At 45.3% G+C, this 143,826-nt stretch overlaps 8 protein-coding genes, 1 long non-coding RNA gene, 2 other non-coding genes and 1 pseudogene across 11 annotated transcripts; 3 read left to right on the forward strand and 9 right to left on the reverse strand.

Annotated features, from left to right (window-relative positions):
- Window positions 1–8,568: 8,568 nt before the first annotated feature.
- LOC133889939 (uncharacterized) lies at window positions 8,569–11,761 on the forward strand. The gene is made up of 2 exons (XM_062330361.1): window positions 8,569–10,576; window positions 10,679–11,761. The coding sequence occupies exons 1-2, from the start codon at window positions 9,227–9,229 to the stop codon at window positions 11,561–11,563; spliced, it is 2,235 nt and encodes a 744-aa protein (XP_062186345.1). The 5' UTR covers window positions 8,569–9,226; the 3' UTR covers window positions 11,564–11,761.
- A 6,026-nt stretch (window positions 11,762–17,787) lies between these two features.
- LOC133891830 (small nucleolar RNA Z247) lies at window positions 17,788–17,926 on the reverse strand. The gene has a single exon (XR_009904287.1). It is a non-coding gene; the product is annotated as a small nucleolar RNA Z247 (small nucleolar RNA).
- Window positions 17,927–24,152: 6,226 nt separating this feature from the next.
- Window positions 24,153–25,907, forward strand: LOC133890088 (uncharacterized). Its single transcript, XR_009903991.1, has 3 exons — window positions 24,153–24,324; window positions 24,575–25,449; window positions 25,561–25,907. It is a non-coding gene; the product is annotated as an uncharacterized LOC133890088 (long non-coding RNA).
- A 2,815-nt stretch (window positions 25,908–28,722) lies between these two features.
- LOC133891523 (pathogenesis-related protein PRB1-3-like) lies at window positions 28,723–29,757 on the reverse strand. The gene has a single exon (XM_062332250.1). It carries the CDS (start codon window positions 29,417–29,419, stop codon window positions 28,925–28,927), a length of 495 nt encoding a protein of 164 aa, XP_062188234.1. The 5' UTR covers window positions 29,420–29,757; the 3' UTR covers window positions 28,723–28,924.
- A 17,272-nt stretch (window positions 29,758–47,029) lies between these two features.
- Window positions 47,030–47,666, reverse strand: LOC133891207 (uncharacterized). Its single transcript, XM_062331924.1, has 2 exons — window positions 47,436–47,666; window positions 47,030–47,350 (listed from the first exon to the last, which is right to left on the reverse strand). The coding sequence occupies exons 1-2, from the start codon at window positions 47,664–47,666 to the stop codon at window positions 47,030–47,032; spliced, it is 552 nt and encodes a 183-aa protein (XP_062187908.1).
- Window positions 47,667–52,107: 4,441 nt separating this feature from the next.
- LOC133891031 (putative xyloglucan glycosyltransferase 10) lies at window positions 52,108–55,202 on the forward strand. The gene is made up of 5 exons (XM_062331718.1): window positions 52,108–53,051; window positions 53,156–53,464; window positions 53,555–53,845; window positions 53,932–54,045; window positions 54,360–55,202. Exons 1-5 carry the CDS (start codon window positions 52,332–52,334, stop codon window positions 54,984–54,986), a joined length of 2,061 nt encoding a protein of 686 aa, XP_062187702.1. The 5' UTR covers window positions 52,108–52,331; the 3' UTR covers window positions 54,987–55,202.
- Window positions 55,203–61,165: 5,963 nt separating this feature from the next.
- Window positions 61,166–65,353, reverse strand: LOC133891013 (AP2-like ethylene-responsive transcription factor CRL5). Its single transcript, XM_062331694.1, has 9 exons — window positions 64,801–65,353; window positions 64,186–64,693; window positions 63,965–64,047; window positions 63,632–63,640; window positions 63,414–63,502; window positions 63,244–63,317; window positions 62,967–63,017; window positions 62,742–62,818; window positions 61,166–62,071 (listed from the first exon to the last, which is right to left on the reverse strand). Exons 1-9 carry the CDS (start codon window positions 65,114–65,116, stop codon window positions 61,473–61,475), a joined length of 1,806 nt encoding a protein of 601 aa, XP_062187678.1. The 5' UTR covers window positions 65,117–65,353; the 3' UTR covers window positions 61,166–61,472.
- Window positions 65,354–81,498: 16,145 nt separating this feature from the next.
- LOC133890616 (heterogeneous nuclear ribonucleoprotein 1-like) lies at window positions 81,499–85,449 on the reverse strand. The gene is made up of 3 exons (XM_062331074.1): window positions 85,094–85,449; window positions 83,823–84,696; window positions 81,499–81,779 (listed from the first exon to the last, which is right to left on the reverse strand). Exons 1-2 carry the CDS (start codon window positions 85,355–85,357, stop codon window positions 83,830–83,832), a joined length of 1,131 nt encoding a protein of 376 aa, XP_062187058.1. The 5' UTR covers window positions 85,358–85,449; the 3' UTR covers window positions 81,499–81,779; window positions 83,823–83,829.
- A 6,542-nt stretch (window positions 85,450–91,991) lies between these two features.
- Window positions 91,992–94,404, reverse strand: LOC133891208 (uncharacterized). The gene is made up of 3 exons (XM_062331925.1): window positions 94,065–94,404; window positions 93,915–93,977; window positions 91,992–92,359 (listed from the first exon to the last, which is right to left on the reverse strand). The coding sequence occupies exons 1-3, from the start codon at window positions 94,402–94,404 to the stop codon at window positions 92,274–92,276; spliced, it is 489 nt and encodes a 162-aa protein (XP_062187909.1). The 3' UTR covers window positions 91,992–92,273.
- A 4,826-nt stretch (window positions 94,405–99,230) lies between these two features.
- LOC133891844 (small nucleolar RNA snoR8a) lies at window positions 99,231–99,316 on the reverse strand. The gene has a single exon (XR_009904299.1). It is a non-coding gene; the product is annotated as a small nucleolar RNA snoR8a (small nucleolar RNA).
- A 1,097-nt stretch (window positions 99,317–100,413) lies between these two features.
- LOC133891210 (transcription factor HBP-1a-like) lies at window positions 100,414–100,911 on the reverse strand. The gene has a single exon (XM_062331927.1). It carries the CDS (start codon window positions 100,909–100,911, stop codon window positions 100,414–100,416), a length of 498 nt encoding a protein of 165 aa, XP_062187911.1.
- A 1,230-nt stretch (window positions 100,912–102,141) lies between these two features.
- Window positions 102,142–103,562, reverse strand: LOC133891213 (probable metal-nicotianamine transporter YSL7; annotated as a pseudogene).
- Window positions 103,563–143,826: the final 40,264 nt, after the last annotated feature.

Here is a 143,826-nt window from a genome sequence, read left to right on the forward strand (position 1 = left end):
GGGACCCCTGGTTCCCATGTCACCGACAGCTGCGCGAGTTGCTCATGGAGCTCCACAGTCCACTTCAGCATGCCACTGTTGTTTATTGTGACAACATCAGCGCAGTCTATCTCTCCAGCAAGCTGGTCCAGCATCAGCGTACCAAGCATGTGGAGATTGACCTGCACTTTGTTCGCGAACGTGTCGGCGTTGGTGACGTCCGTGTTATGCATGTCCTGATGTCCTCTCAATACGCCGACATCTTTACCAAATGGCTGTCCACTTCGGTCTTCCAAGAGTTTCACTCCAGTCTCAACGTTCGGCAAGCTTCCGTCTCAATTGCGGGGGAGTGTTGACTTCTTGCCGTTCATACAAGCATCTCTTTGACTTTACTCTTTTACATCTTCGCATGTATACATGAATGCACGCACGGTGTATTCACACTCTTCCTGTCTGTTCACATGAGCATCTCTTTGACTTCTTTTTTTTTATATCTTACCATACGTGTATGGAAAGCATACACACACTCTTTTGTGTGATAGCTTAAGTGTTATATATTTATGAGTTATAACCCTAAGTATTTAATCAACAAAGATCGTATGATTCATTTCACTATCACATGCATATAATCTTGAAATATATATATATATATATATATATATATATATATATATATATATATATATATAATTCTCCAACGACGCGTGCATGTGCATGTGCGATCGGATCCCCTCCTTTCCTCGACTTGGCATGACACAACCCACATGATCGATGCGCTGATTCATGCGTCGGTTTCCAGCCCACATAATCCATCCGCTTCCTTTTGGCCCAGCCCCGCCACCTGGTGGTACCAGCATATATGGATGCAAAGATTGCAAACTTATTAGGTGCTTACGACATGTACAACAGTTGAGATAGCTACCGTCTATAATATGATTTATGTCATCTACCCACAGATTAAAAGACAGTTTCTACAACTCACAATCTATTAATCTAGGCCCTTAATAAATGCCGCACAAGACACATTTAGCCTAGTTTGGCATGCCAGGCTTTGTCTCTTGATCCAGAGACAACATTCTTTCCTCTTTTCATAAACACACTTTCATGTTATAAAAAAAAAACATTATTATACAAACTATTTTTTATGACACCTAAAACATATTTTCACTGACGACTTATATGATAAACCACATAAACATACATTTGCTGTTTTGGATCGTCTGTGAAAATAAATTTCTACAGACAGTTGCTTACAACAACCGTATCTGAAAATATAATAATTACCACATAGATTCTTTATGTGAATCACCTGTGTGAAAGGTTATTTTTGGAGGTGGTTCCTTATATGAACCGTCTCTGTAAATGGAATAATTTTCATATACGGTTTATTAGGTGAATCACATCTGGTAATGAATGATAGTAAAAATTATAGCTTTTTCATACGAAGTCGGATGATAACAAATTTTATATAAAAATTATAGCTCTCGACGAGATTTATAATATTGTTGTGGAAAACTTTTTCATTTGAGATCATTTGTATATCCAAATAATCATTTGAAGTTTCAGACAGAAGATATAAAAAAGATTGCATATGCTATTAGTATCACTAGTATTTTTGTGATAGTATGGTAATGACGTATCGCGCTACTTGAGAGGTGAAAAATCACTCGCGTGAAAAAAAAGATTGCATATGCCACGAACCACTCGCATGAAAAATCACTTGACTTGGGACTCGTGACGATGCGACGGAGCTGTCTGGTTGGGTCAAAAAATTTCAGCTTTTTAGAGCTAAAAAAATATCGATTCGAGGACCGATTATCAGAGGCGGTATGTTTAAGAGATCGCATATGAAAATCTATTACTATCGGTGATTTTTTAAGTGAACTGTCTCTGATAATAGATTTCAACATACGATCTCTTTTGCGTATGTAGAAATTATCTATTTTTACAGACCTTTGGCTACAGACGAATAGCTAAACGGTTTCAAAAATATGTTATTATTGGTCTCCGAATACTATTTCTATAGTAATAAAATCATATGTAGCAAATAAACCACATGTTACAAACAGCTGATATTACCTTTGCACGTGCCTTAAGAAACAATTAAACAAACACATCTCTAGCTTCATTGTTAAGCTTGATTCGTGGGACCACAAAGGCATGTGATTCGCCGTTTTGTCCATCTAGTTCTCTCCTCTGCTTTACTGCCATGCCACAGGATCAATCGTAGCGTCTATTTCCAATCCTACGTACAGAATCGATCCACTTGCCCCCAGCCCCGCCACCTCATGCTGTTGGTGGTGCCAACATACATCAATGGGTGCAAACTATGAAGTCTCTCAACTCTCCAAAAATAGCAAACTAAACGGACTGAAATCCTCTTACTTTACATCACTATTACTGACGTATAGAGCTAGATCTACACGTTAGTAACGACGTCACTGACATCATGACATCAAAGATCCCAATCCTAACTAAAGCTCTAGCTTCTCTGCTAAGCTCTACAGAGGCACAGACCGGCTGGCTAAGTGGCTTCAACGCATGAGTTGCACCGGTTCTGGGAATCTTGCGCTGGCATAGGAGGGACGAGTCAACGTTAAAAGTGGGAAATCTCACTACCACACAGCATTATAAGCCTCCAGAATTCTCAAAAGTAAGAATAGAAAAAACACAGGATTAGAGTGTCCTAACACTTTGAATCCTATAAAAAGTTAGAACACAAGAAAGGTACAAAATCAGCATTTGGATGATGCATAGGAAAAACGCAAGAATCCAAGAGAAAAGAAACATGAGTTTCGACCTCATGTTTGTTTTCATTCAACTAAGGGTGAAAATGGATGACAGGAAATCCGAATTATCCGATTCCGTATCTGTTAAAATATGAATATGGATATTCGTATCCGTATTCGTTTCTAAAATGGATATATCCGAATTCGTTTTCGAGATTCGGATTCAAATGTGGATATCCGAATTCGAGATATATCCGATTCGTATCCGTATCCGCCAACCAGGGAACCAAATTTTGCTAAAGTTTTAGAAATTTCTGATATGAACGAAATTCCAACCCAATCAAATTGGAACAAATTTCAGTCAAATTTCATCAAATTCCAGTTAAATTTGATCAAAAATTTAAATTTCCAACATGAATTTTGAACAAAATTTCTAAAATTCCGGCCTAATCAAATTAGAACAAATTTCAGTCGAATTTTATCAATTTTTTTCAAAAATTTAAATTTCCGATCTGAATTTCGAAGATCGAGTAGATATCCGAATGCGGATTCGTATTCGAAGATATCCGGATCCGTATTCATATTCGAATTAAAATGTGGTAAATCGTACTATCCAAATTCGATTCGATGCGTATTCGATCCGTTTCCATCTCTACATCCAACATTCTTATAGAAGAGCCCATTGCATAGAAATTTCAAAGGAATTGGTGGGTCGCAATCCTTTGTTCCATGGCCATAAAGCCTCATAGGAAAATTTCCTATAAAATGGAATGTTCCAAAATTCCTCTGCTTTTCGTCCATTCTAAAGGTGGCCTAAGTACCCGTGAACAACCAAAACTAGAGAACTACCGATATATACAGCCTTTACACACATTTCTTTGTCCATACCAAAACATGCATGGCGTTTCTCTGCTCTGTTTCAGCACCATTCCAATTTCCTGTGATCTCAAATATAAAACGAAAACAGTAATTCATTTATGTGACGATAAGCAGCTTCGGAAGCCAGGGACATATTATAAAATCCTATTTATTTGGGGTTCAAAAGCTAAAATAAACAGTCTGCTTATGCTAACTTTTAGCTGTAATTTCTGAGAAGCAAAATCGACCTTTACTATTATAGAAGTCTGAGAAGCCAGAATAAAATCCGAATGTACTTATATAGAAACCTGTTCTAAAGAAACAACAACTTATAGAAGCATAAACAAACAGCGCCTAAGCCAGCCATCATACATTGAACAAGGAAAAGATACGGAGCAGGCAAAAGCAAACAAGCATATTTAGAAAAGCATGCAGTGGAAAGCACACGTACTGGAGCAAAGGAAGAAAGAAACGCCTCTTGGCACAGCCGATCAACATATATATAACGGTCCATGAGAAAACGCCTTGCATGCTAGTAAGTCAGCCGAGTGGGCAGCCGCATATTGCACAACCGTCGGTCAGCTGCATCTCCACCTTACGGTAACTCCTTTTATTTCATGTCTCGGTAGAATTAAGAAGAAACTGGTGCTTAGTGATTAGTCGCGCCATATATTGAAGACTGATTTAGGCATGCTTGCTAATTTTGCACACTCCTTCATAGTTTGCGCCTTGTTACTTCCTTATGTGCCTTGATCTGCATTAGAGCATGCATGATTAATTCCTTGAACAACTTCTTCAGCTCGCCATGGCCGAGAGAATTCACGGGATGCTGCTCCGCCGATTTGGTGGCTTTAGGCTATCTCTAGTAGATAATCTATAAATTTATCATCTATAATATTATTACAGTACCCTCTAATACTATTACAATATCTTCTATTTTTTCATCTCCAGCAGCTACCCTATTTCCTGTATTCCATTACGCTCCTCTTTTCTCCGGACCCACCGTCATCCACTCGCCACAGTGATACCGCTCCTCCGGACGATCGGCAAAGTTGTCGTTCCCCCACGCTACAGTGATGGACTCCCGCATCACTGTAGCCCCTAAAATGGGCTCCACTGAAGCGCATTGCAGGCTGTCCGAGCAGCAAAATTGCTAACACAGTGATACGGACGGCCGTTTGCTGGTTCTGCTGGAGCTGGCCTCATTCGACAAGAGCATGGAAGGGAAGATGCATGTGGCGTGTAAACGTGCTGCTGCTCACCAGCGCCATCTTGGCAGGACTTGTAGTTGGGATAGGCGCCTATGGCCAGCGCTACCGCCACCACCGCTTCACCTGCTTTGTCTTTCTCGGAGCCACCACACTGTTCTTAGGCTGAGCCCAACGGATTCCTTTCGGGGAATTGAGTGTGAACAACGAAGTCATCTTGGAATCCCATAACAGAGCTTTGACCACCACCTTGAGCAAGATCTTTACATCTATGATCCAATGCTTGAGGACAACAACACTATCAACCTTCTTGCATGGTGGAAAGATAAAGAGTGCTTCTTTCCCGTGTTGTCTTGTCATAGGCGACATTTAGCTTGGTGGGGAGAATTATTGAAGACCAAAGATCATCTTTCACTTTTGAAAAATGGTAGAGGCGATCACCTACCTCCGAGACTGGGAGAAGGCAACCATGGGTACGTGTGAGGAACCGTCCAAACAATATTCTAATTAATCACTAAGTCGATCACTAACACGATCATGACTTCAGCAATTAAACAGAATACCGCTCCGGTAGTCCCGGCACGTGTTTTGTACCCAAGGATCGGAACACATGCCTTCCAACATATATATATATATCACAACATAGCTTACTAAAGAGCAAGTAATAAACATTTATATTACAAGTATTAAGCATACAACTGATTTCAATAATTTACAACAAAATCGAGTTAGGAGGAGACAAAATCCCTCAACTCCTAACCACAAAAGAACTACGTAGCGAAAAGTTAAACTTATAAACAACAAAAGAGAACGACGCTGCATGCTCTTAGGCATCGTCTCAAAAATGCCACTTTCAGAATAGGACGCACTACTCTTGCCCGCCACCAAGATCGGCAGGCACAAAGTAGCCAAAAAACAGCCTATTCCTCAGCAGCAGGAGTACTTGAAAGGGCAGGCATGAGGACGAAGGTACTCGCAAGACTTAAACCATATAGAGCACATATACATAGCTCAACTCCAAGAATTATGCATTGATCCTTAGCAAGGATGAGCCACATGTTAGGTAAAACATATGCACTAATCATCCTAGACATATGTGTGACCAATTGAAACTTAACTAAAACATATGAAAACTACCCTGCAACTAACAACTGAACAAGTGTAACTGTAACCGACATATGTATCAATAAGTAACAAGAACCAACATCACCATCTCCCACATACCGAACCACAAACCATACTCGAAACTCTACGACCGATGCAGATGGACAGAAGTATGCTCATGGCCGAGAGCGCGGCACTTCAAACCATTTATACACTCTGCAGGGGATACTCTGGACCCACATGACACGAGGACCATTCGGCTTGTGCCACCAGTCAAAGTGCACACAAGGGGTACTCGTGACAACCTTTCCCAACCAGCCCCAATCGTTTGGATCATGCATCGCTCGGCGCGGAGGTACTAAAACTACTCCCAGAGCAAACTAGTATCGCTACAAGCTTGCCCGCTCACACCATCGATGTCCATGCTCAAAAAGCCATATCTGTGAAGGTATTCGGCTCGCTTTACCATTAGATCGGTGCTTAACTGGTGCAAAGCAGTCTACGGTGTCTGGTTTTCTCTACCGACCTACCCAGGGGAACTCCACATCCAGGCAGGACAAAACACCTCCTAGCACCGCCCACACCTCATCTCATACTCACCACTCATACAACCATCTCAACCTCAACAAGTGTATGTAATCATAAGAAGGTCCTATGCTCGCGAACAACAAGATGCACCGTCGTTCGACTTATACCGAATGACCTAAGCATGGCTAAGCATATAAGTCGAACTTATACCTAGACATTGACAACATTTCAAGGCTACAGGGAATGTAAATACATAAGTATTCAAAGTAGAAGAATGCAATCGGTATAGGTTCTACCCATTGTTACCCGACACTGACTCACTAAATATGCATACATACATAAGCATATTTCATCAATTTTAGACTTATCCAATTACACAAGATGGATTAATATGCTTAGTTACTTTTCTTGATGCACTGGCTCAAATAGGTAGGGCGCATCGGGATCGTCTTGGCCTCCGGGATCGACGAATCAGCGTTCTCTATGAAACATAACGCGTGCAATGATAAGCATGAATAAAATGCAACAATGTATGCCACAAGGTGCATATGAAGAAATGCCAAAAAAATGCCACATAATGTAGGGAAAAAAATTTCCTAGATAGAACAAGTAATAAGGAGAATAGCAAAATTGGTTTCATAATTTTTGGAGTCACCGAGAATTTATTATGAATTTTACAACTTTCAGACCGCCTAATATAACTGCAGAAGTTGCACAGATTTCTGCGGAAGTTCCAAACTTTTGCGGAAGATCTGTGAATTTCTGCGGAAGTTCCGGACTGTCTAGAAAAGCTCCATTTTGAGGGAAAATATTGCCAAATCGATTTGCAATCCTCTCGAATCCAAAGGGGAACATGTTTGGGATAGTTTATGAGTCTAGAATTCACTCATCAACCTAGCAACTCGATTTCTAACTCAAATCTCATTAAATCTTCATTTTGGTCCAAAACTTTAAAACTCATAAACTTTGCTCCAATTCAAAATCGACCACTCAAATCACGAATTCATGCCATGGGAAGTCTAAGGGACTTACCCAAGATGCTTGTGGAGTTGGTTAACCGCCGGGGAATGGAGGAAACATTTAGGAGACGAAGAATTCCGGTGTTCTTCACGTTTCAACTCTAATCACCAAAAATCATCAAAATTGGCTCGAATTCTTCGAGAAAACAAAAATGAATTGGATGGATGAGTAGCTTATAAGCTCGTGATCGCGTAGGTACCAATACTCATCTCGAATCCTTCTCTTTAAGGTCGGATTTTGAGAGAGAAGGAGAGAGTGAGCTTGAGGGAGAGGGAGGGGAGCTGCTACTGCTTTTGCAACTCGGGTGGGGATGTGGGGAGTGAGAGGAGGAGAGAGAGATGACAGGTGGGGTGCTGTCCACTTGAGAGAGGGAGTGGGTGAGGTGTGAGGCCCACGTGTTAGAGAAAGTAGCCCGTTTTGGCTGCGAATTCAACTCTTTTTTCTCTCGGATTTTCTTCTCTCATCCAATTGACTTTTAACGAAGTACATTAGCGTTCCGAATTATCATTACGCAAAATTAAACATAATGCTGAAGAAGCATGATTATACTTAATTACATGATTAAGAATTTAGGATGTGACAATACGCAAGATCAACTCGAAGATCTAGGGATCACGGGGGCATTAGCTGACCTCAAGAACCTTAATCTAGATGATAATTTATAAATTATGCGTGTAATGATATACTGTACACTTTTTAGGGAACCTCAAATTAGAGAGTAAGTTTTTTAATGAGACAATCGTATTGAAACCCATTATTTAATAATAAAACTTCTCTTTTCCCTCAAAATATTTGATGAATTCAATTTATGTATTATATTCCTTTTACCCCCGTGTTTCCTTGCTCTCTCTTTTCCTTTTTCCTTTCCCTCTATTTTCCTTTCCCGCCGGTACTCCTATTTGAAGGGCTGAGGAAAAAAAAAAGACCCATGTAGCTCTCTCCTCGAATCCGGATTTCCTGACTTCAGGGTTGAAGTCACGAGGGAACAGTAAATTGTGAGTAAATGAACAGTTCCTGACACCAACCACTGTAGCAAAAGTATGTTAGCAACGTCTCTGTTAATTTACTGTATCTGCATGTGTTCCATCCATCCACGATGCAAAGAAGTTTGAAGTCACTGATTCCCTCTCTCTCCCCCTGTCCTCTTTCTCTCTCTCCCAGTTCCCAAGACAAAGGCCAGAGGCAGAGGCTCTGCACCACCACATCTTCAAGCTAAGGGACGACCTGACCTGACTGCCTTTGCAAGCTGTAGAGCAGAATCGTGCGGGCAGCGGACGCGGGGTCCGTGAGGGCGGACCAGATCGACCTCAAAAGCCTGGACGAGCAGCTCGAGCGCCACCTCGGCCGCCCGGCAGAGCGGGGCGGCTCGCCACCGGGGCGCAGACCGGGACGGGGAGCCGCCGAGCTGAGGAGCTGACGAGGAGCTGCAGACGCCGCTGCGGCAGTGCCGGGAGGACTGGGAGATCGACCCCGCCAAGCTCGTCATCAAGGGCGTCATCGCGCGCGGTACCTTCGGCACCGTCCACCGCGGCGTCTACGACGGCCAGGACGTCGCCAGTATCGTGCCAGCTTCCACACTTCCTTTACACAGCTAACACATACGCGCCCGTAGCCAGAACGGTACCGTGCGTGCCAGCCCGGCACGATGCGGCCCGCCGTGCCTTGGTGCCGTGCCTGGGCGTCGCTGGAGGCGACTCGTGCCGGCACGGCACCCACAGCTCCTCGTGCTAATTTTACACGCTTCTTCCTAGTTTGCGCCTTATTACTACCTTATGTGACTAGATCTGCATTAGAGGATGCATGATTAATTCCTTGTCCCTTTGTGCCAACAACTTGTTCAACAGGCCGATGGCTGGGGAGAATTCCACTGGAAGCTGCCCGGGCGATTTGGTGGCCTCATTCGAAAAGAGCATGGAAGGGAAGATGTGGCGTGTGAACGCGCTTCTGCTCGCCAGCGCCATCTTGGCGGGACTCATAGTTGGGATAGGCGCCTATGGCCAGCGCTACCGCCACCACCGCTTCACCCGCTTTGTCTTTCTCGGAGCCACCACACTGTTCTTGCCAATCATCTCCACCGTCGTCACCATGCACTACTCCATCATGGACATGGACTTGTTTAATCAGTTGACTGTAAAGTGCGAAGGAACCTCGGTCATATTATGGGCATTCCTTTTTCAGATCATCATGATCAATACCAGCGTAGTAGTCGCTGTTGATGACAGAGAAGGTCGAAACATAGGTCCTCCTTTTGAGCTGCTTGTTCAGGGGGTTTGGACCTTTTACCTTGCTATCAGCTACGAATTCGGATTTAACCTGAATTTTGTTCTCTATGAATTCGTATCTTTTGCTCTCATCTGTGCCAAAATGGTATTAAAATATTATGCATTTATAAAGGCACGGGAATCCTTTGCACTCGGACGGAATCCTCGTCTTATTTTTGGATACATGCAACAGCTACTACCACAAGAAGCAAGTCAACATGATGAACCATCCGTATCTGAGGATGCACCTCCTCCTTCACTGTTGGTGATGGGAGAAGAGAGAAGAGACGTGTACAAGCAGCCTCATGGGTATGTGTTCAAGGATGACTCAGGGCACAAAAACTATGGCTTGGTGACTATTGACAGAGTTTGGATGTTGGATAGCAACATGCTTCCAATGTCAACACCGCAACAGATAAAAGACTTATGCTTATCATTTGCATTGTTCAAGTTGTTGCGGTGCCGATTTGCAAGGTACAAGGTCACTAATAATGCTGCCTCCAAGGATACCTTCAGTTTTTTCTGGAGCTTGTTGCTGAAGGATGGCGGACATGACAGTGTATTTGGGGTGATTGCGGATGAGCTTTCTTTTGTTCATGACTATTATTACTCATCCCTCCCGATCTCCTATTCAAAGTGTTGGCTGCCCATCGTTGGTATCTTTATTTCACTCTTCAGCATAGGTTACTGCATCATCGCTGCAGTCTTCCTCACAATCTTGGTCGCACAGTACCTACATATTGATTCCTCTCAGATTTGGTGTGAAGTCATTTGTATTAAAAACCACCGGGTACAGCGGGTAAGCGACCCGGGATACATATATTTTGGAAGCTGGTACTTCGATCTGGTACCAATATTTTTGCTTTTTATGTTAGTCGTGATATCTGAGGTGAGGGACATGGTTTCTTACATCTGCTCCAATTGGACCAAAGTAGCCCTCATCTGCCGCCATCTAAACCGTGTCTCTTCATAGCATTCTTTTCGCATGCAGAAATGGGTTGTCTTTCTGTTGCACCGCAGATGCAAGCTGATGAATCACTGGGATGAAAAAATGGGCCAGTGCTCAGTACTGGTGCTTCGCCCAAGAACAACCTCTCTTTCTCTTCTCTGGCACCTTCTCCATTTACCAGACCAGAAGAGGAAGGTTAAGGTGACAGCAGCTGTGAAGGTTTGTATCATCCGTGCAATAAGAAGCAGTAGAAATGGAAGCCTCAGCAGTGGCAGAGCATCTCTGCTCCGCTGGAGTCAAGTTGACGAAAGGTTCCTCTGGGCCTGCGACAGCAAGAGTGCATCTGGTACCATACTTACATGGCACATCGCCACAAGCATCCTTGAGGTGAGGCACCCGTGCCAACGCAATCAAGAACAAGGTTCTCCACTTATTTCTTCTGAAAATAGGATTGCTACCTCTCACCTGTCACGGTATTGCGCGTACCTGGTGACATGGTGCCCAGAACTGCTCCCTGACAACGACGAATGGAGCAAGGACCTGTACGAGGAGGTCAAGAAGGACGCCGAGCTTGCCATCGCCGGCCACGCTGCAGTGGGGTCATCGACACCGGAGGCCAAGTACCAACACCTGGTCGAATTACTAAGTGTGGACTCGAGGCATGAAATACTCAAGAACGGCGCGAGGCTCGGAAAGCAATTGGTGGAGTTGACTGAAGGCGAGGATACCGCGTGGAATCTGCTGGCTGACTTCTGGTCGCAGATGATCCTGTACGTGGCGCCATCGGACAATCTGAAAGGACACTCGGAGGCCATTGCCAGGGGTGGCGAGCTGATAACGCTCCTCTGGGCGTTGCTCTTCCATGCTGGGATCGTCAGTAGGACCAGTGACACCGCCGGGGCTGCTACTGCTGCTGATGTTGTATAGTGCGTCATGTGATATGTATTATTCATGCTTGCTTCGCAGTTTGTTTTCTTGATGCACGCAGTATCTCCTTCTTGGTTTCGATTCTTCATCCTGGTGTGTTGTGTGTACTTGTTTCTATATGTAGAGTCCGTTTGAGCTGGCACATTTATCAATGATGTTGTTGTGGATGTATCTTGGTAATCTAAGTATTAACTAATACTTCAAGTCTCATTTGATGTAATATTATCAAGACTCAAGATTCAAGAACTGTGATGTTTCTCCGTGCTATGACCAATCTGAGTAGTGTTGAATCTTTGGTGATTAGTGCATTTCAGCGGGCGTGAAAGAATCCATCTACGCCTTCATCATTACTTCATTATCAGCACCGATAGATTGCTGTTCCAATCCTACACTCCTGTTGCCTTCGCCGCCGACAGCGAATGCTACTTCTGCTGTTGTTTCTGAAAGAATTGGTGAAGCGGTTGTTACTTCTGCTGTTGTTTTTGAAAGAATTGGTGAAGCGTTTGCTACCTTCATAGAGGCTGCTGTTACGAGTTGATATAGACCGAGAAATCACGGCAAGAATACAAGCGTATGATGTTCAGTTACGTCCAAAAGATATGTCTTCTATATCTCTAGCCTTTACAGATTTGATTATATCTATGAATATGAATCGAACCAAATGCAAATAGAGATACATTAGAAATCTTATCTCTAACATTTCTCCTCAATCACAACTTATCTAGGTTGAGATTGCGTTTAAATTCTTCCAAGCTTCGAGCTGACAAAGGCTTAGTAAAACCATCTGCAATTCGATCACCTGTTGGAATAAACTGAATGTAAAGGGATCAATGATGTACTAAGAGGGGATGAATTAGGACACTTAGAAATATTTCGGCTCCAAAAACAATACAAGATAAACCTATATTGAATTCTATCTATATGTGCTCTAGATTTATCTATTGTGTCTACTCTACCGATTAAAGCACTTGTAACCTATCTAAGAAGGTAAATTGCAAGTAAGTAAATATGAAAACGTAAATAAGGTAGAGAGAGCAAACTCGTCACAAGGATTTTTTTCAGTGATATCAATAGCATGAATGTCACCCTAGTCTACGTTTGAGCTTCACAAATGATATGCTCCCGGTCAGCACCCGTTCACGGCCTTTGAGCCACCAAGCCACCAAAACAAGGTCTTTACAAGGATGAGCCACCAAACCACTAAGGTAAGGCCTCACCATTAGCCTCTCTTCCAATACTTCATCGTCGTGATCACTTCGGAGCTTGAGCCACAAAGGCAAGGGTCTCCGCGTCTGCGCACAATCGTCATGCCGTTGTTCCACACCAAGTCGGAGGGTCAACAAGCTTGCCAGCGAGACACCAAGACTCCAAGGTGCCGGCATACCAAGAGGTACACTGTTGGATCACTTCTTGATCCACTCTCTATGCAACAATCATTTAGCAACATACTCTCTAGGCCTATAAGCACTAATCACTCTCTAATGGTGTGCTTAATCGCCTTGGATGATCACTTTAAGCACTTTGGTGGCTTGGATGTCTTCTCAAGTGTACATGAACTTCTCAGGACTCCAGCGCCCTCAAATGACTGAGTGGAGGGATTTTTATAGCTCAAACCTGCGCACTAGCTGTTAACCCAACGGCTCAGAAAAGTTATTAACACCGGATGATCCGGTGAGAACAATAGTACTAACACCTGATCATCCGGCAAGTACACTCTCACAAACTAGCTGTTGGAACCCCCACTCAAGACTATGTGAACACCGAACACTTCGGTGTATACTTCGTCTTAATCACCGAACTTTTCGGTGAGTATACCCTTAGCCATCCGAGCCAACTTCTTCTCTGAGTAAATTGCTCTAGTGTATTCTCAATGCTCATCACTTCATCACCGGACTATCCGGTGAGTTATCTTCAGCCAACCGAACCTCTGCAACCCTCTCTAGAAATAATGCTCTGGTGTACACAGCCTCCATCATCGGACCATCTGATGCCTTGAACTTTGATATGCCTCTTTGCACTGTTCACTGTTTGGTGTATTGTCTAATGCTCATTCCATTCACACCGGACCATCCGATGTGTTGAACCTTCGATCTTCAGCAGCTGCATCCTTTTCTGATAATAATGTTTCGGTGCATTCACTCTTCTCAACAACAGACCATCCTGTGAGTTGATCTATACAGCCTTCTGGGCAAAAACACTTCGATGTTACCATCCTTTGATCACCGGACTATCCGGTGGGTTGTTCTACCTTCTGGATAGAAACACTCCGGTGTTGCCATGCTTTGATCACCGGACTATCCGGTGAGGCTTAGCCTTCATTCTTCAGCATGGCACCCTCCTCTGGAAGAATTGCTCCGGTGAGCACACTTGCTAATCACCGGACCTTCCGGTGAGGTCTTCAGGCCTCTCTCCCCCTTTATCAAATATGCTCCGGTGAGCTCAACATCCACAACACCGGACCATCCGGTGAGGAAAATCTTCCTAGGACTTCTCCAATTCGGCCAAACTTTGTCCCGGTTGCGGTGATTTCTTCATGTATTTCATCCATGAGACTTACTAACATTTATTCTCGACAAACATGTTAGTCACATTGACTATGTTGTCATTAATCACCAAAATCACAATCATAGCCTAATAAGGTCATTTTTGCTATAGAATGTCCAGCAATTTCTGTGCAACCCTTTCTTTAACAAAGTGATAATCTACTTCAATGTGCTTAGTTCTTGCATGAAACACAGGATTCGCAGAAAGATGAGTATCACCAATATTGTCACACCATAACCGAGCAGTGGGAGGAGATTTAATACCCAATTCATCCAGTAGTGTCTGAACCCACATAACCTTAGTCGTTGCATTAGCCAACGCTTTATATTCAGCTTCAGTACTTGATCGTGACACTGTGGCCTATTTTTGTGCACTCCAAGATATAAGATTTGTTCTAAGAAATACTGCAAAACCACCAGTAGTTCTTCTATCATCTGAACAGTCAGCTCAATCTGCATCAGAGAAAGCACTAACCAGCATAGAAGATGACTAATGAATTTTCAATCCTATACCCAGAGTAAATCTTAAATATCTCAGAATTCTCCTAATTGCAGTCCAATGCAAGGTAGTAGGAGAATGTAAATACTGACATACTTTATTAATAGGAAAGGCAATGTCAGGTCGAGTCAAAGTTAAATACTGTAAAGCTCTAACAATACTCCTATATTGTGTCGCATCCTCAGGTCCCAGTGTTTCTCCTTCATGAGCTATTAGTTTTCTGTGACTAAGAGAGGTGTAGTAATAGGCTTGCAATTTGCTATCCCTACACACTTTAAAAGCTCCATAGTATATTTTTCTTGTGTCAATAAAATATTTCCACGTACCTTATTTACTTCAATTCCTAAAAAATAATGAAGATCACCAAGATCTTTGAGTGCAAATTCGGTTTGGAGATCACGAAAGAGTGCCATTGTAGCTTGTTGTGATGAGCTTGCAACAATTATATCATCAACATATATTAATAGGAATATAGTAACTTTGCCTTTGTTATAGAAGAACAAAGATGTGTCGGCCTTTGAAGCATGAAATCCTAGATCTTGAAGTTTTGTGCTTAGCCTTGAATACCAAGCCTGTGGTTCTTATTTCAAACCATAAAGAGATTTATCTAATTTACAGACATAATGTGGTACTGACTTATCTTCATAACCTAGGGGTTGCTTCATGAACACTTCCTCCTCTAGAACACCATGCAGAAACGCGTTCTGCACATCCAGTTGGCGAACACTCCATCCTTTAGAAACTACAACAAATAGCACTAACCTGATGGTAGCAGCTTTAACAACAGGACTAAAAGTGTCTTCATAATCAATACCATAACGTTGTTTAAAGCCTTTAGCAACAAGCCTTGCTTTAACGTTTTATTTTGTAAACCCAATATTCCTGTCTTGTTCCAGTGGTACAAGATGCCAAGTTTGATTCTTGATAAGAGCACTATACTCATGATCCATAGCACCTTTCCAAGAATTATTATTTAAAGCTTCATGTAGATTATGTGGTTCCCCTGTTGTAATTAAGCATCCATACCTGATAGTCCCATCTCTGTAGACTTTAGATTTTCGAATACCACTTTGTAGCCTGGTGCATGGATGTGATGGAGATGGTGCAGACGAATCGATAGCCGTGGGTGTAGAGGATCCCATAGCTTCCCCTACGCGCACAGGCTCTGGCTCCGAGGTTGGTAGAGGGAATGCACCTGCCGCAGGAGATGTCATGTCACGTTCATGTCATGTGGCGCTCGGGGATGGACTGAGGCCAAACACGGTCACCGGGTCCAAGACGGGGGCGACGACTGTACTGGGACCTGGCGCCATCTCCATAAAGGGGCGGGCGGTAGCTTCTGGTAGACTTGATGACTCACGGAAATTAATGGGATCATCCTCAGAGGCCAATGCACTAGGCAGAAACTCCTCTATCTGCATGAGATCATGTTCTCTTCCTTCCTGCACAGTAACTTCTGCATCTCCTTCACGATTAGTATCAAGATTAGTATGAGTATTAATCACATGATTATCTATTGATGCACCCCCAGATTTTAATGCATAATTAGGAGGAAGAAGCAGAACTTCAAACCGAAGAGTGGTTCCTGCATTAGGGTGAAGTTTGAAGAACAGAAAAATAGTCTCATAAAAAATAACATCTCTGGAAATATAGATACAGCCAGTTGTAACATCAAGACACTTAAACCCTTTATGGAGATTGTTATATCCAAGGAAAACACACTATTTTGACCGGAATTGGAGTTTGCGAGAATTATACGGACGTAGGTTGGGCCAACAAGCACACCCAAACATACGTAGACATGAGTAATTTGGTTTTTCCTTGAATAGCTTTTCTAAGGGAGTAGCACACTGGAGGATCTTACTGGGAGTACGATTGATGAGGTATGTAGCAGCAAGAAAAGCTTCAACCCAAAACTTCAGAGGCATGGATGTATGGTCAAGAAGGGAGAGCCCTACTTCTACTATGTGCCCATGTTTACGTTCAGCTGAGCCATTCTGTTGATGGGAGTGAGGACACGAAATTTCGTGAGTTATGCCGACTTGTTGGAAGAAGGAAGTCATCTTCTCATATTCTCCTCCTCAGTCAATTTGCATAGCAAATTTTCTTACTAAACAGTCTCTCAACAAGATTCTGAAATTCATGAAATTTCCAGAAGACCTCAGATTTATATTTAAGCAAATAAATCCAAGTAAACTTGTTGTAATCATCGATGAAGCTAACATAGTATTTCTTTATTCCAAAAGAATCAAGAGCGGGACCCCAAACATCTGAGAAAATAAGCTCTAAAGGAGCACTAGACATGCTAAAAGATTTAGGATAAGGCAACCGATGACTCTTACCCTGTTGACAGGCATCACAGACAGACTCTTTATTGATCTCACCATGACATGTGAGATTGTTTTCACTAACAACACGTTGGACAATGGAATACGAAGGATGACCTAAACGACTGTGCCATCTTGCCAAGGTGGGCTTGACAGCACTCAACACTTGCCTTCTCGGTTCTGTTGGGCTGGAAGAAAGAGGGTAGAGGCCACCTTCACACTTGCCGCGAAAAAGGATTTTCTTCGTTGCCTGATCCTCAATCAAGAAAAATTTGGGGTGAAATCCAAGGAAAGCTTTATTGTTAGTAGCAAGGTGATGAATAGAAACAAGAATTTTAGCAGCTTTAGGAACATGAAGAACATTGTTTAGATGAAGATTACGATTAGGAGTACGAACAATAGCATGTCCAATATGATCAATATTCATACATGCACCACTTGTCATTTTTATCTGATCCTTGCCTACATATCTGTCATGAACAACAAGCTTATCTAGTTCGCTAGTGATGTGATATGTGGCATCTGAGTCTGTGTACCAGTTTGTATCAACTCCATAAGAATTTGTCACCACACCTGCACTTCTTTCTTCAAAGGCATAGTCTTGATCAAAACGATGCCAACAATTTGCAGCAGTATGACTGCCCTTGTGATATATTTGGCATCTAGGGCATCAGGTATTGTTGCCTTCGTTGTTGTTGTAGTTGGACCGGCCACCATTATTGGAGTAGTTGTTTCTGTTTCGGCCAGGACTGCGCCCACGTCCTCCTCGGCCACGGCTGTTGAAGCCACCACGGCCACCATGGGATGCAGCATTGACCGAAGACTGAGAGCTTCCCTGGAGAAGGTCCATTCGAGTTTCAAAACTTAATAAGTACGCGTACAATTCACTTACAGTGATTGGTTCAACTCGCGCGATGATGGCAAAAACGACTGGATTTAATTTGATGTCAAGCCTGATGAGGATGTACGAAACCATCTCTTCGTCATCCAACGGGTGCCATCTCATCTCCTAGCGCCTTCATCTTCCCGTCATACTCAGCAATAGACAGATTGCCTTTTTGAGTTGTCGCCAACGTTGTGTGGGTATTGACTGACCACGCACGAGTTTGAGAAGCGAACATATCTTTGATTGCTCGCCATGCTTGAGTTGCGATCTTCATGTCACTACTTGCGTAAGAATCTCTCTGGACAGAGAGGATAACAAGTAGCTAAGCACCTGCTGATCCAGGGCTATCCATCATGCGTACGCAAGATTATGTGCCTTGACTGTCTTCTCTCCTTGCTGGACGTCGACTTCTTTAGAGGGCGTGACTTCAGATCCATCGAGCAAGCCCTCTAGCTGCACACCACGCACAGCTGGGAGCTCTTGAGCTTTCCATTGGGCATGGTTATTCTTGGTGAGTTTCTCTGTAACTGGATGAGTGAGTAGAGAGGGCGCGGTCAGCCTAGAGAGGGAGGATGACGAGGATTCATCGGTCACCATAGATGCGTCGAGTAGAGGAGGTGGCTCTATATACCATGAAAGAATTGGTGAAGTGTTTGTTACCTCCATAGAGGCTGCTATTACGTGTTGATATAGATCGGGAAATCACAGCAAGAATACAAGTGTATCAGGTTCGGTTACGTTCAAAAGATATGCCTTCTATATCTCTAGCCTTTACAGATATAACTTATATCCTATGCGGCTCGAACCTCCGCGGCCTCCCAGGGCCTCTCCCTCACTGTAGTTTCTTGTTCCTGATAGGTGGGCCTCGGCACTGCAGCAGCACTTCGGCAGGTGGTCCTGATCTCGGTCCTGGCACCAGCTTCCGTCCCGCGAGAGCCCAAAGCACTCCAGCACATTCCTCCGCGAACTCCAGTCGTCGGGCCAAAAATCCCCACCACCCCCTTCTTCCACTTCCGCATGCCATTGCCTCTCGCCTCCTCCTCCTCTCGCGTGGCTGCTGCCCGAGCCCACCCAACCACCTCCGTAACCGAACCACCACCGCCCAGATCCACTTCCCCTCCGCCACATGCCGCTGCCTTTCCTGTCTCGTAGCCGCCTCCTCCGCCACGGGCCCAAGCCGTCGTAGATGCCCCCCCCCCACCCTCGCCGGCCACCACAAGCTCCAGCGCCTTCCTTTCCGAACTCCAGTCGCTGAGCCAAAAAAACACACCTCCTCCTTCTTCCACTCCCGCACGCTATCGCCTCTGTGGCCACGGACGCCATTGACTCACGCCTTCGCCTCCTCTCGGGTCGCTGCTGCCCGAATCCACATTGCCACAACCAGATCTGAGCCACCACCGCCTGACGAGGCATGGGCCCGTCGATGGGAAAACACGCAGCTCCTTTGTGTTGCCGAGGTTGAACAGGGAGAAGAGGCATGAAACTTAGATCCCCAAATCCTTCCTTCTCCTCTCCCAAATCTAGGCCCTCTGCGTTGCCGCCCTGGAGCCGTACGCCATCACCACCGTCATCACCGGCAACCTCCGCCTCCTCTCACGTCGCCGTCACTCATGGAAGACAAGCCAGAGATCCACGCGAGCAAGATGGATCTTGGTAGCAGCATCCTAGATCCATGCATGGAGGCGTCGCATGAGGTGCACTGCTTCTCTCCCCTCCGTGGCGAGCCCCCGTTTCTTGCGATTTCATCTAGGCTTTGATTGTTCTTTCCCCCCTTTAGCTTGGTTGGTGCTCTTGGTTCCTGTGCAGGGGTTCGAGGGAGGACAGGCAGCTATGCATAGGCGGGAACGAGCAGAAAGACTAGGCCGTCATCGACAGTCACGACTCCCTTGCCATCTACGAGGATGAACGCATGCGTTTTCCTTGCGACCACTACCTCCTGTTCGTGTGATAGACTTGCTCCTCTGTGAGCGAACCTCTGTTCTGACCCCGGTTGTTGCTTGGGTTTCTGGCCTTGTGCAGCTCTTCACATGGGGGTGGAACCAGCACGGCACGCTCGGGCACCCGCCAGAAACCAAGACAGAGAGCTCCCTGATGAAAGGACAACGATGTTGCCTAGAGGGGGGGTGAATAGGCGTATCTTGAAAAATTTTACAAACTAAATGCAGTGGATTAGCAATATGCGGACAGTCCGTAGATTTTTCCGGAGTCTCCGCAAAAGTGCGGACACTCCGCAGAAATCTGCGGATAATTCGGAGATTTCAGGAAAAACTCAAGAGATGCCTATGCAATACAACATGGATGAAATCCATGAATTACCCAGCACTGGTGGATGTATTCCAACCTATTTCACCAAGTACCTACAGCTCAAAGTTCACAAGAAAGTAGATCGAACAATATGCATAAATATTGAGCAAGAACTCAAAAGCAAAGAAATAAGAGAAGAGACACGCAATTTGTTTCTCGAAGTTTGGACACCTCCTCTAGAGGTTCCTACATCTCCGTTGAGGGGCTCGGAGACACTTGAGCCGGGTCTCTCACAACCCTTTTCCTCTCCAAGCTCGGTCACACTTGAGCTTGACTTCCACTCTTGATTTCTTCCCTTGTGGAGGCAAAATTAAAGCCTTCACAAACTTCTCGCGGCACACCACAACCTTAGGTGCTCTCTGGTGACACCTAGCCGCCTAGGGGATTGAATCCCCAAGAGCAACAAACACTCCGCAAACATATTGATGATGAATTCGAGTGCTCAAGATGGGAGTTATGCTTACTTGCTCTCAATCTTCTAATCTCTCAACCCAACTCACTTTTCTTCTCAAATCTCACTAGAATAGAGTGGGGAGAGCACAAATAGCTTTGGCTTTGAGGTATTTTCGTGGAGGCACTAGGAGCTCTCAAAGGAGGGGGTATAAAGTCGTTAGACCTGAAACTTGCAGACTATTCGCAAAAATGCGAACTATCTACAAAAAAGTGTGGACACTCCATAGGTTAACAAAACAGCCTAGGTTACGAAGAGAGAACGCCACAACTTTTGATCCCGAAGTCCGATTTCGATGATTTTGGACTCTACAGAAAGTTTATTCAGAGGATATACATCCCAACCGAATTCATGATCTCAAACATATTGGATCAAACTAGGAACACTCCAAAATCTAATTTGAACACTTCCACACTTTCCGCACAGGACTTCTAAAAGTAATTCTTACTTTGGGTTTAGTTAGAAACTCTTGAGCACTGAGACACAACAATTTGCTCTATGTTGCATTCCTCTTAATAGTGTAACATATCTATACTCAAATTCAAAAATAAAACTCGTTTGAACCAATTTAAGCCTTTGAATACCTTCGAGTACCGCTTCTTTATTTCAAACTTTGAGGGCTGCCAACTTTCATATAATGTTCACTTCATCTCTTCTTGATTCTTCATATGATTGATGCGAATCATTCATAGCTTCACATAGCCTCACACGCTCCATTGGCGCAAAGTCTTCACTCGCTCTTCACCACCGACTTGGTCCGTCGGCGCCAAGCTATTTGCTTGCCCTTCACCACCGGATGGTCCATCGAAGCCGAGTCTTGCTTTCCCTTCACCGTCTTGCCAAAGAAAACCATTTTGTATCCGACATCTTCGATAAATTCAATTTATCATATATGGAGTCCAATTTTGTTCTTCACTTTTGGCATATATGATTTCAATTCAACTTATAATTTCTTATGGATTCTAAGCCTAACTCACTCTCAAACACAAAGCATATGGGTTAGTCCATAAAACTCAATTAAAAATTTCATACCTTTAGTCACTTAGTCTACACAAGTGACTTATTAGCCTTCACGCATATTGTCAATCTTCATATGGAACCTAACTCACTCATTCTCAAGCACATAGCACATGAGTTAGTTTATAAAACTCTATCAACAATGTCATACCTTTAGTTACTCGATTTTCACAAGTAACTTAGTATTTATATTTATTGTCAATCTCCTTAAGCTCCCCTTCATCTCATGAGTATCACTAAGTGCTTAATGACTTTGATGCAATTCTTTGAACTCATGACAATTCTCAACGAATCCATACTTTATCATTTATGCATCTCCTGTGGAATAACCTAATAACAATTCTCAACATAATTGTTAGTTCATATGTATTATTATTAACTTACTCGAGCATCACTTAGAGCTTATTCATCTTGATGCATATCTCTCCTCCATTTATCACCTATGAAACAACTTACTATCAAACTCAACACTATTGTTAGTCTATAGGTATTGTCATTAATTACCAAAATTACATATAGAGACTAGATGCACTTTCACCCGAGGCTCGTCAATGCCCTCGCCGATGTCAAGTTTGTCTAGGTGTGCCTCGGTTCTACCTTGAATGCGAGATTTGGGTCAGTGCAGCACTACTGACGGAACAAGCTGTGCCTATGGGTTTCCAGATGGCGATTGACGGATGGAGCTTGTAGGTTAGCTGCTTGGATCTCTTTTAACCTTCTTTTTTTTAGGTAGGATATATCTTTGTTAAACAAAGCTCGACCCCTGAACTTGAACAGGTTCATATTGTTCTTATCACTAAGGTTATTGTATATGTGCCCATTCGTATGTCTATTTTCATGCTTCGGAGTAAAGAATTTGTTCATATATTGTAATAGATATACGTAACTCAAGAAGCTTGATGGCATTTTGCACCACTGATAATTGGTGGACCACTGGCAAACCAATATGTTACAGGTTGCGCTAAATAATTTCTTGCATTCTTGCTATCTAACCATGTGGACCGAGTGTGATGAACTTCTTTGAATTCCTGTCAACCAATATTTCATTGAATTTCGGACAAGCAATAATGCTCAGCTTCAGTGTCTTACTTTTATTGTCGGAAGACTGTACTGTGGTCATTGCATATATATGCTAAGGGAGAAATAATGGTGACTGAACTTCTTTTTATTACCCGCCTTCAGCTTTCAAGGTGATTTTTTTGGGAGCCTGCTTTATTCCTATGTTACCATTTACAATTTACTCTGTACTGTTGCGCTGGTGTATTTTTTTTCCCCATGTGACAAGTGCTCCATTTTCTACTCTTATTCAGTTTTTAACCATGAGCAGGAGGAGCCTCCGAAGACGGAGATGATGGCCAGGAGAACAAACTATTCAACAAGACTGATACTACCGCAAAGAAAGAGAAAACATACAAGATGTTTGCAGGAATGACCTATGGTCGCCACTCAGACATATTAATCTACGTTTATGCCGGGAACATTCCGGCAGCAGAGAAAAAGAAGATGGTAAGGCCATGCTAATTTCATTAATACAACTACCAAAGCTACAGATTAGCTTTATATGCATTCTAACATGTCTTCATAACCACAGTCCTTCTTAAGAAAGTTTATCGATCCCAATCTAATGGAAGATCTCAGTCAAGTACGCATAAGCAGGTTACAACAGTAGGCCAAAAACCCGCATCAACAATATATTTTGCCATGTCCACTAATGGCAGGGCAATCCTAACATCAGAATAGGCTCTTTTTGTGGACGAGTCCGATTCCGATCTATCCAATCCAACCATCCACATGAATCGTGCCTCGATGGGAATCCAAAGGAGCTCTTCATTGCAGGTACTTCTTATCGTCGTCCTCCTCCTCATATATCAAATTGTATTTGTTTTAGGATTATAGTATACTTTGCTGATGCAAGGTGGTGGGCACGCATCTCACATATATTTGAGTCTCTTTCAAGTTTTAAATATTGTGCATTGGTCAAATATTGTACTCTTGTTTTAATGATATGATAGGATGTTTTCTTCCAGCTGATATATTTCTTGGTGAGGTGCAAGTATTCGGTTTGTTTGTTTTTTATGTTGTTTGTTAAATCAGATGCACATCTATATACATCAAGATATATTTCTCACTCTCTGCTTCTCCCTCTCTCTCAGCCTGTGGGCGCAGCGAAGCACGCCTCTCTCCGATCAAACCGCTGTCCCACCCCCACTATTTGCTGACCATTGAATCAAAATCTGATGGCTCGCCTCTTTCTTCTTCCTCTTGCCGCAGCTGCTTTCTCTCGACCGTAGCCTCGCCCCTGCCGCCGACCAGTCCTACCGCCGCTCTGCTTCGGGGGGGGGGGGGGTAAGGTATCGTGGAGCACCACGCCGGGCAATACTTTACCCAGGCTAGGTAGCCTCCTTGCTACCGTCTCCCCGCCCTCGACCACCGCTGTCGTCATCCTCACCCCCACCCCGACCCTCCCCACAGGCCATTCTCCACCACCCCAGCGGGCAGCGCCCTCACCCCTCATCGCCCTACCCACAAACTGCCTCCACCGCCGGGCCATCATTCCTCCCCTGGCCCTTCCTCTAAGGCCGCTGGACTCCGGTAAGCCACCAACCCCGAACCCTAATCCTAATCGCAACAATAACCTTGCCGGAGTCGGGAATGGAGCTCCTTGATGCGCCAATGTCGGGGACGAAACTCCTCAACGTGAATTGCTGCATACATTGGTCAGCCTCAAATTCGGGTGAGCAAGGTCCCTGTTTTGCCTGGGAAAATTATAGCAATAGCGTAAAAGAAAGGTATTTTTTTTTCTCTTGGGCCTTGGCACAATGAGATATAGAAAAGGAGAACAATTCTACTTTAGCACAGCTACTGATGAGTTGGACCTTTGGAAGAAAAGCAAACTTTTGGACTTGACAATTTACTTTCTGATCCATCAAAGTGGAATTTAAATTTCCTTTCCATTGAGGAGTAATTTTTTCTTTCTTCTATAGGTGCCATGTAGCAGATTTATTGGTCCAAAAGAGCATCTTCCAATGGATTGCCATCTTTCAGTTGATAAAACAGAATCTTCATAGCTACAGATTGAACAGGTGACTTTAGTGAATGATGAGGAGCTCGAGCTCAGTGAATTACAAACAGGTCCTAACCCATTATGATGTTCAGCTCATCTTTCTTAAACTGGGAGACATGGCTGCTCCCTTTGTAAAGGTTTGCAGTGCCATCTCATACCTCTATGTTCCCATGTTCTGTAGTTATTTACGCAAATATTAACACCTTTATCTTGCAGATTTACTTGCCAATTTCCTCCACAAAGTGTCAAATATGAAACAGTCATTCTCTGGGAAACTTTGGGTTCCTTTCATGACCTGAAATAATTCATTTCGTTTCGTGCACAATTTCCAGCTGTTCATCTAATTAATTCAGCTCTTACACCATAGTGGATGGTCCGGAGTAATTGTTGAATGGTCTGCCCAAAAAAAAAACAGAGAATATTTTTGACTCATCTGGTTAGAAGCAAAATTGTTTAATTCCCACATGTTCTATATCAGTATATAATTAAGGCTAGATGGATTTATCGACATTGCCATGGTTATTTAGTGCAAAAAGAATAGCACTGCTTTACAAAGATCATGTATTTCTTAGTGCATGCCCGCTGCCCGAAAGAGGTATATGCAAATTCTACATTTATTTGCTCACCGTGTTATTTACTGACAACTGTTTCAACCTGCTTTTCTTAGTGCCCGCTGCATGAAGGAGGTATATGTAAATACTACATTTATTTGCTCACAACGTTAACTGCTCACAAAATGTTCCATGCTGCTACAAGCCGCTATAGAAGAGACGTGGTCAAATACATCGATGTGAGGTATATGTAATTTCAGCATGGGCGAGAAGCTGTAGGTTTTTTTTTTAATCTATTTGCCCCCTTCTTAAACATCGTTTGATTTATTCTGTTTTTCTGTTATGTTCTTCTCAGAGCAGTGCTAATTTATAGGATGATGTTGAAAGTTCTCTTCCAAAGCACGATCTTGCCCTGCTGAGTGCTGAATCAACTCCAGCTGAACATCAAGTGGGAGCCCAAATCCTCAGGTAACAGAGGCTTACTGATCTTACGATCCATATTGCCATAAATTATGTTTGGTATGTGCCAAATGTTTACACTTTAATTGTCGAAACAGTAATAGTATCCTTTACAACAATCCATATTGTAAGAAACCAAGTTTGGCACGTGCCAAATGCTATATATACTCTTTCCTTTGTATACATGTTCCTCTTATGCAATGAAACCAAACACTGTTTTCTTATAGTATCTCCCCGATATAACCCACCATGCTCGCTTTGTTTCATCCATGTTCACCATGCATGCACCACGAAAAAAACATCGCTACATGGGAACGGGCGCGGTATAGCTTCAATCTGCTTAGTTTGATTCTATCTATGAACATGAACCGAAGCAAATGCAAACGGAGATACATGAGGAAGCTTATCTCTAACAGTTTTTAATGGAGTCGTCTGCTATTGTTCATGCATGCTTCATTCGCGGTTAATTATATTCTCGATCGTGGTGTGTTGTGTGCATGCACTTGTTTCTACATGTAGTGTCCATTTTAAAATTTAGATGTCACTTTTTTGAATGTCTAGTTTGATGTCATGTACTATGTTCAAGACTCAAGACTCGGGGTTGAAGAACTTTGGCGGAGTACAACTTGTTTCTACTTTCTACATACTGGTGACCAATTCATGTGTTAGTTTTTATAGTTAGTGGTGACTGGTAGTATCGCAGCTTAATCGATCGTCTTTGATCTCTTTGATGGCCAGTGCCCCTCCAGAATTCACAAGCTACATGCATGTCGGTGTGTTTTTCTCTGTTACTGTAGAAATTCTCATCAATATCGGTTTAAAATTGTCATCAGCGACGGGTTTTAAACCGACATTGATTATTTGGCACTATAATCACTGACTATCAATACCGAGTATAGAACTAGCACTGAAAATCACTATCCGTGTCGATTGAAGTTACCAACTGGCACTGATAATTCCGATCTCGATACAACATTTTTTGGACTAAAAAAAGCTTAAAAAAAAATTCGCAACCATGGGCACCCGACCAGAGGTCACCCACCCAATTGCGCCCAATATTCATAAGTCACGCGATATTTACTTGCATACGGCAACCAAGACTCGAACTCAAGATCTCATACCCTATGCGTGTGTGACCTCTCTAACCATCTCAGCTATCGTCTGTTCGTGAGTATATAGCACAATAAATCCTTTTGACATCTTCTGACCGAACGTTTGAATGGCTATTTGGACATCTAAATGATCTCAAATGAAAAAGTTGTCAACTACAAAGTTGTACATCTCGTCGAGTTCTACAACGTTCATATAAAGTTTGCCTCCATCTAACTTCGTATTTCAAGTTTGTGTCTAATCCGTGCAGTGTTCAGTAAAATAACCATAACTTACTAAGTCCGATTTCAATATTTGAAGTCTACTTTCGAAGCTAACGAGGAGGCGCATCTGAAAAAAATACATGCCTTTAGACCTGTATACTTCTTGACCCTCGAAAAAGGCTTAGAAGACTCTCGATAGGACCTCTAAAGTTTTTCGTCGAAATTGATCTTCTCTGATATGCTGAAAATTTCTTGAGACATAGTGCTTAATCTAAAAGTTAGTGTTGCACAGATGTTTCATTAATCCGAGTTACTAAACTCACAATAAAAATCTTTGAATTTGCACTTTTCATCTTTATGGTCAAATATGTGTTTTTTTCAAAGATTCCTGAAGTTCGTGATCCTGTGTATGGTTGCTTCGACAGTTTTATTGATTTATTTATGTAGTTATATTGCTTAAAATAAAAAAGTGATCAACTATAAAGTTGTATATCTCGTCGAGAGCTACAATTTACATTTAAAGTTTTTCACCATCCAACTTCGTGTGAAAAAGTTATGAATTTTTTAATATGAGCTGTCATCGACCATTGCTGCAATTTTATTATAATTATTTAGGTACTTAAATGACCTCAAATTAAAAAGTTTTCAACTACAAAGTTGTAGATCTCATTGATAGCTATAATTTTCGTATAAAGTTTTTCCCATCTGACTTCGTGTAAAAAAGTTACAAACTTTTTAAGATGAGTTGTGATAGTAGCAATCAAGTGACAGTTCGTGACTAGTATTAGTGCGGTTTGTGGCTGGAATCGGTACTGATATAGTCACTATCAGTACCGGTTCTTTGCTACTAAGTCATTATTCGTACGTGGGAGTTTAAAAACCAATATTAATACATTTTTAATACCGATTTCTATTGAGCTGATAATGATATAACGTTACGTATACGATGTTGTATAGTAGTAGCCTTTCCTCTGTATCCCAGCAGGACGTGTGACTCGGCCCTCGGCCTCTCGTTTCCCTTGGGCCGCTTAGGCCTAACAGAAGCCTGCAAGAGCTTGTTGAAAAGTTAATTGCTGGCTCTTTCTGATCGTTTAGGCCTAACAGAAAAAATAAATAGAAGGTCTTGACTCTGAAGAAAACTAAGTCGCTACAAAAGATATCTGTTTTCTAAAAAAAAACTAAGTCGCTACAAACTTGCAGCTGCTAGATATACAAAAGACAAGTTCGCAATTGAGCATGACTTCTGCATTGGTCTATTTGATTATGGTTAAGTGAAGCTGCTGGATGTCAAGGAGAGCACAGAAGACCGGCCAGTCACAGGGAGATCAAGGAATAATAATAATTCAGACCTACGTGCTACGGAAACGTGTAAAAACGGCGACTGAGCAGCCTCCTCCGATTCTCTCCCACTCTCCTCAACCTAATGAGCAAGCATCGGGCAATATGAGATGACCAAACAAGAATACAAATCAAATATGAGGAACAAATCTTGATTGATTCTTCGTCACACGCAGGCCCAATTGCAGCATAAGAATTTACGTAGAATTTACAGTAAATCGTTCAGTTCCTGTGTATAGAAAAGATTACTACGTTTGATACGGGGACCTAAATATATGATTCAAACCGTTTATATTGTCAACTCTAGATGAATTCAGCAAGTTCTATACAGCCGATGAGCGCAACCCATATGGCCGGAATTATTCCAGAAAAATGATCAATAACGGGTAGAATAAGAACAGCAAACGTGTCACAAATCGCATGATTTTATTGATCTATATATATATCAGAAGTCACAACATCATATCTGATAATTTATTCGGTATATATATATATTTAATAAGCAGCACACAAGCCATGCATCAAGAATGCATCTGCATGCATGGGCGCACGTTGCTGCTGCACGCGTACCATTCGATCAATTGGGAGTTTGGGAGACTAGCTCGGTAGCTAGTACGGGCTCTGTCCGACGACGTTGCCCGGCGGGTTGTAGCTGCAGATGATGAAGACGCCGCCGTTGTTGTCGCAGACGACGCGGGCACATCCGATGTTGATGGAGTTGCGCCACACCACCTGCGTGTAGTGCCCGCAGACCTTGCCGGCGGCGCAGGTGTTGGTGGCGTGGTCGTAGTACTGCTTCTCTGCCACCCAGGCCCCCACGGCGTCTGACGCCGACCAGTCGGCGCCGGCGGAGCCCCAGAAGAGGTTCTCACCGTAGGGCCCGCCGGAGTGCACCAGCTTGCAGTCGCCTTGGCGCTGCGCCGCGTAGTTCTGCGCGTAGGCGGCCACGTTGTTGTCCCAGGACACCGGGCCGACGCCCACGTCCGCACGCGCCGCGTTGTGCAGGTTCACGTAATCCTGCGGCGAGTTCTGCGCCGCGCACGGAGCGGCGACGATGGCCGCGAAAGCCAGAGCTAAGCACGCTAGCTTCGATGAGTACGCCATTGCTAATAAACCTATGAAGCTTGAATGATTTGCACCTTGTATATATGTGTGATTAGCTTATTGCCGTTGTGATGCATGAGTTGTGACGAGTTGCCGGGGTATTTATGCTAGTAGCGACGAGAACGAGCTCAGGTGACTTATCCGAGAAACTACTAGTAAACTGGTAAAAGAAATGGAGATTGATTGCACTTGCATGGTCAGTCAATGGTGGCGCCTAGAAGCTATTTTTTTTCCAAGAGGGGAAAGAATTCCATGGACACGATCGTCGTCGTCGATTGCAACGGCAGGATTGATTCTCGGATAAACTTGGGTGACTTACAAGAAGGAGTCTTGTGTTTGGACTGGCACTTGGAAAAGGGGCATGGCTTTTGGAAGGTTTACTTCATCTGGCCTTCTGGCCATATCCGCATCTACGTGCAATAAGCTACGGTTCCAGGAGATTATTTGTCTGTTTTTTGCCGGAATTTTGTGCTGTCACATGCATATATATACGCCTTTTCGAAGTGTTTGACTAACCAAACTGCACATTAATTTGCTTGTTGTTGGCCTTAGTACGTATTTGCTAGCTAGTGAAACTTATCTGAGAGAAATCAAGTGTTTAACTTGCTGACGTAAGCCACTAAAAATTAAACTATCTCGTGTATAGTTCTTTTCAAGTTTAAACCCTTGCTAAATGAATCTGCATGAGAGTTACCAATTATATTAATAGAAGAAAAGTTTGACGGGCTAACATATTCGATTAATTAACGAAGAACCGAGTAAAAACCATAAACCTGAGCGGGCTAAGATTTAGCTAAACTAGGTTTAGAGCATCACAGAGACAACACTACAAACTACAACCTATCAACTATAAGAGCCAAAATAGAAAGAAGAACCGCAACAACACCGCTCACAGCACCTATCGGTGACATGGGAACCAGGGGTCCCCGAGTCCCGAGGCCAGTACAGCAGAATGCTACGTGGCGCCCTCACTCGAGGACTATCTCCCCGAGGTCCGAGAAGTACAAAGTTCCGGGAGAGGATGCTCGGGGCCATGAACAGTGGTCCCCGAGTACCCGAGTTCCCCGAGGACCCGAGAAGTACAAGTTCCGGGAGAGAGCGCTCGGGGCCTTGAACAGTGGTCCCCGAGTACCCGAGTTCCCCAAGGACCCGAGCAGACACAGTTCCGAGAGAGGACGCTCGGGGCCATAAACAGTGGTCCCCAAGTACCCGAGTTCCCTGAGGACCCAAGAAGGCAGTTCCGGGAGAGGGCGTTCGGGGCCATGAACAGTGGTCCCCGAGTACCGGAGTTCCCCGATGACCGAGAAAAGACATATCCTGGAGAGGACGCTCGGGGCTGTGAACAGTAGTCCCCGAGCACCCAGAGTTCCCCGAGGACCTAAGAAGCCCCTTGCCGGTGGACCCCACAAGGGCTCAGCGGTGAGGTGTCAATTGGTGAGAGGCCCGATGCTGCATTTAAGAGGGAGCGTGGCCTGTCACTTCCAACCACTCCCCCCACGCTTGTTGTTAGTCCCTGCCACTGCCTGGCAGGGAGGCATGGGGATATTTAATGCGGCGGGCCCATCGCGCGTCATCTGGCACGTCTTGGGATACCGTCGCTGGGCTCAAGGCATATCGCATGCCGCCCTGCTGTGTCAGGCTTGCTCTGACAGAGCGGGCACGCGGGGTTGCTCGGTGGCTACCCGATGGGCCCCCCTGCTGTACCCGCTGAAAAGTGGTATGATGATGACAAGACCGGTCGAGGACGCATTTTTCAACCCTCGTAACATCAAGCTGCAACCTATGATGGTTGCTTTCCATTTATGGCTCATGAGGACTCGCGCCCTCCTTTTTGGGCACGCCACCCCCCCCCCCACACACAGTATAAAAGGAGGGGGTGCACCCCGACGATGAGGACAGGAGTCTTACGGGCTGAACAAGTTTTAGAAGACCGAGACAAGTTCAAGAAGTTCAACAGACGCAGACAAGCTAACGAAGACAGGACGTACGAAGATCTAGACTTAGACAAAAATCCTTGTAACGCAAGAGATCCACGGAGAGGCATTCCCAGAGCATTTATTTCCGATCATCCGTCCCGCCTGCATCTCCCATTGACTCTCATTAATTCACGTACGAGGTAGATTCAGAATCATCCCATCGGCCGAATCTCAAAGGGGGTCCCTCCAGATCCCCGCTTGAGGAGTTCATACTCCGACAGCACCGCTCCCGAGCGGTTCGCAACATCGACAACTCATTGCCCCATGAAAGCTTTAAGGCCGACGACTGAAATGATACGAGAGATCAAGGGGGATTCTTGACCCCCACGAAAGGTGAACCTTCAGATTCTTCAATGGATTCTAGAACAGGCGCAATAGGAAAGTGCAAATTGTATTCCAGAGTCTTCGGCTTAAACATGATGGGGGCGGTTTTCAGCGAGAGTAGGTAAGCTTTGGACGGTTGATCATAAATCAGGAACGCCATCTCCGGCTGCAGAAAGTACATCCCCGAGAAGTCACAGGAGTATTCTAGGGTCTCTAGCTCAAGTGCAGGGAGAAACAAAGCCATCGTGTGCTACTCGCAGTCCAGAGGGGTCATAGCCATAGAAGTTGTGGTTGACCCATCTTCTACCTTGGTGGCATGAGCTTGGGACTGAAACCTAGGGCTGACCATGGGTCCCGATAGCTCCTCAATAGTCGTTTGGGCAACACCATCCACACTGGTGACCAAAGGATCAACAAGGGTGACAACTTGGAGCAATGTTTGCTCCGTGGGTGGATTCTAGTGCTTCTGTGGCTGATTCATGAGTGGCTCCTGGTCCTTCAGCGTAGCGGAGGTGATCAGCGCCTTATCCACCTTATTGATGGCGGGAAACACTCAACCATTTAGAGCCGCAACAGCCGTGTGCAAGGAGTCTCTGGGAGGCATGCAAACAGTCACAAATGAAGAGAAAAATGACAAGGTCAAAGAGCAAGGACCAAAGAGGCTAACCATGTCGGCACCCAAGGGGTCCTCATCAGGCGGTTCCATGCAATCCAGTTGGTTGGCCACATGAGCTAAGCCATAGCTTGATAGAAGAAGTCTCATCCCTGAGAGGCGCATCCCTTCCCCCAAGAAAGTTGCAATCAGTTGTTGGAACTCAAAGCATAGCGACTGCACTAGAGGCGCAAGCACGGACTAAAGGTCCAGTGTGGTCAAGCCCTGAGAGGCATGGTAGTAGCATCCGCACCTATCACCCCCCCCCCCTCCCCCTATCACGGCAAACAGAGTCGGTATCCTTGCTACACCTAGAAAAGGGTCGGAGCCCTTAGATCAACCCATCTAGGTGCAAATCCCAGGCAGCATCAACTCTTAGATGACATCGGGGCAGCGGATCTGGGATGGTGATGGCTCGAGGTTGTGTCAAGGTGGTGGATCCAGACATTGGTGACTTGGGGCGGCGTAGGGCGACGGCTCAGGCAGCGTCATGCTTGGTCCCATCCTGAAGGTGGAATGCGTGGGGGGGTCTTGCAGCGCGGCGACGAGCGGAGCCAACCGCATGTGTCTTTGTCTCCTCCTAGAGTGTGGCAGCCTATTGTCTCGCGAGAGCACCACACAACCAAGCCCTGTTGCCGCCCGACTGAGCCTAACATCGTCAAATCCAACCACCCTGTGGACCCAGCTACCCAGATCTGGTCTTCCCCATCGTCACCTTAGCCCCTGCGATATCAGCAGCGTCGTTAGCCACTCCACTTAGGCAGGGGCGAAGCCCAGTTAGATTTCGTGGGTGCACAGGCACCCGGGTCCAAAAATAAATTCTGTTATTGATAGCCCATCACCACTACTTGTGCACCCCCTATGCTGAAGAGTGTGCACCCCCAACAGCCCAAACCCAGCCGGGCAGCCCATCTCCACGTTTCCACCCGCTTAGCCCATCTCCACGGCTCCACCTGCTCACCCGCGGGAGCGTGAAGCTTGCCCTCGATGCCTCCTCGACTCGACGACTCTGTCGCTGGTTCACTTCGACGCAGCCACGCGGGAGGCAGGATGGGCGGACGGTGGGAGCACCGGAGCAGGCAAGCAGCCCTGGGCGGGTGGCGGGATACCGATTGAGGATTGACCGAGTGGGCAGTGGCCGAGCGGGAGACTGGGAATCCCTCGTCGCCCACTACACCGGCCGACCGGCGACCCGCCGCCGCCGCTAGCGGCTAGCCTTCGATTCGAGGACGGCAACCGGTAAGCCACCTCCCTCCGTGAACTGCGATCAGCCTCTCTGTCCAGTCGGATGCCAAAAGGAGGAGATTTTAGGACGATTTTGATGTGGTTTTGGGTCAATTCGTGGTGGATTTGGGCAAACGCGGAGGCTTTCGCCTTTTGTTCTTGCGATTATCTGTTTGAGAGCAGGGGATGACAAATAATCTCATTGTAATTGCAGCGATTATCTTGGGGAGCTTATAATCTCAATAGGACTATCTGTTGATTGAGGCCGTCTGATGTTTCTCAATTTCTTGTCTAGCATTCAGATTTCAGAAGATGTTGATTTGCGATCCTGTCAAGTTGAGACAGTGAGAGTTGAAACCATGTCGAGTAAGCATTATGTTTCTATTCTCGATTATTGTCGTATGTCAATTGAGCATCTATGTCATGTTGAGAAATTGAATAATTTGTAAATGGTATGGCAGGAAAATTCATGGATAATTTCTTGAAAAGGAAAGCATCAGATGACGCTAACAATATTGGGAGTTCTCGACCTTCTCGTCTACGTCAAGAACCTAACAGTGTTAGGAATTCTGCTCGAGCGGATATCAATTGGGAGGAGGAGATTCAATTTGATCCGGGCAAAAGGAAAGCAATATATGAGTACCATCCTAATCACAAAGAAAAGGTAATAAGAAAGTACTTGGAAAATGGGCCTTGCCAACCTCGCACTCTTGACTTTCCAATCACTCAGATGTGGGGAAAAAATAGAAGGTTTAATCCTGAATGGTTTGATCAATTTGGGAATTGGCTTGAGTACAGTGAGTCTAAAGATAGAGCATATTGTTTTACTTGTTTCTTGATGAGGGACCGCTCTAAGAAAGGGGATAGATATAAAGCTTTTGTAATAGATGGTTGGAATGGCTGGCACCGAAGAAGTAGATTAGATGATCATGTAGGTGTTGTTGATAGCCCACACAACCAAGCGGTGAAAAAGTGTGACGATTTGTTGAAAAGAGAACAACATATTGATGTTGCTTTCTGCCTACTCAGTGAAGCTGCTAAGAATGCTTATTTTGTTCGGCTTAATGGCTCAATTAATGTTGCTAGAGTGCTATTGAAGCAAGGATTAGCTTTTCGTGGACATGATGAGTCCAAGAATTCCTCCAACAAAGGGAACTTTAGGGAATTTGTTGATTGTCTAGCAGAGCATGATCAAGCTTTAGCCAAGGCAGTGACCCAAGATACTGCAGTTAATAGTCTTATGGTATCTTCTGATATCCAAAAAGAAATTGCTGAATGTTTTGCCGATGAGATTTTACATTCTATCCTTCAAGAAATTGGACATGATGTGTTCTGCTTGCTTGTCGATGAATCTAGAGATATTTCTTGCAAAGAACAAATGGCAGTAGTCTTAAGATATGTTGATAGATGTGGACATGTGAAAGAGAGCTTTGTTGGCCTTGTTCATGTCACCGACACAACTTCTTCTAACCTCAAGTCTTGTATTGATGCTTTCTTTGCAAAATATAAGCTAAGCTTGAAGCAAGTAAGAGGCCAAGGATACGATGGTGCTAGTAATATGCGAGGTGAGTTTAATGGTTTGAAATCATTGATCATGATAGAAAGTAGTACAGCATATTATGTGCATTGTTTCGCTCATCAACTTCACTAGTGGTTGTAGCAGTTGTTAGAAAGCATATAGGCATTGGTAACTTTTTTAGTATGATTTCTGTCCTGTTGAATGTGGTTGGTGGGTCTTCAAAGAGGAGGGATATGGTCCGAGATTTCAATATAGAAGAAGTGAAGAAGGCATTAGGTTGTGGGCTACTTAAAACTGGGTCAGGCTTGAATCAAGAGCAATGTCTTCAAAAACCCGGAGATACTCGTTGGAGTTCTCACTATAAAACTCTTAAAAGTTTGGTTGATTTGTTCCCAACAATTGTCAAAGTGCTAGATTATGTGGAAAAAGAAGATAGGGATGGAAAAAATAGAGAATAGGCATGGGGTCTTCTAGTGTACTTCCAATCTTTTGCATTTGTCTTCTATTTGCAGCTCATGTTGACTATATTATTGATCACAAACACCTTGTCAAAAACCTTGCAACAGAAAGATCAAGATATTGTTAATGCTATTGAGTGTGTGAAAGCAACTAGAAGTCATTTGTATGATCTTAGAAAAGATGGTTGGGAGAAACTTCTAGGTGAAGTGTATGACTTTTGTGATCAACATGATATTTCCAAGTTGGAAATGGAAGAGGCGTACATTGATCCAAAGAAGCTACGGCAAAAAACTGGAATTACCAACAAGCATCATTATGAGGTGGATTGCTTTAATGATGTTCTTGATTGGCTAATTCAAGAGCTTGATAGTCGCTTCAATGAAACATCCTCTCAATTGCTTGTTTGCTCGGCTGCTTTCAATCCAAGAGATTCCTTTCATGATTTCAATGTGGAGGCTTTGATGAGTCTAGCTAAACTATATCCCAATGATTTTGATTCTGTGGAATTGAGGGAACTTGACCATCATCTTCGTCTTTACATTACGGATGTGCGAGAAGATGATAGGTTCTCCAACATAGAAACTATTGGTGAGTTATCCCAAAAGCTAGTGGAGACAAGGAAACATATTTGCTATCATTTGGTTTATCGACTTTTGAAGTTGGTACTTGTATTGCCTGTCGCTACTGCAACAGTTGAGAGGTGCTTTTCAGGCATGAAAATTGTTAAATCATATTTGCGCAATCGTATGGGCGATAAGTATTTGAGTGACAGACTCATTTGTTATGTGGAGAAATAAGAAATGAAACAAGTTACAAATAACGCAGTGGTTCGTCGATTCATGGACAAGGCAGAACGTAAATACTAGGAGGTAACATGTTGATTTGCTTATTTTCATTAGACATTATGTTACTCTTTTCCAGAAAATTAAAGCATTTTTGTTGTCTTTTATGCAGGATAATGTGGAAATGAGGACTTTTGAGGCCGGATGATGTATAATGTATTCTGCCAAATGCCAATACCGACCAATCGACCATCTTTTGTTCATGACAAATATTATTAGTTGGCTCCTTCATTTTGGTAAACACTTTGTCGATACTTCTTTCTTATTGTATATCGTTATCATCAGTTACATTATTAATTATACATTGTTACTTGATCATCATATATAGCGTTGTAGTTGTGAAGTGGTGCACCCCCTTTGATTTTGGTCTAGCTTCGCCACTGCACTTAGGAGACCACCACCAATGGGCTCCCTTCCCTCTCCGGTCTCCTCCACCCACCACCGTCTCTATCTCGCATCGCCCGATCTCCTCCTCTTCCACGACCACTGAAGCCAAGCCAGGGTACACGAGAGGCCAACGAGATCTAGATCCGACGCATCGATTGGAAGCCCCAAGTCTCATGCTAGGGGAGTTGAGGAGGCGCGATGGCGGAGAGGGCACCAGGAGGCGTGGCGGGGTGATTTCAGCGACGAACGACAGTCATACCCTTGCTAATTTGGAGTTACTTGGATATTTGATTTAAGGTATGCATATACCCACAATGATTTATGTGCATGTGTGTGTCCATATATATGTATATATATATATATATGTATGTATATATATATATGTATGTATATATATAAAAATGTATGTATGTATGTACGTACGTATGGATTGAGCAATTAAGCATGCGTACACTCCATCATCATTCATGCACTCATGTAGGATATGAGTATTAATAATGTATAAATAATGCATGCACGCAGCTACAAATAAATGGCCATGTAAAGCATCTATATACACGCGACCTCCATGCATATATGGATATACTCTTTTTCTGCGAGAATAAACGAATATACCGTACGTAGACCAGGCTATATCGTCTACCTTTTTATGAGGGATGATAAGTCAAGCTAAATGTATATATCTAACCATTATCATGCAGCCGATCCAAGTTAAAGTCACGCTCGGTCGATCCTATACGTAATTCGTACACCTTGCTCGTTTTAGTTTCTATGGTGCGCGTTGAAGGTTGAAACGTCGGGTACGCATGATTAGGATGGTACAAGTAGAACTTCCACATACTAAGTATCATGTGATGTTCAGAAGTCACCAACGACATGGAAATCACGACGCTCGACCGTCGCTTAATTTCCCGCCAGTTGCGGCGGATTGATTGCTGTTGAGAAGCCGATCTCGGGGACGACTCGGCTATGGCAGGCCGAGCACGTCTCCTTGCAAGTGTCCTCGTAGGTGGGGGTGTCGTACCAAATTTGTCCCCTAAGTAGAAGGCTTTCACCTTAATTATATATATGTAGGAGTTCTCGAAGTTTTTATACCGTTTTCGAAATACATATTTGTGTCCATAGCTACCGTCTTTTACATCAAACTTGAGTAGAAATATATAATAATTCATTTTCTATGTTACTGAGGTGAGAAAAAATAAGAGAAAAATAAATTAAAATAATTATAGCATCATGTTATATATATATATTTACTATATAAGAAAAAATTAAGTTGTGATAGGAATCTAATTGACTAATACATCTAATGATTGATTAATTAAAATTCTTTTGCCTGCTCTGTTTCATCATACTGGTCATTAGTGATGTGTCACAATCTAATGCGTCAATTATAACTATCTATGATGACTCATCACTGATGAGTTAGTCATGAGTGAGGGGTTAAAGGATCATAACTTGATATGTCACTTATGACTGATAATAAATAACATCCAACTATAACCCATCATATGATCCATCATTAATTTTATATCTCCTCTGTTTATTTTTTAATAATGAAAAATATATGCATGTGGTGGTATAGTAATATAGTACGAAGAACTAACTTGGGAGTTAGAGAAGGGTTGATGTTTCGCACGTTGACCTGGCATCTCAAAAACATCAATATTTGTGTTTCTCTCTTCTTCTGGATATCCTAACAGTGAACTGAAAATCAGTTTCTTAGTTCATGCACCGTACTGAACGTAGTATTAAATCAGTAACAAAATTCCAAAGCCCGCACAGCTAGCCGGCAAAGAAAGAAACAGCCTTAGCCCAGGACTTTCTCGCCGCCGCCGTTGTCCTTACCCCCTCCTCCTCCTCCTCTTCCGCCTCCAGTGACCTCAATCGTTCCTCACTAATCATGTCACCCCCACAACACAACTTGTTTTTACATAGGATATTATTTTTTAAGTAGTTTATAAGATACCCCGAACATATAAATATTATCGACAAAAAACATCAAATAACATCTCTGTAAGATACAATCAATTTTAAAACATCACCAAAAATGTCTCTACATCATTATTATATTGATAATTTGTAATATGCCTTGAACAATGCCTCTGCAGTCCATTCCATAATACCTGAAATATGTCCCTACGCTTTGAGCACCTTCTAAAGTGCCAAAAAACAAATGTCTCTACAATATAATACATCAATTTATAGAGGCAAGTTAGAAAATGTCTATAGCAAAGTGCCTCTATACATGGTTTTGGTTGTAGTATTCGTTGAGAACGGCTAGCATTAGCATAAATTAAAATTTTCTATCACGTTCAAACAAAAAACTATGAGAGCAGAGAATCATAGATCATTATCACTAGACACGTAAAACAGTGGAAAAAAAGTTGGAGTAGTCTAGTTCAACGTTACATGCGTCAGTGTAGAGGAAGTAGTCGTTCTCATCACGAACCGAATGTCTCCTTCTCGCTTCCTCATCATCGATCAGCACCGTAGCAACAACAACAGTGACTCCAAGGTATCCACACATCTAGAAGTGGAACGTCATGTGTCAGTGTGCTGGCACCATGCGCCCGACTAGGGTTTTGTGGGGAGGTCAAGGGAAGGTGATAACTAGGGTTTTAGGTGGTAGAGTTCGCATGCCAATAGCCCCACGCCTCCATTTATATAGAACTCGCTAATGGGATATCATGTTGGAAGCCCATCAAGACTCTAATCTCTCATAGATCTTTATCCGTGTATCCCAAATCCAATCTGAATTAATGTTCTAACCCGTTAAGTATGTGACCTGTTAGTTAATATATAAACGGTCGTAATTTGAAAACCCTATCCGAATAACAAGTTAATAGTAGTATCTAGCAGAATAAATTGACGCCAAACACACACACAAAGATAATATCGGCTGAACCTTGGTATACACATACACCGATCTCTTCACGATATTGGTAAAGCTCAAGAAGAGATGTGTGTCATCATTGTGATAGCTCGGCCATTCACTCGATCTTATAGTGGATTAATAAACTTATGATCAACTCCTTAATTACATTGGCATAGCCATATACTTTATAATCAAAACCACATCAAGGGCCTTGAAGATATCTCTCTCATTATTAGGATAAGTAAATTTCATCTTGATCTCTCACACTTTGTGACATATTTTATAGCATACCAAAAAGTATATTTATAGTTATCCAGTTATAAAGTAGCATTTGGCAGCTCTAAAGCTTGCTAATACACATCTGCTTAGGTTGTTTTTAGACGTTCGCCTGTAGAGAACATGTCTGACCGTAATTTTGCTACGAAAAATATTAGGATGATTGGAACGAAGATAGCATTTTCAACTGCCCTTGTTAGGAAGCTACTTGAGCACCAATGGGAAATGGAGGGACGGTCGTCGCTAGCCATGTGATGTATGTAACTAGTACAAGTGTACAAACACGCATGCATGCACGCGAAACATTATTTTCTCTGCTTACGTACTTACGTGATCGATCTGGCGGTTAGTTTAGTTAACTGTCCTGTGATGCGTGTTGCTCGATCGGTTGGTAAGAAAAAATAGCGTGCTGAAACTTAAATATTTAGCAAGCAACTGTGCAAATTGCGCATCATGTGGACGAATCATCGACAGAAGCATACGTGTAGTTACAATCTATGGCAAGACATAACACAATCTATCGATTGAAGTGTTCAAGCACGTCTAATTAAGCTTCGTTGCCTGCATAATCTTGGTTTGGATCTCTTTCATTAGTCAATCTTCATTCGTGGTCTTTGAGTGATTACAAGGCTCGTGACGGATACGATTGGCATGTGGATATATATAAAGCTCGATTTCACATCTCGTGACAGATAACATTGCCGTGTGGACATATATAAAGCTGACAGATCGATGATGAAGGGATCAATTTTCTCATCCTTTCTTCCATCTGTCGATTATCTTAGACACCTGGAAATGTATGGCTTAATTAGCTGACGAAACACGTGCCTTGATCGATTCTCTTAGTTCGAAATGGTACACGTTTTTTTAAAGGAGTTCAAATTCACTAAACAAAAGGCTCAGCAAGACCGGGTGCATATATAGTTATTCATTGTGGCCTGGGCCACCAAGAAATGATACATAGTTATATAGTACATACACAACATTTCAGTTAGCACAAGTGCACAATATAAAGATGAAGTTTGTTTGGTTTAGAGATGGCTAAATGGATCACTCGGATCGGTCTAGCATGGGCCCAACCTAGCACGGTGCGGCTACGGCACGGTCCGAACGGTTTGGCTACTGTAACGGGTCATGCCGTGCTGGCCCGCGTGCCTCCTTCTCGGTCTATGGCACGGCTCACCGGCCACCGTGCCGTGCTGGGTTGGACCGGACACGATTGCGGCCTGACGGCATGGCCGGCCCAGTGGGCACCGCGCCACGGGTGGCTCGTCAGCACAACTGGAGATAAAAAAAATAGCTACAAAATTAAAAAAATATATATATAAATTAGAAAATAGCTGGATCTATACGTGCCTGGTCGTGTCATGCCTGTACCGACCTGGGCTGGGCTGTGCCACGCGCTTGGACCAGGCACGGCCCGTGACCTCATGCCTTACCAGCCTGACCTATCTCGACTCGGGTCGTATCGTACCTGAGCCACGCCCATAGTATGGTACCTCAGACTGGACTAATAGACACGATATATTTAAACATCTTTAGTTTGGTCCCTGTTATTTACTGTAGCCTGAGCCTCGAGTAGAGAAGATCTACTGGGCTGCCTGCGTCCACATCAGCAAAATCGACTCAACGCTTTCAACACTGGGCCACAGCCCTCCTTGGCATTTCACTAGAAATGCCCGTGCGGCCCGCCAAAGCAATCCAATTTGAGCCCAATCAATCAGTTACACAAAGGATTTTTTATTTAAAATATTACAGAAATATACATCTATTTTAGAAATTTACAAAACCAGATACTTCTCGTTTATGCAGTGGACGAGAAGTAAAAATCACCCATTAAACATAAGATAGATTGACGTGGGGAGAGAAGTGCCTCCGTTGCCCCCTCCAGTTGTTTTTATGTCAATATATCGTTTGGTTAGTGGACGATATTTATTAGCGAGAAACGCTAGTTTTGTAAATTTTCAAAATAGCCACGTATTTCTGTGATTTATATATATATATATATATATATATGAAAACTAGTATGTACTCCTGGGTGTATGTACTCCCACCTCTCATATACCACTTTTGCACGTGTGTTATACTTCTTTATCACTTTAAATATACTTCATTAGTAATTATAAATCACTTTAAATATACTTCATTAGTAATTATAAGTACATACTCCTAGGAGTATAGAATAGGTGTCATATATATATATATATATATATATAGAGAGAGAGAGAGAGAGAGAGAGAGAGAGAGAGAGAGAGAGAGAGAGAGAGAGAGAGAGAGAGAGAGAGAGAGAGAGAGAGAGAGAGAGAGAGAGAGAGAGAGAGAGAGAGAGAGAGAGAGTTACACTCACAGATTTTGGGCCCAGTTGCAGCCTCAGCCCCTCCCACTCTCTCCCTGGCACCCACCCCGTCTCGCCGGCAACTCCGGAACCTCAATTCAGTCACTGCACTGCACACGCGCGACCTGCTTCGGCCATGGCCGCCGGCCGCGAGGAGAATCGGTGGAGCCCAGGGCCGCTGGAGAAGGAGAAGGACTCCGGCTCCTTCCCCTCAGCCATCTTTTTTTTTTCTCCTCGTCGGCGCCACTGCCGCCGTACGTCCGCTCTCCCTTTTCCACTCGCGCCAGATTTCTCGATCCCTAATCCAAGCTACGGCGGCCGTAAGGCCACCCGATGCGTAAATTCGGAGCCTTACAGTTGTAGGGTCGCTCTGCTGCTTCTCTGTAGTGTGTTTTGGGTTAGACTGACCCAAACCTTCTGAAACGATCATTTGCTTGGACTTCTTGCATCTGTTTGTGCATTTTCCGGTGTAAATTATGCATTTGTTTCGAATTTGTAGGTTGCTCAACTGCGCCGGATGGTCAGCTGGCTCTACACAGAGGTATAAAAGGTGCTCTTTGGAATGGCAAATTCTAAAATTTCTCGTTGTAAGAAGCATTGCGCGCGTAGCGAAGTTGGGGGAGATTAGTGAAACCTTTCCCTTTGATTGAAGCTTAGTAGGTCGGAACCGTTCGTGGCCCGAATCTGAGTGGTGAAGCCTGGGGACGGTATTACCAGAGGATGCGTGAAAAGAACGAGGATCAAAGGGAAAGAGTGGTCAGTTATCTGCTCATACACAAGAGATGAGAAATTTTGTTTTGAACATTTGCATGGTTGAAGTTATGCAATTACTTGACTGCACGTCCCAGAACTGCGTTGTTATTATTCGGTTGCCTGTAATTAATAAATTGTGTTGGAAGTTATGCAAATGTCGATAACCTATAGTTATTAATATTAGGAAAGCGTAAATGTAGAAGCAACCATTGTCATTCAAGTTGCCTGATGGGGAGCAGCATTATTTCCTGCTCATTTTTTACCTGAAATATCTGGCAAAAGAATTTTTGATACGACAAATGTGCTTGAGAAAGTAAAGAGCCACCTTGCAGTTTGGTGTCACCATGACAGACGCTCATTTTTTTCTTTTTATTTTTAGTATTTACACGCTGATATGTTTCAACTAATCCTCAGCCAACATTAGTTGTTCTGGAGGAACGCATAAGGCACAAGCAAGTTGTATTCAAGAAGGAGAGAAGTAAATGCCGGGATTATCGTCCTTGGGATGGCCATGATCCGAACTATTATCAGCATAGTCGAAGAGATGACTGGTACTGGGATGCAGAAGCATTTTATGCTAATCAAAGAACAAGTTACAGATCAATGCCCAGGGAAGCTATGAGTTACACTATGTAACATCACTATTCCGTGTTGGGCCTCGACACGTATACTACAATCATTCATGTCAAGCAACATCAAGTATATGTACTTGAGTACTTCTTAGTTGTATGTGATGATAGTCTAGTTTGTTGTGAACCACTATAATTCATTGGTCCTTTTACCCCACCGGTGCCGATGACTGATCTATAGAAGTCAAGCATATCATACAACATAGTTACATGTAGATGTGGAACGATGTGCGTTTTTACTTCCAGTCTTGTACCCCCATGGTTCAACTAGGCTAAAGAAAACAATGGTGCTTCTCCTAAGATATAATTGATCAGCTGCTCTGAGTACTATTATCCCATATGTTGCATTTATGTTGACCTTAAATTTGTATTGACATGCACTTAACACACATAACTTTGGTGATTGCTATCATGATAATTGCTGATAACAGAAGTTTGTGCCTTTCATTGCATGGGTCAATATCAGAGCCATTTTCAGATGCTGAGATCAAGGTGTGCCTTCTCGTACCTGGTTATTTTGTGAATTGTGAATACAACCTAAAAGTTTGCAACTGTGTTCTGTTATAATCTGAAGCACTCACTGTCCAGTCTTGTGTCTGGACAGTTCATGACATGAAAATGAATTAAATTTCCTGCTCTTTTTTTAAAAAAAATACAGAACCTTCTTAAGTTGTTCTCTGCAGTTCTTAAATGGTAGAATGAGCTAGATGAGGGAGGAGACAGTTGTAAATACGTTTATATGTTTTAAAAATCATCCCCTGATCACTAAATTACTAGAATAATTATATACTGCTTATCCAGGATAGTAAGGCAGATAAACAAGGCATGGTTGCACAAGAAAACATTATCCTGTTGAAGTTCTCACTTATCCCCTATTGTGCTCACCAACTCTGAAATTTCAGTGTTCAATAGTCAGTTGAAAATTTGCTGTATGTGTGTTTTACATTGTTTGCATTCCTGTCTGATGCGTAAAGTAGTAAAGTTTTCTGAGTATCCATCTGTCTGCCTTGTTTTTACATGATTTGCATTCCAGAATGCTTTTAGGAGAAAAGCAATGGAGTATCATCCAGACCAAAACCAAAATAACAAAGGTAAATGCACTTCATTCTTTCTCCTTGCTCCCTTTATGTAAAGCGAATGTATGCCCATTATGCATACATAAGCACAAAATCTGTCTCTTTTGTTTGTGTGGCAGAGGTTGCTGAGGCAAAATTCAAAGAGGTTATGGATTCTTATGAAGCAATAAAATTAGAACGGCAAAACGGAAGTTGCTGAATGCGTTCACATTTTTTTGGGTTTTTTTTTTGTGTGGGGGGGGGGGGGGGGACTGCTGTATATATGGTGTTTGACCCTCGACGCAAGATAAGTTATGTCTAAGCTATAAACTCCGTGCCTTGGACAAGCTGTTGTAGACCATGTTGTTAACCTTGATAAAACCCTGTACTAAAGTAGATTTGGTCCCACTGGCAGAAGACAACTTCAGCCTGGTGCAATTGAACATGATGAGTAACTTTGTTTACATTTTTTCGATCCATGGTATTGTTTCATTGTTGCATGAGAAGCCATAGATCAACCTGGTTCATTTTTTGGTATTGTTTCATTGTTGCAATGAGAAGCCATAGATCAATCTGGTTCATTTTTTATTACATTTGAAACCACTCGTCTCTACTTCCATGATGCTCTACATCGGATCCGAGTTCAGCTGCTGGACTTGGAACAACTAGGCAAGAAAGGAGTTTTGAGTTCTTATAGAAAGAATCGCAAATTCAGGAAGAGAAGTGCATCATAACAGTATAGGTCAAGCCAACTGATCATGTCATGATACATGCAAGCATGAGGTGAACAAAGCAGATCCCATACGCCTGATTGTTAAATTCTTCAGTGTTCAGAACATCGGAGCGCAGAACAACATAGGTAAAGGTGACGATAGACTGCATCTTACTTCAGTTGTATGATAAGGGGGAAACAAATTCAAGTACCTTGCAGTTACAGGACATGAATTACCTGAGGAAACATTGATGTGTCGCTCTTCCAGGACCGGCCCAACTGGTCCCAGGGTTCAATTGCAGCTTTCACGAGACATGAGATCGAACAGAAAATGCTTGAATAGTCGATACGACCTGGCATGGAGAGTTCATGGGTCCAGATTCCAGATGCTGGCATGCAGCTCATGATTCACATGAACAGATACGCTCTTTTCTTGTTCCAGCTAGCTAGTAAGTTACCTTCACTAGGAACCCAAGCTCTGATCATCCACCTCAACCAGATGTGTTATGTGCCAGAGCAATGATCTTCGGCTGAGCAAGCGAAAAGCTTTCCTTCTTCTGAAGATGCTTTCAGCTGTCACTGCAATGTGAATCGAACTTGTGAGCTCTATCGAGTTCATGCATCAATGATCCATGATTTGGTATGGTCGTCACAGTTTGTGCATCTCACATGATCCCATCCCTTTTCCCAGTTCGTGCCCAGTGCATACAATGTCTGCCTCTCTGTCCTAAAGCAAACCCATTGGCAACAGGAGAAAGGACACAAACAGGACAGACGATCTGAATCCAACATGGGGCAGAAATAATGGGGTGAGAGGGAGATCTAAGAATGAAAACAGGGTTCAATGCATCACTGAAGGATCACACTCTTTAGCCATCATCCCTTGTGCATGTTCTATAGCTACCTCTGTTCTTATGGCATGCAAGTTGCAACCTAAAAAGCTAAGTCACTTTGTTGGATGTCACACGTTTGCAGTGGAGAACCGGTCTACCTGCAGCTTGGTAGGCATACAGACAGACACCCCTGACAAAGAATTCTGTATCCATATTTTTGTTCCTTTTTCTTGTCATACATCATTTTATTGGAGCACTAGTTTATCAGCATTATCAACGGTCACATGTACTGCAACTAACTAGCTGTTAGCAGGTACTAACAACACCATAGAACCCAACTAGAAGCTGATTAATTTATCTGAAACATTCAAAACCGTCAACCTCGATCTCGGCAAACAATTGGCCCCAAAAACCAATCCGTAGAGACACGTTGGCATACATATCAGAGAGCACTTGTACTTGCATCCCTTTGGGGTTTTTTTTTTTGGCAAAACGAGGATGAATGAATCTACGTAGGGTGATGAACTGCTAAAATATATGAAATTTAGAGGAGTGTCAGTGTGATTTAGGTAGAGTACTCAATCAACAACTTGAGAGAGCGGGCCCGTGCTGCCATCTCGATCAATTAACTATGTGCTGCAGATCTCATGAAGCTTCCTGCCTGGCAAGAGTAAAGTTATGCTAGTCATCTGGTGACAGATTCAAGGCTCAAAAATCTGTCGGATTTTCGTCCCTCGGATCTTCATCTAATGGCCCAAATCAATGTCTGTTGTAGCCGGCAGCCCATGGAGTGCCAGGAGCGGCGTGGCGCTGCTGGGGTGCGCTGCCCGTGCCGCCGGGAGCAGAAGAGGTGTCAGAATTGGAGCCGGAGCTACGACCACGCTTTTTGTTGCCATTCTTGTTCCGGTTGGAGCCAAAGCTAGGGCCAGCGTCAGCAGGTCCAGAGACTGAGGAAGGGGACCCGTCATGGCCGATGAAGAGGCCCTGACTGGCTTCCATCTTAGCGTCGTGGAGTTCGTGGAGCTCCACCAACAGTAGGTAAGATGGGCGCTCATGAAGGTGCGGGATGGGAATTTGGAGCTAATGATGGGAATCACGTGGCAGTGCTTGAGGTTGAGACCACGGAGCATGTTGAGTATCTGGCTGGACTCAAAGACGGGCTGACCAACGTCACGGAGGTTGTTGGCGAGTGTTTTGAGCTTGCGCAGTAGTAGGAGATGCTCATGTCGTCTTGTTGGGGACTGTCGAACTCAGCCTCGAAGTAGGCAGCATGTTGGAGCTCGTTGGAGCGAAAGAGGCCCTCAATGGTATTCCAAACAGTGAATGCCGAGGAACACAGCTTGTGGATGAGGTCGAAGACGTCCTTTGTGATGGTAGTGTAGATACGTTGTGGCATGGGCGAAGCCAGATACAAATCGAGGGGGGTGCACACACGGTTACTGTTCACAAAATTTCTGTTCATTTACTGTTCATCGTCTCTATGTTTAGTGGTAATTTTAGCTGGGAGGGGGGTGCATATGCACCCACCAGCTACAACGTAGCTTCGCCCCTGCGTTGTGGTCGCTCATCCTTCACTCGGCGTCACACTGGTGCAGCGGCGACAGGGAGTGCACGTGTGCGCCGAGGCCGAATTTGCTGAGGACAGAGTCTAAGAAGCAGTGCCATTGACTGTAGTTGGACTCGTTCATGTCGAGCAGCACAGGAACATGGGAACGGATGTTCACCATCTGCACGACTGACGTTGGAGCGGGCTGGAGAGCAACGCCGTTGGAGATGAAGCCGAAGGAGTCGAAGGAAGGGGATTGGGGGGAGTTGGCCATGGCAGCAGAAGAGGATGAAGCAAACGGATTTGGCAGGGAGGACTATTCGATCACTAATACGATGTAGGAGAATACTGAGATCAACCGCACTAGTATTGATCATCGAGCAAATATTTTATACATGTACAACATAAAAAGGAAACCAACAAATTACGCTATTCCTATGAAGTCATTAGCCAGCCGAGTCGCGCGGAGACACGCGCACCGTGGCAAGGCCGAGTCGCGCAGTGACACCCGCACCATGGCAAGGCGAGTCGTGGTGACCGAGTTTGGCGCGCGTGCATGGGGCGAGTCTGGCGCAAGGTCGTGCATAGTGCGCGGTTGTAGGAGATCCTCACTAACACTCATCAAATAAATATTCATGACCGTAATCTCCACCCGTCGCCATCACCAGGATTCATGATCGTAATCTACACCCGTCGCCACCACCATGCACGTCTCCACGTGTGCCACTCCCAACCACCTCGCTGTCATAGTCCTCGGAGACGGCGCGGCCCGCCAGCAGTCGCCTTCACCACTAACCCTCCCTCCGAGTGCGTCCTCTTCCATACCGATGATGGATCTCGTGCTCCCCCGCCTCCACCGCCACCCCGACCGGCTCCGATGGTGCCACCGCCGCCGGAGCCACCGCCCTTGACTGCTCCCTCACTAACCACTTCAAAAAATGACACCCCTGTCGCCAACCCCGTCGAACTAGTGGTCCTCCACCACCCCGACGGGCGCCCCCCCTACCGTCTTGCCATCCCGTCCGCCGCTCACCACCACCACCTGGCCGCTGACCTCCCCGCCCATCATTTTACAATCAGAGGACATCAAATCCTCCTCCCCTAAAAATTCAAACCCTAATCCTAACCAATGATCTCACCAGAGAAGATGAGGAGGTCACCGGAGAAAACGACATCTCATCGGTAAGTTCTAATCCTGACGCGAGAACAATAGCTAAAAATTCGACAAATTCTCCTCCTAGAATTTATTAACAGATAAACAGCAAATTTTGAGTAAAGAAAAAAAAAAGAGTTACAGTGCTACTCCATGCATGGTCTTGTCCAACTGGCAAGCTAGCAAGCTAGCTTGTGCAGTCCAGTGGCAGTGCATCTGCATCCTTCTCACGAGACTCGAATGCAGATGGACGATGCAGCAGGGCGACAGATGTAAGAAACTGGAGTAGGAGTTGCGAGGGCGACACGTCAAGTAGAGGAGTGAGGAGGACCGGGCCAAAAAAAAGGCTGCAGCTTTCGTCAGGAACATTGAAGGTACGTGCCCTTGCTACAACTTGTTCATTCAGCTGCCTCGACACGCGCTGGTCGATGCTGTGCATGCAGGCAGGCATCGATCGCAGCAAGGGAGGAGGAGCATGCACTACTTTTAGTCGTCTCATCATCGCACCCTTCGCTCTGTTGAATTTTCATCAGATGTGTTGAAAACCATGTAAAATAGCAAGGTATGGCACTGCACCGCCCGTCATCTCGCCTTCCTTTTTCCTGCAAGCCACCACCTTCTCTCGGCACACCGCCGCCGACCAATGGCTCGTCGCGTCGCCGTGATGTAAGGAGAGAAGCCAGACCAAAGGTAACTTGGAGGGAGGTGATCGGGGTCTGGTGCTGGCGAGAGGCAGCCATATGCAAAGGGAGAGAAAGCTGGGGGAGAAGATGGAATGAGTGTTACTGAAGGAGGCGAGGATGAGATGGTCTGACATGTAGAACCAAGCTGACGATATTGCAAAAGCACCAGAAAATCACAGTGAGTTAGAGCTCTAGCCGAATATATATATAAGGTAAATTGGATTCGAAAATCTTAACAGATACAAGATTTTAGAGATAATTCGGCAAACAACCTTAAAACGACAATACGACACCAACTCCAACAGAACTACATCCACACCAAATAGCACCAGAAAACAGACAAGATCAACCCAATTCAACTCGCGCGCTAACCAATAAATCAACTGTTTCCCTCACGACTCAGTTGGCAGAACCCTACTCCTACACCGCACCTCTCTGTCACACAAGTCGGCACCGTGTCGCTTCGGAGGAGCACGCATTAGATCAAATTGCTGTCGTGAAGTGTTAATCCAGAATGAAGAGTTGTCGTGAAACGAGAACGTAAGGATAAACCTACAGAAGAAGCCAATAGTTCAAACGAATAGAGCAAGGGCTTCTCGAAGCGACGTCTTCAGGAAGGTAAAGACATCAATGCCGTTGTCTCCCTTCCGGACACCCAGACAAGGTTTTCACTCGAAGAAGCATCTAGGATAGAGGAGACGCGATAATGTCGCCTCCAGGAAGGGAATAGTGCCCAAGAGCATCAACAAAATTAGCACCAGCAAGCCGGGCAAAGCTTTCGCTCGCAGCTCCCCGCCCTGGAAACCTGCACAAAAGGTGGCACGTGCCATGCAACCCTCGCTGAGGCCACGCCTGGCCTGAAGCAGACGCCAAGACCCCATCCACGCAACAACTCACCCCCTCCTCCACCCCAAAGAAGCCCCTAAGTCATCGCAGTTGGCCCAGCATAAGAGGGAAGAACCATCGCCAACCTAGACCAAGGGGTGTCAGTAGGGAAGGAGAAGCTTAGCGGGCACAGAGCACCGACAACACCAACCAGGTAGATGCTGCTGCCCCCCTAACACCGAGCACACAGCCAACCCGACAAAGAAGGGATCAGTTTCGCCATTGTCGAGTTGGAGGGAGGCAACAACATGTGCCATCAGATCATCTTTGACACAGCCAAGTGGGAGGAGACCTAAGGCCCTAGGCAAGCATATGTTGTTGTTGTGGCTCTTAAAAAAAATCTAGAAAACTAAAAAATCAAGAAAATTCTAAAAACTCAAGGAAAATTAGGAAAAGCATAGACACAGTCACATATATTATAATTAAATAATGAGCTTTATTAATATTTTAGCTGTCTCATTAAAAACCTTTCTAGGTAAAAACCAATATAACAAAACCATAGGAAGGGGGAAAAAAGAGTCATAACTCTAAAATCGTGTTGTGCCGTTGGATCGTGTCTTAAGTTGTGTCATGCCGACCCGATTTTTAACCGATCTTACCATACTAATCTGATATAATTTTAAATAGATCATGCCATATTTAGACTATACCTACGGTAGCGAGCCACGTGCTGACTCATTAAGCCCGTCCCATTCAGCCAGCTAGAGATATCAATTGAATTTGCTCCATAATGGAAAAATGAGCTTGAGATCCACGAAGACGTGAGACGATCACGACTCACCACGAGAAAGCTGGCAGCAAAAGTAGATACAAGAGAAAAATGGAAAGCAAAATCTGTAGATGTAGATTTTAACGATTAAAGGAGTACGAAATCACAATTTCCAAGATCCAGCTCACTCGGCGATCCACAATCCCGTAACATTGTCACGTTCAAAGTTACTACGCCACTTGATTTTAAGATTTCGTAGTAAAAGGCTAAACCACGAAATCTTACAAATCTCACTCAATTAATTCCCGTATCAAATGGATACGCCACTTGATTTTGGCTATAATTCGAAAATAAAAACATGAACGCTCAATGGCAGACTGGAAAAAGCCAACTTGATTTTGGCGTAAATTCAAAAATAAAAACATGCACGCTCAATGGCAGAGCGGAAGACGCCAACTTGATTTCGGCCAAAATTCAAAAATAAAAACATGCACGCAGACTAGCAGACGCCAACTTGATTTTGGCGTAAATTCGAAAAAAAAAAAGCATGCACGCTCAATGGCAAAACTGGAAGACGCCAACTTGATTTTGGCCAAAATTCGAAAATAAAACCATGCACGCTCAATGGCAGACTAGAAGATGTTCGATGGCGAATAATTTGATGATTTGCCATTCAAAAAGTTAACTCTTTAATTATGATATCAATCGTACCAATAAAACATTAGATCATTTGTGTTAATGACTAGGCGGCAAATAAAAAAATTTGATTTGGCTCCCTCGACTGCAGACTGACTGGCTGACGCCAACTTGATAAATAAATCGTTGTCTTGTACCCTTCTGTCTCTCCCCCGTCTCCTCTTCACTTCTCACTCGTCACCTCTTCGTCCATCTCCTGCCTCGCCTTCTCATTGCATTGCAGCAGTTGTTAAGCTTGCATTGCACAGAGATCGGCGTTGGAGTTGGGGGAGCTCAAAAGAAGGGGAGCCCCAAGAATAGTGTGTGTCACTGACTGTGCTCGGCTCGGCGTGCTATTTTGGGACAAAGGCGGGACCTCGGTCGGGGGTGGGTTCTTGAACCGGCCGTCGATGGCGCCGTGGAGCGGCTTGTGGGGCGGCAGGGCCGTCGTCGCTGGCGGCGACGCCTACCCCGGCACGCCGGTCGTCATCAAGATGGAGAACCCCAACTGGTCCATCTCCGAGATCGACAACGACGACGAGTTCTTGGCCGGCGGGTGGAGACGGAGGAGGGGCAAGAACGCCAAGCAGATCACCTGGGTGCTGCTGCTCAAGGCGCACCGAGCCGCCGGATGCCTGGCATGGCTCGCCTCCGCGGCCGTCGCGCTCGGGGGCGCGGCGCGGCGCCGCATCGCGGCCGGCCGGACGGACTCGGACACTGCAGAGGAGCAGGAGGAGGGCGGGGTGCCCGCGCCGCGGTCGCGGTTCTACGCGTTCATCAAGGCGTTCCTCTTGCTGTCCCTGTTCCTATTCGCCGTCGAGCTCGCCGCCTACGTCAATGGCCGGCGCCTCGCCGCCCCCGCCGTCTCATTCGACTCGCTCCACGCGTCTTGGGTGCGCTTCCGCGCCACCTACGTCGCCCCGCCGCTCCAACTCCTCGCCGACGCCTGCGTCGTGCTCTTCCTCGTCCAGAGCGCCGACCGCCTTATCCAGAGCCTCGGCTGCGTCTACATTCACCTCAAGCGCATCAGGCCCAAGCCCGTCTCGCCGGCATTGCCCGACGCAGAGGACCCCGACGCCGGCTACTACCCCATGGTGCTCGTCCAGATACCAATGTGCAACGAGAAGGAGGTGACGATGCAGCATTGCCACTTGCGATTGCACCTGAAATTTCAATTTTTCCTTTAAAAAACAGTTTTTTTTTATCATGCTGTTTATTGCTCTGTTCAATTCAGGTGTATCGGCAGTCAATTGCGGCGGCCTGCAATTTGGATTGGCCGAGGTCCAACTTCTTGGTGCAGGTGCTGGACGACTCCGATGACCTGATCACGCAGGCATTGATCAAAGAGGAGGTGGAGAAGTGGCAGCAGTATGGGGCGCGCATCGTGTACCGCCACCGCGTGCTCAGGGAGGGGTACAAGGCCGGTAACCTCAAGTCCGCGATGAGCTGCAGCTATGTCAAGGACTATGAGTATGTGGCGATCTTTGATGCCGATTTCCAGCCCCACCCTGACTTCTTGAAGCGCACCGTGCCGCAATTTAAGGTAAATTGAGGAGAATTCAGTACTTGGGTCATGTGAATTGTGCGGATTGGTAGCATTTTGACTGTGCTATGCTGGATTGGTTGGTTGCAGGACAATGAGGATTTGGGGCTGGTGCAAGCGCGATGGACGTTCGTGAACAAGGACGAGAACCTATTGACACGGTTGCAGAACATTAACCTGTGCTTCCACTTTGAGGTGGAGCAGCAGGTGAACGGGGTGTTCATCAACTTCTTTGGGTTCAATGGCACTGCTGGGGTGTGGAGGATCAAGGCGTTGGAGGATTCAGGTGGGTGGATGGAGCGGACAACGGTGGAAGACATGGACATTGCGGTCCGTGCGCATCTGAAGGGCTGGAAGTTCGTCTTCCTCAACGATGTGGAGGTACGATTCATGCCGAATTGCTTGCTGGGATCATAGTGTTTAATCTGAAATATTTGTGCTAAGGAGTTTGTTTCATCTTTGTGCAGTGCCAATGTGAGTTGCCAGAGTCATATGAGGCTTACAGGAAGCAGCAGCACCGGTGGCATTCAGGCCCAATGCAGTTGTTTAGGCTATGCTTGCCGGACATCATTAGATGCAAGGTATTACCAATTGCTCGGTTCCCGCTCCATAATCAGCGCTTACCAGTAGTGTTAACTTTTCTTTGTGATGATTACATATGCCACCAAACCCGTAAATTTGTCCTATTGAATTCAACTCTACCAGATTCTAGTTCTATACGTTTTCAGAATGTCAGAAGGGTGTACACATTTTTCATTTTAGATCACTTCTAATTTATCGAAAAAGCTTTGGCGATCGTCTTGTTCATTTCGTAACTGTACTTTTAGGGGAATCAGCTGCCTGTTCTCAAGTATTGTAGCTGTGTTTACTAATGTAGTAGCTTTGTCCGTTGCAGATTGCATTCTGGAAGAAGGCCAACTTGATCTTCCTTTTCTTCCTGCTACGCAAGCTCATCTTGCCCTTCTATTCCTTCACGCTCTTCTGCATCATCCTCCCAATGACAATGTTTGTGCCTGAAGCCGAGCTCCCCGTTTGGGTCGTCTGCTACATCCCAGGCCTGATGTCCTTCCTCAACATCCTGCCCACGCCGAAATCTTTCCCATTCATCATCCCATACCTCCTCTTCGAGAACACCATGTCCGTGACCAAGTTCAACGCCATGATCTCCGGCCTGTTCCAGCTCGGGAGCGCCTACGAGTGGGTGGTGACCAAGAAATCGGGCCGGTCATCGGATGGTGATCTCATCGTGCTGGCGCCCAAGGAGCGGAAGCAACACAAAGCATGCTCGACGCCGGCAGCTATCAAGGAGCAATCCATGCCGAAGCAGCCTGCTCCCAGAGAGGAGCCCAGGAAGAAGTACAACCGAATATACAAGAAGGAGCTTGCGCTGTCACTGCTGCTCCTGACCGCCGCGGCTCGGAGCTGGCTGTCGAAACAAGGGATGCACTTCTACTTCCTCCTGTTTCAGGGCATCTCGTTCTTGATGGTCGGCCTCGATCTCATAGGCGAGGACGTCAAATAAACTGTAGGCATGAACGGCGATATCATGGTCATGGATGGTGTTGTAGGCTTGTAGCTTTGCCGAGGGATAGGATCTAGATTTAGGAACTGAATACCAACCAGGTTGAGGATTAGTCTCTTCACAGCAGATATAGCTCTCTTCTTGGCTTGTAAATTCGCCTAGCTGTTCCAGGCCTCACAATTCTTTTGTATCAAGTTGCCGATGCTCATGTGAGGTTGCAGCATAGCTGCTTTCACCGGCATAGCTGCTTTCACCGATATATCTAGTCGATGGGTCTGAAAGCACCCTGATAAGAATCATCCCTGTGTAGCTGCTGAGTGTTGTGCATACAGCTTAGCTGCAGGATCTCTTTCTTGATCATTTGCATTTGCTTCACGGACGGTCATGGCGGCGGCGGCGGCAGCAGCAGTAGCAGAAATGGATACGAGAGGGTGCCACTTTTGTTGGCAGCATCGATTGCCATCGCCATTGCGATTGCACGGGGGGTAGATGATGATGATGGGCATGGGCTGTGTATGGGTCACGCCGTGACGGGGCGAGTGGCTGCAGCTCTGAACCGTGACGTGCAGGAGCAGCCTCGTGATCGCCCGGTGCTGCAGGGCAGGCAGGACGGGCCAGCTGTGATCGTCATCGGCTGAGATCATCCATTCATTTAGGTTGGTTGGTTCGCGGCTGGTGCAGATTCACTAGGCGAATTGGCGCGCTTGCGCCGCGCTGTTTTTTTTTTTCACATAACATGACAAAAGAAACCAATTTAAAATATCTCAATACTTACTTATGAAATTATCAATATTTAACATATTCACTTAATTATAGAAAAAATAGTAGTATTTTCATGCATACACATAGTAATATGAAACTAAAAAAATTTATTTCATATTTTTTGAGTTTTATATATTTTTGTTTGTATTTTAGATTATTTCAGTCGATGTTTCAATATAACTAATATTCCTGTTGATATTTTTTAATTTCCCGAAAATAAAATTATATTATATGTGTAAATATATGTATATGTATATATATATACACATAGAGATATATATATGTATACGTATACATATATGTATATATGTGTGTATCCGTATATCTATACATACATATATGTGGGGCCCACGGCTACAGTTGCTACAGTACCCGAACTTCTGAGAGTGCTCCAAATCTTAACTCGATAATATATGTTATAGATTCACTGTTGAATTCTTCTTCGCGTGTGCCATCGTGCTCATGTTCTGCGTGCTGCTGCTACTGTAGCACGCAGGATCCGTGTAGTGCCACACTACCCCCCTTTCTCTCTCATTTCTGGCCAGCCCAGTTGAGGCCCAGAGAACATTGCACAGCTAGTCACATGCTCGTTTTAAAAAAAATAGCACTTGCATTCGGATCCACATGCCAGAGCCAATTAATTTTTTCCACTATAAAAAATAGCTTCGTTTTTTTATCACTTTGTTCATAGTTATTGACTTAAATAGTCATGCATTACATTAACATGAGTGATATCATAATTAGAAGGCCAATCTTTTTAGTGCCAAATATCAATTTATACCAAAAAGTCAATCAGGCCGTGTTGTGCATGCACCTTGCAGGAGCTAGGAGTAAAATTGGCCAGCTGGACTGACACAAGGTCCGCTATTGTGCTCGGACCGATGGCACCACCTGGCATTGTGACGTTCGTTTTTTGGCGCCAGCCCAGCCCATTTCTTTAGCTCGTGAAGCCCAGCCCACCTCCTCGCGCCCTCTCACTGACAGCCGGGCCTCGCCTGTCAGCATCTTCTTCCGCGCTCGCGTCCGTAACCGCCGCGCCGCTCGCTCGATTTCACTGGCGCACGTTCAGCCCCTCACCCGATTTCACCGGCGCACGTTCAACCCCTCGCGCCCATGTTCCCCATAACGGCACACACGCCCTCTGCGCTTTAAGATGCGCTGGCAGCCCCTGCGCCCCCACCCCGCATTCTCTCACTCGTCGCCGAGCCGCCATTGCCGTCACCGAGCACTCCTTCGCCGCATCTGAACCCTCCCCAACGCACCCGAGCTCGCCTTCAGCTTCGCCGAAGCACGGGGACCCTGTTTCACCGCTTATCGTCGCTGTTCCGCCGCCGCACGAGCCTTCCCGCTGAGCGCCGGTAAGTCCCACCGCCACCTCGCCGTCGACAGCCCTAACCACCGCATCCCGTGGCCAATTGACCATCTGTTCGGCACCGCAGGACCCCGTGGAAACTTCCTCGCCCACCAATTTCACTCCTCTGCCGCCGTAGCCGAGATCCCATCAAGCTCCGACCTCTGCCGCCGCATCTCTCCATCGCCGACCATAGCAGAGACCTCTCTGGCCGTCGTGAAGCCCTCGGTGAGACTTCCCGCCTCCTTCCCGTTCGATTGCACTATCTCCCGTAGTAGTTGGTAGGTCTTAGCTCGATTTCGCGTTCTTCCAGCGAAGCTCCAGCGAGACCCGAGGCGATGCCGCCGCTACTCTATCGTCGCCTCGTTAATCCTCCCCAACAGTCATGAGCTGTTAGATTGTCCACCGACGACCCAGATTAGATCGGCCAAACCCATACCCCTTCGGTCTACCATACACCAGTGGACCCAGTCCACAGCGTCGGTCCACCGTCTCAGTTAGCAGCCCCGTAGGCGCCACGTCAGCTCCTGAGCCGAGTCAGCAGCCACGTAAGCCGCCACATCAGCCACCCGAGCCCGGTCAACAGGATAAGGTCAGCATGACGCAATAAATAGGTTTTTCAACACAAAAATAAATCCTCTTATTCTCTGAAATTAGGTCATTTTACATTTAAGCCCCAAAACTTTTTTGTTTTCACAAAACATGCCCATGGTAGTACTATATTTTACTTTTAGCCCATGAACTTTTGTATAATTACAAATAGGTCACTTAATTTTACAAATAAATCACTAGAACTTTCTATTTTTACAATTTAGCCCCTGTACCTTTTCAGAAAAGCCCCTATAGCTTAAAACCTTCACAACTTTTTCATACAAGCTCAATTTTAGGCGATTCTTGCTCTCCCGCAATCTTAGCAACGTATACTATCCATTAGTAACCTTTTTATAGTGCATTGCTACTATTTTGTGTTCTGCTATTAGATGTTGTATTTGTTGTTTCTGGTGTGCGCGATTGCTTTAGGAGACGAGGAGTGGTGAGCTTGCAGGACCAGACATTCGAAGAATTTGATCAACCCACATTCGAAGGCAAGTGTCCTTGACACTTTGATCCTATTGTAGAAAAGTGTAGCTTTTACATTTCTAAATGCATGCTTATCTAATAGGTAATCTCATGGTTAGGGTTTTACTAGATTTTGTTTGACTATCTTTTGTCGCCGTTGATGAGTTATGGGAATTGAAGGGTAGATATGCTAGTGTTGTTAGGGTTGGGGCAAAGTTTAATCTACACTAATGTTTATGCAACAAGAATTTGAGTATGGTAATCTTGTACTAACATGGTATAGAGATCCCAACTGGATGGTTAGTTTGAGGTGGTGCTGCATAGTAGGTTTATGGTTGTTCCTGTGGAGGATCCTAATGACCGGTTTGTGAAGCATGTTACCCGGCATAACAGCGCAACTACGAGGCTTATATGGGTACTGTCGGTGAATCGGGAACCAGGGGTCCCCGAATCCTGAGGTCGGGCCAGCAATCTGCCACGTGGCGCCCTCCCGCGGGGATCATCTCCGCGAGGTACGAAAAGACTAAGTCTCGGGAGAGGACGCTCGGGGCCACGAACAGTGGTCCCCGATGATCTTCGAAGACCAAGTGACCAGGAAGAGAGTGCTCGGGGTCATGAACAGTGGCCCCCGAGCACCCAAGTACCCAGAGGACCCAAGAAAGGTAGTTTCGGGAGAGAGTGCTCGGGGCTGCGAACAGTGGCCCCCGAGCACTCGGTTCCCCGAGGACCCGAACAGTCAATTCTAGGAGAGAGTGCTTGGGGCCATGAACAGTAGCCCCCGAGCACTCGGTTCCCTGAGGACCAAAAGAGGGTGTTTCCGGTAGAGAGTGCTCGGGGATGTGAACAGTGACCCCCGAGCACTCGGTTCTCCGACGGCCCAAGAAGTCCTTCGTCGGTGGCCCCCACTGGGGGTCCAGCGGTGAGGTGTCAGCCTGTGAAAGTCCCGATGCCGCATTTAAGAGGGCGTGTGGACTGTCACCTCCAACTGCTCCTGCCACGCTCGGTGTCAGTCCCTGCCACATTCTGGCAGAAGGGCGTGAGGACATTTAATGCACGGGTCCCATCCCGCGTCATCCAGCGCGCCTCGGGATAGTGTCGCAAGGCCCGAGGCGCCCCGCCTGCCGCCCTGCGGTGTCAGACGAACAAAACCGAACGGGCACGCCGAGCCGCTCGGTGGCTGCCCAGTGGGCTCTCTCGACGACGCCCGTTGCCAGCGCCATCATGACGACCGAAGACAGGGCGGGGGGCGTTTTCAACCCCCCGTCACTTCACGCTGGCAAGCCCATGATGACTGTCTTTCCATTTATAGCGCCTTGGAACTCGTGCCCTCCCTTTCGGGGCACGCTACTGCCGGCAAGTATTTAAGGGAGCCGGCGGGCACGGACAAAGACAACCCCTTTTTTGAGGACTCTCAGAGAGCACAGACGCCAAGACTCGAAGAACATCTTCGTACAAGCATAGAAGCTGAGACCACCGAAGAACAAGGAGCCCGAAGCTCTAGGATAGACAAACATTCTTGTAACCAGCAACATTCCTGAGAGACATTCTTAGGGTATTTATAGCATCCACACAGGAGTAGGGTATTACGCTCAGTGCGGCCCGAACCTGTCTAAAAATCCCTCCAGTGCATTTACTCCTTTCTGCATTAGATCATTCCTCCCCACCTGCCATCGCATTTACACCCATTTATTTCTCCCGCAAACATATTCAGAATCATCCCCCGGTCGAATCTCAAAAAAGGGTCCCTCAGGATCCCTGCAATAGGAGTTCACCCTCCGACAGGTACGGTCTGGCCAAATAATTAGATGTCCTCCTTATTCTATATGCACCATTAGACGGTTGAGTGGCACAAGAGAGGACATATGTAGTAGATGAAATCCCTGTTAGCGGTGAAACCTTAGTGGTTGCATATGGATTTAGAGGCACTTTGTAAAGGCCTTGTAGTGATACCCCGGCTCTACACCCCGGAAGTGTAAAGCAAAACGGGAATCACGACTCGTGGGTAAAGTGTGCAAACTCTACAGAGTGTAAAACTGATCGATCAGCCGTGCTCACGGTTAAGAGCAGGCTTGAACTTCTTTATAATTAGTGGGGATCTTGAATGGTTGGTTTTGGGTAGTCGGGTGGTGGAACCCTGATGAGTCGGTAGCCGGATATAGGATATATGGTGAGTCTGGTAGTCGGATGAAATCCGATGAGTTGTCTCCTTTAATATTGGAGTCATCACCTAGTAAATAGGTTGCTATGTCTTTTGAGTTCTAAATTAGTTTGGCATAGTTGCAGTTAGCTGAGTCAAGTTTTTTCTTATCTTAAAGCCTACATATCATATTTTTTTCACACTTGTTGAGTACTATATGTACTCACACTTGCCTTCTCCCAACTTCTTGATGCCGCTCAGAAAACGAAGTTTTCGAAGACCTTCCAGAGGATAGAGCTAAAATGCCGCTCAGAAAACGAAGTTTTCGAAGACCTTCCAGAGGATAGAGCTAAGTTTTAGGCCAAGGAGGACGTCGACCTGAAAACCATGTCATAGGCTGGCGCTCTCCTGGACAACGCTTGTAGATGGATGGAAGACCTACTGCCGTTGGAAGTTATCTTAGTATTTTCTTTAAGAACTGTGGGTCCTTTTATATTGAATATTATCGTTATTTAATGACACTGTTATGTTATCACTTATAAAAGTGTTGTATATATGGAAATTTGATCTTAACATACATGTAGAATATATCTATTTTATTTTCTTAAAAACCGGGTGTGATAGTCATGTTGCAATCATACCCAGCTTAGTCAAAGCTGTCGCGGTAGCTCACAGGTCATACCGTGAACCATGACTTCAACACGTGAGCCAACACGACATGATCAGTTTGCTTAATCCGGTCTGTAAATAGCTGGGCTCTAGCCGGGCCGACCCCTCAAACCCAGTTCGACAGGTCTGGTTAGGAGATGTGATGCAGACAGTAGTAACCAATCAGTGAAAGGCTATAATATATATTAGTAGTGCATTAGTTTTGGATATATTTTTGGAGGAGATGCACCTGGTCTCCAGCCTCCATATTACAAAACCCCTTCTTCTCGGACCCGACCGTCGTCGTGGTCGACGCCGGAGAAGAAGGAAACAGCGGAGGCCGTGCCGTGCATTCATTCCCCTCGCCTAGCTTGACTAATCAATCTCCCATGGCTAATTAATCCAAGTACCCTAAATTAACTAAGCGAAGACGACCAGCGACAGGCAGCGGGCGCGCGCGCGCGCATGCATGCGCGAAGAACGAATCGGGAGGTGCGCGCGTGCATGGTGGGACGATCGGTCATGGGACTCACGAGTCGGTCCAGGCGGCGAACACGGGCATGTGCGCGATGGAGACGGCGGCCGGCCTGGCCGACACCGGGGACGCCCAGGAGCCCAGCGGCATCAGCGGGCTCATCGGCTTCGCCTGCGCCGGGGACGGCTTTGAGAAGAGCATGGACAGGCCGCCGCCGCGGTCGGGGCTCCCCTCGCGGGAATTAGTCAGGCTCGTGACCAGCGACGACGCGCTCGACATGGGCATGTGCGCGGCCGCGTTGTTGCCGTCCGCTGCGGCAACCAGGTCGTGCAGAACGGAGAAGGCCTCGGCGCCGGACAGCACGTCGTGGTGACTTTGGTTGTGCTCGTTGGCTCTCGGGGCGGCGGACATCGCCGCGGCAATCTTCCAGGTGTCCGTGCTGCCGGTGGCCTGCACCAGGGCGGCGGCGCTGCTGTCGGCGACGGCGACCTCGTCGTCCTTCCTGCGGCGCGCGAGCTCGCCGGGGAGCAGCGTGTTGCTGGCCATGATCTTGTCGACGTCGTAGCGCGTGATGTCGAAGTTGGTGACCGCGTTGAGGCCGCGGAACTTGATGGCGGCGATGTCGTACGCCTCCGCCGCCTCCTCCTGCGTGCCTGCAGAAGCAACACGTACAGCATCGTCAGTAACACATGTGGCCACGTAGTCATGCATGAAGGAATGATCTGAACAGAAGAAATGGAATGATGGCCGGGCGCGGATGGATTCGATGGGCGTGGTGTGGACATGCATGCTTCCCTGCCCTGGTCAAAAGAGCCTCCACCGCGTGCGATCCGCGACAGACCAGCCTTATGCCAAAAGCAAGCTCTCTCTCTCTCTCTCACTCTACTTCTCTTCTCTCTCTACGCATGCTGATGCAGAAAGAGAAGGAAAGGAAAAAAGCAAGAAGACATTCTTTGGCAGGGGAGGAGCATCATTGGGGCTAAAGCGAAGGCAAGCCTTGCGACTTGGGGGCTACACAACAGCAGCTAGCACGCATGTATAAATAAAATGATCATTGCGACAGACAGGGCACCCCCCTGTGCCCTCGGCCCATGACAGCCTCTGCATGCCTCGGTCGGCATCGCCTCTTGCACTACGTGCAAGGAGCTCGATCGATCGATCTCCATGGACGATGGGTCTCATTGCTGCGCTCATCATGGACCAGAGGCATGCAATGCAATGCAATGCAAATATGCGATGCAGAGCATAGAATCTAGCTTAACTGAATGCGGATGCTGAATTGCTGACAGCAGCAGTAGAAATTAAGAAGCGAATTAAACTTACTGAAGGTGCCGAGGTAGAGGTCCTTGTTGCCGGAGACGCGGCCGATGCGCGCCTGCCACCTCCCGTGCTGGTGGTGCCTGCATGCCCGGCCCATCCAACCCCAACCAAACACATACTCCATTCAGTAGCAGGTAAATGGATGCATGCATCTGCTCGTAGATCGATGCAGTAGCTGATATTCTTATAAAACATTCAGTAAGTGCAAATACTAAATTCGGATCAGACCTTGTGACTCCTCGGTACATAGAGGCGCCCCGTGAGAAACCGCTGCTCTTCCTGCACCAAAATATCCAGCAGCCGTTCCAGTGTTCAGATCGATGACTACTACAGTACTTAGGCCAAAGCGTTCGCATGACAATATGATACAATATGAAAAGAACCGGCATGAGAGGTACTAATTATATTAATAAGAAGAACTGAAGATACAATATGAAACGAGCCGACAGGAGAGCAGATACAATATGCTAGAGGATGAGGATCGGAGAAGGTGTGAGTGTACCACCTTCTGAGGTGAGCCACATACTCCTGCCTTGTCATGTTCTTCATCTCCTCCAGCTCCTCCTGGTAATCTTCCAGCTGCATGCATGCACTCCAAACTGATTTAACCGCCGCTGCTGCTACCAAGTTACCATGGCTGTCAAGGTAAAACCAATCAATCAGCTGGATTATTACCGGGAAGTTGATGTGTGTGGAGGGGCCCCAGTACTTGAGCGCCGCCAAGTCGTAGGCTCTCGCCGCCTTCTCCTCCATGTCATACCCGCCTAGTATACACACACACACACACAGGCAGGCAGGTCAAGAAATTTTTACCCTACCAGAGCTCAACATTTTTTACCATGCATTCATGTACGAGCACAAGTGCACAGACTGAAGCAGAGTGTATCACTTACCGAGATAAACTGCAGACGACGAGCAGATAGTTTTAACAATCCGTCCCCAGCCAGAGCATCATTATCAAAGAAACACCAACGCAATTAGACACTAATTAATTAATTGTACTCTTACAGATCGGTAACGGAGTACCCTCTCCGGTGACGGTCACAATACTTGACGTTTTTGGATAAATTTTGGTTAAACTTTGACTGTCAATAACTTTTAAAACACTTGGTTTGGAAAAATGAATAATGGTAAAAGGTACCCATTGAATACTGTTTCGTGTCAAAAAGCCAAGTATTTTTTATCGAAAGGATTAAGTGAAGAAGATGCTTGTGAAATGTTACTACCTTGCCTGCCTTTCCTGGTCTGGCCTTCCTTTTTGCAGCTGTTGTCCCACAGGTGCGCCTCATACCTCCCCGTCCACCTATGCCTGCTTAATTTCATCATGTCGCCACCTAATTATAATTAGCACGCGCTAATCTACCACTAATCCACAGATGTCATTGTCAGTTGCTAATTAAACCAACAGGTGCAGTTAATTAGAGTGAGAGTGGGGTGTACGGTGTACCTCGTGACGCCCCTGTACTGCGACGTCCTCTGCCCAAACGTGTCGATGGACTTGCGGTGGTGCACCGGCTGCTTGTGCCCCGTCGCGCCGCCGCGCTTGCGCCCGCCGTCGATCGCCACCACGCCGTACTCGCTCCCCGCGCCGTGCTGGGCGTGGGCCGCGGTCACGCAGCTCGACAGCGACCCGGAGCTCATGGACAGGGCCAGCGGGTGGTGCTGCTGCTGCTGCCCCGCCCCCGCGGCAGACAGAACGCCGCTCTCGGCGCGCGCGGCCACCCAGCTCGCCATTGCCGTGGCAGCAGCCGCCGCAGCAGCCTCGTCATCGGCCACAAGCGCCGGCGCCGAGGATCCGCCGTACACGTCGACGCACGGCTGCAAGAAACCGTGGTGGCCGTGGTGGTGGTGTCCCCCACCACCGCCGCCGTAGTAGTAGAAGCTGGAGGCGTTGTCGAGGCTCAGCGCCATGGCCTGTGGCTGTGCCGCTCCCAGGAAGTCCTCAAGCTTCGGCCCTGCACATCGATCACACAACACATGCATATGATCCACGTACGAATCCAAGAAACCAAGAAATGGATCGACACATTGATTTGGTACTACGCGTTTGCATTGCACATACCGTGGTGATCTTGATCAGTTCTCCGGAGCGCCTCCATGATGCAGAGCGAACCATCGGACTTGAGCGGCATGGACGCGAGCTGCGGCGTGTAGTACGACCCGCTGGTGGCCACGGCGTCGCCGGCGCCGAGGCCGTAGGCGGCCGCGGCGGCAGTGACGGAAGGGAAGAAGAGGCCATGGTTCTGCTGCTGCTGCTGCTGGACGTGGTGGTGGTCGTCCATGGAGGAGGCCATGTGGGGCGAGAGCGAGAAGCCTAGCCAGCCGCTCGCCCCCGCGTTCGTGCCGTTGCCATTGCTGCTGCCGTTGTTGTTAGTCATTGCGAGAAGTCAAGCTAAAGAAGAGGAGAATAACGAGAGCTTGCTTATTGGAGAAGGAGATAGATGCTAGCAATGGTGATCGGGTGGAATCAAATCATTGGGGAGTACGCGGTGCAATGATCGATGCGCCCCGCCATTGCCGCGATCTGGGAGCTTCGAGGTCCGGGGCTTACTAGGTGAGAAGCCGCGGAGTGTGAAGTGGAGGAGAAGTGAGTGAGCAAGTGTGCTTGTGCTTGCGTTGTGTGTGCGCGCGTGGCTTTAAAGTAAGCAAAAGGAATGACTTGCTCCCTCCCACATTTGCACTACACAACATCCAACCAAAAAAAAGGGAGAAAGAAATATTTGTTCTTGGATGGGTAACATTCTCTACACACATACCTCAGCTCATAGGGATCCGTGTAGCTACTCTCTCTCTCTCTCTCTCTCTCTCTCTCTCTCTCTCTCTCTCTCTCTCTCTCTCTCTCTCTCTCTCTCTCTCTCTCTCCAATGTTCTCCCAAAGAAAAGATCAAGGAAATCTCTCTTCAATATACTCCATCGGTTGTCGGTATGTCCGGCACGTATGTGTCGTAGAAAACGTGCGGCTAAAGCTCTCTAACTTTGAACACTCATTGGTTTTAAAAAAACTATTTGGATTGGTCACATGTACATGGTATCATTGGATTTATTAAAAGCATTGTTGTAATATAATAATTTTACAAGTTTTTATTATCATCTTTATATAAATGGTAGCGATCAAAGTTCTATATGTAGGCCGTACCAATGTTCAACATATCAGACCTTTGTTGATTTGCAAAAGAAAAGATGAAAGGAGTAATTTGCTGATTTGCATCATCCATCACAGTACCTTTGTCGCCATCGGTGCATGCAGTAGCGTTGCCGTGTAAATATGTAGGTATGTGGTAGAGAGTCACTTTAATTAGTTGCACTAGGCAAATACTCACTGCACAAGCAGTCACTTCAGAACAGTTGTGGCACTGTACAGGGCCTCCTCAATGCAAACAATATTCAAGTGAGCTGATCAGCCTGAGCTCAGCCACTTCGATTTCTGAAAGCAATTCAAGTCTGCATGTGCGAAATTTATACATGTAATGCTTGCTTTGCTAGGCTCTGCAGCTGCAGGGCGAGAAATAAATCATTCAGAAAAGAGATTAAGGTCTATTTGTTTAGGCTTTTGATTTTTGGTTTTTCTGAAAAACTATATTTTTCTTTTGTCTAAAAGGCAGATTTTGGAAATAGAATGTTGGTTTTTACAACAAACTTTTGGCTTCTCAGCACCTAGCTTATTAGAAAAATATCTCTCAGCGAGCTTCTTAATTTTAATTCATTTTTATTAAAAGTAGATTTTTGGAGAAGCCATTTCTCTTGAATCCTATTTGTTCTGACTTCTAATATGTTACTTATGGTAGCAGCAGAATCAAAATTAGAAGTAAGAAATAAACAAAGGTTAAGGGCATGTTTATTTGAGCTTCTGCTTTCTGATTTTTCTGAAAAATTGTGCTTTTGGATTTTCTGAAAAGCTGATTTTGGATTTTAGGTATTGGACTTTACAATAATTTTTTGACTTCTCAGCACATTACTTCTCAAAAAAACTACTCTCAACTAGCTTCTCAGCTTCTAGTTCATTTCCTCAGAAATAGGTTTTTGACTTTTTCAGAAACTACTTTTTAGCAAATCTATTTATTTAGACTTCGAACTTCTGAACTTTTTATAGAAACACAACTAGAAACAGCTTGAAAAAAAATAGGCCATAAGGGAGGAGGGAGTGGAACATGTGCCTGCTGCTATAACTGTTCCTGGATGTTGATCTCTCATGGCAATAGTGCAACAAGGTTATACTTATCTGAGAAGGTCATGCATATGCATGCATGTTCATGTACACCGAGATTTTGTATATTTGTCTTCTCTCTACTCCGCACACATTTATAACCCCAATGATGTAGCCATGCATGCCGCATATACGTACGTCTGGATATGCGTACAAACAGTGGATATACTGTAGTTACAGTGTCACTTGCACAGAAAAGGTGTTTCAGTATACATAAATCTGGGTTTGGTACACTATATTCTTGGCTTCAAAACGGTTAGATAGTACATCTCCTTAAATAATCCTTACATGTGTTTCTAGCTAGCCCTTGATCTTCATGTATATGTTTATATCCTCCAGTAATTGTGCATGCATATGCATGCATATATACCATTGTCCTCTGCTTGCATCAGTGAAGACAGACAACAATATAAAGCCCTGTGATGTACAATGTTACTAGTACTTCTTGGCGTATCTACTAATTCATGATGGCGCATGGTACAGTACAGTACAGTATCATAGGACATATTATATATATATATATATGTATATGTGTTTAAAATTTCAGAGAGTTAGTTTTCTGAAGAGCTGAAATGCATAGGGCATACACACTTATATGTCAATGTAAGTGTGAAGAGTGTGTCATGATCTTTCATCTTGCATGCAACCATGAACCATCCTTGGAGCTGATAGATACTAGATAGATTGTTTTCTTTTGAATTTTGGGTAGTCAACAGCTGCAGACAAGAAAGAGAGGTGTCGGTCAATAGCATGCTCTCATGAGTGATGCAGGGAAGAGAGAGAGACGAGAGAGAAGGGCTGTTGCTAATTGGGAGGTACCAGTACTATTTCACCAACCCCTTTAAGCATGCCTGGCTAGTTCCTGGCTGCTAGTCTAGCCCCCAGCTCCCTTGGACTTTTGCAATGGTTGTTGAGGGCAGAGTTCCAGCTCCAAATCAAGAGGAACAATGGCTGCAATCTTTTTTTGATCAAACACTGGCTGCATATATAGTATGATGCTCTTGGGATGCATGCTTGGAGATGAGGTCCTTTTTTCCCAGAGAGCTTGGTGTTGCTCTGGAAAGTGTCTATTCTGTTGTTTTGTTTCTTCAGTTTTGTCAAAGAAAAGTCGAGCATGCATGGCCTAACAATTCTTACTTTTACTTTTTTTTTCTTCAAGATTGAAGTTGAGCTGGCTCGACCTAATTATGTTAAGATTTTTGTCAATAGCATGCATATGCAGGGGGGACATCCTAAGACAGATATTATCTCACATGATTACGTCAGGAGGTCTAGGTGGAATAATAAGTAGTTCAGGGGGTTAGGAGCTCTGCTAAATCCCTAAGATTCTCCATGGGAATCTCTCTTGTACCATTGTTTGTGGCATCCCCATTCACAAGTGTTAATAGCAAAAATCTAATACCCACCCAAATATGGGAAAAATGAAGAACAAACATCAGAGTCTAGTGGAAATAACCAATACCCCGTTGGTTCTTAGTTTAGTCTATCTCTAAGAATTTCACGAGATCAATATCTTCTTGATTTTTAGTTTATTTGATCTTTAAGAGTTTCCAATTTACAGTGAATATATTAATACTATATCATCATAGATATTTGAAGCCTTAAACTCCGAGATAATAACCAAATTCAGGAGCGCCATCTATAAACCATTCTGACACATCAGATGGAAAATACAGAGATCTGAACCCAACCATTTTGACATATATCAACTGTATGCAATCCTGAAACCCCAACGTCTACATGTCCTGCTCCAAGCAACACCATCACCTGACTCTGAAGTGTCAGCATGCATGTCACAAAGGATCCAAGATTGGTGTAATAATGGAAAAGGGAACTAGCTAGGGATCCACTCCATGCAGCACCCCCTCATGACTCAACTTTGATTAAGGTGATGATGGCAAATGGCCAGCAGCTACAGCCCATGCATGCACTTTTGCTTCCAACAGTGTCCTCCTCCTCCTCCTCCTCCTTGGGGAGGAGTGAAGGTGAACAACAGCAGCAGCAGATGCACACATCACATTCAGGTCTCAAGTCTGAAGCCAACCAGACCAGATAATGCATGGATATTGAAAAGGAAAGCAACCAAGATACCTCTGAATATTGGGGCAGCATCCTGCAAAAGAATGCCATTCTTTACCTCCATGCTCCAGTCCCTTTCATGCAGGGGGTGCAGTGCAGGGGGCTTAAAGAAACTTTGCAGTTTCCTTTGATTTATTCCCTTGCATTTATGCATGCAAAAAACAATGGCACACTCCCAACCATCTGTATGGGCATCGGAGGGTTTACAATATTTCTTAGTACTCTTTTTGTCACAAATATTTGATGTTTTAGATAAGATTCGGTCAAATTTTTAAAATTTTGACTATAAAAAACAGTTAACATATTTAGTTTGGAAATATAAAACCATACGTGTATATTTGTCCAAAAAAAAACTTTTATAATCTTATAAGTTTGTTTGATTTTCTTAACATATTCTAATGTAAAATAGTGACCAAAGGTATATGTTGGAGACTGTGTCATATCTAAAGCGTCAAAGACCAGGTGGAGTACTTTTTTCTTGTTAATTTCAGAAGTTATAAGGATGGCATGTCATTGTAGGATGTGATACAACGGCAAAACATACCTACATACATACATGTTCATTTATATGCAGTCTGAAACAGAGTCAGGGTCATCCATTTGATACGGTCCCCAAGAGTTTCTTATACTTGATCAGGGTCTATCCAAAGAGTCACTAATGCAAATTGTTACTACGAGCTCCGATAGAAAATAAATAACGTCCTAGGCCACGAGGAGTCAAAATTATATATCTTTGTCACATGAGAATGATATGAATATATTGATCTCGTCCAAGGTACCTTTGTATATTGTTATTATTTTTAAGGGAAAATTGGTTTCTTGACACCAAAAGAACCCGGTTTTAGGAATATAACACTAAATTTTATCTATTGGCTTATGTACCATTGAAAGGTTGTACCAGTTAGAAATATACCACTCCGTTCACTTCTGTTACAATTTTTTTTGTTTTTTTTTATCCAGGTCAATAAGGTGAAATGTCATCTCTACCCTCGTAGCCATTCGTTCTAGATCGTTTCTGCCACCAGCCAGCAACCAATCTGCTGCTTCCATTTGCATCCGAGCACCATGAATATGATCTGTAGCTCCACTTAAATCCAAGCGCTATGAATACAATCTGCCCCCCCCCCCCTTGAATCCCGATCTGCATTAGAGGGAGGAACTGATGACCTCACTACCCTAGCCTTGTGGGATGCGAACGGATTGAGGAGAAGGGCCCACTACGGATGGGCGGGAGACCAGTGGGGATGGGCGGAGGCGTCTTGGCTATGTCAAAGATGAAGCCAACGGCCTTGCTGCCATTGCATGGTGGGAGGCAAATGGGCGAAGGAGAAGGTCCGAGGCGGATTGGTGGGGGACCTACATGGACGAGCGGAGGCGGCTTGGCTGCGTCGAAGGTGAAGCCAACGACCCCGTGGCCATGGTGTCATGGGAGGCAACGGGTAGAGGAGAAGAGCCCGAGATGGATCGGCAGGCGACTAGTGGCAGACGAGCAGAGGCGGCTTGGCTACAATGTACGGGCAGAGGCTCTTGCTTCTCATTTTTTGACCGTCAGTGCTTGCTTTGATGAACATGGAAGGGAGACAGGGGTAACAATGTCCAAATTGACTTCATTAACGGTTGAAATGGACTGAGTGGTATATTTCTAAACGGTGCAATCTTTCGATGTTACATAATGAACCAGAAAAAGTTTGATGGTATATTTCTAAAACAGGGATCTTTCGGTGTCATGAAACCGATTTTCCCTTTTTTAAATATAAATTTGAGAAAGCAATGGTCAAACGTATGCATTGGAGATTGTGTGCAAAATGACTGAGAACCCAACCGAATGTTGTTAATATTAAGTAATTAACACTATAGTTAACCACTTAGAGTATTAATAATGGATTCTCTCCGTCTAAAAAAATATATGATATTTTAGAGTTGAACACAAGTATTAAGGTGAAAGATAAAATAACCATCTTACTCTTTTTTAATGTCATTCATTGCATGAAAATAAGACTTGTATTAAGAATAAAGTTACTTAATAGAGGAATAAGACTGAAAAACTTAAGCTAAAATTACCTTAAAATCGTAGAACATCATATATTTTGAACATCGTAGAGGATACTAAAACGCCATCTATTTTGAGACGGAGGGAGTAGATTTTTGAGTTTTCGGTGTTAGCCGTTGTAGGACGTCACATGGATACCGTAGATCGTCATAAACTACAGTACGTACATGCATGTAGCCGCATGCAATCTGAACAGGGAAGGACATGATATGGACAACAGTTAACTACAAAAGCGACGACAAGTACGTAAACAAATCCTATAGCCCCCTACATTCGTCTGAAAACAAAGCCGAAAGAAACCCTAGCGAAAAGGACTATCTATGTGTATGTGTCTGGCTTTCTTAGGACTCGGGTGCAATAATATGCGCGCCTTTGTGCCATGCATATGTGTATGCAGGGCCCCACACGCCATCACATGTGATGAGACAATTCATGCATGGAAGTCTCTCCCTTCTCTTCTCTTCTCTTCTCTCTCATGTACATACCTAAAGGCTCATTTACATTCCATCATATGAGTACTTTAAAGTGGGCAGGAGAAATATTCTAATATGCAAAGCCATCAAGTCCTACATGCAAAAATAATAATGATTGTTGCGTGGGAATTTTTATGTTCATCCAAATTAGGAGGCAATCTTGCTTAATTAGAGCCATAATTTGCAAGAAGAAGAACAAGAGAAAAGGTTTGTCGGATCAAAGTATGATGCGCCCTTTCTAAATTACCGTAGCCATCATACATAGCTGTAGCAAAATTCAGTAGGAAGATATCTCTAGGATAAACAAACAAGTCATTAGATCAGTTAAAGTTGCTTAACCATGGCCAAATGGTATCTGTCGGAGGGTGAACTCCACAAGCGGGGATCCGGAGGGACCCATTTGAGATTCGACCGGGGGATGGTTCTGAGTCTACCTCGTATGGAAAATGAATGGGAGTAAATGAGATGTAGGTGAAAATAAATGTTCCGGGGATTTTAGACAGGTTCGGGCCGCACAGAGCGTAATACTCTACTCCTGTGTGTATGCTATAAATGCTCTGAGAATGTCTCTCTGAGGATTTGCTGTGTTACAAGAATATTTGTCTAAATCTAGAGCTTCGTGAACTTGTCTTGAGACTCGCTGTTCGTCTCGAGTTCGTCCGATGTGTTTGGTCGATCTTCCGGCTTTCTATCTTGTTCCTATCTCTTCTTCTCCGGGGAGCCCGCCCCTCTTATATACCCGTCGGGGCGGTAGCGTGCTAAGAAAGGATGGCGTGAGTTCCAAGGCGCTATAAATGGAAAGCAACCATCATAGACTGCAGCTTGAGGTGACGGGGAGGGTTGAAAACGCGCCCCCGTCAGATCTTGTTCGTCATCATTCTGCTTTTCGGCGAGTGCTGTGGGGAGGGCCCACCGGGCAGCCACCGAGCAGCCCCGCGTGCCCGCCTGGTCAGAGCAAGCCTGACACAGCAGGGCGGCAGGCATTACGCCTCGAGCCCTGCGACGTTATCCCGAGGCGCGCCGGATGACGTGCGATGGGACCCGTGCATTAAATGTCCCCACGCCTCCCCGCCAGACCGTGGCAGGGACTGACAGCAGGCGTGGGGGGAGTGGTTGGAAGTGACAGGTCACGCGCCCTCTTAAATGCAGCATCGGGCCTTTCACCAAATGACACCTCACCGCTGAGCCCTTGTGGGGACCACCGGCGAAGGACTTCTCAGACCCTCGGGGAACTGTGAGTGCTCGAGGATTACTGTTCACAGCTATGAGCACTCTCTCCTGGATATGCCCTTTCTTGGTCCTCGGGGAACTTGGGTGCTTGGGGACCACTGTTCATGGCCCCGAGCACCCTCTCCCGGAACTGTGACTTCTCTTGTCATCGGGGGACTCGGGTGCTCGGGGACCACTGTTCATGGCCCCGAGCACCCTCTCCCGGGACTTGATCTTCTTTTATCATCGGGGAACTTGGGTGCTTGGGGCCATGAACAATGGCCTCAAGCACCCTCTTCCGGAACTGGGTGTTCTCGGGTCATCGGGAAACTCGGGTACTCGAGGACCACCGTTCATGACCCCGAGCACCCTTTCACGGAACTTGATCTTCTCGGACCTCGGGGAGATAATCCCCGAGGGAGGACATCACATGGCACACTGCTGCCCTGGCCTCGGGACTCGGGGACCACTGTTCATGGCCCCAAGCACCCTCTTCCGGAACTGGGTCTTCTCGGGTCATCGGAAAACTCGGGTACTCGGGGACCACTGTTTATGGCCCCGAGCACCCTTTCACGGAACTTGGTCTTCTCGGACCTCGGGGAGATAATCCCCGAGGGAGGACACCACATGGCACACTACTGTCCTGGCCTCGGGACTCGGGGACCCCTGGTTCCCATGTCACCGACAGTATCCCACCCTTGTCATGTGGCTAACAGTTATAGTTCAAGTCCTACTAACCATAAATACTCCATCCGTTCTTTTTTACTTATCCTTTTAGAACATATCGCTCAAACTTTTAAAAGTTTTTATCAATAATATGGTTAAAACTATCAAGATTGGTTAAATAAAAAAATATAATATTTGTTTTGTCTTTACAAATATTTTAATAAAATTATAATTTTGTTAGTATATATTTGTATTAAGTTATACAAAATACTAGTCAAAGTTACATCTCAAAAACCGTAAAAAATCAATAAGGATAAATAAAAAAACAGATGTAGTATTAGATAGGACTGTTGTGGATTTTCTAAGATTTGATTATTTGACCTTTGTTCCTGTGCCGCAACTGAAAATGGCTATGATAATCAACTGCAACATTTGGAAAAAATTTCTTAAGAAAACCTTTAACGACTTTTTTTATGTTTGATGTGCATTAGTTATAGATGTTTGATGCAAATTAGAAGGATTCTAGAGATAGAAAAGATAAAAATTAGAAGTTAATTAGCATATGGGTATATGTAGCTTAAGTTGGTGATTATACTAAATCCCCTACCAACTAGCCAGGGGCTATATATCCAGTGACCAGGCATCCGGCCATCTGATCACCTAAAGTACTCTATCTGGTTCAAAACTCTTTTCTAATAGAAACATGAACTCTAATGGAGTAGCATCGAGAAGTTAAACTAAACTGCAAATATCGTGATTGATCCAAGTTGGAATCGTCTGCTAGTTAGTTGTTAGGCACTTGATCTGATCAGTTTAATCATGCGATAATATGCGTGATTAATTCGTACGCATTTTATACTCGATCGGGCACGTATGATTAAGTAGAAGGGTCGATGATTGTATAAGGTTAATTAGTTTTTCCTTTTCTTTGACATGCGACTCTTTCCGTACGTCTTGTTAGGCCTTGCCTTGTCTCACTTTTGGAACGCATTTTGCAACATTCCCTCTTGAGTGTTCGATCGTGTAGCGAGCCAGACCACTCATAACTTTCTCGTCACGCCGCTAGTCACATTCACACACTGTCGATCGGTCCGAACTTGAGAGTTTTTTGCACTCTAGCTTTTTTTAACCTTTTCTGGATCAAACAAGATTAAAAGTACTAATATATGTGAATTTTACTATTGGATGAAAAAACTGAGCCAGATTGTTGAAAGGCACCGGAAAAATTGATCTTTCCTATTGGTCACTACAAAACTCTATGTATTTGCTGCAGGACACAAAACCGGAAGAGTCTTTTAGCAAACCGGCTCAGTTTTTCATGTCAATAGCAAATTTGCCTAATATCAAATATTGCCAACCAAAGGACAAACGCAAAGGGAGGCAAAGAAGAAAAAACACACGGGCTCAGGATGCATGAGTTGAGCATCACCTGCAAAAATGGACCAGGGAACAAAAAAGCAAAGCACAGAAAATAATTAAACTCTTATAGTATCTCCTTTTGCCTCTTTGCCCAACAGTCATAGGTCTGATCTCATGCATGCATTCCATATATGGCCTGACATAGGCAAAAGAGCAAAAGCTACACATGCTAATAGTAGGCGACAACTAGAAACCACACAGTGAAAAAGAGAACAGTTTTACTGTACCTAAACTTTGGCAGATTCCAAAATGCACTAGCTGTGGATTTATAGTTTCGTTTCGCTTGTTAGTTTATTTCCTGATGCAATTGTCAAATAAAGCTATATGGCGTTGTCAGAACGACTTTATTTTCAATAACAAGAAACATTCATCTTTTTTAAAGGTTATTTTTATGACAGCTAACTTCTATGGCATGCCAGTGATGGAGCAAGCAGACAGGTTTTTCGCCAGCCTTGGATGGATGGGGTTCTAGACTTCGCATTCGGAATTAATAATCTTAGGGGCTGCTTATGATCTACATTGCGTCTCCTTCGGTATCTCAGGATTGTTTTTCCTTTGGTTTTCTTCCTTCTTTTTGGGTTGTGTACATCTTTGATATGCAGAGACTAGGAGCGGATTATATTAGTTGTAATCATCTTGTTATATAAGTATAAGTTAATAAATTTTCCTTATTGAAAAATAATTGTCAAATAAAGCTATAATGAGGGCAAATTAAAGCAAAGGGTATCCAAATCAGCGAAGGGACGAGTTCAAACTCAAACAAATGTTGATCCAGGACCTAGGTGGACAATTCAAAATATAGGAAAGAATTTGAACCAAGGGTGACCGCTAATATGAGATTTATCATCATATATAAATCGGGCAAATACTGATTAGAGGATCAGTCATAATGAAAACAATTTGATAATGATGAAGATTTATATACAACTTTCAATATTATATGAGTTAAATTGAACAAAGCTATAAGTATTATGTCATTTGTAACACAAAACTACAAGTATTGTATACTAATTTCACACAAAACCTAATTTTAATTAGATTCACCCAAAAAAATAGTCTTATGTTTCTCCAAAAATCCTATAACATTTTGTACGTGTTCCATAATTCATGTGAAACCCATTTTAATTGGACTCACCTAAAAAGAATGTATAGAATTTAAACTAAAATTCTCCAAAAAGGTTACTTTTATAACTCTAATAATTGTTAAGGCCTCAAATAAAATTCTAAAAAATATAAAACAATCACTATTATTCTTATTATATGATGGACTAATTTCTAGAATTATTTTCGGCTCTAGTTTATACGGTGAAAAAATGAGTTCCTTTATAAGTATATAATAGAGCATATAAATGGGGCATTATATAACCTATAACCCAGAGCTGAAAATAATTTTAAAATTAATCCATCACATAAGAAAAATATTAGTGAAATTTTTCTATATTTTTGAAATTTATTTGAGACCCTAACAATTGTTAGGAGTTATAAAAGTAGCATTTTTGTAGAATTTTAGTTTAAATTTTATACAGGAGTTTTGGGTGAGTTCAATTAAAATATGTTGTACATGGATTATGGAACATGTACAAATAGTTCTAGGATTTTTGGAGAAATATAATACTATTTTTTGAATGAATCTATTTAGTTTTATGGTTACTATTTATAATACTTGTAATTTTATGTTATAAATATTATAATAATGATAGCTTTGTATAATTCACTTCTATTATATGGGTGGTCGGCTTTTTGGATGAGCCCTAGCAACAGGCTACAAAGAGCTGCATGCTTCTGTAAGCAGTACACACAGTACCACTGCATATGCTGTGCTTACATTTAAAGATCGGTGGCTGTCTGAGCCTGCAGAAACCCTGTGGTTTTCATTGTCCCTTCACGAGTGGACGGATGGATGCACAAGATCCAAACAAAATCTAAGCTAGATTCATTTCAGCAGGTACTCTCTCTCTCTCTCTCCCTCCTCGACTGTGTGTAGGGACATGCAAGCTAAGCTAGGGTTGTGTACGTACGCCAGTAAGCATGCAGTGTGGGTCGTACATGCTGCCCAAAGAGAAGTGTACTGGAAGAGGGCTCGTATAGTTACTATACGTGACTGCAAAACAGCTGTTGGAAAATTTCGCCCCTCTCCTCTCCCTCTCTCTCTCACTGCTCTCTCTTTATGTCTCATGGTCTCATGTCAGGCAACAAAAAACATGCACAAGAATAGAGAGCCGAATGAGTTAATTCGAGTCATATATCTATATATATATATATGTGTGTGTGTATATATATATATATATATATATATATGTATGTATGTGTGTGTATATATATATATCTGGATCAATCCACACTCCCTAATGAGCTACTGTGCTCGGTTGTCTGAATGTCTGATCATATCGGATCATCAGAGAATCAACAGACTGGATGGCAACAGAAAACTGAATCAGCCTGCTAGCTGTTGTATTTTTTTGCTACATGCCACTCTATCTATTACTAGCAAGTCAGCTGATGAGTGGTCGCCATCTTGAAGGAACTGGTGTGCGGTGTCCAATGGTGTCCTTTGTATGGGCACACTCCAGAGCTTCAGACCACACACACACATGGTAGTATATAGACCTAGCTGCATGCTGTTGTTAGGTTCTCAGGGCTACCACTGCATTTTCTGCATATGCACCAGCTGCTGAGAGAGATCACCAGATGCTCGTGCATGTATGCATGCAATATTACGCATGCATGAAATCCATATCCTTGCTGGGGCCTTGCCTGAGCTGATCAGAGGCAGTAGGAGCTCACAGAGAGATCAATATTGCATTATTTGTATGTATGCATGTGGTCCATGCATGCAGATTGCAGACAGACAGATAGGCTATAAGGAATAAGATTGAATTCAATTGGTGCATGCGTGTACGTCCTCTCGTCTTCCTTAGGAAATCACTAGTCCATCAGTACACTCTAGCAAGCTTAAAAATTAACAAGTTAACGACCAACGAGGATCGTTGTAGCCTGGGGACCATGTAACTTGCTTCGTTGGTAGAGGGTGCGCTCTCTCTCGCATGGCATGATGTAAGAACAGATTTGTTGATAATAGATTCATGTTAGTCCCTCCACTACTACAGAATAGGTTATTAGTAACGTCTCATCAGTGTCGGTTCAAACATAACCGGTATTGTTAACATATTAGTACCGGTTCTTAAACTTTAATATTGGTTCCAGCCAAGAACTGGCGCGCGCGGGAGTTTAACATATTAGTGCCGGTAGGAACTAGAACCGGTACTGATGCCTTTGAGAACCGGCACTGATAATTCATTATTAGTTCCGGTTCGTGAATAGAATCGGCACTGATAATTCATTATTAGTTCCGGTTCGTGAATAGAATCGGCACTGATAATGGTTTTCGATGCCGGTTCTATACCCAATATTGATAGTCACTGACTATCAGTGTCAAGTAATCAGTGTTAGTAACCCGTCACTGATAACAATTTTGAATCGATACTAATGATGTATTCTGCAGTAGTGCTTAATTTTGTAGCGAGCTACGATGATTTTAGGTCATGATTTTGTTTCCTCAGCATCTTAAGGTATTGGATGTAGCTCAATATCCGATGTCTTCCGGCATACAGGACTTTTAGTATTCAGTAACAGAAGAACAATACTAAGACCAATATAAGTATGAAAGCATGGATATATTGGACGTCGTAGGCTAGTAGCGACGTACGTACGTACAGACGGCAGCATCCTAGTGGCTGGTGCTACTGAACATGAAAGCAATGGGGTTAGCTAGGGCTAAACAGAAATGGACATGCCTAAGAGCCCTAATTCTGGCAAAAAAGATGGATCGGTCTGATCACCTGCATCGGTTGTTGGAGAGGAGAGCAAAACGGCATGTGGTGGTGGGGTTCACCAGCTTGGTCCTGCTGCTCCTGTGCTCTTGTTGCAAAGCTGTGGGATCATCGACACACACAAACATACTAACCAGGCCAGTACTGTGCAATGCATGCCTCCACATTCCCCACTCTGATAAAAGATGGCAGCCAAGGCAGAGACATCAGAGAGGGATGAATGCAGAATGCAAAAGTAGCAGAGAGAGAGAGAGAGAGAGGGCCTTTAGGGGCCCCATGGCTGCTGCCTGCATGCAAGGCTGAAGAAAATAACTCACTTTGTTTCCTCTCTCCCTCTGCTTTGTTTTCTTTCTCCTCCCCTTAAGTTTGCTGCTTTCTCTCTCTCCTCTTGCATGCATGGTCATGGCCTAACTCGTATATCCAGCTACTCCACATTTGATTGAAGTCACACACCAGAAGGGAATGAGAGGTAAAAAAGAAGTTGGCAATGGTCTACAGGATACAGATGACTAGTTCCCATGCCACTAGATTTAGTTCTCTGCCTCCAGAAAGCACTCTCAACCGAAGATAAGAACTCCACAGCATTCTTGCATCAAATATTCCATGCAAATAAAGCTGATTTGATGGCAGTTCAATTTTTCCTATCATTTTGTGCATGGCCATACTCAGCAGTATTCTTCAGCCCATTTGCATTATTATATATCGATAAGTGAACAAGCCACTGTAAGAAAATCACTCTCAGAGTTACAGTTCTTGCTAATTCCATCCAATATTCATACCATTTATCAATGAGGAGAACAGATAGCTATGTACATGGTCAAAAGGAATCAAATGCCTAACAGAGAGGAGCTAAAGTTGTTCAAATGTTTGTACTGAACACTGAAAAAAAAGGAAAATGAACACCGTCTGAAGCTGCCAAGGAGAAACAGTAGGTTGCCTTGTACGTTTGTCAATTAATTGCTAGCAGGTTGCATCAGAGTTTCTAGCTGAGGACAAAACCTGTGTATATATACTGCTCAAAAGATGCTGCTGCTGCTGCTGCTGATGGTGATAAGAGTGGCAGGGCACTGCTGCATGCATCTATGCATGGACACTACATGATATTTCACTGGAAAATGCAACATGCCTGGTTCATTTGATGACCATTCTATCTACTGGTAGTTTATTGATTAATATGAATCTAGAAGAGACCTGGTCTCCACCAATGTGTACAATCTACTATGACAAGTCGTTGTCTCAAGCAGTGAAAAAATTGTCCTATATTTGTAAATCCTTGATTGAAAAAATTATCTACTATTACAACTTAATAAAGTTTTAACTCTACAATATGCAAAAAAGTAAACTTAGCTAAAGAGATGGGGCCCTATATATCATGATTTCCATCAATACCATGCTCCAGGGTACTGACCGTATTGCCGGTATCTTTAATCTGTAATAAGAGCTTTTCAGAAAAGCAAAATTGTGATGAAAATTGCTAGCTAAAGTCGCTCTGGTAAGAGTAGACTTTCATTTATGTTCTGACAAGTGCTGATGACTGTTGAAATCTCTCAGGATCATCTCCTACAGGACTTTTAATGATACACAAAGGTTCTTTGACCATAGGATATAGTCCAACAAACCTGATGAATAATAATCCTCTACTTTGTGTTGTTCATATGCTTCTCGTTTAAGTTAATCTGCGGATCTGTTAGACTAATTCAGGCATGATACTACCAACACACAGTCGGCACAACTTCTAGCATTCTCAAAATGCACAAAAGGCTTGCTGTTAGTACATAGTAATACTCATTGCCAATGCTAATGGCTATAAACTTTGCTCTCCAGAAAGTAAAGGCAAGCACATTTGCTATTGCTCCTAAACCCTACATCTCCTGCAAAAGATTGATGGGGTTGCCCTGTATGCATGGAGAGCAAAACAAAACATTGCCCCATCTTTTTCAGCTGCACTATCTATCTTCCCTTCAAAGTTCAAAACTTACCCTACCAAACTGGGCATCCATCAAAAGAAGAGGGAATATAAACCTTTGGAGTGATGACACATCAGAGACGTGAGGCGTGTGGCCATCATCCCCTGTTTGCAGCTTGTGTCCAAGCTGCCTGCCTCCTCCAAAGAAGCTTCACTTGAGTCCTCAAAAAAAAAACCTTCACTTTTACATGCCCCAAAAGAAAAAAAAAACAATGTGGCTAGTGACCAAAAAGGGAGTCTCCAAAGTTGCAATCAGTCAAGTTGCTAGGCACAACACACCTTCGGTGCAGCACTTAATGTCATGCTGTCATCTCAACAAGGCAATAGCAATACCAAACCATTATGGTGTCAAACATCTATCAAGCATCCTCGCATCTTTCTTTCTTTCTTTCTTTCTATCTTAAAGCATCCATCCATCCAATCCTACCCTACCCTATCTACCATGGAGGATCTGTTCAATATTACATGCATGCACGCATCAGGACGAGGACTGAAGGGACAAGAATGACAAGGGGTCATTCTTCCCTCCCCTGGTTGGCTTGTGGGTGTACATCTTTTGTTCCTGGCCTTCTTCTGTGGGCCTTCACATGCCAACAGCACCCCTACCACCACTAGAGCTGGTACTACAACTGCCTGTAGTAGCAAGTACCTTGTCACCCTCCCCCTTTGCACACCAAACAAAACACAGAGAGATCAGCAGAAGAAACCCCTCTTTTGCACATTTGGAACTTCAATGTATCTATCTGCTGGATATCCAGATTGCAATGTATGGACCACATTGATTGGATTCGGTTTGCTCGCCAGCAACCAACAAGATATACACACAGGCTCTCACGCAGCTGATTCAACGATATGAAAACGAGATTGCGCAAACAATAAGGATTGAATAGTCTGATTCTGATACAAAACGATGAAAAAATTTAAACATTAGTACAAGGGGGGGGGGGGGGGGAGGGGAGAGATGAGGTCAATAGCCGGAATCTTGCATGTTTTCAGTTTACAGGCAGTAGAGACAAAAGGAATCGGGGTAAGTTGAAGAATTCCGACGATGTACTTCTCAACCAAAGAATCTCAGCTCGTCTTCACAGTTGCGGGTTCCCAAACAAATGTTGTACTCCAGTGTCATCAATGTAGAATTAATAGTCCTGACTCACAAAGAAGACGAACGAGTAATTCATAAGAGCATCAGCAACATGACAAACTTTGAAATCTACTTTGACTTCATCAAAACCTAATAAAAAAAGGATAACAGTGGGTTCACTGATTAACGACAACATCATTTCAGCATATTGGACAAATGGAGAAGACAAAATGAAACGTCCAGAATTAATATGGATTTACACACTGATAAATAGCACATTTTAGTACAGTGGATTATAATAGACAGAAGAACCAGGAGAAGATAACCACGAGCATTTGAAAGAACCAACAGGCGAGGCTGACATGTGAGGCCTGGGGCCCCAAGTCAGTAAATCATTGGATGATATTTTTCGATTCAAAAGACGTTTGAGCTGATGTCCAAAGTATTGTGCAAGTACTAGCTATATGACGCCATAAACTCTATGTAATGACAACTAAATAAACAAATAATAGGTCATCCAAATCTTAGGCAATTGAAGATTATGATACAAGCAGTTGATGAACCAGCCTAAAATTGATAAACTGACAACAAACATGAATTGTCATGCGCACATTTTTTGGCATCTTCAAGCATACAGATTTAGTAGCACGCACTTACATATTTGTGTTATTCTAAGGTGCTCACAACAAGAATAGATTCATTTAGAGAACACCATAAATGAAAATTTATCAGCATGGATGCACAGAACTAATTTTCTCGTTCTATGTTATTTGACATGCTAATCGTAAAGTGAAACAAGGGAACTAGTGTGGTGGGTTTGCGCTTCGAGCTGTACAAAGTTACCTGCAACACAATAGTACACATCACAGATAACAACTTCCTATTTAACCAAGACCTGCAATTCTGCCTATCTGGAGAAACACTCAGACCTCAGAAACCTTAGCTCAATCTTCAGCTTCCCATAGTTCAGTTCAGTCAAATCGCTACATGACACATAGTTGCTCAATTGACATTTGACGAATAAAAATACCACAGAGTCAGCTATTTATGCATTTGCCTCATCACTCACAGGTTCAGTACTTCAGACAGATATTATCACAATCTGGTTAGTTATAATAATAATCGATTTTAGTGTTTAACGGGTGTTCCCTTTTTACTCCCTACTCCGAACAAAGCATAACTACTTTAATGTAATCATATATGTACATTTTGAGAAATGGTATATGAATATCTTGCAGTATGTTACGAATGGGGAGCAAATCATTTCCTTTCGCTTCAAAGGATAACATGTTGATTCAGGTGCTCTGTAAACCAACTTATCATGCAATTTAAGGAAGGATGTACAGGACTCAGACAACCAAAATAGTATGATGTATTAACCAGACAATGTTCCATCTGTTTCAGACTATGCTTGGATCCACCCTCCTACATCCATCTTTCCATCCCAAATAAATCTAATACAGGTCCAGAATACAGTGAAGGAAATGAGAAATTATAATTTCGCCTTCTATTAGTCTAATTCTCTGCTCTTTCGGATATTGAAAATGCTTGCTGAACTTTGCATGCAATCTATCATTCGTTATTTTAATAAATAGCATGAAGTGCAACCAGTAGTTAGGGTGCCTAGATGTGTTATCGATCTCCACAATTTTTACCCAAACAAAAACATAGCTAAAAACAATAAACAATTGGGAAATCAAATCAAGTAACGTGGATTGGATGTTTGTGTAACTTAGCAAATATGCCAGCTTTTACATAAAATGCCATCATTAGCCAACTGTAGTGTTGAACTAATTACAGTAAGTAGCCATCCAACAAATTGACCTTTATGGATGACAACTGTTCATTAGGCAATTACTAGAATCGCAACCTCAATTGTAAATTTGCAGAATGCGTGCTCTTAAACTATTAGCTGAAGAGAGCAGAATAACTTGCAAGGCCAAATGTCCTGATCTTGCTGAACAAGTACTATCACACAATTGCCAGATCACCACTGGTTTCTGGGAATGATAGTCATAGTTCTAGATATAAAAAGAAGAATGTTGTGATACACATAACAGCTAAAAGTGACGAATTTTTAACCAGTAGGGTATCAGAATACACGCACCAGAATGTCATTGTGAACCTAGCTTCATATGTTCCAACTTTGTCGCAATGCTAGCAGTGTTGTCAACTTCCTGGATATCTACAGTGGTTTGACCCTTTATGTTATCACTTCCACCATTAATTCCATTCTGAAAAGAAGTAGCTGCACCCCCATAACCAGCTCTGTATACAAAGTTGAACCCTGGATACATTTGAGGATATGTTCCATAGCTTGGGGGAATCCGCCTTGACATCATTTCAGGAACATTTGTCATGACACCTTGGTTTGGGTATCCATTCCCATAGGGATAGCCACCCATACCAAAATAGGGACCAGGAAAGTAGGGCTGCGCGGGAACAGGTTGTGGCATGTAACCATTGTAGAGGCTATATCTAGCATTATATGGTTGGTATGTGGAACCTTCGTAAGCAACAGGGCCCCTCCCACCAGAGGATCGTGCACCGCGGCCTCGGGCATTCCGGTAATACTGCTCATCCTTGGGGATAGCAATCTTGGCTTCTACCTTCGTCCCATTCAAGTTATGAAAGCTTTGTTGCATTACCTTGCTCACTGCTTCCTCTGAATCAAAGGTGACAAAACCGAACCCCCTTGACCTGCTTGTCAAGCTGTCATATATCACCACAGCATCCGTTACAGTGCCAAACGTCTCAAAGTATGCCCGGAACTCCTCCTCAGTAATGTTATCCCGCAAACCCCCAATGAAAACCTTCTTCGAATCATAGTTCACATTGTTGCCGCTGTCCACGGTACCATTCCTAGCGGGCGGCTGATTGCCTTGGTGGCCCTGACCCAGGCCCTGTTCACGTTGCTGATGCTGAACGTGTTGCTCACCCTGGTCTCGTGGCGCTCTTGTCCTAGCCCGCTTAACATCCACCTACACAAAAACAACCAAAAGAACTTGGTATAATTAATTACTGTATCCGCATCAAAGCAGGAAACTTTGTCACAGACCAAGTCAGATCAGATAAAAATAAAAGCAACGACGATGTAATGGTAAGCTTACATTACACAATTACATGCCTCCCAGGCAGCAATACCAAGTAATTTTCCCAAGCATGACACTATACAGGAATTGAATACCAGATTATGCAACCGCGCGCGCCCATGTGACGATCTATCTACTTCGTAACTGAATACAAAATCACACAGAGCAACACCGACCGAGCTCGAGCTCAGAGTCATCTCTCACAGATCACAGGCGCGCGAAGGAGAAGCCTCTATCCATCAGTGAAACCGTAGTAAGCGCAAATCGGAGCGGCGACTCAACTCACCAAGCGTCCGCAGATGAAGTGCCTGGGCCTGTCGCCGTCGCCGAGCGCACTGGCCGCCGCGGCCTCCTCCTCGAACTCAACGAAGCCGAAGCCGCGGCCGTGGCCCGTCTCCCTGTCCCGCATCACGACGGCGGTGCGCACCACCCCGAAGCGGGCGAAGTGGGCCCGCAGCTCGGCCTCCTGCGCCGCGGCAGGGATGCCGCCCACGAACAGCTTCCGGCTCTCGCCCACCTCCTCGGCAGCGCTCTCCTGCGCCGCCGCCATCGCCGACGAAGAGCTAGGGTTTTGCCGCGGAAGGGGGAGGGAGAGAGAGAGAGGGCGGCGGGCGGACGTGTGCGCGAGCCGAGTTAAATTTGATTTTGTTTGCGAGGGGGGTTTAGCGTGAGATGGACGGCTGGGATTGGGTGGAGGGAGAGGGAAAGCCGTTGGATCGGGGATCATGGGGTTGGGGGACGCGTCCGTTGACCGCCGGCTTGTTGGTCTTCTCGCTCCTCGGATGCTACCACCGGTGACGTGGTTGCTTCGTTTTGACTGGGTCAGGGAGTTGTGGGGCCCGCAGATAACCAAATCAATCATCAACCTTGATATGGCTCATGTCACTATGAGTCATTAATTTTTGTCCAATATTTAAGTAAAACATCTTAGTTCCATTCCATATCACCAACCCAACTAATACACACGTATATACTCACATCATTATACACATCCTTACAAATATATATTAAATATTAGAGATACGGGGATTAAAAATTGATAATATCACCACAAACGTCTGTCTCCCTATAGACAGGTGCATCACCTGCAAAGATGGTCTTCGTCTATACACAATGAGGAAGCCTTTTGCAGCCAAGCTAAACTAAAAGTCTATAGACTCAAATCTTTGTGTATTTCCAATTAAAAGTCTGAAACTGCTACCCTCTCGAATACATGAAACCAAAACTGAATGTCATATTGATTTTTCAGAGAAGGAAAACAACACATACTCCACATATTTTAGCTCCATGTAGCTGATCCAAGCATTAACCAAAAAGTAAGTGAAATATTATATGCGTGACATATTGAACTGCCATGTAGCTGATCCAATTCGACAAAGACAACCACACGACTCTGTTGTGGAAGTGGGCTTGGGCCGGACGGTGAGCTGGACTGCAATGGGCTGGTGTGGCCCACTCGGCGGAGTAGCTCTATATATGAAGCTAACGCCTCCAACAGGACTACAGGAGGACCATCGAAGAACCGTCTTCTACCTGCCTCCCTCTTCCTCCATGGCTTCGATCCACTCCTGTTTCCCCCCAAACTTTTAACCATACTGCTGTGATTTGATTTGGAGGCAATACAACTCCCTGAACTGGATGCAATTCAGTGTTCATGTGTTGATTTGGTCGTTTGGTCAAGAGGGATCGTGACAGACTCGCATCGTTCGAACTTAAATTGGTCTACAGACAACAAACGACTTGGTAGTGGTAGCTCTGAACGAAACCAACAGCAGCAGACTCGAGATGGCTCATCAGAAATCTGCGAGTCCTCGGCTCCTCGGTAGCTAGCGATGGCAATCTACAGTGATCTGAAAAAGATACCATGCACAAAATTCATAACCAACTGTCCAACTCAGCATTTACAATTTGGCGAGTTTGATATGTGAGCTTCAGTTATGCCAGAAAAGAACATAATAACTTCCTTTTTAAAACAAATATCGGAAACAAGGTAACAGGATAACACCAGATGAACAAGTTTGTATGCATATTTTGCAATTCCATCAATGCATGGTCATGGCCCTTAACAAGTCAAATAATCTTCTACGAACCAAAATTAGGTTTGATTTTCCTATGCCATGTGTTCAGTTGCTCCAGCATACGCAAATTGTCTCTGCCAATCACTTCTCTATATGTGAATATAACAAACATTACTTACATTTGAGCTCGACCGTGAATACGGCGCTGACGAAGATGATGATATCGGATCGGATCCTCATAAATGCAGAGGATCACTGTGCAAACAGTATAATGTAGCATCTACTGCAGTAACCTGCATTAATCGAGGAATGTTCATCCTCTGCATTGACTACCACACTGCAAAGCTCCGTCACAGGGCTTGGCCATGGCCATGGGCATTATCGTCTCTACTAGGCCCCACCCGCCAGCCTCTCTCTGTGACGCAGGGCGATGGCATTGGTGATGGCGGTCGGGCGGCGGCGTCGGAGGGGTCGTCCTCCGTGAGCTGCGCAGCGAAATTTCGGGTCTTGGAGACGAGGCGGAGCTCGGCCACCGCGGCGGCCCCGCTGTGCGCCGTGCGCAGCTGCCATCGGAGTCCTCCGGCGTCTCGCGCCACTCCGCAGCATGGGAACGAGACGTCATGGAGATGGTGTGTGCAGCGGTGTTCGGACCTGGTTACCTCACCTCCATCTCCAATGAAGAAAAATGATGGCAACAAGGGGAAGTCCAAATTTTGGAATGGCAGATCGAGGCTTTCGATGCTCAATATTGGGCAAAACTGGTGAAAACTAGACGGATCGGCGCGCTATGCTGCGCCAGCTCGAGATCTATGTGAAGAATATAATATATACATTTTGGAGTTTGAGCTTTTGTTCTCAATATATTACTTTGCTGTAGTTTTTTAAGAACAAAAGAAATGAAATAAAATGATTGGTATTATGGCAAAACTTTGCTTCTGGGTAATGGAGGTTTGAGAGGGACATATGAAAAAAAATCGAAAGGACTCCCTGATAGGTTAAGATAATACAAATTAAACTCAGCGGTTAATGTAATAGCATTCGAAAATGAGTTTGCATATTTTTTGACCATCTTCATCAGAAAACTTTTAGAAAAAGGTTTAGACCTAACTCGAGGAAACAATAAAATCAAACTTGAATGTCGGCTGAAACAAAACCATACACAACACTGAGTAACAGGAATACAGAAAAAGATGGAGAATAAATGTTTAGCCTCGTTCTGGCTGTACCAAATTGATATGTTGGGTATATGTGAGCACTGAACATATTTCAGCTATATCAGTAAATAGTAGGCAACATGTGCAGGAGAATTAGCAACAAAATTGTTTCACACCAGAGCAACATCCTGGACAATAAGTATTTTTACACAAATGCAAGATCTTCTCATTTGGAGAAAATTGTTCCTGGTGCAATCTGATGTGAAGAGAAGGTACTGAATGCTTTAATGATCTTTTGCTAAGTACTTCAGATAAAGAGGACAATGATACAGGAGTCAAAAACATCAATATCATGGTGTTTGAAGTTTCTGTGAGGAGTGTATAGGTTGAAACAAAACCATACACAACACTGAATAACAGGAACACAGAAACAAATGGAGAATAAATGTTTAGCCTCATGCTGGCTGTACCAAATTGAGATGTTGGGTATATGTGAGCACCTGAACATATTTCAGCTATATCAGCAAATAGTAGGCAACATGTGCAGGAGAATTAGCAACAAAATTCTTTCACACCAGAGCAACATCCTAGACAATAAGGATTTGTACAGAAATGCAAGATCTTCTTATTTGGAGAAAATTGTTCTTGGTGCAATCTGATGCGAAGAGAAGATACTGAAATACTGAATGCTTTAATAATCTTTTGCTAAGTACATCAGATAAAGAGGACAATGATACAGGAGTCAAAAAACATCGATGTCATGGTGTTCGAAGTTTTTGTGAGGAGTGTATATAATATAAAGTTGAGATTTAGATATAGTACATGGAATAGTTAGTTTGATATTATAGCTGGACAAAATATAAGTTTGATGCAACATTGGACAGTATTCTGATTAAAAAGAAAAAAGACGACAATATATACATCATAGATATTTGACATATTTTTGCGATGATCGATAGGAGTTACTCTTTTAGGAGTCTTCTTTTAGTAGAACTCTCACCTCTGGGAATACCAGGTACACTGTATAAGGAGGAGAAAAATAATTAGAATATTATCAAGTATATATGAGAGTAATATGTGGAAAAGTTGTTTAGAATTTATGGTTACCTTGGTGTAATTTCAGAGTTTGATAAAGTTGGATCTTCAAGATGACCTGGCCGTTTGCTAGGTACATTTGTCGTTGTTGGAAGCTTATAATTGATGAAAACATAGAAAGGAATGTGATGTTCATTGTATTATTAAGAAATAATGTAAATTCTTGTATCACTAAAGATAAAACTTACCGGTGGCATTCTTGCTAATTGTCCAGGTGAAGGCAATTGTGTTTTAGGATTATCTTCTTGGTCTGTGATGTCCTGTAGTAAAATGATTATATTTAGGTTCGGAGGTTTTTTTTTCCTTTTTTTCTGTACTCGGGGCATCTAGCTCTTCAAGGTGTCTACAGTGCTTTGAAGAAGTCCTGTAATAATGCATAATGTATCTATGCTAAAAGTGAAGGCACTTAAATGAGCATCGGTTAAATTATTGGTCATTATAATATATATTTGGTGTGTCAGTCCAGTTCTTGAAAATGAGGTGAGTTGGACGAAGATTAACTAAATGCGATGTTCTCATTCTTGTCATGATATGTGTATATGTGAATGAGATCATGCCATAGGAATTCTCTTAGGCCCCTTGTGGAAAGATGATTTAGAGGAAGAAGCAGGGCATCTTGATGTTTCAAAGTCAAAGAACAACTGTGTTTCTTACTGTAAATGTATGGTTTGAAGAAAAAAACTGGGAATATTCCTATGAAACAGCTAGTTTGTTATAAAAAGACAAAAATAAACTTCTTGTACTTATTTTTGTGTTTAGATGATAATGGAAAGTAAAAGAGTAAGAAGTTTATTTACCTTGTTGTGTGTAGCTCTTACATCAGAAGGTGAGGATGTTAAACTTGTTGCCACAGCTTGGATAGTATTATCTTGATGATCTTATAGATCTGTAGAATTTAATATATCTTTGCTAAATGTTATTATGTCCAAAACTTAAGCCAACAAAGAGAACTACATTGTAAGTTGTCATGTGTACCTGAAGGTGCAGGAAATATAGATGGTGGAATAATGATAGGGCCACCGATAGCAACAATATTTTTTACTTGGAATGATATAGTATCTCTCTGCATGGATGAGAATGGGACAGTGAGTCTTAAGGTATATTTGTGATTATATAAACGTGTTATTTCTGAGGGGATTGAGCCATTGTTTGTTTCTGCTGTCGCTGCTAGTTGAAGTGCAGTGATTCCTGTGAGCTGTTCACCAATATTTCCAAAGAAAACAATTTCTATGGTAGGTGCATTATCTTCCATAATATTATTCGGGTCTGCTGCAATCATAGTAATCCGGTACCTGTTTATTAACAAAGAGGGTAATATTTTTGTCAGAAAGAAGAATATAATTGTGTCAATTATGTTATAGATATTTGCTAAAGAAAACATAAATAGGTTCAGCACTGTTTCCGAAACATTTGGGACATCTATATGTATCTCCTTCTGGAAATATTTTTTTCCTGCATGATACACAACCTAAATACCACCATGATTGATTTGGTGAAAGTGTTTTCAACACAATGTCGAGTTGATATATGTTACCCTGTTTGTTAAATGTTTATTAATGATCGATGATTTGAATTTGCATAATAATTGTGTGAAAATAGTAGGTACATACGTAAATTTGATGTGGATTTGAATTTTTTGCTAATTCATTAACTGACGACATTATAACATCTGAAGTAGTTAGATTTGAACCAGACCATGCCACTTTATGAGGGAGCCTGCAAATCTGTAGAAGATTTGCAAGATTAGGTAGGAATTCATGTTGTTAAAAAAATATAAGCTGAAGGCATTAGAAACATGTAGGGCTAAGGGAAGCTTACTTATTTTGTAAAGCTATTGCTTCTGGTATTACAGGATTGATATGGTATTGACATATGGTATGCCAAGAAGTAGCAAAATAACTGGTTTTTCTTTACTTAGCTCAATGATTTGTTCATCTGGGAATTCAGCTGCTTGATGATTCCAAAGGACAACTTCGATTGATTCTCTGTATTGTATTTAAATTAGTATGACTAAAGAGAAAGAGTAAATGAAAATGAGTAAAGATTGGTGTATAAATTATAGTAAATGTTATTATGTAACTATACCGACTATCTGAAATGTAGATGTGTCGTATTGTTTTCTTAATACCCTTCACATAAACTGTTGTAGCAGGTTCAATAGAGACCACTTGTCCTATTGTGTCTGTGTAATGTTAAAATATATGTTATTTTATGAAAGGTAGATAATGGTGTTATAATAAATAAACGTATATTAGGAATGGAACATGTAATATGTAGATAAATATTGTTACCTGACATGTCCCTAGTGTAATCAATTCTGGTCTTTAATGTATCAAAGGATGCTAGAGTATATGCATACTTGGGGAATGTTGGAGGAGCACCAGGGAATTCGATTACCTCAGAGTGACCCGTGAATTTTATCATATATATATGGTCAACTGCTCGATAGTTGTTTTTAGCTGGGAACACTTGGAAAAATTTAATAAAATATATAGCTCCTTCTTTAAGGTGGGATTTGAATTGATCTACATGACGTTGTGGCACCTGAGCTTCCATTGCTTTTCCCTGTACATTTGTATAGTAAATTAGTGTAAATGATGTATACTTTTTTATTTTTGTAAGGTGCCTAATGTTTGTGCATACCTCTTGATCCAATAGTATAAAATCAAGTCTTTGGAACTTTTCTGGTTTGTCATCCAGAATATATTCTGATAGTCTTGTCACTCTTACACAGATCCTTGCTTTGACTGATCCTTGATTAATATCTTTTAGTGAAATGCACGATATCTGTTAAAAATAACAAAAAAAGGCAAATGATAGTTTAATGAAATGATAGACATTATTATGTATAAACAAATGGCTACTGAAAATAGAAGATGGTATTTTCTGTAAAAAAAAAATTGTACGTAAAGAAAACATGGTTAATATCATATTATATGATATAAAAGGCATGGATATACATAAAAAAAAAGTATCCTTGAAGAAGGTTGTTTCTATATAAAGATATATGACCTTAAGCTAAAATATATGTTATATTAAAAGGATATGTTATTGAAGTGCTGTATTTGATAGATAATATCTCCATATCATATACAATCTGTCTTTTTTATATAAAAAAATATCCTTCAAGATTGTTCTTTCTACATAAAGGTATATGAGATTAACGTAAAATATATGTTATATTAAAAGGATATGTTATTCAAGTACTGTCATTGATAGGTAATATTCCCCATATCATATACAATCTGTCTCTTTTTTTCAGATAATATTCTTTGTGGTAGCCATCTGTTAAAAAATAAGAGAAAAAAAGTAAGATGTTAGTACAATAAAATGATACTTACCATTATGTATAAGAAAGTAGTTATTGAAAGAAGAAGATGCTATTTCAGCTCTGAAATATTTTATACACATGAAATAGACCATTGTTTCTTCAGAAGCATATATAACGTTGAGACAAAATCTATGTTACATCAAAAAGATATATTATTGTAGTAGTGTCATTAATAGACAGTACCACCACATCATATAAGGTCTAAGATCTTTCTACAGACAATATTTTTTGTAGTAGTTCCAGCTGTTCCGTCATCATTCTCAATCAGTATTGTCAAGCCTTCTTGTGATGTGACTCTTGAAATTGCAACATATAATTGTTCATGAGAAAATACAGGGCTTTTCAAATATACACCAACTTTCTGTAGTGTTTGTCCTTGACATTTATTTATTATTAATGCATAACAAACTTTGATTGGAAATTGGCGTCTTGCCAGAGTAAAAGGCCATTTTGGACTGCTTCCATGTAGAACAATTCTTGGAATGCAAACTCGGTGTCCAATATGGGATCCTGTGATGATTTTTGCTTCAATGATATGATCACCTAACCTTACAATAAGTAATCGAGTCCCATTGCAAAGCCCTATTGATTGATCAATATTACGTAACAATACGACAAGGACATCAATCTTTAGAGTAAGCATATGTTGTGGGAAATTATTTAGTGTTATAGAATTAAGAAATTCTGATGGATACAAAACTGGGAAGTCATCTGGTTGTTCTATTGAATTGACAATGCTATCATAACTGAAGTATATCTTGCTATTTTCAGGAACTTTTTCCAGCATTATATCATTTATTTAGTCTACAGTGCGATTTAATGGACAAATCACAACCCTTTCAGCAAGGTATTGTACAGAGGCATATTTTCTAGTAAATTCATCATATACCACACTTGTTATTGCTTCGATATTATCATAAGTTGGTTGTAACAATAGTTCCCGAGGCAATTCTATCCGTCTTTCATCAGCATCATTGTTACCATCACAAGCTGGAATCCTACCTTCACCGATATCTAAGATCCATTTTGCAAATCGAGCCATTTTTTGTTTTTCATCATTGTTTAAGTTAGGATTCTGAAGTCGCATATTAATAGTCAGCTTGAATACCGTGAAATATTGCCAGAGAGGAGAGCTAATGAGGGATGCATTAATCGCATATGTTGCACTGCCATGGTTTATTAATGGAAGAACTTGTCTAAAGTCACCACCTAGCAATATCTTCATGCCACCGAATGGTTCTTTAGTGTTCGCAAGTTCATTGATTGATAAAATATCTCTTAAACTTCGATCTAATGCTTCAAAACAAAATCTATGTGCCATTGGTGCTTCATCCCATAATATAAGACTTGTTTTAATTAGAAGTTCAGATAAGTTTGTTCCTCGATGAATACTACATGTACTTGTATCATTTATATCTATAGGAATATGAAATCTAGAATGTGGTGTTCTTCCACCAGAAAATATTAAAGAAGCAACACCACATGAAGCAACAGCAAGGACTATTTTACCTTGGGATCTTAATTTGTATATAATGCAATTCCAAAGGAAAGTTTTTCCAGTTCCACCAAATCCTGAAAAAATATTAAGTTCATTTTTATGATATATAGCAAATCGAGATTCTAACAATATATATTGAAATATGTAGGTAAATTATGTACCTGATACAAAGTACATAGTTTTTCTGCCTTTATCAATATCTGTGATAATTGTATGAAAGATTTGTTTCTGTTCTTCATTCAATATAGAATACATATGATCAGCTTCTGCTTGTAAAGCTGCTCTATCATAAGAAAGTTCTTCTATGATTAACCTATTTGTTGATGGTGTACTTGTTATATTAGTAGGTATCATCAAATTGTATGCTGATAAAGAAAGACCATTATTGGAGAAAGTTGAGTCCAATTCTTGGAATAATAATATTTTAAGATGATTATCAGGAGGTTTGTATGAATAAATTTGTAATCCTTGACGAATGCGATGTAGAATGTCGTCTGCCATATACCTACAATATTTTTCAAAAAAGAGAGAAATATCACTAATACCGCAGAAGACAACAACAGCCATAAATAAATGTCTCAATTGAGATGATGTAGCCCATATAACAGCTTCATCAAACAGAGCAAACCATTCGGAATCATCTCCAATTAAGCCACATGCTTTACATGCTTCTCGGAAAGTAGGATATACTATGTTTTCATAGGTTCGGGCATCTTAATAGCTTGTAGCTCCTTTTACTACCATGAGAAGCATACAGAGATAGAAAGGCTCACCTGTTCTTGGGTGTATGAATCTAAGTCTTCCAATTTTTGGAGTTTTAGATCGTCTTCGGGACCATAATTTTAAGTCTGGATTCCATGTCCATTTTGATGGAAATTCACAATATGTTAAGGTTCTTGCATCTGGATTAGATTGATTGGTAGCAAACCATTCTGTTAACATGCTAATCTTGGAGTTTGGATTATCAAGAACACCTTGTAAATCTTCGTCTTCATGGCAGGTTACTATATTCATTCCAAATAAATGTACATAAAGACGTTCAACTGCTGGTATTTTCTCATATATTTCGAATCCTAATAGCCTCCATACAGCTTCGCAAGTAGGCAAATATCTAGATTTTATATATTCTGCAATTTCATTAATATTATCATTATTTTCTGGCTGATCTGTATCTCCTATAGAATTATCTCATGTTGATCTGCTGACTAAAGAAAATTTTGCACAATCTGGACCTTTCATCACATACTTAAATAGGTATTTCACTAAATTGGTCTTGTTGCAAGCTTCGACGTTGATGTGTGCATTATATTTCTTTAGAATGAGTAAATTATGTGGGACAACCCAACGATTATCTAGTTCAATTCTACTTTTTGTTACAGTTCTTTTATTACAATGTCGCCGATATATAGTAAACCCATCTTCATCAATAAAAGTTTATTCACGGAAATATTTTGGATACCTTTTTGTACAGATACCATTTTTCATGCAAGGTGAATTAGTATTGTATTTGCCACATGAACCATAAATCATGAATTCTTCAACCAGTGCATAAGCTAAAGGATCAATATTTTTGTCTGGTATTTCAGCAGATATTATTGAATCGATAAGAGAAGGTGATGATTCATGGTTGTCATTAGCTACCCATATCAATATATGTGAATGAGGGAGGCCCCGCTTCTGAAATTCATTAGTATGTATAACTGTATGGACAAAGTTTTAGAAAAATAAAAGAGGTTAAAGAAAAGTGTCAAGAACAGGAATTTATGTTTATGAATAATTATGAAAGTAAAAAAAGGTTAAAGAAAATTATTGAAAAACAGGATTTTTTTTTATAACAATTGTAGAAGAGATTAATGAAACAAAACAGGGTGTTCATGAGATAATTACCAGCTATGGTAGGTCCGAACATAATGCCTTCTTTAAGATCTTTTAGTAGCTCATGTAATTTCATATGAAATACGCAGACAACAATGTCATTCCTGTCCTGGGGCTTCTGTCATGGTTCACATCGTAGTGCTTTAATTATTTCAAGCTAATTGCTATTACATGTAAAAGTGATGAAATACTTTGGAGCACCGTATACACGACAGATAGCCATCGAGTCATGATAGTTTTGGATTAAATACCGCTTGGATCCAATAAAACTTGAAGGTAATATTATTTTGACTCCTACATCTTTGCCCATTAATGCACCTTTTCTGATTACTTCAGTTATCCCTTGATAGGTTTCAGATCGTATTTCAGATTGGTGAAAATAATAATATGTCAGCTGTTGACTTTCAACACAGGAATATGCATTTATGGAACATTGGTCAGATAAACGACCGTCACAAATATATGGATTTGGCTCATATTTTCTATAGTGTTCATAGTAGCAGTAGAATTCCAGCATTGTCACATCCTGATGGCCTTTTGATGGTTCATTGTCAACTTCTTTATAGTTGATGCCCAGATGAAAGCCCATTTCACCATATGAAAATAAGAGAGGATATTGAAGAGCCATTAGTGCAGGATGAATGGGATGTATTCTTTTAAATTCACCACCATGAGATTGAACTATTATATCAAATTCACCAATTCCGGAATATGAATCTCCTACTATTAAAGCTGCTAGTTCAGATGTAGTAGGTAGGCTATATCTGTCTCCATGTGCTCTTGGTGATCCTATTAACTTGATAGAAATGTTAGGAGCATTTGGAGATAATAAACGGTCTCGAGCCATCCTGAATTTTTGAACTAATGGATTACATGAATCTAACATTTTAATGATTTCTGCAACAATATTTGGATCGAGATCCTTAGAGGAATCATCATTTCCGAATATAGCAAGTCTATTAGATACTTCATGTTCTGTGTTATAGATATAAAGTTGAGCATATTGAGGTTGATTTCCTGATTCAGGTAGTAGAGATCCTATACAGGTAATAGAGATCCTATACGATGATGTACAACTCCATTAATACGAAAAACATAAAGTCCATCTCCAGTGTTGATGCTTCTATCAATATGAACTCCCAAAGAGGTGAAGGCAAAAAGAGAATTGTATTATCTTATATGTTGCATAAACTTGTTTGCTTTTTGTCCACCATTAAATCTCATAAGTTGTTGGAGTAATAATGGTCGAGGCTGAAAAGAGGGTAGGGATATTTTCCCACCACGGCAACATAGGTTATAAACAATTCGTTTTTCCGTATATGAACTGAGATACACAACACGTTCTTGATACCAGAAAATAGCTCCACATTTATTACATTCATAGTCAGCTGCACCATAATATGATTTGTCTTTGTATGTTTCTATAACAAAATGAAAATATAATAAATAAGATAGAATATTGATTCTTATAAGAAGCTAACTAAGAACATATATCTTATAGTGTACAATATTGGAAATGAACAATTCATGGTAATGTAAAGGGGGGGAAATTGGATTACCTTTCAAGAAAGAAATATATTCTTTACGTGTGGTAAAGCTTGATTCTAATGGTGATATTGATGAATCACCCATTCTTAAGGCTGTAAATCAGTAAGAGAAAAAAAAGTAAAGATAGTCATAATCGGTAAGAAAAATAGACAAATACGTATAGTATTTTGATCTATAGAATATATGTAAGTCTATGGTGGTATTTTTTTTTTATGTAAGATGGATAGGAATGATCTTGCTGCGCCAAAGCTTTGTATCGGTTAACACGTCTTCTTTTAGCACGATTTTCAGTAGCAATGTATGAAGATACTATATGACAGAAATGATCTCCTACACCAAAGAGAAAATATTCTTTAATCATTATTTTTTATAAATGTTTAAATAAAAATTTGATGAGATATAGATCTAACTTCCTGCGTCCTGGTGTCTTTTTTGATGTTCTATATATGTTCATGTTTTGTTTCAAAAAAAAAAGAATCATATGGTCAAAAAAAAAATTAACAGTGAGAAACTTTTTTTTTCCTAAAGATATATTTATATTATATTAATCACTATTAATGAGAGGAGGGCCCAATGGAACATGATTTACCTTATTCTAGTGTAGATGTTGTTGTATTTGTTATAGCAATATTACCTTAGTTACAGGTTAAACCTATATACCTATTGTAGGAACAAATAGCAAGATATATTAATTATTATTAGTGAAGACTGTCTGTGCATCATGAAGGTTTAAAAAAATATAGACGTCAACTACTCAGCTTGATGCGGCAGGAGCTCCCCGAAGTTCTTCATTTGGCGTTGCTTCCGCTGGCGTGCAGCTGCTCGGCTTTTGGATCGATGAATGGCTTCCCCCGGCGTCTAGTTGCGCGGCTTGATGCCGTTTACACAGGGAAAATCGGAGATTACGTCGATGAAGCTGGACGGCAGAGTTGGTCCGATGGGGAGGGGGATGGAGAAGAAGAGTGTGAAAGCTCAGGCTCTTCTGCCTTTTTTTATTATTATTTTCCCTGCCTTGGAATCGTCGGTGAGGAAAATATCTGGCTTGTAGCGTCGGTGCGGGAACATGCTAGCGATCCACAGTGTTGTTTCTATCCGACGGTTCGCTACGTGACTTACAGCGATAAACAATTAACAAGAATTGGATCGCTTACAGCGATAAACAGTTAACAATAAGAATTGGAACGCTGAGAAGCCAATGCCACAAAGTGACATAAGATGCATCAATTATCAACGTGTTTCTTTCGCTTTGTGATAGTAGTTTTTAACTTTTATAATTTTAAATTGAAATAAACAAATAGTTTTTTGTTATTACTTTTTACAATTCACTTATTATTGAATTATTAAAATCCAAAAAACTAGTTTCCTTCCGGTTTTCACATATTATGAAAATTCATTTTAATGAATATTACATAACTGCACATAAAAAAATTTGAATCCAGTCTAGAAACTTTTAACAATACAACTTTTTACGATTACATATTTTAAAAAAAATCCTCAGCTAAAACAAGGCCTATATTAGGTTGCCATATGAAGCTATTGTTTCTTAGATTTATTTTTAAATTCAAGGCTGTCTGATTGTTCAAAACAGCGAGCTCGATCAGTAGTTGCCTAGTTGGCAAATTTTTCATGTCGATTACAAATATAAACTGCTCCAGTGATTTTTAACTTGTTGAATCACGGTGGATCGGTTCAGAAGCCTAACAAGTCACCATCGAGTTCTCCTACTCGTCAAATTTGAAGTCATTTTAAGCTTCCAGATTTGAAACAAATTCTCACTGCAGTTCGATTTGATTCTCGCAAACCTAGAACAGATGATTCCTCGATAAAGAGGGAACATGTACTGAGATGCAGAACCAAAAAAAAGTTGCAGTAACCACAGCGGAGAGGGGATGGAATGGAGTGTGAGGTGCTCAGATTCTATGGGTGTATAGGAGTCGATCACGGGGATCTCCCATCAGGACGAGGAATGTTTTATAATCACCGCACCACACAAATCACCGTCCTTCCTCCCCAGATCCAAAAGAAAACCACAGCAAATCGCCGAGCAGCTTGTTGAATGCAAACAAGATCAAAATTTGGAGGCGAGCGTAACCCAAGATCCGACTGCGTATCAACGGATGAGGGCTCTAAAGCGCCACCGGCTTACATCTCGGGAGCCTTCGTCGAGAAAAGAGACCGAGAGCCACCGAGAGAGAGCGGCGGCCGGCCATTGGGACATTGCTCCCCCGATCAATCAACACCAAAAGGAAACAGCGAGCGAGAAGAACCAAGACAAGAACAGCAATTGCAACAAACCAGAACACCTGCTCTACCAAAGAGAAATCAAGATCGTCGTGCGCAATGCCGCGCAGGAGGACGAGCGCCGAGCGAGCGGCTGCGCGAGTCGAGCCGTCGCGAGATGAGGTTGGGGAGAGGGGCGGAGGCGCGGGGGTTATATGGTGGGCGAGGGACGCCGAGGCGAAACCCTAGTTTTGCCTGCCATGGGCCGTGAAAGATGGACCCGATCAACTGGGCTTTAGCCTTCTTTGGTAGTGGGCTGCATGCATGCATGCATGGAGTAGCAATGGAAGGATTTTTTTTATTTATATATTTTTAATTTTAGAATTTGCAAACATATGCTTCTGTTTTAAAAATTTACATATTTATACTCACGTTGTCTGTCCAATAGGTGACAAGTGTTGTCCGTACAACGAATGATTAATTACACATCGTCAGTCACTCGTCGATAGGTCTATGTGGCCAGTCAATGTAGGTAGGATTAGGATTCAGTACTTGTTGGTGGATGGGCAACGGACGATAGAAGTATAGATTTATAATTTTTTAAAATAAACACACATATTTGCAAATTCCATATTTAAAAAATATATAAATAAAAAAGTTTGCAATGGAAGAGAACCCATGCATGCATGTGTTATACAGCAATAAGATACGCAAGTGTTTACTTATTTACATCCATCTGTAATTCTTTCTGTATTACTCGAAGTGAACGACGACACAAGCTTCAAGAGAACACCGCACGTTGCTCCAATTACAAAGGCACAGCTCCTGTCGAACATACCATTTCATTACTCCGACATCATGATGTCATCAACGATGCCACGCCGCCGCAGCCGTTGCAAGGCCGCCGCCGCTCGCCGTCCGCGCGAGACGGGCACGTGCCAGCGCGAGCAGCAGGACGGCGTGCCTCTGCGCCTCGCCCAGCCGGCGCCGGAGCGCGCCGGCCTCCGCGCTGAGCCGCGCGTTGTCGCACCGCACATCCAGCGCTCGCCCCGCCGCCGCGTCCAGCTTCGCCGCCAGCGCGCGCCTCTCGGCCCGGAGCTCCTGTACGGCGCGCTCTAGCTCCTCCACCCGCTGCCGCCTCCGCGCGCGCGACCGCCGCGCGGACTCCCGGTTCGATATCTTCCGCCTCAGCCGCCGGAGCTCCTCCTCCTCTTCGTTGCCGTAAGCCTTCGTCAACGCCTCCACCGGCGACGCGCCAGCACCACACGTCATCGTGTCGAAACCGAAGCCGAAGCTGACGTCCGTGCCCAGCAGCTGCAGCCCGGCAGTGAAGTCGAGCTGCATGGCCTCGTCCAGGGACAGCATTGCTTTCGGACGTGGAGGTTGCTGCTGAGAACTACAGGAGGTGGTGAGCAGAGCGGGAAAAGGGAGGGAGGATGAAGACGACGAGCTGCCCGGCCCATTTTATAGGCAAACGCATCGGCAGTACCGACACTCTCTTTGGACCAGACACTGACTGACTGACACCAAACGCGTAATCGCAACCACAAGACCGGCGACCACCCTGACTAGATCGGATCGGAGTAGTACCATTTTCAATTTGCTTAGCGCTCGACACTTGGCTCAGTTTGATGCAGTCGTTAAAAGCGTCAATCCTATGTGATGAGTGCATGGAATCGAGCAGCTGAAGGTTAATTGCTTGCCACGTGGACAAACTGACTTGCTTAATTTGTGCTAGTTTGGTTAAGCGTACTGCTGATGCTGATCTCTGAAGGAGGCAGGAAGCAAGAGGAAAGGCGAAAGGCTCTTTATTTGTTTGTTTCCTCGTCAACTAAAACTAGTCTTTGCATTGTAAAAAGCTCAGCATAATTTGAGCACTTTTGTGGGTGCGATACCTTTTCTCGATTGTTCATTACTTCTTTGGGGATTTGCGCTTGCCTGTTTTTGATCTCCAGAAGTTAGCCTTGGATCAGTTCGATGCATGAAGGCAGTCTCAAGTACTCTTTTTGCTATTGGTTTTTGCAACTCAGCACGCTAAAAATCAGAAAAACTATTTTCAACTAGTTTCTTAGTTTTTAATTCATTATCTCAGAAGTCAGTTTTTCAATTTTTTAAAAGCTAGCTTCTCAGTAGCCTGTTTGTTTGAGTTTCTGGCTAAACAGAAGTTAAAAAAAAATCCAACCGAACAAGGCCTAAAACTAGCTAGCGCTGAAAGACCTGAGTGCATTAGCGAAAAACTCTTAGCCTGTATATCTGAGGCCATATAAATGTGGGAGTAGTATATGTATTTGAGGTTATCAGGCATACATATGATAGATATTCCTGATACAAACCATGCATGCTGTCTCATCCTTGATACAGCGTATAATTGCATGCAAACAGTACATACTGAGATGAATTTATACTCCACTAGTCATAAAGTATTTTGATTTCTGAACATTTAACAATTAACTGCTGGATCGATCGGATGCATTACTTTCAAGTGCAGGGCCTGGCTAAAAAAATAAGATTAGTTGGACAATGACAATCCGATTAAAGGTAGCCTACATAATTTCAGGTCATGGAGTCTCCCACATGGAGCCCGCGCGACTATCCTTAGCTCTCTGATTTGAGTATGATGTAATTGTACATCCACGATACTATTTGAGTTGGATATCTGGTGCCAGACAAACACTTGCACCCAGCGGCAAGTGTTTTTCGAGCACACAATATGCGGAACATGATGGATCGGAAGTTGAACATACCATCGGTGAGTATCATGGACACATCGATGAACAACCCCTAATGCCGCTAAGGCTGTTGGAGCTAAGATTGGTAGGGTACCAGATGCCCTCCTTTGTTGCAATGTATGACCAAACTATCCCCCATGAGAGAACAGTCCCGACGAACACGGAGACAATGATCATGTATGGGCATATCATCATGCCGATGCCGATATTGGCCATGGAGAAGTCGAAGTAGAAACTGATCAAGGATATTAAAAGCACAATCTTTGTAAGTTCCATTAGCGTTAAAAACAATCATTACCTGGTTGCTACTTAGTTTTTACTATACATCAACCCCACGAGCGATGGATGAATCCCTTGAATGTTTATATAATTGGCATAGAATTAGTAGTCATTACGTACCCGTGCTTAAACGTCTCGAGGCCAAACATGGGGAAGGCTTTGAAGCTGCAACCTCTCCCAGGGGTGAAGAACCACGGGAAGAAGGACCGCATGATGGTTCCTCCAAACGATCTGAACAGCATCTCCACTTGCCACTTGTAAATGTTTTGCACACACACAACTAAATCAATTCAGACATACATACTTCTTGATTTGACAAATGCATTTATTCATTTTGAGTTCACTTGATGACACACGCCTTGCTTGGTCGATGCCTTGAGGGGTATGGAAGTTGTTGATAAGGTGTGCTGTGGCCATGCCACTGGGGAATGTCAACCGGTGTCGAATGATCATGACCTTCCTGAAGGGCACGATGATGAACAGGCCAGCAAAACTGACAAGGAAGAGGAAAGTGATCAACCGGCCAATGCTCAGCTCGACAATATTCTTCTCGTCCCTGGCATCCCCTCTAGCTGCTTTCTTGCTCATCGCGAGAACGTATGTCCCGAACCCTCCTATATTACAACGCCCGAGATGTCAAAACTATATATAGGACAACAACATGATAGAGAATATATATTAACTAAAAGATTGTATGCAAGGCTTATAAATATATACCACTAAATGTAATGGCTGAGCAGGCGAGAACACAGGTATGGATGATAGTGTTCTCTTGGCGGGTGAATGGTAGGTGTGACACCTTGAAGCAATCGAGAACATGGATGCTAAGCGACGGTAGGAGGCCTGAGTTCAGGCTAATTTCATGGCAACAACGCTGAGAGTTGTACCAAGGATGAAGCTAACCACCAATGACCGTCATGTGATGGTCTCCGATAGCGATGGGATGGGCTCTGCCTCAAAGGAAAGCTCCATTGAGAGGCCTTCCTGGGGATCATTGACATGCTCCATTGTAGGGGACTAATTAGTTCCTTATGATCTTGATGGAACAAGGAGCTTTAGATGTTTTTCGATTCTGTGTGTATGTCTTGGTTTATTATTCAGACATACACACAAAATCAGATGCTGGATGCATTGGGGGAGAGAAGGCTTTTATAGGGACTTTGGTAGTTAAATAAGGAAAGCAATTCCTTCAAAGTATAGCCTGCTTGCCCTTGCTGCCTTGGAGCTTATCTTAGCTTGCCTTTTCCACAGTGGTGCTTTCCTTCTCTAAGTGCCTAATCTGCAACATACATCAGAGCACATATATTATTACATCACGTGATGAAACCACCTATGCAAAGAAGAAGGACAAGAACCATCCATGCAAAGAAGGACAAGAATGTATGCGGCGCTACTAAAAATAGCAGGGGAACAGAAATGGAACGCTGAGGCACAGTTAGATTGAAAGAGCTCTCACAGCCACCTTGCAGTGTCCGTTAATTACCTCACACAGCACTGAACAGTTGGAAGTTTCCCTCAATGGCTCCAGCTGCACCAACAAACATGCAACTTCTTTCTCTCTATAAAGACTAACTTTCTTGATCAATCATAGTCTAAAGATCAGCTTGACCAATCGGAGTCTGAAGACATCTTCCACCCTTCCAAACAGCCCATCAAACTCTCTGTGACAAGGTGTCATATGCAATTTGTTGCAGAGAGGAAAGGGAGCAAGCATGGAGCCAGTTGGTGATCCAAGAGAGGGCCCATGAACAGAGCGTGTATTTGAAGGAGAGCCAATCCAAGCATGGACGGAGTAGATCAACGTGTGATCAATGGTGGTTAGTGTTGGCGAGGATTTGTACAATCCATGCAACGTTAATCCGTCCTATATAACTATCACTTTTAACAGCGACACGTGATTTGTTTACGAGCAAACATGCAAAATATTTCGATCGGCAACCATGAGAGCCGCCACCCGAACGATTTGCGAGCAAATCGACAAAGAACTACCACCTAAATCACAGGGATTCGAAGTAGCAGCGAAGAACTAACCCTAATTTGCAGAAAAGTAGAAGAAAAAAATGAGAAGTAAATATAATTGTGCGATTGACTGAGTTGCTGCAATCGGCTTCCACCCCCTCAACTATATATAGGGTGGTTTGGGCTTTGTCATTATGGAAATAGAACTCTCAACCCTAAAACCTACGCAAACACATCCTGTTTGGCCAAAAACACAAAAAGAATCAAAATAGATCTGCAAATCCAATTTGAGTCGTACTCGGATTGAACACCAGATGGTCCAGTGAGAAAAAACTTTTAATCACGGACTATCAGGTGAGTCCAACTTGGTTGAACTCTAAATCCTTTCATAATGTACACCGGATAGTCCGACGCTTAATTTGAACTCATCAGGGTATTGTACCGGACTAAATTTCCAGAGAGCAAACTCTCTGCAAGTTTTACCATTGAGCTCACCGGATAGTCCGATGACCACCAAGGATAACACATCGGACTAATTCTTTAAGTGAGCAAAACTTTCTGCACAAACTACCTTTGAACCCGTCGGATATTCTGGTGTATTCACCGGATCATGCACCGGACTGATTTTTCTAGAGAGCAATCATCTCTGCAAGAAATCGTCCTTATGCACACCGGATAGTCTGACGGCAGAATTGTGTTCATCGGACACTTACGCCGAACTAATTTTTTTAGAGCATGTTTTCTTCACGGAGTCCCCTATCCATTATAGCATTATAATAGTCTATGGCCGACAAGCTATTTTGCCGTGCCACCCTTAATGCGCTAAGATTTACCTCAATAGGCAAAATGGTCTCTTATCCATACACTAACTCATAAGGAGTAACTTTAGTAGCACTATGCTTAGATATGCGATGAGCCCATAATGCTTCACTCAACACCTCATGTCATCTTTTTGGATGCTCCTCTATCTTCTTCTTTATGAGCTTAATCAAAGTTTTATTACTTGACTCGGCATGTTCATTGGCCTGAGCATAATATGGTAAGGAATTGAGAAGCTTAATTCTAAATGATTCGGCAAATTCACGTACTTGATGAGACATAAAAGAGGAACCTTGATCAGTAGTTAAAGTTTGCGGAATACCGAATCTATAAATGATATGCTCCAAAATAATTTTGATTGCCTCTTTATGTGTCATGTTCTTCAATGGAACAGTCTCGATCCACTTTGTGAAATAATCCATAGCAACCAAAACAAAGCGATACCTTTGAAAGATGAAGGATGAATTCGGCCGATGAAATCTAAAGCCCATATATGAAACGGCCATGGTTTTATGATAGGATGCAGCATAGAAGCTGTAGCTAATTGTATATCATCAAACTTTTAACATGCTTCACAACCTTTGTAATATCTAGAATAATCATCAAACATAGTCGGCCAATAAAAACTAGCTCTTCTTAACAACCATATCATTTTGTGAGTCGACTGATGTGTACTACAAATACCCTCATGTACTTCACCCATAGCAATTTTACTTTGCTCCGAACCTGTAACATCCTGAGTTTGAGCATGTTAATTAATTACAAAATTCACTCCAAATTAAAACTTTTTAGGATTAATTAATATAACTATGGGTTAATAGAATAGGTACGTGGATGTATATATACCAGTATATATATACATTCGTATTTATAAGTTGTACTAAGTTGTATAGGTATTTCAAAGTGCACTAGAATCAATTTCAAAATAGTCTCTGCATTAAGTTGGTTCATATGCATTAGTTTGAGATTTCTTTGGTTTGTGTGGAGGTTTGAAATTGAATGTCTCTCAATTTCTAATCTACTCTTAGATTCTATTCAGCTCCAATCCAAATTGAGTTCGAATCCTTTGTTTCAAATCCTCCCCCAAAGATCTTATTCCAAATTCAAATCAAAGTTCAAATATTCCAAATGGAGTTGATCTTAATCCCAAGTTAAAATTCAAATTCAAAATATTCCCAAAATCCCTCCCTCTCTCTTTTCCTTTTCTCCTTCTCTTTTTCACCCGGGCCGAATTCCCCTCCCCTCTCCCTTTCTCAGCCCACCAGCCGGCCTTCTCCTCTCCTCCCGCGCGCCAGCCCTCTCTCTCTCTCTCTCTCTCTCTCTCTCTCTCTCTCTCTCTCTCTCTCTCTCTCTCTCTCTCTCTCTCTCTCTCTCCGCACTCGGTCCACGTCACCACACTCCCGGCCCAGCTCACGCGTGCTCGCCCGCGCCCCGCGTGCTGTTCGGCCCTCCGCACGTCCACGCATCACTGATCTGGCCTTCGTTCCGCGTGCCTTCTCTCCCTCCTTCCCTTTCCAGCGCGACGACACCTCCGCCGGTCGTCGTTCCCTGGGAAGCTCTCCCGACCGCCCCCCCTTTCTCCGCTCTCTCACTTCTCTCTCCCTCCCTCAATCTCTACTGCCCATGCCTCTACGCCGTGACTTCGCGGCCCACGCGCTTGGCCAGCGCAGAGCATGCCCATTATCCGGGAAATAAGGTGGGCGCCAGCTAAAACCTTTCCGCCGATGTCCCCATGACGCCAGCGGGCGCACCGCCTCCCCGTGCTCCCTCACCCGTCTATAAATAGCGCAATTGGTCTTTCTCTCGCCCTTCTTCTCCATCTCTCCTCGCCAACGCACTGCCGCCGCCGCCATTTCCGCCGCTACGACCTCGCCGTCGCCCATTCACCGTTAACATGCTACTAAGGGGTAACAGGGGGCCTTCGCCATCTCTGTGTCGCTGCCCATTCACCAGAGGCCCGATGGGAGCCCGTCCGCGCCAATAGTCGAGCAGCGTCGCCGCCGCCTCTTCGACAAATCGCCGGCCGCCGACCCACTTCTCATCGTTCTTGAGCACGATGAGCACCCTAAGCCCCTAGCACCCCCTCCTAGATAGCGTGTAGGCGTCCCCGTGCTCTCTCTTAGCTAAATGCCATGTGCCGCCGTGAGCTCTGCTCTCCGCCGCCGTGTAGCTGTCACCGCCGGCGTAATGGTGCTCCGTGTGCGTGGCCGACCATCGTGTCGTGATGCCTAGAGGCCTTAGGCCCATTTCTCTGTGCAGGTTGGCACCTCCCAGTGCAGGGGAGGTGCTATCCAATTGCGTCACACCGCTGCCTCCTCTCCGACCACGATTTGGCGTCGTTCTCGCCGCCAGCCACCATCGGTGAGTGCCTAGCCGAGTCCGTCGTAGCGCGTAGTAGGTAGGCGTGCATTTGCTTTCATGGAGCCCCGGCCGGAACGCTTCTTCGATGAGCTTCCCCGTGCGCGTCGTTGTTGATTCCTCACCGCCGGCCGATTCTCCCCTCCCCTCCGCCGCTCACGTGCGCCAACGCTCGCCCGCGCGCCCACAAGCTCGCATGGGCCAGCCAAAGGCTGTGACTCGGCCTGGCCAATTGAGCCACGGCTCGGCCCGAGCGCCGCTGGCCTGCCAGGCCAGCCTAGCTATTCAAAGGCCACGCCCCAGTGGGCCGACCCAGCTCCCGGAGCCCGCTAAGCCACCCAGCCCAAACCCAAACAGGCCGTCACTGTGCAGCCCGGCCTGTGCAAACCCGGCCCAAGCCCATCTAGGCCCGGATCCGGTCCATCCAAGACCAAATTACCCAAATCCGTACTGTTCATGTAGGTCCCACCGATCACTGTTCATGTGGGGCCAAATTTCTGTTTAATGGGCCCACCTATGAACAGTGCCATTTCTTAATTTCTAGATTTAAATTATGATTAAATCTTCCGGGAGCCGTAACTTCTCTGTTCTGGCTCCAATTTTGGCGCTTCTTTCGCCGAAATTCATCTAAAATTGAGATCTACTCATCTGTCACATTGTGGTATCCATTAGGGCTCATTTGGCTTTCCATTTAGTGTTAAATGATTCTTCTTTAGTATCATCATTATTGATCGCAGTCGCGATTTCAAGGCAACCCGAGTTCTGCGAGTGCTACGCCGGAAGTATCAGGAGTGAGGAAGATCCCAATTACAATCAAGACTTCAAAGAAAATTCCGGAGAAGGCAAGTCCTATCTCCTTGATCATACTGAACTTATGGTTTTCAAATAATATACATGATCAACTAAAACCGGACTTATCATTGCATGTGCTATATATTGCGTTTTCTTTCAAACTACTTGTAGTAGTTAATCCTATCAATACTGCCATGCCTTACATGTCATCATCCAGAATACATATCACCCTAGGATTACCTGTCATTATCTATATTAACGTCGGACGACTCCATGATATCTAGCATGCTTAGGATTGAGTACAACTCCTCGGAGATGTCGCTTCTAAAACATCTGTCCTCAGAGATAAGATTTACTGTTATCAATAACAACTCATATACTATGCCTCCTTGATGGTTGTGAATTCTGTGATGGTCGTGAAATCCTTGATGCCATGTGGGACATAGATGGTGATGTGTAAAAATGGGTGATAACTGTTTTGGTGCGGGCAGGTAGAGTGGTCCTTCAGGGAGGATGCTCTTGGGGGCTTGAGTTACATGGTGGTATTCACTGCCCATGAAGATGCCTAGCCCGGCCGCTTAAGGACCGAGTTTTGCGCCGTCATGCTTAGCCACCCCCGTGCAACCATGCGTCCTGTATGGGCAGGACTTGACTTTCTTTCACTGGACTGAGTTGGACATCATACCAGGAGGCTGAGAGCAATGAGCAGCCAAGGGTCCATCTGTCCCGCTGTTTGGAGGTTTCAGGGATCGGCTTAGGCTTAAAAAGGGATACTGACCTTCGGAACATGCAGCTCTAGGACTTAGCGTGTCTCGTGGAAAAGGCCGGCAGGAAAGATGTTTGGAGAGTCTCGGTATGATGCGCTCCTCCGCTTGCAACGGTTGGAGGCTGAGCATATCGCGTGGGTAAAGTTGTACAATCTCTGCATAGTGTAAATATATTCGAATAGCCGTGTTCACGGTTATGGACTCATGCGAAGGCATGGTCACGTTTGAATAGACTCCGGGTGCGTGAGTTTTGATGAGTGAGTATGTGGACTAGATGTCTGTGTGATAAGGTTCCTGGCTCACTCCGCCAGAAGCTGTGTGGTATTAGAGGTACACCAGATGTGATAAAAGGGACTGCAGAGTGAGGTGTAGCCCCTCCCAGGACCGAGAAACCCCAGATACAGCTCGTCACTGGTATTTAAACTACTTAAAATATCTTGAAGTCGATCATAGTTGATACAATTGGTAATCTGCATAAACTGCTTTACGCTTAAATCTAAACCGTAAAGCCTATCCTTAATAAACCCTTTATGCATCTATCAATACTTTGAAATAGTATAGGGCTTGCTGAGTACCTTCCGTACTCACTCTTGTGTCATTTAGATGAAGAACCCAATGCCGACTTCCCCGGAGGTGAAGCTGGGGATGAAGAATAGTCTCTGAAGTCGCGTTCGCCCCCTCGCTATTTGTGGCTTGGGTTTTTGCTTCCGTTGTGTGTTTTGTTGGCCGCTAGGTCACGTTTGTAATATTCGGTATGGATTGTAAGCCTTTTATACCTAGAATCTTGCTATTTACATATGAAGTTTGACTATGATACTATAACTATTATACTGCGTGTATCAGCTGCATAATCCAGGGACTGATACAGGAGGCACAAGAGATTCCGATAATGGGGGTCTTACAGAACCTAAGCATTTTCAAAGCAACCCACTTGTGGTTTGGAGATACAATTCACCATCCAACATCACATATTTTAAAGCTTGTTGTTAACTTTTCTATCCATCGATGGACTAAGATTTTCTAAATACTCAATCATCGGTTTTTCTCCAATCCTTATGTGTAGAAAAATCTGAAATTTTAGACACAACCGAACTCTCCCCTTATTGTTCGGCCAAATAAACATTAGCACCAACCAAAAATGGTCTTTCTAACACAAATAACATCCCTCTACTCACTCTATAACCAGTTGATTGCTGCGCTAAATCATTTGCTTTCATATTCTCTTCTCTAGCTATGTGAGTGATGGTGAAATCATACAAATTTGCTATGATATCTAAACATCTATCTAAATAACTATTTAGTGATCCATCAAAGTATTGAAAAACTTTAGAAACCTGTTGCACAACTAACAATGAATCACCAAATGCTTCTATATGTTTCACGCCCATGGATTTTAAAATTTGTAAACCTAGCAAGAGAGCTTCATACTCGGTCTGATTGTTGGTGCAAAAGTATTCGAAATGAACTGATGTTTCAAAAACAGCACCCCTAGGTGAAACTAAAACAATACCAATACCTTGACCTTCTCTACAAGCCGAGCCATCAAAATATAACTTTCATGGACACACACTAATAACACCAATCAAATTGTCATTATCAACGCGCTGATCAACAATAAAATCAGCAACAATTTGACCTTTCATAGATCTTAATGGTTCATAAACCAAATCATATTCAATCAAAGCATATGCCTATTTTCTGATTCTACCACTCAAAATTAACTTTTGCAACATGTATTTAATAACATCGGTTTGACATGCAACCACATAAGTACTAGAAAACAAGTAATGCCTCAACTTGGTTCATACATAATACAAGAATAAACACATACCTTGTTTCCGTATCCAAGAGATGTCAGCTCAAATGAGTGATTGCATTCTTTTCCGCATCCAAGAGATTTCCGAGACAGTTGAAAGAGTCAATGGAAGCAAGACAATCCTTATGTACAAAGTGCAATGAAGTCAACATTCAGAAAATGAAGCTACTTGGAAGACAAAGGAAGAAGTTTTCCTCACCTCTTATCTAGCCCTTATGAATTTCAAGGTCGAGATTCTTTTTAAGAGTGTAGATTTGTGACACCTTGATTTTTAGAATTTGTAACTTTTTAAAAAATTTCAAAATTATTGAATAGTTTCACCAGTAGAATAAGTTTAAACCTATTTTCGTAAACAATCAATCAATATAGGTTATTATTTCTCGTGCATTGTGCATTAGAGTTCTTTTTATTTGGTGTTTTGAGTGAAAAATGTTTTGACAAGGTTTTTACAAAACTTAATAATGAGAACAAAATACTGCATAGATTAAAACTAGCTGGACTGCAGCACTATTTTGATAATTTCTCCTAAGCTGCTTATCCAAATTGAACAAGACCAACTCTGTTGGAAAGATATCGATGAGACATAAAACTTTGATTTTAAGCTTATAGCCGAAATTGGCATCAATTAACATCAGTTTTAAAATTAAACCCAGTGCACATAAATCCATTTACCCATCACGAATACCTACGACACATTCATCCACTAAAATTCACACAAATCCATCTACCGATCATGAATACCATCTGTACATGCATCCACTAAAATTCATCTACAACCATCTAAGGAGTAATTAGAAGTTGCCCACACAATGAAGATCACGAATTTGTGGACCGGCAGCAGCAGGGCCAAGGCACCGATCTGAGGATTTGGGATTCTTGGCGGGACAGGTACCGTCTGCTGCCTTTATACGGCGGGCGAATCCAAACGGTAAAGCATGAAGCAAGTTAGAGATGGCTTATCTGATAGCATCGTTTGTGCTCCTAATGCCTCCGATTCCTACAGTGCTGTTACTCCCTGTCATATCTCATGCCTTGTACATGTATAGCCAAATGCACACTCTACCGGAAACTTGTGAAAGGGGGAAAATAACACAGAAAAAAAAGAACCCAAGCGCCGAGCAAGTGTCTAGAGTCTAGACTATGGAGCTTAAATGTGGGTCTCTTGTCGCGCTTATAAATGATCGACCTGGAACTATCCCTTAAATTAAGCATCACATCTAACACATTTATTATTCTTTCATTTTTCTGAGACATTATTAGCGTGGCATTGTACTCGTCATTTAAAACGTGTACTAACACATTTATTTTTCTTAATTACTCCCTCCACTGAAAAAAAAAAAGACGTTGGGAGAGTATGCAGTAGACACTTTTAAGTTTCACGATCTGGCACATTTCTGAGATCATAGTTTATTCGTGTCAAGGATTTTTTAAACGACTATTGTTTGTAATATAAAAATATGGATACTTGCAAGGTCATTGAAGAGTATCACAAAGAGACATATATATATTTATACAGGTTTAGACAACCAAGTTGGATAATAACTATACGTCTTATCTTGGCTTGGTTATTCTCGTGATCACAAAGTACAAAAGATGGATGTATGAGGATTTAATCCTAAGAACTAGATGGATTTTTTCGTGTTTCTACTGCTAAAACCTAAATCGGATGAGGGTTGTTTTTGTCTTAGATCTTTGGTGGGTGTTGGTGTTCTACCTAATAAGTCTTGCTTTGGAGATTCACAACTTCAGAGATCTAAAGGCACAAGTTGCTTGTGCTCCTATGAATTGGCTTCTATTGAATTGTAGAAAGGCTTATTTTGGATGTGCCCCTACCCTTCTATTATAGTTCGGGGAACTTGGGCGTGATCTACCCAGAATCTTCCAGATATAATCTTTCTAAATTGTTAGACTCATGAATATCTAGAAATCCCTTCCCGAATATGGGACATCTTCTCTATTTGATACGATCACCTTTCTTGTATATTATCTTCATACCCTACTCTGTGGCGGCTATGACTAGCTCTAGATCAAGTAGGATACACATGATCATCATTTACCCCTTATACATATAGGTAATTATAGAATAATAATAAGAAGAAGAATAATTTATCCTCATCAATTTGGGTTTAAACATTTGTTTTGGTAGAAATTCAAATGGTTAAATTTGTATTTTAGAGACCATGTCCATGCTTAAAATATCACTTTTCCATGACTGGGTAAGTATATGTGAATACCACTCTCACCAAATCTTCTCTCCTCTACCAGAAATGTATATATTTAGAACACAAACTTATAAAGCTAGCTCCAACCTATCTAAAGTAATAAGGTAGGACTAATCTCACCATAACAGCACACTTGGGCCACACGAGCCGAAACCATAACATTAATGGTGTTGACGTTGGTTGCATGCATAATATTATTACTGCAAGCGTGCATGAGTCGTCTGTAGCTTTTCACCTAAAGTATTTCGAGTTTCTCATATCTATAAGGTCTAACAAGTAAACCCAATAAAAAAACTCGATTAGGGGGAGAGACATCCACCCTAACATTAATATATAGAAGGTGAGAATTAAACTTTGCTGCTAGGTGATAACCATCTCTACTAGCCAATGTATCTCATGGAGATTCTCAAGTAAACCCAATAAGATTATACTTAGTTCTATTCATAATATATGAGAAGCATATTTATATCTATTATTTTTCTTGATTATCACCTACTAAACCCTCAAAGACTCCTCTGTTTCCCTGTTATGTAGTGAGGTAATTAAATTCTCCTACCTTTTAGTAAACAAAACCTAAGCAGGTAGACTCCGGTAAAAAATGCTAGACGTCTCGCGGAAGTCTATAAGACAGATAGAATATTAGGATCTACCAGAGATGTTCCAAGTAGGTTAAGCCTGGAGAAGAATAGCGATGTACCTACTTAAGTTATAACTTAACTATCATGGTTATTTCAACTAATAAATATCATGGTTATTTCAACTAATAAATATCATGGTTATTTCAACTAATAAATTTAATCATCATGATTATATCTAATAGCTACTGACCTAGTCACGAACAAAACATACTCACGATGTCGCCAGAGGCCTACTTGACCCCGGTCTGAAAGCAGAAGAGGTTAATGCCAAGGAAAGAAAAGGATATGATGGGGTCATTCAAAAGAGATGGGCAGACAAGGCCGCATCCACCTGCATGTCAACAGAGCCTTGCATTTTTTTCATTAGCATCTGATGAATGGTTTTTTAACCCTTTTTTGTTTGTTCATCATGTACCTCGTGATTGTATTCCTTATCAAGAATGTCATCTTCATCGAAATCCTTATTCAAATGAGAGTGAACCTGTTCTTCATCAATTTGGAAGTTTGCATCCTCCAGGGAGAAAGTAATATTATATCCTGCCAAGCCAAAAAACAAGATCTGTTTTAAGCAGTAAGAATTTTGCATCAATCATTGCCACTTGGAGACGCATAATGCCTTTCTTCCTAAGATGCGCCGATTACTATGCTGATCGCCCAAATAGCCAGATAATGACGGTAGGCGGGTGGGATGCCAGACATATGCACCCATACCTTGTCAAGCTGGTAAACGAGTATTGGCACATCCACAAGTTTCCATTCACCTATTGATAGAGTAACTCCATGGGTTTTGAGATGAATATTGATGAAAGAAAAATTCTTTTATGAAATAAGTGTGGTGAGAGTCTCTTCTAAATAGGAGACTCAAGCTTGAAGAAAAATGAAGAGGACAAATCCATGTATTTTTTACCCAAAAAGATCGATCTCCCAGTCCTGATAGCCACGAGTCTGTACTTATAGTGCCATATCAGATGTAAGGATACAAGTATGCTCCTTACAAAGATACTGACACACGTTATCACTGTATCACAGAGGTCTAGACCGGCTGAATCACACAGTCTAGATCTAGGTAGAATACTTTTACCCCTACCTAAACATATTGTCTACAATGGCAAATATAGTTGTGTAAACTGGCCTAAAAAATGGAGTTTGGCCGATCATAAACTGCGGCGTCGCACTGCCCTAGGAGTCAAAGTGACCTCCACTTGTATTAGGATGTCAGGGTAGCCACCACTTATACCGGTATTATCTACCGTCATTTTGTGTCAAACCAATTGCAGTTGATGGTCTTCTTTTGCAAATATTCTCTTCAAAAGCCAGTTACTTCTCCTATTTCAGAGAGGGCCTCCGGGAACTTGTAAGCTTCTTCAGGGAGTTGGGAGCTGAAAACTCTAGATGAGCCCTTTATGACATCTCCTTAGTAATATATATGCACTTAGATATTTCCCCTAACAATGAAATTCAACATTCTCCATCTGGCGAAGCTCTTCCACTAATTGAAAACCCACAAAAAGGCAATTGGCCCCATACGGAACAACTTTCCAATTCCAATCCGAGCGAATGAGTCTTTTTAATTCAGATTGAACAGTGTCAGCTGACAAATGTCCACCCGGAATGGAGACGATGGCTGTTGCGGTAGCCTGTGACTCAACTCCCTTGTTGTTCGAAGTGCGAATATGAAAGAAGCCCGACTTCCCTGTACCAATGCCGAAAAGCGATGCGTTTAGCTTGGGGAGCTTAATCACAGGAAATTTAGCAGTCAGGTGGTCGTATTGTTTGTCGCAGATCACACAGTATAGCACCACCGTACATTCGTCCGAACAGTGTCCTTTGGACTTACACCGGAAGCATTACGGCGGGCGAGCTTTACTGACCTTCGTCTTGTCCTCGTAGGTGGCACATGCCGGCAGCAATGGAACTGCAGCAGCAGACATCGGTAAAGGGGGCATCTCGGGCCTTGGAACAGCCGCCTCTGTGCACTGTCCACGGCCTCGACCTAAGCCGGCCGCTCTGTTCGGAGGCCGGCCGGCGCCGCCCAGCTGACATCTAGGATGGGCGGCCGTACCGAATGCGAAAGTTCAGCTGAACGCCGCCGGTCCGACGTTGCCACAGAAGCCCCCGACTGAGGTGCATTGTCACTTGTTGGCGCGCCACCTGCGCCAAAGTTGCCGGTGGGCCGAGCGTCACTCGCCGGAGCGCCAAAAGTCTCGTTGCCGGAGGGTCTCGCGCCATCGGACAGAGCTCCGGCAGAGCCACGACCATCCATGGCCACGCGAGCAAAGGATGGATCGCAGCCGATTGTGAGGCTGCCTCCTGGGGAAGGGGGCGGCGCCTCTAGGCAAAGGCATGCTGCACAAACAGCCGTTGCTATTGTTCAGGGGTGAAAGACGATCGAGCTGCGTTTGCGACGGAGCCGTGGGTGAGGTTAGCCTGAACTGGAGGGCCCAAATCCACCCGAAGATGTCAGACAGCGAACGGCCAAGCTGTCAGCCCAGATCTGCGCATGTTGTCAAGAAAAAGTACCAAATGCCCACGCGTCAAGTCAAGAAAAAGTCGAGATTGCCTCCAAAGTCGACTTGAAAGTACCCATCGCAGTGTTGGGAAAAGATTCAGGGCTACGAAGAAGTACGTGTTAAAGGTTTAATGACTTTCTTGTAATATTTATACCCCAATAAAAATTGAAGAGAAAGATTTATCTCAACTCCTTCACTTATATATATAAAGGGCCTAAAAGATCAAAGATAGGGACAGATTCCTCCCATCTCTACTCATCTCTCTTTACCTAAAATGAATCCCTTCAGCTACTATAGATGGAAATTATTTCAATAGTTCACGCCGTCCGTGGGGATCTGGTTCTAAAAAGTAAGAAGATCTTCGGACCAAACATGTTTCAACCCTTCGTATAGAGAAGACCCTTAGTACAAAGAAGACCATTCATATAAAGAAGAGCCTTCGTACAGAGAAGAGCCTTCATACAAAGGAACCCTTCGTCAGGACTTCATTGGGGGGAAAGGAACCATTCATCAGGACTTCGTCGGGAAAAAAGGAACCATTCGTCAAGCCTTCGTCGAGGAAAAAAGAAAGCTTCGTCAGGCCTTCGTCAGAAAACAACCCTTTGTCATACCTTCATCGGGGAACAACCCTTCATCAGGCCTTCGTCACGAAAAAGCTTCGACAAGCCTTCGTTGAGAACAAGCTTCGTCAGGCATTCATCGACGAACAACCCTTCGTCAGGCCTTTGTCGTGAACAAGCTTCGTCATGCCTTCGTTGGGGACCAACCTTCGTACCAGCAGGGCCTTTGTACCAGCAGGGCCTTTGTATAGGCAGTGCCTTCGTACTAGTAGGACCTTTGTATAGGCAGGGCCTTCGTACTAGTAAGGCCTTCGTACTGGGAAGTAATCCGCAGCAGATAAGTTCTATTTTGATTTACGAAATTCCTTAGATGAGGGAATCATCCTTTACCCATACGCTGAAGCACTTACTTTTACGCTTGAAGCACAGGTGTCGAAGGCACTTAATAAGCACAAATAAGGTCTATCACCCTTTGCATGGGTGAGCGAAGCTAGAGCGCCTCCAGCCCTTGAACAGAGGCATCAAAATATTTTCTTAGAGTAGTGTTGCTGTCTAAGAAGCAACACATCACTTAGATGGTAACTCCAGAAGGTAACAAGGCCCTTCGGGCTCCATAAAGCCGAAGGGTCGTGCATGGTATACCAGAAGATGCTTCCATACACGAAACAAATTTTTAATGCACTCGCAGTGCATTCAGGCTTCGTATCATTTACTCCATACGCCTATTATCTCCGCGACGAAAGATTTGCATACAAACACCATATGTGCCACCGAAGCACTTCTTTGCATATGTGTGCATATAGTTCACGCATCGAATTGTTAAATTTTTGCGGGCCTGCACTTTGATTGCATTCCATTCGCATAATGAAGTGTATCTTCGCTCGCTTGCATCCTCACCTATCAAACTACTCGCTTCGCTCACTGTTTGCATTGAAAACTCATTTTTGTATTCGGGCGTTTTCATATCACACACGAATTTAGTCGTACTCGAGTTAGTTGACCTGATCTAGACCTTTCTAGTATAGGTTTTGGAAATCCCTAAATATATCGGGTCCCGCAGATTTGGGTTCACAATTTCTGGAGTTGTTGAGGATGTATACGATGTATCCTATCCATAGTGGTGTACTCATTATACGTATATACCATATAGTTAGATATTCGACTGTAGCCCCCTTAGCTCTGCTCCGTAGGGAAGATTTCTACAAGTGCCTACTTGAGTACTGCCAAATTTAAGCCTGGTCGAGTAAAGTAGATCAAGCTTGTAGTTGCAAGAATCGATCAAGAAAAAGGTTTCTTCCGAGTATCGAGTGAAAATGCTATTGGGTCGAGCGTCTTGCCATTGTCCACACTCGAGACTTGAGAAAGGCTTAAAACTCAACTTCTTGGCATCCGTCTTTGAGTAGAGTTAACAAGAAGACCTCCAAAATTTGAAAAGTTAGGTCTAGACGCATTTAAGGCACTTGGATGGGCGTGCAAATATTTACACGATGCCATCATTCTGTCTTTCACGCCGAACGAGGCGCCATAGAAAAGGAACAATTACAAAAGAAATGTTAAACTCCAACATATTTATTTGTACAAACCTGTACTGTAGCCATTCTTCATCCTCTCACTACTAGTCCCTATGCCCTTTCCTTCCTTCATCCAGACATGCGCTGCCATACAAAAATCTTTGCTCCATGGCTTCCAGCCCCTCCGAGAACGCCACTTCTCCTTTTCGCTGGAGAAAGATTCCAACCTAAAGGTCACCGAAGTAGTTGGATGAGATGAAACTTCTGATGGAGGCCTAGGCGATCTTATCGATGCTGGAATCAAGGCTCAACGAACTTGAAGGCAAAGGCATCATTCCTACTCGCGATTTGGTCAACTGGAAACTAGCATCAGGTGAGGAATTTCCATCATGCTAATTTGCCCACGAGATTGTGGTTTTTGAATCTTTTTTCTGCTGCGGTTTCAATGTTCCCCCTTCTAGGTTTATTCTTAATGTAATCGACTGGTACCAAATCGAACTTCACCACTTAAACCCAAATTCAATCACCATGCTTAGTGTTTTTGTTCATCTTTGCGAAGGCTTCATCGATATCGAGCCGAGCTTGAATCTTTTCCAATATTTCTATTGTCTGGAAAGGAATACTAAAAATAAATATGTCAGAGGTTGTGAGCTCCAACTGCGAATTAGAATGAGGAACTCCTATATCCGGTTGCTTTGATCTCTTCCTGGCAAAAAGATTGAAAAAAAAACTTTTGTTTTATGTCTCCAACCCTGATCCTGTCACCTCTCCCTTGGTCTATAGCGGCCTTCCGCCCCATCAAAACCTTATATGGTCGAAGAAGCACCGCGAGCTCGATCATACTGCCTACTTTGTCAAGAAGATTAGCGAACTTAGGCAGAGCAGCTTAATCGAGTGGCATGTGGCCAAAGATTTCATCAGTCAAAGGCTAAACCTCTTGAAAGCGCGAGATCACTTCGCTTAGGATTATGTCGGAGATAACGATAGCTCCTACGACATGGCTGGATGTAAGATTTAGTTAGCATTTTACTGCCTCTATCACAACAGTCAAACTCTTTCAAGTGACCTCTTCCTCTTTTCAGCCCTGTCTCTGCAGGAATCCAATGCTCGACTGGGCAAATTGTTTTCTGAAGAAGGGCAACAATGCACTATTCAGCCTTACTCTCTCAAAAATCCTCGTCCATCAGTAAGGATTTCCTTGAATTAAAAGAGAAGAACTAATTATTACTTATTTGACTTGATTTGTCTTTTTGACTTCAAATTCCATCTACCAAGAAAACACTTCCTGTGGTGCCGACGACAAGGGGAATATATCAACTGGTCAAGAAGCCGAAGGGTCTCTTCGATCCAAGCGATCTTCTTCACCATCCGACCAGCCGCCCCTTAAGCGCATGCGAGGGAAGAGTCCATTGGTATTAAAATTGAGCCTTTCAATAACTATTTGTTCATCTACCTTCCTGATTATCAAGCATATGCCTACTGACGTCTAGTCTATATGGGTGGCCTTCTTCTAGGGGACAACTGGCGTACCCCTTCAATCACCTCCTCGAACAGCTGTCGCATCTGATGACTCAGCCAAAGAGGTAACTCGTATCGAGTCATCATTCTTTCCCTGGTCACTCTTCTAAAGGATTCACTTGATAGATTTAAGATGACAAATCACAATTAGCTAATTCCTTATGATTCACAGGCTATCCCTTCAACTCAGTTAGCCCCATTTGCGGGTGTGTAGTGGAGGAAAATAACAATTAAGAAACAGAAGTCACATATCATTTTGTGTCTTCTAATTACTAAAATGTATGACTTAAATCTTTACTTCGACTAGCAACTTTCCTTTCACTTCCTCGTCCTGTCGATTTCGGACCATCACTTCCAGAGAAAGCAAAAGATCAGGCCGCAAGCAGGTTAGTTAGCCAATTGACTCTGACTTCTCTTGTTACATCATCTTCAACTCCTCGAGCAGAAAATCCTGCCTTGGACGCACCTAAAGCATACCTGCAACCTAGGAAAGTCGAGACGTTGATATCGAGTCCAACCGATGACCCTTGTGTGGCGATAGAGGTTCTCCTCAAAGCCATAGGTGCCCAGGTAGTTACTGCTAAGAACTGATATTCGGAGATTGACAACTCCGACTGCCAGATGGAGCTTAATGCCAGCCAAGAAAAAATCGAACGTAAGTCCATTCCCAGATCACAAGTATGTTATTCGATCATTAGGCAGCTAACGATAATCAATTTTTGTTTGCCTTTCCAGTTCTTGAGTCCTCCTTGAATAGAAAGAGACCCTCATCAATGATGCGATGAAGACCATCGTTGGTAACTCCAAATACTAGGAAAAGCTCAGAAACAACGTGAAGACAATGAGAGCTAAACAAAAGGCCATGGCTATCGAACGAGACAATATGGCTTCTGAACAGGACACTGCTGTTGCCGAGCGAGATGCTATGGTTTTAGCACTCCAGATGCTAAAAGAGCAAACCCTCGATTGCATGAAGCAATCGGCCTCCGTAAGCACCGAGACAATGCTCGGCCTCCTCAAAAGCTACAATGCCAACCTCAATACATCAGTAGTGGCATATGGGTTTGATTGTTCAGCAAAGGAAGCAACAAACATTATTGAAAGCATTAGGCCTCTAGTTCCTGACTTTGTCGAGTCCTTAGGAATCAACCTGCCTGATAATGACAGAGAGGGTAGTCCCTCGAGCTGATGGTCCGTTTGACTTCTGAAAATTCAAAACTTAATCCGTGGTCTAGGGATGTTTGTAACAATACTACCATTATTTTGCTTGACTAGTATGTTATTGTCTGCTATTCCTTTGTCGATGAAATAGAGTAATCACAAGTAGATGCAATACTGATTAGCACATGTTAAGCCCATCCTTGAGACTTATCGATTACCTATCTGTTAATGCCTGAAAACTCAGCTCGGCAAATTATTAGATGTATTGGTCCTCAAGTAACCACTTGAAGAAACCGAAAGAGTAAGAAAAGACTACTATAAAACTAGAAAAATGAATAACATAATGTTGTTTTTTGCAAATTTTCACCGACTTGTGTATTTTACTAACATAGGAACATGAACTTGATAGGAAACACATATGTAGTCAACTAGAACTTTAGAACCTTATGGACCGTTAGGCGTGAAATGTCTGACAATCTCTTATGATGTTATGTCTTATGAGGTGTAGTTGTTCGTTATCGATCTGACACAATGCCTTCGTTGGCTCTATCCGAAGCAATTGATATAACGGTCAATAAACTTTTGCAAAAAAAATATATATATATATTTACAGAATATGATATGATAGTACTATGTAGCTCCGACTCTCTGATTGAGGAGGCAAAAATAATAGCAGTATGTTGGCCATAGTTAGCCGGTGATGGGTCGCGTCACTGCCGAGTCACCCTCGCATCCTCACCGACCTCCGCCAGCCGCATTGATAGATGCAGAAGAAGAATGCACCGGTCTCGTTAGCCACCGCACCGGCGACGATTAGAGTCTTGCCAGAGCCGGGAGGTCCGTATAGAAGAATACCTTTAGGGGCTTCACACCAGTTGACTTGAACAACTGCGGATGCCTGAGCGGCAGCTTGAAGCTAGTTTGAGATGGCTTATCCGTTTCTGCTCCCAATGCCTCCGATTCCTATAGTGCTGTTACTCCATGTCATATCTCATGCCTTGTACATGTATAGCCAAATGCACACTCCACCGGAAACTTGTGAAAGGGAAGAAATAACACAGAAAAAATGAACCCAAGTGCCGAGCAAGTGTCTAGACTACGGACCTTGAATGTGGGACTCTGGTGGCGCTTATAAATGACCCGGAACTATCCCTTCAATTAAGCATCGCATCTAACACATTTAGTATTCTTTCATATATTTTTTTCTGTGACCTAATTAGCGTGGCATTGTACTCATCATTTAAAAAGTGTAGTAACACAGCTATTTTTCTTAATTACTCCCTCCACTGAAAAAAAAAAAGGCATTGGGACAGTATGCAGTCAACTCTTTTTAAGTTTGACGATCTGGCAGTTTTGTGAGATCATAGTTTATTTGGTTTTAAATTTTGTTTTGGCAGAAATTCAAATGGTCAAATTGTATTTTGGTGACCATGTCCATGCTTAAAATATCACTTTTCTGTGACAGGGTAAGTATATGTGAATACCACTTCTCACCAAATCTTCGAATCTCTCCTCTACCAGAAGTATAATACCATGCATCCAAAATCCGATTTTAGCCTAGTTCATCATTTAATGTAAATGGTTAACCTAAAAGTGTTATGTTTGGAAAACATTGACTTATAAATTAAGTAGGCTCCAACCTATCCAAACTAAAAGGGTAGGACTAATCTCACCGCACCAAAACATTTGGGTCACATGGGTGAAACCAAAATATTAATAGTGTTGATGCTGGTTACACGCATAATATTACTACCACAAGTATACGGGTCATCTGTAGCCTTTCACCCAAGGGATTCTATGGTTATCATATCTACAAGATCATCAAGTAAACCTAATAAGTTTAACTACTTTATACTAACAGATTAGATAGGCATCGGCCTACCCAGGGGATTGTGCCATGCGACACAAAGCCAAGTGCAGCACGTCATCCACCTTGTGCGGCCCCAAGTGGCCTATGTCTTGGTGGATGGTCGCCTCTTTTCCAATAAGGTCCAAATGTACCTAATTTCATCGGGTTTTTTTTTTCTGATTCTGCAATGCACTATGTACCAAAACTGTCAAGGTTAGTGGCAATAGTTGATAATAATGATAATTTACTAATAGTATATTAAGAGAATTTGATGCTAAAATGATACAATAACATGCGTCAACAAATGTGTCGAGGTATTACAAGAACTTCATTGGTACTCCAAGAAAACTTTACTAGTGCTGCACTACTATTTTAGTTACAGCAAACTAGTTAAAAATTATTTTTAACTGACTACTTCTTTTGAGAAATTAGCAAAATTCTGCAACTAATCTTTTCAAAATTGCTAAAATTCTAGTTTATGTGAGATTATGTTACCAAAAGATTTTAATTGTTTTGTCCTTGTGTCTTTATATATGGTATGTTCACAAAGTTTTGCTCAAACTCTACTAAAAAAAGTAGATGAGAAAAAGAACAAAATTAGGAAGAGGTGTAGTTTAGAGGGGAAAACATCTTCCAATAGCTTAATTTGGGACATACAAATGGATAGTTAACTTTCAATTGAAAATTTTCAGCATTCAATCAGGGAAAAAATCAATTTGACCCAACTATATTTAGTTGCAATGCCTACAAACTAACAACTAGAAACCAAAAGGTTTCATCTAGAATCAACTTTAAACTGAAAAAAGGAGAATATAATCAACTTGATCCAACTTTCAGCTAGAATCGCTAAGAACTTTCTACTACAAATAATAAAGTTTCATCAAATTAAAGAATCAATTTTCAATTTGATATGCTGGATGATTTTCTCCTAGATTTACGCAACTTTCTGTCTCTCCTCTCTCCAAGTGTCAACTGACCGTGGAGATTTCAACACGGTAGTGAATAGTGATTGATGAGCTGAGTACCGAGGTGCCGGTAGTGGTTTACCATTTACCGTTCATTGCGTACGCATCGCCTGACATTCAGCTGGGAATGTAGTGGCTGCGAGTGCGAAGAACACAAGAGAAGCATGAAAGGATTGTCTTCTCCGAGAAACCGATAGTCGCATGGCGGACCACAGGCGGAGATGCACACCCACACTTTCCATGAAGATACCTCAGCAGAAAGGACAATCGGTGGAGATGCACACCCACACTTTCCTTGAAGATATCTCCGTAGAAATGAAGCCCAAAGCATATTTGGTGCTCCTGATGCCTCCAACTCCTAATTTTGCTGACAAATTCATCACGGCTGAGATGCCATGGTATGCCTCTCCGCTGTTTCCCACTTGAGTGCTCCTCTTGGACTCGTTCCATCTGCAGGCGCAACTAGCAACTGTGAAGTTGCTAATATGCCATCAACGAGCCAAAGCTTGCCGAGGCACCCATTGCTTGCTCGCGATGCCTCCATCTTCCATGCTGCGCGTAATTGTCATCATGCTTATTAGCCTTATATATTCTCTATTAAGTACTTATCCTCATCATGCTCATGTAGTAGTAGATTTATATAAGGCCATCTCTAGCAGCAACTTCGGTTTTCATTGCTATGGTACCCCATAAAACATTATAGTGCTCGAATTTGCTGATTAGGTGGCCGGAAAAGCTCTCCAACAGATACGGTATTCAGTGCTACAGTGTTGATGAGAGATAATCTGGTACTATAAATTTGTTGCTACAATGTAGCATCCGTATTACTGTTTATAGAGGTTGACTGTTGAGTAATAGAAGGTAGTAAATAGAGTAGCTGCTGGAGATATAAAAAATAAAGAGTACTATAATAATATAAGGGGATGCTGTAATAGTGTTATAAAGGATGAATTTTTAAAGTATCTACTGAAGATGGCTTAACGCCAATTTATTGAGCTTATGACTTGAGGTGAAGGGTCAATTAGTCTTGGGCAGGTTCTTTTGATCGGTAAATAAAATTTACCAGAGTTCATCGATAAACATAATTTATTGGATATATTAGATAAAATTTAAACAAATTAAATAAAATTCAAATAAAATACCGATAAATATAATAATTTTTGCTACTAGGTCTACCGATAGACCCAGTAAACCGGATATATGGAATATTGTCGGTGTATCGGGAACCAGGGGTCCCTGAGTCCCGAGACTAGGCCGGCCGGCCGCCACGTGTCACCATCCCGCGAGGTCCCCCCTGCAGGATGAGGAAAATCTAAGTTCCGGGAGAAGGTGCTCGGGGCCACAGCCTCTGGTTCCCGAGCACCCCAGTTCCCCGATGACCCGCAGAGTCCAAGTACCGGGAAGAAAGTGCTTGGAAGGGTTCCCACTCACCCCCGAGTACCATAGTCCCCCAATGGGCCGAACAGTCAAGTGCTCGGGAGAGAGTGCTCGGGGCTGCCACGTGGCAGTCCCCGAGGACTCGGTTCCCCGAAGGATCTGCCCAAGTGCTCAGGAGAGAGTGCTCAGGGCTGCACGTGGCAGCCCCCGAGGACTCGGTTCCCCGAAGGATCTACCCAAGTGCTCGAGAGAGAGTGCTCAGGGCTGCACGTGGCAGCCCCCGAGGACTCGGTTCCCCGAAGGATCTGCCCAAGTGCTCGGGAGAGAGTGCTCGGGGCTGCCACGTGGCAGTCCCCGAGGACTCGGTTCCCCGAAGGGTCCTACCGGAGTGCTCGGGAGAGAGTGCTCGGGGCTGCACGTGGAAACCCCCGAGCACTTGGTTCCCCGAAGGTTCGCGCAAGATCGCCCGACGACCCGAAGGGTCCCGTCGGCGGGGTGTCATCCAGTCAAAGGCCCAATGCCGCATTTAATAGGCACGCGTGGCCTGACATCCTGACATCCTGACATTCTCAGCTGCCCACGCCATAGTGTCAGTCCCTGCCATGCTTTGACATTGGGGGCATGGGTCCATTAATTGCACGGGTCCCGTCCCGTATCATCCGGGTACCTTGGGATAATGTTGCCAGGATCAAGGCGTTCCGCCTGCCACCCTGCCCTGGCAGAAGAACAAGACAGGGTGGGCGCGCCGGGTGCCTCTGTGGCCGCCCGGTGGGCCCTCTCAATGGCGCCGGAGGACGTCCACAGTGGCGGGTGGTCGGATGCGCGTCGCATTTTTCCACCGTCCCTGTCACTTCGCCGAGACGGAATGATGACGCCTTTCTCCTTGGCGCCTTGGCACTCACGCCCCCTCTTTCCCATTCAGGATAAGTCGAGGTCGGCGTGTGTATAAAAGGAAAGGATGGAGAACACATGAAAGCAGTCCGAAACTAAGCCTGAAATATACCAGACGACAAGAAAAGCAGAAGAAGCCTGAAAGGGATCATCAAAAGCCAAGATACAAGGCTAGAAGAAGCCAAGCCCAGATCAAGAGACGAAGAACATCACAAACAAGCTCGAGCAGAGCTAGAGCACGGGAGCCTCAAGCTCTCTGTAGACAATAAACCTTTGTAACCAGACACATCCTTGAAGAATTCCCTTCAAGGAAAGATATTGCACTCACACAGGAGTAGGGTGTTACGCCCCCGTGCGACCCGAACCTGTCTAAACCCCGGTGCATCTATCTCTTTTTTGCACTAGGTCGATCACCCCCCACCACCAGCTGTTGCATTTATTTCTGTTTCCATTTATTTCCCCGACGAGCTCGTTCAGGATCATCCCCCCGGCCGAATCTTTAAAAAGGGGTCTCTCGGGATCCCTGCGACAGAAGTTCATCCTCCGACAGCTGGCACGCCAGGTAGGGGGGAGTATCCCTGGATTTGTTCGTTTGCCTTTTTCCACAGGAAAAGATGGCTGGTGGACACCGTCTCCAGCGTTCCGGCTCCACTTCCAGTGACGGAGTGCTACCCGACGCCCGGGAGAGCCCAGTCGCTGCTGCGTTCCAGCAGCAGCCGCTATCCACGTGTGCGGTTTTTCCCTCCCAAAGGGGATCAAGGCGCTGGGCCCAACAGGGCCGCTGCCGCCGCTGCTGATGCACTTTCCGACCCCCAGCAGGAGGTCGGGACCCCGGCCGCTAGGTCCGCCTCTGGACAGCGTCGGGTGCCACTTCGGCGCAGGCTCGCGTTCAGCAAGGCCAGCCCGGGGAGCGCGCTGCTTGCAGCGCATGCTCTCCTCAGGCACCCGCCCGTTCAGGCCACGCCGAACACTCCGGAAGGCCGGTGGATCCAAGATGTCGTCGCTTTGGTTGGCATTGCTCGCCGCCAGGTGCAGGCCGGGAGTCCTCGCACCACCACTCAGCGTGGCACCGCCAGAACTGGCTCCTCAACGGGCAACGTCCGCACGGGCCGAGGGGCCTCCAGGCGGAGTGCCGTCCCCCTGGCCGTGTCCGAAGCCCGGGACCTCCGCTTGAGTCTTAACGAGCGGAGGGGCCACGAGGACGCCTGGGTTACTCTCGAGCGCCAGCGGGAAACCCGGCAGGAGGCCGGGGCGGAGGACCAGGCTTCCTATTTCCCGGCCCACGATCGCCGGGAATCCCCGGCTCGCCGCCACTCGCCACCGAGGACCCCCGCTCGCGCCGCGGGGTACGGCACCGGTTGCCGTGCCTTCACCGCTGAGCTCCGTCGGGTCAAGTGGCCTTCCAAGTTCCGCCCCGAGCTGCCGGAGAAGTACGACGGGTCCATCGACCCCGTCGAGTTCCTCCAGATCTACACAACGGCCGTTCAAGCGGCCGGAGGCAGCGAAAAGGTGATGGCAAATTATTTTCATGTTGCCTTGAGGGGCTCTGCCCGCTCTTGGCTTATGAACTTACCCTCAGGGTCTATTAGCTCCTGGGATTACCTTTGCCACCAGTTTGTGGCCAACTTTCAGGGCATATTTACGCGCCCCGGTTTGGAGTGCGACCTCCACTCCATCAAACAGCAGGAAGGGGAGACGCTGCGGCGCTTTATACAGCGTTTCAGCCAGGTCCGCAACACCATCCCGCGAGTGGCCCCCATGCTGTTATCGTTGCTTTCCGGCAGGGCGTCCGCGACGAGCGGATGCTCGAAAAGCTAGGCACGCACGAGATCGAGACCACTGCGGAGCTCTTCGCACTGGCCGATAAGTGCGCCAAGGCTGCGGAGGCTAGGGCGTGGCATGCTCCCCGCCTCGCCACCGACCAGCCAAGTTCTTCCCGCTCCGACAAGCGGGAAAAGAAGAAGAGAAGGAAGCGCGAGGCCGCTCCCGTCGAGCCGACCCAGGGCCCCGCCCATAGTGCGGCTCAAGAGCCCGACCGCCGGCAAGAGCGCCGGCCGGGCGTCGACCGACGGCCCGCAAGGGCCCCTGCTAGGGCCCCTCCTCGGACCCCCGTGCCCGCGAGGGCCTCGGCACCAGCTAGGGCACCGGCTCCCGCAAGAGCCTCGGCCCCCGGTCGGGCTCCTGCTCAAGCGAGGGTCCCCGCTCCCGCGGGGCCCGAGCCAGGCAAATGGTGCCCCATACACCAGACCAGATGGCACGACCTCACGGAGTGTCGTACGGTCAAAGGACTCGTCGAGCAGCGCCAGAGGGAGCGCAACGAGTCCCGCGGAGGAGGCGATGCAGAGGTCGCCCCCGACAACACCGAGCTCGGTTTCCAGGAGCCCGAGCATGCCGTCGCCTTCATCGACGGAGGCGCGTACACGCCTTCCTCGCGCCGTGGCATCAAGGTCATGTGACGCGAGGTGTGCTCGGCAACCCCGAGAGAGGAGGCCGCTAGGCCCCTGAGGTGGTCGGACGCTCCGATCACATTCAGCATGGCCGATCACCCCGCAAGTACTGCAGCCGTGGGGTGACTACCCCTGGTGGTGTCCCCCACTGTCTGCAATGTTAAGGTCGGCAGAGTGTTGATCGACGGTGGTGCAGGCCTCAACCTCCTCTCCAAGGAGGCTTTTGAGAAGCTGCAGGTGTCCTCCAGGCGCCTAAGGCCGTCGCTCCCCTTCTGCGGAGTGACTCCCGGGCACTCCCTGCCCCTCGGGCAGGTCGAGTTACCCGTGACATTCGGTAGCCGGGACAACTTCCGCACGGAGTGCGTCCTCTTCGACGTCGCGGAGCTCCCTCTCCCCTACAACGCCATCCTCGGGTGTCCGGCGCTCGCCAAGTTCATGATGGCCGTGCACTATGCATACCTCACGGTTAAGATGCCGGGCCCCGTGGGCCCCATCTCTGTGATCGCCGACTCCGGCGGCGCCATCTCCTGCGCTAAGCAGTCGTACATGGCTCTGGTTTCAGTGCAGGCCGAGGTCGATGGCTCTATAGGGGGCCCGGGACCCTCTTCATCCAAACCCCGACTCGCCGCCGACGCCTCTGTTCCGACGAAGGAGGTCGTGGTGGGCGAAGGCGCTACCCAGGTCGTCCAGATCGGCGGTGACCTGGGCAGCAAATAGGAAAGCGCGCTCGTCGCCTTCCTCCGGGCTAACGCAGACGTGTTTGCCTGGCAACCGTCCGACATGCCCGGGATCCCTAGGGAGGTGATCGAGCATCACTTGGCGGTGCGTCCGGACGCCCGCCCGGTGAAGCAGAAGGTCCGGCGGCAGGCGCCTGAGCGCCAGGAGTTTATCCGTGAGCAGGTCAGCAAGCTCCTCGACGCCGGATTTATCCGAGAAGTCCTCCACCCTGACTGGCTGGCAAACCCAGTCATCGTCCCGAAGGCCAACGGCAAGCTCCGCATGTGCGTGGACTACACCGACCTGAATAAGGCTTGCCCTAAAGATCCCTTCCCCTTACCTTGCATTGATCAAATTATAGATGCAACTGCGGGATGCGATCTTTTATGCTTTTTAGATGCAAACTCTGGGTATCACCAGATTCGCATGGCCGTAGGGGACGAGGAAAAAACTGCTTTTACCACTCCGGTGGGGACTTATTGCTATATGTCAATGCCTTTTGACCTGTGCAACGCTGGATCCTCCTTCCAGCGCGCTATTCGTATTACCCTTGATTCACAGGTTGGCCGCAACGTCGAAGCTTACATCGACGATCTCGTGGTCAAAACCCGAGACCGCGCCACCCTGCTCGAGGACCTTGCCGAGACTTTCAACAGTCTCCGCACTACCCGCCTCAAGCTCAACCCGGAGAAGTGTGTCTTCGGGGTGTCGGCGGGCAAGCTCCTTGGTTTCTTGGTTTCTGGCCGAGGAATCGAGGTCAATCCAGAGAAGATCCGGGCCATCGAGCAGATGCGACCCCGACTCAACTCAAGGAGGTCCAGCGTCTCGCCAGCTGCATGGCAGCCCTCGGGTGCTTCATCTCCAAGCTCGGGGAGCGAGGGCTCCCCCTCTTCAAGCTTATGAAGAAGTCCGGTCGTTTCGACTGGACGCCAGAGGCCGGGCAGGCCTTCCGCGATCTAAAGAAGTACCTCACCTCGCCACCTGTGCTGGTGGCTCCCTCCGAAGGTGAGCCCCTGCTGCTCTACGTTTCGGCCACTCCTCAGGTCATGAGCATGGTGCTGGTGGTAGAGCGCGACGAGTGTCTGGGACCAGGTGCTGGGTCCCAGCTCCCAGAGGCCCCCGAGCACTCACCCGTCCTCGCGGCTCCCCCTGAGCAAGGGGTCGAGCCCTAGCACGCTGCTCCTCCCAATCAGGGAGTCGAGCCCGAGTGCCCGGCCAGCCCCGACCATGCCGCTGAGCCTGGGGGCTGCAGCAGCCCCCCGGGTAGAGCCGCCGTCCGGGCCCGTCGGGTACAGCGACCGGTGTACTTCGTTAGTGAAGTCCTCCGGGAAGCCAAGACAAGATATCCCCAGGCTCAGAAGCTACTCTATGCCGTGCTCGTCGCTTCCCGGAAGCTGCGCCACTACTTCCAGGCGCACAAGGTCTCGGTGGTTACCACGTATCCACTGGGACCCATTCTCCGAAACTGGGAAGGCACCGGGCGCGTTGTCAAGTGGGCAGTGGAGCTGGCAGAATTCGACCTGCACTTCGTCAGTCGCCAGGCGATCAAAAGCCAGGCGCTCTTCGACTTCGTGGCAGAGTGGACACCCGTCCCCAACATCGTCCCAGAAGAGATCTCTGCCTATCCCGGGCACGACGCGCCCGGGTACTGGGTCATGCACTTCGACGGCTCCCTCTCGCTGAAAGGCGCAGGGGCCGGAGTGGTTCTCACCTCCCCAACGGGTGAAGAGCTTCGGTACGTCGTGCAGTTGCAGTTCCGCGCATCCAACAACATGGCGGAATATGAAGGTCTCATCGCTGGTCTCCGGGCTGCGGTGGGGCTCGGGATTTGTCGCCTCCTGGTCAAAGGGGACTCCCAACTGGTCGTCAACCAGGTATCCAAGGAGTACCAGTGCACGAATCCTCAAATGGCGGCGTACGTGGCCGTGGTCAGGAAGCTGGAGAGGCGTTTCGATGGCCTGGAGTTGCGGCACATCCCTCGCCGCGACAACACTCTGGCCGACGAGCTCTCCCGCCTGGCCTCCTCCCGTGCGCGCGTCCCTGCCGGAGTCTTTGAAGAAAGACTCGCACGGCCTTCCGTCCTGCCTGCCGAACAGGATGAAGGGGAAACCTCGACTTCAATTCAGCGGACCCCGGCGGTGCCCTCAGTGGGAAGCCCCGTCAGGGCGCCGCCGTCCGGCGAGTGCGCTGCGCTCACCGAATGTTCTCAAGATGCCTCGTGGATGTCTGACATCCGAGGGTACTTGAAGGAAAAGTTCCTTCCCGGGGATGAGGCGTTTGCCGAAAGAGTTGCTCGGCAGTCCAGACGCTATGCTATAGTAGATGGGGATCTCTACCGGCGTAGCGCAGGAGGTATCCTCCTGAAATGCATCTCCCGGGCAGAAGGCGGCGATCTTCTCGCTGAGGTCCACGAGGGCGAGTGCGGTGGCCATTCATCGTTCCGCACGCTGGTCAGGAAGGCCTTCCGACAAGGTTTCTACTGGCCTACAGCTCTCCAGGATGCTTCCGAGCTGGTTCGGCGCTGCAGGGCATGCCAGTTCCATGCAAAGCAGATTCACCAGCCAACTCAGGCTCTTCATACCATCCCCATGTCATGGCCTTTCGCGGTTTGGGGGTTGGACATTCTGGGTCCATTGCCCCGAGCAATCGGGGGCTATGCATACCTATATGTCGTCGTCGACAAATTCACCAAGTGGCCGGAGGCGGTCCCAGTCATCAAGGTGACCAAAAACACGGCGCTCCAGTTTATCCGCGGCATCACCAGTCGTTTTGGCGTCCCGAACCGGATCATCATCGACAACGGCACCCAGTTCACGAGTGCCCTGTTCGGGGACTATTGCGAAGACCTCGGCATCAAGCTCTGCTTCGCCTCCGTCGCTCATCCTCGGAGTAACGGGCAAGTCGAGCGCGCCAACGCAGAGATACTGAAGGGCCTCAAAACCCGGACCTATAACGTGCTCGCCAAGCACGGGAAGGGATGGGTGGACGAGCTACCCGCCGTGCTATGGGCTAATTGGACTACGCCAAGCCGCGCCACCGGGGAGACTCTATTCTTCCTCGTCTACGGCGCCGAGGCGGTCCTCCCCTCCGAGCTCACTCTGGGCTCCCCTCGGGTGCATGCGTATTCTGAGGGTGAGCAGGAGCAGCAAAGGCGCGACGACGTTGACTACCTGGAAGAGCGCCGGCGGCGTGCCGCCATCCGGGCAGCTCGGTACCAGCAGAGTCTGTGGCGGTATCATCTGCGCCATGTCCGGGCCCGATCTCTCGAGGTGGGGGACCTAGTTCTCCGACGCGTCCAGTCGCGTGAAGGAATGAATAAGCTGTCCCCTATGTGGGAAGGTCCCTTCACCGTGATCGGGGTCCCGCGAGAAGGTTCTTTCAGGTTGGCGACAGAGGATGGGCAGCCACTCCCGAACCTGTGGAACATCGAGCACCTCCGCAGGTTTTACCCGTAGATGCCCGTGCTCGCGGCTCAGGTCGACCAGGCCGGGGGCTTCCCCCCGCCCAAGCTGACCGAGGGCTCCACCCATTGGGTAAGTCACCGTCGCCCAACCTTGTAAACATTGTAAATTCAGTATCTCAATAGGCAATCGCTATGTCAGATTCTTTTTTTTTTGGATTTCGTCTGTTTAATCTGTCTGGTGAGGTGCTCGGTTGTGCGAGAAAAAGTTCGCTCTCTCATTTTCCCCGCTGATAAAAGAATCCCAATCGGTATGCATACGGGCAGTTGCCGCTGACTTACGTCCGGCATGGTAGGCTGTGGTGTTCGGTGTCGTGGCAGGCTCCCGGGCACTACCGAGTTCCGAGGCGCTCTGGGTAATCCTATCGCTCGAGCTGCTCGAGTAGTCCGGAGCTCAGGCCCCCGGGGAGGGCTGTCGGTGCTCGGTCTGGTCTGTCATACCCGGGCGCCACCGAACCATAGGACCTCTGGGTTATGCCTCTGTTCGCTCTCGTCCGCCGGTTTGGGTATTCAAGAGGTCTCGGGTCGAAAACGAGAGCAGTCTATAACAAGTACCGCACTGACAGAGCGCACCAGACAAAGAAATTCCCTATTTCTCTCTTAAGTCACAGGCCGACAATCAAGAGCAGCTCGACCGCGAGGGCTTCAATGCCCCGATCTCTGGTCGGCCCCAAGGGTCCTCGGGTGGTCCTACCACTTAGGCATGAGTGGTCGAGATCACCCGACCCCAGGGTCCTCGCGTGCCCCTGGGCGCTCGGACACTCCGCTGAAGGAACCAAGTCCCCGGGCACCCTGAGCTCGGAAGCACACCCCTCCTGGATCGGTTGGCCGGAAGGCCGACAGCTGTCTGGTGAGTGGTTACATTCAGACAAGTCTGCGTTCAATAATTTTATATTCCCGAGTCATCCTCGGGGGCTCTCGCATTTTAATCTGTTCGGCGAGATGATCTCCTCGCGCACAAAACCCTACCGTGTGTCTACTTTTTCCTGGAACGACAGAGCAGTTCGTAGAAAGGAGTACCGCGCGTACGATAATGTCTGACCGAAGCCCTCCGTGGTGGTTGTGGTGTTCGGTCCGCTTTTAAGGACCCCGAGCACTACCGAGTCCTTGGGTGCCCTGGGTAATCCTATCTATCGAGCTGCTCGAGTAGTCCGGAGCTCAGGCCTCAGGGGCGGGCTGTCAGTGCTCGGTCCGGTCCGTCTTAAGCCCGGGCACCACCGGACCACGGGGACTCTTGGTCACATTTCCGCCCGCACGCGTCTCTCGTCTACTAATTGAGTGGTCGCGAGGTGAAAAAGTGTTCATCGGTCACGGCGTGTTCCGTGCTGGATCGATCTATCTCCCGAGCAAGGAAGTTCGTGTCTTTGTCTTTCAAACTTAGACGATGCGGACTTGCGAGAGCTCGAGGGCTGAATGCGCCAACAACAGCAATTGGGACAACTTCGTTCTCGGGGATGGGAAGGTCGGGAACGGTCCGACTGAGTACTCCCCGGGGCTTCAAGGAAAAATATCAGAAGGAACATCAAGTATTCAAGAAAACTGGAGTTGCGAGTCCAAAGAAAAGCTGCCATTATATTCACAAGGCACATACAAGCATTTCTGAGGGATCACTCCCATATTTACATCCATCAAGACAACAACAAAAGAAAGAAAAACAACTACAAAAAAGTCTAGTCGGCAGCGGAGGCGGCAGCTGAGTCTTCTGAGTCGTCCCCGGGGGCTGGCGGCGGTGGCACTTCCCGCCTGAAGCTGGCCGCCACTTCGGCAGCGGTACTCCGAACCGCTTCCCGGGCAGCCTCTCCCTCAGCTTCAACCACTCCTTCCCGCGCCGGCTCCAGCGGGAAGTTCGGGTCTCTGCTTCGGTAGCAGGCCAGGACGTGCTCGGCCACCGCGTGGGCCAAGCCGCGTCCCTCCAGGGCGGCGAGTTCTTGGACAGCCCAGGGCAGGGCCTCGAGGCGCTCGCAAACCTGCCGAAGCCCTAACACTTGTCGTGCAGGGCTGTCGCTCTTCTGGTCTTCAACGAGCCGTCCGAGACCGCCCTTCTCCACGGCCCGCCGCATCCGCCGGAGTATATCCTCCAACATGTGCCGCAGATTGACCCGCGAGACGAACGCGGTCTCGAGCTTCTCCTTGGCAGCCCGCAGCTGCGCCTCAAGTCCCTGGTCCCCGGCCGGGCCAGAAGACCCGCCAACGGCTGCGGAGCTGGCAGCCTGCTTCGTCTTCGCCACCAGCTCGGACAAGGTGCGCTCACGGGCGATTAATTCTGCCTCGTGCTTCGCGTTCTCCTCCGCCCTGGTAGCAGCGGCCTCGCCCTCTCGACGACTCAGCTCGCCCTCTCGACGACTCAGCTCGCCATCCCGCCGGGCCAGCGTGTCCTCCTGTTGGGTCACCGAATCCTCACGGGCACCAAGATCTGCCGCTGACATCTCATTATCCACCTCCCGAAGGGAGATGTCCTCCTCCCAGCGGCGGATGTCTTCTCTGATCTTCCGGAGGTCGTCTTCCCAATGTTGGAGGTCGGCGCGCGTCTGCTCGGCCGCACCCTCCCGGCGGGTCAGCTCGGCCCGCAGCTCCTCCGCCGCCTTCTCGCGGGCTGCGACCGCCGCCTCCCTCTCCTGCGCCTGCCCCATCCTGGCAAGGGCCTCGGCAGCCTGCTGCCTCGATGCCTCAGCCAGGCGGGCGGCGTCTTCTCGTTCCCGCGCGGCTTCCGCCCGCGCGACTTTCAAAATTTCTTGCTCCCGCGCGACCTCCGCGCGGGTGTCTTCCAGGAGCTTCTGTTCCCGCACGGCCGCCGCGAGGGCCTCCTCCTGGGCGCTCGCGAGTTGCGCCCTCTCTGAAGCCAGGCGGGCGCGCTCCGCTTCGAGCTGCTCCACCTTTGCGCCCACTGCCGCGCCCAGCCACCCGACCGCCACCTAGACGCCTTCGATCGCGGCCAGGAAGGGGTCGGCGGGCTGGCCGGACGCCGGTGGGGCGTCAGCCTCCCCGCAGATCGCCTCCGGGGGGTCCGAGGTCTCCGCAGGACCCCACACCACCATCCGCCCAGGGCTCTGCCTGCCCGGGGTAGGCTCCGCCGGCGCCGAAGACTCGGACGGCGGCCGCGTTCCCGCATCAGTCGCCACGTCTGTCGGCCCCAGCAAGGCCTCTGCCTCCACCGTCATCCGCCCCGGGCTCTGCACGCCCGGGGTAGGTTCTGCCGGTGCCGAGGACTCGGATGGCTGCTCTGTCCTCCTCTCGGCCGCCGCCTCCGCCACTCTCCCAGTGGCCGCCACGACTATTTGCGCCTCCGCCGTCCCTGCGTCCGCCTGCGTCGACGCTGCCGGCGGGCTCGGCTCTGGCCTCGGCGCCCGCACCCCTTCAGTCGCGGTGGCGCCTGCGGTCGGCCTGCGGGAGATAGGTGAAGATCAAAATCAAGGCTCAGTTCGGGCAAGAAACGCCCAAGAAAGAGCAAAGAAAGAAACTTACCGGTACTGCCATTTGGCTGCTGGAAGCCTGAAGTCCGGGTCTGGCGGCGCCAGCCCGGAGTCCTCCCGCCGCCTCTTCCACTGGGGGCTCGGCGGGGCCGCCACGCGACTCTCAGGCGCCGGCGCAGGCCCCACCCGCACAAGCCGCGGCTCCAGCACCGGGAATGCTGCCGCTGTCGGCGGCGATGGCGGAGAATCCGGCACCGAGATGAAGACTCGGGGACGCTTTCCCCGGTCCCCCGGTGCCACCATCGCGGCAGTATCGGAGGCGCCCTCCTCTCTGGTGCGGTGGCTGCTGCCTGCAGCGGCCCCATCGCCAGCCCGCACCGAGCTGTTTGTAGCCTCCTCGCCGAGCAGCTCGTCCAATCCAGGGAGCTCGGAGGCCTCGGGGCTTCGGCTCCTCGGCCGGTCCACGGGCCCTGGGCGTCGAACTCCGGCAGCCGCGCCATGATTGCCACCCGGTCGGGATTGGCGCAGAGCGCCATCTCCGGCCACAGGAGTTCCGCCCAGCCCATGTCTTCTACTCCTGTGATCACCCGCCTCATGCCCCTCAGCTCCGCCGGGCCCAGGTCCCAGCTTGCGCCGATTTGGGTCCGGGTGATGTCCTCTGGCCCGGTGTAGAACCAACACGGCCGGGCCCGCTCCCGCAGAGGCGCCAGACGACGGCGCAGGAAATCCACCACCACCATGACGGAAGTTAGCCCGGAGTCGCGCAGAAGCTGGATGCGCTCCAACACCGGCTCCAGCCTCGCGTCTTCTGGCGGCGGCACCTCCCACGTCGATCTCCGAGGTTCCGCCGCCGCCTCTGGTAGTTCGAGGCGCTCGTGGGGGTCGACGTCGACGAAGAACCAGTCCCGTCGCCACTCCTCCCACTTGCTGCGCAGTACCTGGGGGATGTAGTGCTCCCCCAGGCCGTCCCGTAGCCGAAGGTTGCAGCACCCCACGACATCTGCCGTGGAGTGCCCTCTCTTCTTCCCCACCGGCCGAAGGACAAAGAAGTGTCAAAGCAGCGTCGCCGAAGGCGCCACCCCCACGAACATCTCGCAGAGGTGCGCGAAGATCGTCAACACCACGACGGAGTTGGGGCTCAGGTGCACTAGTTGAATGTTGTAGGTCTCGAGCACTTGAAGGAAGAAAGTGGAGAACGGCGACACCAACCCCGCCGCCACGAAAGATGTGAAGAGAACGATCCGCCCGGGAACAGTCATCGCCGGCATCAGGCTCGCCGGTGTCACCACCACAGCTCCCTCTTGCCCCTCGGGCACCAGCAACTTTCTGATCTTGTCCGCCGCCTCTTCGTTCCTCAAACGAGACTCCGGCAGAATGCTGTCCGGAGCCTTGTCCCGACGGCCTCCTCTGACCCTCGTCATCTCGGCAAGAGTGGAGGTGTTTTGGTGATGGAGAAAGAGAAGGAAAAGTGATCCGGTCGCCTGAAAATTTCCTAAGGGCTTCGAAGCGCGAAGAAGGCAAGAGCAGGAGTGCAAGAAGGCGTAAAAAGGGGGACGGACCGATCCCCTCCCCCTTTTATATCTCAAAGTTCAAATATTGCCGCCCAACGGTTCGCTCGGCGAAGCGCCACCTTGATCGACGCAACCGCCAGGCGAATCTCCCGCCGATCGTGCGGCGTCAGCGGCTGCCAGGCGTATTTTCCTCGATCTGCGCGGTGGCCGCGCGTGCCGCCCGTACGGTCGTCATACCCTCCGGGAGTTGTGTGGACACGCGTCCACTCGTTTCCCCGCTGGGTCATATCCGAGGCCCGGTCCCACAAGGGCCACCTCTCGAAAGCCTGCCATGTGGCGTCCACGCCAGCCTCAGCCTCGGCCGCGACGAAGGGCCCATCCGTAGTCTCCGTGCCATCGCCTACCAATGGGCCCGGGGGCTACTGTCGGTGTATCGGGAACCAGGGGTCCCTGAGTCTCGAGACCAGGCCGGCCGGCCGCCACGTGTCACCATCCCGCGAGGTCCCCCCTGCAGGATGAGGAAAATCTAAGTTCCGGGAGAAGGTGCTCGGGGCCACAGCCTCTGGTCCCCGAGCACCCCAGTTCCCCGATGACCCGCAGAGTCCAAGTACCGGGAAGAAAGTGCTCGGAAGGGTTCCCACTCACCCCCGAGTACCATAGTCCCCCGATGGGCCGAACAGTCAAATGCTCTGGAGAGAGTGCTCGGGGCTGCCACATGGCAGTCCCCGAGGACTCGGTTCCCCGAAGGATCTGCCCAAGTGCTTGGGAGAGAGTGCTCGGGGCTACACGTGGCAGCCACCGAGGACTCGGTTCCCCGAAGGATCTGCCCAAGTGCTCGGGAGAGAGTGCTCGGGGCTGCACGTGGCAGCCCCCGAGGACTCGGTTCCCCGAAGGATCTGCCCAAGTGCTCGGGAGAGAGTGCTCGGGGCTGCACGTGGCAGCCCCCGAGGACTCGGTTCCCCGAAGGATCTGCCCAAGTGCTCGGGAGAGAGTGCTCGGGGTTGCCACGTGGCAGTCCCCGAGGACTCGGTTCCCCGAAGGGTCCTACCGGAGTGCTCGGGAGAGAGTGCTCGGGGCTGCACGTGGCAACCCTCGAGCACTTGGTTCCCCGAAGGTTCGCGCAAGATCGCCCGACGACCCGAAGGGTCCAGTCGGCGGGGTGTCAGCCAGTCAAAGGCCCAATGCCGCATTTAATAGGCACGCGCGGTCTGACATCCTGACATCCTGACATTCTCAGCTGCCCATGCTATAGTGTCAGTCCCTGCCATGCTTTGACAGGGGGGCGTGGGTCCATTAATTGCACGGGTCCCGTCCCGTATCATCCGGGTACCTCGGGATAATGTTGCCAGGATCAAGGCGTTCCGCCTGCCACCCTGCCCTGGCAGAAGAACAAGACAGGGTGGGCGCGCCGGGTGCCTCTGTGGCCGCTCGGTGGGCCCTCTCAATAGCGCCGGAGGACGTCCACAGTGGCGGGTGGTCGGATGCGCGCCGCATTTTTCCACCGCCCCTGTCACTTCGCCGAGACGGAATGATGACGCCTTTCTCCGTGGCGCCTTGGCACTCACGCCCCCTCTTTCCCATTCAGGATAAGTCGAGGTCGGTGTGTGTATAAAAGGAAAGGATGGAGAACACATGAAAGCAGTCCGAAACTAAGCCTGAAATATACCAGACGACAAGAAAAGCAGAAGAAGCCTGAAAGGGATCATCAAAAGCCAAGATACAAGGCTAGAAGAAGCCAAGCCTAGATCAAGAGACGAAGAACATCACAAACAAGCTCGAGCAGAGCTAGAGCACGGGAGCCTCAAGCTCTCTGTAGACAATACACCCTTGTAACCAGACACATCCTTGAAGAATTCCCTTCAAGGAAAGATATTGCACTCACACAGGAGTAGAGTGTTACGCCCCCGTGCGGCCCGAACCTGTCTAAACCCCGGTGCATCTATCTCTTTTTTGCACTAGGTCGATCACCCCCCACCACCAGCCGTTGCATTTATTTCCGTTTCCATTTATTTCCCCGATGAGCTCGTTCAGGATCATCCCACGACCGAATCTTTAAAAAGGGGTCTCTCAGGATCCCTGCGATAGGAGTTCATCCTCCGACAAATATACTGGGCCAAAAAAATTCCCCTGGTCTTGGGATGTGTATGCAAAGAAAGGAATTAAATGAAAAAGTCATCAACATATGTGAGTACTAAATACAATGCAGGTCTCTCAGCTACCGTGTAGAGTAAACATGGTCATTTTTTAGAGAGAGCTGTACATGTGTATTTATTCTAATCAATTATAGTACAATCAACAAATTGGCAACTTACGAGTAACCTATCATAGTAATATCATAACAAAAGAGGTTGTAGAAGATCGAATTGCTTTAAATTTGAATGGGTCCCATCTTGCTGGTGGAAACAGATGGTAGTGGTAGGCAAACAAGATCCATGAAAACAGACACATATTAAGTTGTAAAGGATAACAAAAGTGATAATAAAAGTTTTACTAATAAAAGTTGTAAAGGATACTAAAAATGACGCACTTGCATAGCTGCATTCCTCCGCACTGTAAGATACATGAAAACAGACACATTTTAATAGAGAAACGGCTCACGAGAACTGTGCCAAATAACACTGGCTATCAATCGCTCGAGGTCTCCCTCATTCTTTTTTTAGTTTTTTTGTCATTCTTGGAGCGGTACTATTGATTATAACTTGAGAGTAATTGAAAATTGGTACTCCGGTACCAAATTTGTGTACCTCCTCCAGTACCAAAGTCAGGTTATAATTTTTGTACCTCTTGGTACCTTTCCATGGACTGTAAAAAAGCTTTTATTTTTATTTTAAGAGGAAGGGGGATTCCTAGTGGATTTCGTTGATCCAAACTCCAAAGTTTGCTGCTTAGTCAACAGATGATATGGTTATAGAGGTACGTAGAGAATCTGACCAAGCAAGGAACTCTTATAGTTAAGTGCTATTTAGGTGGTACACTCAAACATTTGCCAAGTTAACTTTTTACAGAATCAACAAGATGGCGGTGAAGACATGCTGATGATTTAAAACCGTATAGTAGGAGCTGCAGCCCTACCAGCAGAGATGGCCAAATGAGCCCGTCAGGTTGGTCCGGTATAGGTCCGGTTAGGCATGGTCCTATAGATCCGATTAGTGTAATGGATCGTGCCGTGTGCTGGCCCGCGTGCTGCGCCCTCGGCCCACGGCACGACCCGTCATGCATCGTGCTGTGCCGTGACGTGCCGGTTCGGGCACAATTACGGTCTGGTGGAATGGTAGGTCCGGTGGGCACGATGGGCACGGTGCCACGGGTGGCCCAATGGCCCAAAAAAAATAAAAAAAATAAAAATAAAAAATAGCTATAAAATTTAAAAAAATATAGAAAATAGATAAAATAAGTTAAAAATATAGAAAATAGATAAAAATAGCTGCAAAATAAAAAATATATATATATATAATACAAAATAGCCAAGTCCAGATGTGTCGGGTCGGGTCGTGCCCGTCCGTGCCGGCAGGCGCTGGGCTGTGCCCGTACCGGCCCGACTTAGCCGAGCCATGTCGTGCCTGGGCCATACCTACAGTGCCGGACCTCGGGCCGGCCCAATAGGCACGGCCCATTTGGCCATCTCTACCTACCAGTCTAAGCACTGGCAGGTGCTTTGAGGGAACCATGTGGGCAGTGGTGGAGGGGCAGGATTAAATTTGAGGTGCGAACATAGACAATAATGTATGATGCAAAATTAATCCTAACATCCTCTTGGTTTTAGGGCTCTTCTCCTTGTCCAGGATCCATATCATTTTTGCATGTATATGTTGAATATGTGTCGAATAATTATAAAAAAATAGTAATGTATTGGACTTAGAGTTGTATTAACAGTATAAGGTGGAGTTAGAGTAGGACTCCTATAACCTGACATCCTCATAAATATGAGAGAAATGCCACTGTTGTAATTATGATGACATAGTGATAGGCTCGTAGGGGGCAGCGGCAGTTCTACCAGGACCTTGTAGCGGCCGATGTTGCAACTGCAGGGATGAGCGCTTGTATTCATGCCCCTATGGATGTAGGCTTCAGCTGAACTTCATTAACAAATATCGTGCCTCCGGTGTCATATGTGAATTTGCATGCATTATCTCGGTAGATGAATCCATTGCTTTCACTGGACTAAATTTCCTAACAAGTGGTATCAGCGCCCAAGATCAGCAAATTGGGAACATCTCTAGGGTTGCATAGTTATGGGTTAGCCCAAAACGTTTTAAGGTCACATGTGTTGTGTGTGACAGGGAGATTATTGGGACTCGATGTGTGATAGGGGATATTATTAGATTTAGTCCCACATCGAAAACGGCGGCCTGAGCAGCTGGCAGTACGATCCAGGTGGGATCTCAGGCGATCAGGTTGGGATAGTATAGTGAGCTAGGCCAGACTACTGCACACTCTAACAATTGGTACTAGAACTATAGTTGGATCGGATCTAGAGGTGATGGGTGGAAGATCACATGGAGGTGCGAGGATTATGCATCTATAAGAAGTTGTGTAATGCACATGCAGTGTGAGACGAGCACGTCGAAACGTGGAGCATGGAGGTGGCCAGTGCACACGGGCGGTGTGTGTACGGCCGTGGCAGGTAGACGTGAGCATCGACGATTGCTAAAGTTTGTAGCCAGAACTCATCATTGTGGGCGGCGTGGATGTCACAACGGAGCCAACGCGTGAAACAACGCATGTGGCAGGGCTAGCGACCGGGCACAAACAATGATGTTAGCATCTAAGACATCAAGGGCCTTGTGGAAGGCATGTTGGATGGCCGCACAACCGTGGAGGTGTTGTTCATGGACTGGGACTTGGCAGAGTCCATGCCAAGTAGGGGCTCAACGCAGTGCGTGACCAGGTTGCGGTGGCTCAATAGTCACGCCCTATCATAGTGATTGCTTATTCTCAACAATTCTTGCTCCAAGCATCCATAGCTAATGACTCAGTGGTGTAGGAGAACATTAGTGGCTTTGTCACCATAAATTCCTCCAACTTGGACTGATGGTGATGGTCATGTGACCGTGGCTGGAGTTAAGACTATGACGATTGCCGATTGTTGGCTATTGTCTATGACACTCCTTGGGGGTTCTGATTCTGCATCACCATATGTTGCTCCCTGCTCATTCGAGGCGAAACACGGTTGTTGTTGTTCCCAGAGTTGCTCTTTGTGTTCGCCATTTGTTTTAGGTAGGGGGGTCATGGGCTAGGTATAGGGGTATGGAATTTTGAAGAGGGAAGGATTGGATAAACTTGTTTTTTTAAAACTCCAGTTGGTTTAGTTATTATCTTTGTTTTCCTATCTTCTAAGATGTGATTGCGGATAGAGTGCCCACAGGCGGTCCTACAACTCACAACTAACACTCATAGACAAGAAACCAAGGAAAACCAAATGCAGCAGGAACAACCTAAAGCGTTCACTACTCAATCATTGGCTTTAAGGTCTAGCCTAAACTCCAAAAAGTACGGGTATCTAGGGCATAATCCAAAGGTGAGTTGCTTTTGAAGCCTAAGATGATAATGCCAGAAGCGGAGAAAGCTTATCTTCGTATCCTTATTGCTCTGGATAGGGAGTGACGATGGTGGGGCTCCTTCCAGCTAGTGTTCTTGCATTCGCCTCTTCTGTGCGGATGTTCTTCGCATTTGGGTAAGTAGATTTTGGACTCCCGTGGGATGGCATCTCCTCAAGTCTTCAAGAGGTCATTCTTCCCTAAAGCAGCAACAGCATAGCTTCGACTTCCCAGGTGTAAAGAGGTTTTGGGAAGTGAAAGAAGGATTGGAAAGAGGAGTCTTCAAGCATATCTTTTAAAATTCCATGTTTCTCTGATTTTAGGGCTATCCAGACTATCTAGGGTTTCGTTCTAGGTCAATATAGCTCTGATACCATGTCTATCTTGACCAATCTAAAAAACAAATCAATCTCATCTATTCGCTGAGCCCAGGAATCCATCCCAACACATAGTGACTTCATTGATGATAATCATTAC

This window comes from Phragmites australis, chromosome 14 (assembly GCF_958298935.1).
Source record: "Phragmites australis chromosome 14, lpPhrAust1.1, whole genome shotgun sequence".
Classification (NCBI taxonomy): Eukaryota; Viridiplantae; Streptophyta; class Magnoliopsida; order Poales; family Poaceae; genus Phragmites; species Phragmites australis.

Excerpts from the sequence above, each read along its gene's own strand:
- LOC133889939 (XM_062330361.1), top strand. The coding sequence starts at position 9,227 with ATGATTAATTCCTTGTCCCTTTGTGCCAACAACTTGTTCAACAGGCCG. Across the intron at positions 10,577-10,678 it reads TGTTAGTCGTGATATCTGAG|AAATGGGTTGTCTTTCTGTT; the intron begins GTGAGGGACATG and ends TTTCGCATGCAG.
- LOC133891523 (XM_062332250.1), bottom strand. The coding sequence starts at position 29,419 with ATGGCGTACTCATCGAAGCTAGCGTGCTTAGCTCTGGCTTTCGCGGCC.
- LOC133891207 (XM_062331924.1), bottom strand. The coding sequence starts at position 47,666 with ATGCCACAACGTATCTACACTACCATCACAAAGGACGTCTTCGACCTC. Across the intron at positions 47,351-47,435 it reads CAACAACCTCCGTGACGTTG|CTCCAAATTCCCATCCCGCA; the intron begins GTCAGCCCGTCT and ends TCCCATCATTAG.
- LOC133891031 (XM_062331718.1), top strand. The coding sequence starts at position 52,332 with ATGGCGCCGTGGAGCGGCTTGTGGGGCGGCAGGGCCGTCGTCGCTGGC. Across the intron at positions 53,465-53,554 it reads GCACCGTGCCGCAATTTAAG|GACAATGAGGATTTGGGGCT; the intron begins GTAAATTGAGGA and ends GGTTGGTTGCAG. Across the intron at positions 54,046-54,359 it reads CGGACATCATTAGATGCAAG|ATTGCATTCTGGAAGAAGGC; the intron begins GTATTACCAATT and ends TGTCCGTTGCAG.
- LOC133891013 (XM_062331694.1), bottom strand. The coding sequence starts at position 65,116 with ATGACTAACAACAACGGCAGCAGCAATGGCAACGGCACGAACGCGGGG. Across the intron at positions 64,048-64,185 it reads CAGTACAGGGGCGTCACGAG|GCATAGGTGGACGGGGAGGT; the intron begins GTACACCGTACA and ends GAAATTAAGCAG. Across the intron at positions 62,072-62,741 it reads CCTCTACCTCGGCACCTTCA|GCACGCAGGAGGAGGCGGCG; the intron begins GTAAGTTTAATT and ends TTGCTTCTGCAG.
- LOC133890616 (XM_062331074.1), bottom strand. The coding sequence starts at position 85,357 with ATGGCGGCGGCGCAGGAGAGCGCTGCCGAGGAGGTGGGCGAGAGCCGG. Across the intron at positions 84,697-85,093 it reads ACTTCATCTGCGGACGCTTG|GTGGATGTTAAGCGGGCTAG; the intron begins GTGAGTTGAGTC and ends GTTTTTGTGTAG.
- LOC133891208 (XM_062331925.1), bottom strand. The coding sequence starts at position 94,404 with ATGGCAGACGACATTCTACATCGCATTCGTCAAGGATTACAAATTTAT. Across the intron at positions 93,978-94,064 it reads AACTATGTACTTTGTATCAG|GATTTGGTGGAACTGGAAAA; the intron begins GTACATAATTTA and ends ATATTTTTTCAG. Across the intron at positions 92,360-93,914 it reads ATACAAATTAAGATCCCAAG|ATGGCTACCACAAAGAATAT; the intron begins GTAAAATAGTCC and ends ATTTTTTAACAG.
- LOC133891210 (XM_062331927.1), bottom strand. The coding sequence starts at position 100,911 with ATGCTGTCCCTGGACGAGGCCATGCAGCTCGACTTCACTGCCGGGCTG.